Source organism: Acipenser ruthenus, chromosome 8 (genome assembly GCF_902713425.1).
Source record: "Acipenser ruthenus chromosome 8, fAciRut3.2 maternal haplotype, whole genome shotgun sequence".
Classification (NCBI taxonomy): domain Eukaryota; kingdom Metazoa; phylum Chordata; class Actinopteri; order Acipenseriformes; family Acipenseridae; genus Acipenser; species Acipenser ruthenus.
Window position 1 is genome coordinate 10,604,015 of NC_081196.1, and position 144,179 is coordinate 10,748,193.

At 37.9% G+C, this 144,179-nt stretch overlaps 7 protein-coding genes across 28 annotated transcripts in view; 3 read left to right on the forward strand and 4 right to left on the reverse strand.

Annotated features, from left to right (window-relative positions):
- The first annotated feature begins 6,208 nt into the window (after positions 1-6,208).
- LOC117405115 (protein CWC15 homolog) lies at positions 6,209-16,247 on the forward strand. 2 transcript variants are annotated; one of them, XM_034007917.3, is made up of 7 exons: positions 6,209-6,313; positions 6,886-7,025; positions 7,713-7,825; positions 8,773-8,870; positions 10,901-11,011; positions 15,139-15,281; positions 15,748-16,247. In XM_034007917.3, the coding sequence occupies exons 2-7, from the start codon at positions 6,895-6,897 to the stop codon at positions 15,875-15,877; spliced, it is 726 nt and encodes a 241-aa protein (XP_033863808.1). In that variant the 5' UTR covers positions 6,209-6,313; positions 6,886-6,894; the 3' UTR covers positions 15,878-16,247. The 2 variants fall into 2 exon arrangements, with proteins under 2 accessions (XP_033863808.1, XP_058884422.1); XM_059028439.1 differs by lacking the exon at positions 6,209-6,313 and adding an exon at positions 6,364-6,482.
- Positions 16,248-21,020: 4,773 nt separating this feature from the next.
- LOC117405729 (angiomotin-like protein 1) lies at positions 21,021-48,320 on the reverse strand. 3 transcript variants are annotated; one of them, XM_059028441.1, is made up of 15 exons: positions 48,193-48,320; positions 46,898-47,034; positions 46,637-46,687; positions 41,236-41,391; positions 39,971-40,988; positions 38,163-38,439; positions 36,269-36,413; positions 35,309-35,398; positions 30,412-30,557; positions 28,855-29,004; positions 28,179-28,381; positions 27,250-27,375; positions 26,334-26,560; positions 25,635-25,898; positions 21,021-24,750 (listed from the first exon to the last, which is right to left on the reverse strand). In XM_059028441.1, exons 2-15 carry the CDS (start codon positions 46,908-46,910, stop codon positions 24,644-24,646), a joined length of 2,973 nt encoding a protein of 990 aa, XP_058884424.1. In that variant the 5' UTR covers positions 46,911-47,034; positions 48,193-48,320; the 3' UTR covers positions 21,021-24,643. The 3 variants fall into 3 exon arrangements, with proteins under 3 accessions (XP_058884424.1, XP_033864950.3, XP_058884423.1); XM_034009059.3 differs by having other exon boundaries at positions 28,191-28,381; positions 46,851-47,034; XM_059028440.1 differs by having other exon boundaries at positions 46,851-47,034.
- Positions 48,321-51,128: 2,808 nt separating this feature from the next.
- On the reverse strand, positions 51,129-63,688 carry LOC117962451 (alpha-(1,3)-fucosyltransferase 4-like). 11 transcript variants are annotated; one of them, XM_059028445.1, is made up of 5 exons: positions 63,506-63,688; positions 59,054-59,194; positions 58,082-58,117; positions 57,766-57,812; positions 51,129-57,282 (listed from the first exon to the last, which is right to left on the reverse strand). In XM_059028445.1, exon 5 carries the CDS (start codon positions 54,580-54,582, stop codon positions 53,446-53,448), a length of 1,137 nt encoding a protein of 378 aa, XP_058884428.1. In that variant the 5' UTR covers positions 54,583-57,282; positions 57,766-57,812; positions 58,082-58,117; positions 59,054-59,194; positions 63,506-63,688; the 3' UTR covers positions 51,129-53,445. The 11 variants fall into 11 exon arrangements, with proteins under 11 accessions (XP_058884428.1, XP_058884426.1, XP_058884425.1 ...); XM_059028443.1 differs by having other exon boundaries at positions 57,750-57,812; XM_059028442.1 differs by having other exon boundaries at positions 57,774-57,812; positions 63,506-63,687.
- A 2,811-nt stretch (positions 63,689-66,499) lies between these two features.
- On the reverse strand, positions 66,500-71,801 carry LOC131737715 (ankyrin repeat domain-containing protein 49-like). 3 transcript variants are annotated; one of them, XM_059028461.1, is made up of 3 exons: positions 71,694-71,801; positions 69,939-70,257; positions 66,500-67,399 (listed from the first exon to the last, which is right to left on the reverse strand). In XM_059028461.1, exons 1-3 carry the CDS (start codon positions 71,714-71,716, stop codon positions 66,938-66,940), a joined length of 804 nt encoding a protein of 267 aa, XP_058884444.1. In that variant the 5' UTR covers positions 71,717-71,801; the 3' UTR covers positions 66,500-66,937. The 3 variants fall into 3 exon arrangements, with proteins under 3 accessions (XP_058884444.1, XP_058884443.1, XP_058884442.1); XM_059028460.1 differs by having other exon boundaries at positions 69,939-70,260; XM_059028459.1 differs by having other exon boundaries at positions 69,939-70,263; positions 71,694-71,780.
- A 20-nt stretch (positions 71,802-71,821) lies between these two features.
- Positions 71,822-99,190, forward strand: LOC117972784 (double-strand break repair protein MRE11-like). Of its 6 annotated transcripts, none has more exons than XM_059028457.1 (20): positions 71,822-71,884; positions 72,839-72,932; positions 73,274-73,406; positions 73,900-74,060; positions 75,183-75,270; positions 75,634-75,775; positions 78,101-78,215; positions 78,771-78,956; positions 79,520-79,691; positions 80,940-81,020; positions 82,070-82,196; positions 84,048-84,154; positions 84,337-84,510; positions 88,194-88,253; positions 89,675-89,867; positions 91,900-91,995; positions 93,334-93,395; positions 96,357-96,421; positions 97,445-97,541; positions 97,764-99,190. In XM_059028457.1, exons 2-20 carry the CDS (start codon positions 72,913-72,915, stop codon positions 97,818-97,820), a joined length of 2,136 nt encoding a protein of 711 aa, XP_058884440.1. In that variant the 5' UTR covers positions 71,822-71,884; positions 72,839-72,912; the 3' UTR covers positions 97,821-99,190. The 6 variants fall into 6 exon arrangements, with proteins under 6 accessions (XP_058884440.1, XP_058884438.1, XP_058884439.1 ...); XM_059028455.1 differs by having other exon boundaries at positions 71,869-71,963; XM_059028456.1 differs by lacking the exon at positions 71,822-71,884 and adding an exon at positions 71,891-71,958.
- Positions 99,191-101,507: 2,317 nt separating this feature from the next.
- LOC117405903 (G-protein coupled receptor 83-like) lies at positions 101,508-105,580 on the forward strand. Of its 2 annotated transcripts, none has more exons than XM_059028463.1 (4): positions 101,508-103,040; positions 103,489-103,614; positions 104,155-104,288; positions 104,526-105,580. In XM_059028463.1, exons 1-4 carry the CDS (start codon positions 102,651-102,653, stop codon positions 105,154-105,156), a joined length of 1,281 nt encoding a protein of 426 aa, XP_058884446.1. In that variant the 5' UTR covers positions 101,508-102,650; the 3' UTR covers positions 105,157-105,580. The 2 variants fall into 2 exon arrangements, with proteins under 2 accessions (XP_058884446.1, XP_058884447.1); XM_059028464.1 differs by having other exon boundaries at positions 101,510-103,040; positions 104,529-105,580.
- A 22,165-nt stretch (positions 105,581-127,745) lies between these two features.
- LOC117405958 (pannexin-1) overlaps positions 127,746-144,179 on the reverse strand; it is a 19,126-nt gene continuing 2,692 nt past the window's right edge. Inside the window, exons 2-5 of the mRNA XM_034009532.3 lie at positions 140,251-140,390; positions 135,679-135,884; positions 134,383-135,041; positions 127,746-130,843 (exon numbers count right to left, since the gene is read on the reverse strand). Of these exons, the coding sequence (XP_033865423.3) occupies positions 130,740-130,843; positions 134,383-135,041; positions 135,679-135,884; positions 140,251-140,390 (1,109 nt within the window). The 3' untranslated portion in view covers positions 127,746-130,739. The remainder of the gene's footprint in view (positions 130,844-134,382; positions 135,042-135,678; positions 135,885-140,250; positions 140,391-144,179) is intronic.

A 144,179-nucleotide genomic window follows, 5' to 3' on the forward strand; every position in this document is an offset into this window, starting at 1 on the left:
CTTTCTCCTGCACTGCGATTAAATACACCTGAACAAGGCACATACTCTTTTAAAAAAATCATTACTCCCACACTTCCAACACACGACGGACCCAGAAAAACTGGCAGTTGTACTGGGAGAGGGACACACAGCCCCACTGGCTGCCCAGTATGTAGCCGCCTGTCACAGCTTGAGGGACACACAGTGAGCACTCTGCACAGGGAGAGGCACTGCTGCAGAGGGAGGGGGTTATTTAGGGCTATTTAGTATTTAAAGGGTATATAAGGACCTTTTTATTTTATTGTGTTACATGTTCCCATGTGTTGCTACAACTGTTTACGTAAGGTGTGTATTGTTTTAATTTTTTTTAATTTTATTTTTTTACATTTTGACCACTTTTTTAAACTTTTAAATTGCATTCCCTGCCTCAAGATGGCTTCACATGTACTGGCATGGACCTCTCGGAACTACATTTCCCATTATCCTCCTGCTCACATATGTAACTGAGATGGATTTACCAGTGAGCAGGAGGATGATAGGAAATGTAGTTCTGAGAGGTACATGTGAAGCCATGCAATTTAAACATTTTAAAAAGTGGTCAAAATGAAAAAAAAATAAAATAAAATTTAAACAATACACACACCTTACTTAAACAGTTGTAGTAACACAATAAAATAAAAAGGTCCTTCTATTATTATTATTTATTTCTTAGCAGACACCCTTATCCAGTGCGACTTACACTTGTTACAAGATATCACATTATTTTTACATACAATTACCCATTATACAGTTGGGTTTTTACTGGAGCAATCTAGGTAAAGTACCTTGCTCAAGGGTACAGCAGCAGTGTCCCCCACCTGGGATTGAACCCACGACCCTCCGGTCAAGAGTCCAGAGCCCTAACCACTACTCCACACTGCTGCCCTGTACCCTTCTATACCCTTTAATGTCTCAATATTTAGTTCAGTGTCTTTGCCTTGATTTGTTGTATTTACTATTTGTATTTAAATATGTTTAAAAGGTTTATTGTTACTTTGCAAATGCTTTGGCAATACTGCCAATTGTTAGTCATGACAATAAAGCACCTTCGAATTTGAATTTGAATAGGCTGATAGACAAGATGCCTGTTTGAATAGGGCTTTCAGAGAACAGAGGGAAACAAAAATAAGAGACGTTGAAGCCAAGTCTGTGCAAAGTGCAAACTAGCAACCCAGAACCACAAAAACATGTTTGTGTTTCACAACAGGGAAATAGTCCAATAGCCTGGCACAAAAACTACTGATTTACTTTTCTTGAAATACTGATAGCTCTAATTTTGTATTTACACCTTTTGTGGGAATTTATGTGGCTGTTTTGAATGTGTCACTGTTGCTTTTAAGCTACCTTTTAAAAATCTGAATAGGAATTATTCACTCAGCAAATATACTTTCCAAGTCAGAACATAGGGCTGTGACTTTATTGCACTGGAAAGATTAGATCTCCATGCCCACATCAAACCAAACTACAAAGCTGGCACTTACAGACTTATTTATACACCAGGTAGGTCTAGAAAGCTCATGCTCTCGTTATAACAGGGGAAAAAAAAAACAAAAACAGAACTAGCTTTTAGCTGCAGGATGGTGCCAGTAGTACTGTAGCTTAGTCAAATGTTCCTTCTATTTGAAGCTTTTTCATTTAAATCATTTAAATTAAGCTTTTCATCTGGTAAATCTGAAATAAAAACACTTTTTTAATATAACATTTCTGTCAAAAGTGCACATTTAAGAACTATCTAGCGAATGGCAGGGAAAAACAGATATGATTTTTCAGAATTATTGTGTTGGCTGCTTCTAAATAATATTCCATGAATCTTACCTGTTGCACACTACTCTTACACACATCTCAAATGTCCAGTTATTGTAAACCATTTTATTTTAAAACATGATACCAGCTACTACACTTGGTTAAAAAAAAAAAAAAAAAAACTATGTTTGGTATCTGTGCTTTTGTACAGTGTTACACTTGCTTGTTCATTTCATCTGCTGCTTCCCCTATTGACTAACATGCTTTCAGCCAGCAGCATTCTATGACCCAGAAGACACTGCTGAGGTGAAATGACCCAGGAAGTGAAAGTATAGCCTATTTCTTGTGAAAAGGGCACCGCAAATGGCAGCTTCCTTTAAACATAAGTAATAACAGATATCATGGTTTAAAATGAAAAAAAAAAAAACAGTACCTGTTTGCTATAGCATGTGTTAATTTCAAAATTGAACATTTGAGACCTATGTAGTGAATGGAGGTACAAAATAGGTAAGATTTATGAAATTGTTTTGCTGGCTACAATTATTTTAAGCACCTTTTTAAAATGTCTTGTGTCATTTAATACACGGTAGTGAAAGCAAACTAGAGCAGTGAAAAATGCAAGGTCGTTGTTGATAATGAGAAAGAAGTGCCCAAGGCAAAGACCTCCACTGCACTTGGGAGGGGAGGGGAGGGGAGGGGAGGGTTATTAGGAGTCATCTCTCAGCACACCACTGGTTTCCAGCAACACAAGCTGGGATTCATGGAAAGTCAAAAGGAAGGAACTTCAATCATCCATACAGTAGGTTTAGGAGAGGAAGGGTTTCCTGGGGGGATTTGTTTGTTGTCTTTACATAACTAGTTGTCGTCAAAAGCGTACATACCCCAAATATCCATACACTGGGCTGTGTACACTGTGTTTCTCCCAGTTATGTTATTGTAAACCACTTAGTTATTGGTTTAGTTGCAAACACGCTTTAACACACCGTCTTCTGTTGTTTGTTTTTATTGTTATTTAAATACATGTTTTGATTGTACCAGTGATCAGCTTAAAAACACGGATTTTTTTAACAATGTTTTTTTTGTTTGTTTGTTTGTTTGTTTGTTTGTTTGATTGTTTCTGAAAACTGCGGCGTGAACTGCGGAGAGCAATAAAGCAGAGAGCAGTGTTATGGGGCGGAACTCAAATCCAGAGTGCACTAGTCTAAGCGGAAACACAAAATAATTACAGATATACCGAGAAATAGCGGCAGGTCTGGCGAAGGGTCTGTGCAACACCCTATCTGCACTGATTATAGTTGATCTGTTACACAATTGCGTTTTACATGTTATGTGCTATGTTTTAAATAAAGATTGTTTTAATAATTTTCGGTCCCTGTCATTTCGTTTTTAAAAAAAGGAACGAAATGTTTTGAATAATTACAATTTAGACAGTGTACTTATATAACAAATTATTATTATTATTATTATTATTATTATTATTATTATTTATTCATTTTCAGTAGTATTATTTGTAACAAGGCTAATTTGAAAAAAGTAAAATCTGTTAACTGCAATTGTATACAGTAAATGTTTTTTTATTCCTCTGGCGCTGCTGTGGATAACCTATTTTAACTAAAAATAAAGGACTTCTGCATCATACAATTATGTATGTGTGTGTGTATATATATAAGGTGAGATAATATTGGTTTAGAAACAGAATAGTTATTTTGAAAACAAAAGGGTCTTTTTTTATTATAAACAGCTAATGTACTTATCTTGCTCAAGGTGAAATCAGTCACATACAAATGGGTCGGAAATCGCTATGTTGTGTCAAACACTGTCTAAACGAATAACCATTTTTCTCGTAGACTGCAAGATAAGTATATATTTTTTAAGATGAGTCCCCACAATACGAACACGACACTATTGTGAAAAATGAGAAGAATCTCTGCGGTCAATTGGACCTGAGTCGGTTTAGGTCCGAGTTAGCAGTGTAACGCAGAATTTGAGTTGGTTTGTACTCTATGACTCTAGTTCGGTCATATACAGACCCAATAGATTTCTTAGTTTGTGCTGCTTCACAGTGGTTTAAATGAGTACTGCACCAACTAATGTGTCTTAGAACATTGTTTTACAGAGTTGTTACCATTGATTGTGTCTGGAGTCACAGTCACATGTTTTACTATACCAGCAAAATACCACCCAAAACAACAGTAAACATGGTAAAATGTAAAATAAAATAAAAATAAACCTGTTATATATATATATATATATATATATATATATATATATATATATATATATATATATACACACAGTACTGTGCAAAAGTTTTAGGCAGGTGTGAAAAAATGCTGTAAAGTAAGAATGCTTTCTAAAATAGACATGTTAATAGATTATATTTATCAATTAACTAAATGCAAAGTGAGTGAACAGAAGAAAAATCTAAATCAAATCCATATTTGGTGTGACCACCCTTTGCCTTCAAAACAGCATCAATTCTTCTAGGTACACTTGCACAAAGTCAGGGATTTTGTAGGCATATAGTCAGGTGTATGATTAAACAATTATACCAAACAGGTGCTAATGATCATCAATTCAATATGTAGGTTGAAACACAATCATTAACTGAAACAGAAACAGCTGTGTAGGAGGAATAAAACTGGGTGAGGAACAGCCAAACTCGGCTAACAAGGTGAGGTTGCTGAAGACAGTTTACTGTCAAAAGTCATACACCATAGCAAGACTGAGCACAGCAACAAGACACAAGGTATTTATACTGCATCAGCAAGGTCTCTCCCAGGCAGAAATTTCAAGGCAGACAGGGGTTTCCAAATGTGCTGTCCAAGCTCTTTTGAAGAAGCACAAAGAAACGGGCAACGTTGAGGACCGTAGACGCAGTGGTCGGCCAAGGAAACTTACTGCAGCAGATGAAAGACACATCATGCTTAGTTCCCTTCGCAATCGGAAGATGTCCAGCAGTGCCATCAGCTCAGAATTGGCAGAAAACAGTGGGACCCTGGTACACCCATCTACTGTCCGGAGAAGTCTGGTCAGAAGTGGCCTTCATGGAAGACTTGCTGCCAAAAAGCCATACCTCCGACGTGGAAACAAGGCCAAGCGACTCAACTATGCACGAAAACACAGGAACTGGGATGCAGAAAAAATGGCAGCAGGTGCTCTGGACTGATGAGTCAAAATTTGAAATATTTGGCTGTAGCAGAAGGCAGTTTGTTTGCCGAAGGGCTGGAGAGCGGTACACGAATGAGTGTCTGCAGGCAACAGTGAAGCATGGTGGAGGTTCCTTGCAAGTTTGGGGCTACATTTCTGCAAATGGAGTTGGGGATTTGGTCAGAATTAATGGTCTCCTCAATGCTGAGAAGTACAGGCAGATACTTATCCATCATGCAATACCATCAGGGAGGCATCTGATTGGCCCCAAATTTATTCTGCAGCATGACAACGACCCCAAACATACAGCGAAAGTCATTAAGAACTATCTTCAGCATAAAGAAGAACAAGGAGTCCTGGAAGTGATGGTATGGCCCCCACAGAGCCCTGATCTCAACATCATCGAGTCTGTCTGGGATTACATGAAGAGAGAGAAGCAACTGAGGCTGCCTAAATCCACAGAAGAACTGTGGTTAGTTCTCCAAGATGTTTGGGCCAACCTACCTGCCGAGTTCCTTCAAAAACTGTGTGCAAGTGTACCTAGAAGAATTGATGCTGTTTTGAAGGCAATGGGTGGTCACACCAAATATTGATTTGATGTAGATTTTTCTTCTGTTCACTCACTTTGCATTTTGTTAATTGAGAAATATAAACTATTAACATGTCTATTTTTGAAAGCATTCTTACTTTACAGCATTTTTTCACACCTGCCTAAAACTTTTGCACAGTACTGTATATGTGTGTGTGTGTGTGTGTGTGTGTATATGTGTGTATATATATATATATATATATATATATATATATATATATATATATATATATATATATATATATATATATATATGTGTGTGTGTGTGTGTCCAACTTCCTGAATACACCCCCCTGACTTATCTAAACATACTAGAAATATGACTGCCATGTAACAGCCAAGCTGGGGGTGGGGTTGGATATTAATGCTGCAATAGTTTTGGACAAGAAGAAATCAGCTTGCAGCTCTGCAAGTGTTGATGAGTGGCTCACAATGTAACCTTTCAGAGGAAAACTACAAATCCAAACTTACAGACCATGGCAGAAACACAAAACAACTGAATCTAGTCATGAATAAACACGTCTTAGTGATGAACGGCCTAATTTCTAATATCAGCAAACACCTAAGGAGCAGAAAGCACAAAATGCCACTGTTTTCTAGATATATTGAACGCATGCAATTGTGACCTTAACAGACAGAAAGGTCTGCCCCATATACCCCCGAATTTTGCTTCAAAGTAGCATTTTCCCGAACTAAATTAACACAAAGTCAACCATCAAAAAAACACTGAAGAATCTTGACCTGTGTGGCACGCCGTAGATGTTGCGCGCATTGCCAGTTGGGATAGCGTATGGTTCGTGGTGCCGGGAGAGAGTAAGTGGAAACAAGTTGTTATTACGATTTACGTCAAAATATACATCATTCCTTTAATCGAAATACTTGTAACATTTATGACAGCTTTCTGTATTTTATGATAGGCACAGTGGAAATTGATGGTTTCGTTTTGCTTTCATTTCCTGTGAATATGTCGGCTTTATTGAACGTAAATCCACAATTCTTATTTACAAAAATAATCGTAACGCTTTTCGTTTTATTACAATATACATTTTGGACACACTAGTATATATTTTAAATAATGCTGCAACATACATGTATTTAAGTTATTACCATGTAAAGGGATTATTTGGCACAAACAAACCATCGCGTGTTGCTTTTGTTGTTCTAACTTAAATTCACCTTAGGCGTACGTGTCATGAAAACTGTGGACTTCAGAATTATATAATATACAACAACACGAAGTTCTTCAAGTTAAACTATTAGTTACCTACCCAGTAGTCGACAATCTGTAGCCTTCATTGTTATCGTTATAAACCATCACATAAGTGTTTAAAATGTACCGACAGCTTTACATTTGTCGTGCTTAACCCACTCCCTCTGTTTTCTAGTAAATAAAGATGACAACCGCCGCCAGACCCACATTTGAGCCTGCAAGGGGAGGGAGAGGGAAAGGAGAGGGAGATTTAAGTGCACTGTCTAAACAGTATTCCAGCAGAGATCTTCCATCACACACAAAAATCAAATACAGGTGGGTCTGATTACAGGAGGACATCATACTCGAGTAAATCGGAAAGATCAGTCGCAGGATTCTAGGTTAAAAGGTGTTTCATAACGTTTAAAAATATGTTTCTGTTTTACAGAAAGTGGTTATTGTGTAATTCTATTGTAAAACTGTGGGGTTTTGCTTGATAAATATTTCCAATAAACACAAGAAGACACAAATGACAATGCTATAACAAACATTTCTAAATTGTGTTGCCTTTATGACACTTGCCGAAGTTCTAAGAATTAAGCTTATCTTCATGATTAATGAGATGGCATATATTTGGTAATTCACCAGGAACATGGAACATTCCAGCAAAGCAGTATATTCATACATTACAGAATACGTGTCAGCCATTTAAACAACAGTGATTTAATTTATACATTAAGGGCTGCCTTATTGTAATACACACATTCACATCAATCTAGAAATGTAATCTAAAGCAGCACGGTCCTACTACAGGGATGGAAATATGTCTTGTAATAGTAGCTTTAGCCATTCCAGGTTTTACTTTTAAGCTTGAAAAATCTCAACGTTGACTTGTTTGACCATTATGAAGAACAGGCTGTGCTATTGATTTTCACCCCTAGTCAGGAGGAGTAAGGTGGTAATCACTGAATAATGATCACACACACACACATCTGTGTGTGTTTCTCAACGTTATTCCCATAGACAGCCCACTCAGGATGCCCCAGAGGAGATCCGCACTCGTGACTTCCGCCGTGAGCTGGAGGAGAGAGAGCGAATTGCTGTGAGAGAGAAGACCAGAGACAGACCAGCCAGGGGTAACTTCAAGCTGCTTCAGCCATAATCGTAGCAATGCAGGCGTAAACGATCACTGTTCACAGTAGGTGCATTGAGCACGGTGGATGGGTCTAGTACACCATGCCAGTTCTCCTGATCTGAGTATATAACTTTATATTTTTATAGAAAGTAATAAATAAGAGAAGCCTTGTGATATTGCCTTGGTTCATATGCCTACTAGCCTAAATCCTGAATGCATATGAACCTGTTTTATATCCCGTCGCTTAATATCATACCACTCGCCATACACCATAGGTTCTTTGAGAAATTACCTCTCTCAATATCATCTCGCAAACCTGCTTATTGTCATATTTTGTGCAGCCTGGCAAATGCTGCGTGGCCAGGCTTTACTAAGTAACCGTAACCACAGGATATAATTAATTTTCAACACAAATAACAACCAATAATCATCTCGGTTGATAAACTGATATTTTGTGCAGCCTGTGAAATGCTGTGTGGGTGGTCTTAACGGGATATGGTTCAGTTACAAAACGCCAATTTCACCAAATTTTAATCAGTCACACAAATCAAGCACACAAAATCAAGTGCAACGCCTAATTGACAGCTCTCATCAGTCGACAGTTCATGCCTTTTTAGATGACACAAATTGTTTCGTTCCAGTTAATGATACAAAACTTATTTGTCCTGTGGGAAACTATATGCATGTGTTTAAATGTAAAGAACGACTAAATGTACAATATTAAAACACTGCTCTTTAATTCACTGTTAGTTTGTTTTTCTCGCACTCGCAATGTGCTGTCATAGGCAAACCTGAAACTCAGTTTATATCATGACCCGCTTTATATCACAAGTTATGCCTGCACGGCAATCATGATATAAAGCGGGTTCATCTGTATCTCTTCATTTCCAAAGTGTTACTTTGTGAAAGTTTTCTGTCCTCATCAATGAGTGATTTGTTTTGTTTCAGAGCATACAACCTCCTCCTCCTCCTCCTCCTCTTCCAAGAGGCCCCGGTTAGACCAGATTCCAGCAGCCAACCTTGATGCAGACGATCCCCTCACAGATGTATGTCTTATTGGTTCTGCTACTACTTACACCTTCAACTTTTTACTAGAGAAACTGGATAGAATTATCCAGCTGTCATTTATCAGCTTTGTCTTATTTGATTACTGCAATTGGGTAGAAATCTGTCAACAGTGACTACATGACATGCCTTCACACACCTCTTTTCTTTCACCATTACCTTACATAACCTTAATGTGCAAAAAAAATATTGCCCTTGGTTTGTGAGGATAATGGAGAACTTAGCATAAATTAACATTTCTCGATTTAATGTGAATCTTCTGTGAAACTTTTGCTACCATTCTGTAGAAGGAACAAGTAGTCTTTTTGGTCAGCTGTGCATAACCATGCATTTGTCTATCCTGCATGCATATATATTTTTTTACATAGTCGCCACCGGTTAGAACGGGCGCGTTTCTGTTAACTTGATTCACCCGCAGTAAACGATGGACGGTATAAACTCACACAGAATAACCTGATATTCAAAATGTCCCCCAGTCACCAATACAGTAATCAAAACAAACAAGCGTGTATGTGGTTAAAAATCTTTATTAAGACACTAATAAAAAAAGACATTAAAACCTATGAATGTAATAAAGTATAGCAATCTGTCGCATATCCAACTGTAATAGGACCAGAGTAAGGGCGCATATGTCAAAAGGCGGATAAATGAGTCCTGTTTTATATGTCATTATATACAGCTGTAACAATTACTGTGCTATATTATTATTGTTTTGAGATTAAGATTGTATTAGGGAGCTCCTCTAAATCCCTTGTTTAGAAAGATACAGGGTATTAATGCTTGTGACAGAGCAGCCGTCTGCCGTGTGGTTGCATGCATTCGCTGCTGAGTGACAGGCAGGAGATCGAGGCGGAGGTTGAAGTTGATACTCCCCGCAGGCGAACAGGATTTATTTACATATTGTAGCGCTGAGCTGTGAGGTTTCCAGGATATAATGAGACAGACAACAGTTGCGGTTCAAAGCAGTAGGAAACCGCTGTATTAATTATTTTTTTAGCTTTTAGTGAATAATGGCTCTCATTCCTCCACTCTCTTGCAAACTCAATCTCTCCCACCCCCCTCAGTGACGCACTCACTCACAGGCAGTCTTTCAGCTCTAAGTCACACAAGCACCAAAACTCATAGAGAACAGATCTGAACAAGAATAACACAGTTTACAAGCACACATTATTTACAGAGTACTCCCATCCCCTTCCCCAGTCAATAATCAGGTCCATTCCCACATTGTCCCCAGCTTTTTGAAGCAACGTTGCATTGTTTGCTGACTGACAGAGTTCCAAGCATGCTTTAGCAAGCGCACAGCATCAAACAGAGACATTTTATTTACACTGAATTTTTGTGCTGATGCTCATCGCTTTTCTCTTTCCAGCCATGCTTGCTTGCTGTTAACACTGCATACAGGGATTAAATAGCCAAGGTATAGTACAGGGATAAACGCTCAGTAACAAGTTGCAAACAGCTGATTGATCGATCTGTCAAGCATTTTTAGCTACAGTAAAGTGCTGCCTTTTTTATTGAAATCTGTGAATGACAAGGTAAGAGGTGAAAACAGCTGATTTGTGGATTAATAAGAGCGATTGCTACAGTATAAGCAGTGTGTTTGTTATTTAAATCTATGTGAATGGCACATAACGAGATCCAGCTGAGTTTGGCCGAAATATACAGCGTGCTTAACACTGTATGAACGATGCCTTTATTATTGAAATCAATGGGAATAGCAAACGCTATTTGTCCGATATAAACAGCTGCCCGAAATAACCATGTACGATGTAAGTGGTGGCGACTGTATATTCATTAAGTTCCCCAGTAGTAATATTGTATTTCTCTTTTAATACTAATTCATGTCTTTTGACACACTCAATTTGTTTCGGTTTTGACATTTTTGTAGATTTTTGCCTGTTTTTCTGTCATGACATGGGTTCAAGATCCTACTCTTGGCATAAGCCATGTTTACCCTCCATTCCCCATCCCTTCTTTACTGTATGACCTGATCTTGTGTTGGCATTAACAGGATGATGAAGAGGATGAAAACTCTGATGAGGACAGTGATGACGACACAGCCGCCCTGCTGGCTGAACTCGACAAGATCAAGAAGGAGCGCGCCGAAGAGCACGAGCGCAAGGTAAATCACAGAGCACCTCAATAACTACAGATTGTAACACTTTGTTATAGAGCTTGAAATATTCACATACCTTCCTGAAATAGGATTACAGCCACCAGGAATGTCACTTGTCAGAGTTCGTTATATTTAACTTTTGGTTGAGAAAGGATCCTGTTTGCATTCACACAGCGCACAGGGGAGTAAAGAATTGAAGTGGCTATGGAGAGTCAACAAGTTCTGGTTACTTGGCTCGGTGTACTGTATATGTTTAAAACGTTTCTTGGGACTATCAAGTTCCTTTCTGAAAGTGTATCAGTAAAACATAATAGTGTAAATCCTGGGCGATAATTTAAAATTCATTTAAATTAATGAATACAAAATATCAAATCTGTTTTGAGATTTTATTATAGCCTGTTGATTGATAAATGTTACATATGACTGAAAAATGCCATTATACTTGAATTCAATCAATGTACCGATTAGAAAGCAGCAAGTAATCAGACAAACAAAACTAATTTCAGGTCACCAATACAGGCACAGTAAATGAAACTACAATGCTTAATAAAAATAAACTGACCTTCTCACAGAAGCATTTTATTTACTGTAAATCACTGACTCCCTGCGCTTGGCTACAATGTCTCTTTGAATCCAGGTGCTTATTTTACTAATTTTGGCACCGCGTAGTAAGCACAGCCATCCTCAAATTACTATCAAATTGTTTTTGGTTGAGGGGACATCCCTTTCACTTGTTTTGCTGCTTCACCTGGTTCATTCATAGTTTATTTTTTTTTCTGTAAATACAGCTCACATTTAAATTAAGTCGATACACAAACTACCAGGCGTGGCAGACCCAACATTTTTTTTTTCTTTTATTAGTTCAAAACTTCCAAACTTCACATGATGCTTTTAAAGATTAAGGTTATCAGCATTACTTGAATGCCTATGTGTTGTACTGTTTTCCACCACCAGATGGCAGAAAGGGGTGGATCAAGTACTCAGTCGTACTCAATGGATTTTAATGGTGGTGGGAGGGGGGAAAACTAAAGAAGCTTCAAAATACATTTTCATAGTTTTGTTTACAGTCCCCTTACCTGTTTGCAATCATTGAAACCTAATGCAAAATAGCTCCTCGCAAGATTGTGCTTTCTTCTATAAAGACACTTTGGATGATCTAGCCTGCAGTTTGTTAAATGTGTCTATGGTAGGCAAATAGAAGCGAAACTTGCAGCCCCTAATTTCAGTTGATCTCTACTAGTGTTTTCAGTTATAAGTGGTTTTGGCATCTTGTTTTTTCATCTTGATAACAAATACGGTTGATCACTTGTTGATGTTGCTGTTCCCAGTAGTTTAAAATTTGAATAATTGCTCCGTACCAAATGGATCCTTTGTTGCATAATCTTATGTACCCCATGTTGAGAGGATTTACTGTACTTTACTGGAAAGAGAATACTGTGCATCCTTCATTCCATCATTGCGTGCTTATATTTGTGTAGCCTCATTTCAGAAGTCATACTGCGCTGTGCACACGGACAAACACATCTTAATCACTTGCATTTGCTAGGTCACAATGCAAGGGTTTTCAGCTCCAGGTCCTACTCTCGTTCATTAATGGCTTCTGTTTATAGGGGAAACTGGCTTGTGTTTACACTACAGGCTTTTTTTAATGTTTCAGTGAGATCAGTTGCAGATCATTCATCACACAGCAGCACTGGTCTTGTGCTTCAGTCAAAGCAAGAACTTAGCTGTGGAGTAATTGCAGCGCTTAACCCATTTTGCTACTTATAATGTATTTTATTGTGCTAGCTCAGGGTTATAGACTGTATATTGTTGCATCTAGATGACAGATGTATTTAAATGTATGGATCGTAAGATTTGAACCTGTACAGTAGATGCAGATATGTTATATTTGCTTGACCAAAGTTGTGAGTTTAAGGGTTTCATTTGTTTTCTCACCATTAAGCTAAGAAGTTATACTGGTCCCATTCTTGATGACATATGCTGCATGATGTTATTTTTAACCAAGCCTTTTACATTTCTTTCTAAATTTATACCAGATTACTGCAAATACATACCATACTGTATTTTGTACAGAGCCCAGCATATCCAATCATACCAGATGGGGTCATAGTAGACTGACTAAAATGTTTTCTCTTGGTCTTTATGGACATTTGTAATTAATGTTGTAGCATGTGTCTTAGTGGGCAGTTTTGTTTTGGTTTCCTGTCTTGAAGTTTCGCAGTTTTCTGTTCATTGAAATGAGACTGCAGAGTATTAGATCACCCCTGTGATGTTTTCTGTCAGGGCAGTGGCCAGCAAAAAAATTAACCATTAAATTGCTGCTTTTTTTAAATAAAATATATTTGGTCTTACTGATCTCAGTGTCATTCTGAACTGTGGTGCTTTGCATTATATTAGAGATGAGGGCAATGCGTCTCAAAAGTTGGCTCTTTATTTAGTTTTAAAGCATTTGGAATTGAATAAATACTTGGATCTAGCTGTACTGTGAGAATCAGACGTTTGTAATGTAGGGTATTGAGCTTGGTGATTCTTGATATTCCAATGTAGTACTTGCACCCTGCAGACTTAGAAAACACCCACCCCGCACAAAACCTTGGTCAAGAGGGGCAAAAAGGGTATGTTGTTAGGATGTTTTGATGCACTCTTTTGGCAGGGATATGCTTAGTGAAAACTAGATTATGTTCTTTTTTTTCATTGATTTCCATGGATGAGTTGTGATTATAAGTCCAGCATGTTCCCCCAGAGCAAAAAAAACTAGTTTGTGGGAAAAGGACTGGAAGGATTTCAAGCGAGACGTGGAATGAGAAGCTTCCCATGTGAAGTAGCCTGGGATAACTTTCCCTGGATTCCTGGAGCAGCCTTCCTTCTGGTTTCTGTGGCTTCGCCTCTAATTGCACCTTGTGGTCAGGATGGGTCAGCTCCCTTGTGGCCATATAAACTGTAAAAGTATTTTTATCTTGTTGGTAAAGTGCTGCGAGAGCAGAATCTTAAAAATAATTTGTGTAGGGTAATTTGTGTAGTCTTGTACTGCTAGACAACATTACGAATACTTGAATACAATGTTTTTCTTTTAATCTGTCTTTTGTTATTTAAAGTCTTAAAAGCATATCATGCACATATGTATTTTTTCTTGATAGTGAAATCTGTTTTTATAGAGCGTACAAAATATGGTCATATTTTTTCCTGCCACCAAGAAGTGTTTTTCCTTTCTGTCTTTAATTTACAACCTGTGATCTCAATGTAGAATAATACACGTGTCTGCATTTTAATATAACAATAATCAGCAATAGCCTATAAAATGTGTTGTCTGTTTTTCTGGTGTGCTCGTACTTTCTGCTATTCACAGCATTCCAATTTGCTAGTGTCCTTTTAAGGAATGCAATGTATAATGAAAACCCCTGCATTTCTGCACACCCTTGCATGAAGTTTCCACGACAGTGAAGATATACTGTAGTGAGCTGCGACATGACACAGTGGAGTTAGAAAAGCACTCAGAATTATCAGTGTTTATAGTAAACTCCAGAGTGTCTGGAATTCAACTGTTAATGTCGGCACACTCAAGTTTATTGTACGGCAAAGATCTTGTAAACTCCCATTTTTAGAGAAGGCATTTCCGGATCTGGGATTTGCAGCCAATTTATTTTTTATTTGTTTTCGGAAATGTTAGCAGATTTACAAGGAACCCTATTTTCAACTTGTTAATTACAGGAGGAATTTGTTTTTACTCTTTGTAGAAGAACAAAAAAAGGGTCTGACTTCATGAAGTCTTCCCAATTAGTTCCTGTCCTCTGGGGGAATATCCCTTTTCTTTGATGGAGTTTTTAAAGGGCAGTAATGGCAATAAAAGACCTGGAGTGTCTATTGCTGTTACTTATGAACATGCCCTAAGTAAAACTTGCCTTGCACTCTCTAGACACTTTAGTAATTGCTTCATTGATTTCCATATTATATAAATCTACTACAAAAAATGTTCTGTAATTCTATTGGTTCAGATGCATCCCATAATTTTAATATGTGCTTTTATAGCCCTGCGACAAGGATAAGTCAGTTCAGCATAAGAATTCTGGGACAGGGATCAGTGTGGCTGTGTCGAATCCAGTTAACAGCAGCTGTGTTCTGTGTGTCTACAGGAGCGTGAGCAGAAGGCAGAGGAGGAGCGGATCCGCATGGAGAACATTCTGAGTGGAAACCCTCTGCTCAACCTGGCAGGGCAGCAGCAACCAGCACAGCAACAGCTGGTGCCGGCACAGACAGCCTTCAGTGTCAAAAGAAGGTAGAGCACCTACATCCAGAATGAGCAGCATACCAAGCTGCAGCATTTGTCCACTGTTATTCTACTGTAATATTGTTACTGTCAACAATGCAGGAGTCATGGCAATAGCGTTAAAATGCAGGGGGAAAGTTTCAGACAGAAGCAAACTGAATGGCCTCTCCAAGACCACTGTTTCACCTTTTGTTGATAAAGTGACACGTCCACAGTAGTAGTATTTGGAGCTAAAATAGTTTCCACTGTGGTTTTGTAGCTGCTCATGAATAAGTGAAACTGAACTGGTTCTATGTATTCTGTTAAATGTGTAGAATAGTACTCAACAAATTGCTGAATATCAATACAAAAGTAACAAGTCCCTCAATTTCTTTTCCCATTTATTTCAGTAATGAAATATAATTAATCAATACAAACATTAAGTTTTTCGTATGGAAACAAGAAGATCAAATAACGTAATCATTATTTATTTTAGGTGGGATGACGATGTTGTATTTAAGAACTGCGCCAAGGGCATTGATGAGGCGAAGAGGGAGAAAAGATTTGTGAATGACACCCTGCGATCTGAATTTCACAAGAAGTTCATGGAAAAGTACATCAAATAGCCAATGGGTTGTGTCTCTCGCGGACATTTGCTGAAAAAACAAACCTTTTTCTTACCGCTTCTGCGGTGGAGTTTTGCGTTTTGGTTTATCTAACAGTCATTCTCATTGGTCTTTAGAAGGGATTCTTACTTTATTCACACTGACTCGTATTGAAATGGATGCACAGTACATTTCTTCAAGTTTTTTTTTTTTTTTAAATGATTTTTAGAAACGACTTTTTTTTATCAAATAGTCTGTTAACTTTTAAAAGCAGCTCTACAACTAGATATTTCATTTATTTGAAGTTTTGTGTCCATAGATTCAGTTTTGAGCCACATATAATACAAGTCATAAACAAATAATAAACTTTTTTTATATACAAGTATAAAAATGTCACCTGTCTTTATTTGTGGTATGCAAATTATGTATTGCTTATAGCGGTAAGGATAACAAAATCCTGCCTCATTAACATCACAACTTTTATTTCTGGTTCAGTATTATTTTTCTGCATTTTGTTTACTGATCACTTTGAATTGGGTAAGACTAATTGATCCTGTTCCTCACGTGCCCGTGTTGTCTGTGCTTCTCCGTATAACTAGTTGTGGAGATTCATGTAATCGTGTGGATGCTACAATCCTGCTCTTGTGTCTGTAGTAACACCGCTGGTTACCTAATCCGTTAGAAAAATGAAGTTACAAATGTCCAGTTTTCGTGATTAAAAAATACCAAGATATCTTCAAGACTTGCAGTGTTAATTACCTATAACATTTGACAGAATTCTTAGTGTGTGACATGTGCTTAGTAAAAATATACATTGTTTACATGTTTTGAGTTTAAATGTAACCAATGTACAGAAGCATATGTAATGTTTTATATTTTTGGCTCACTTGGTTCATTACTCTTTTAAAATGTGTAACCACATGCTTCAAGCTGCTTTCCATGGCTGCCTCCCCCGACTGATCAGATTTCCACTGTTTTCTTGGAATGCAACGAACCTGTCAGCAACCACTGTTTTCTGAACATTGCTTAAAACACGGAGACATATGGCGAGCAGGTGATGATAAAGCCTGCCTAGGAAAACTTTTTAAAAAAGCGCACCATTTGCTGATTTCAGCAGAGGTTGCAAGATTTTGGAAATGACACTCCCAATTTGTAATTTTCAGCAGATCTCTGAAGACAATGCTGTGCAATTAGGTATGGGCCTCGTCGATATCAAGCTACTTCATTTCAAGCACCGTTGACCGGGGGCATCTATTTATATTTGATATGAATACATGGACATTGATTGAAAGACATTTTTGCCGCATGCGATGAATGTATCCTGGTTATCCTGTACAGCAGTGTGCGTGTGAGATGCATGTCTGTTTGTTATTTGTTGAAAGAACAGATTTGATTTGGAAGCGAGAAAATGATTTAGCTGAAAACAGTTCCTATGTGAGTATTTCTGTCCCTGTGGTACCGAAGAAACATTTCAGTGTGGAGGTCAGTTATCTGAATACCAGATGGCAATGATGTAACTGCTGTTCCGTGAACATCATTTGCACCCCAAGCAACACATTCTTTTTTTTCCTTAAACCTACATTAAATTACTTGTCTGATAGTAATTAAATCTGAGCATTGTCATAACTACAAAAACATTTAAAAAGTACTTGTTTGTAAGGTGTACTAGTGAATTAGCCAAGGTTGTATTAGTGTTACCTTAGAATGACTTTCATTGGAATGTATGACTTCCTTCACAGAAATCTAATTTGGAGGTGTTGAAATATTTGCGTGTTGGAACTTATTTGAGTCTGCAATAAAAAAAAAAAAGGCCACGTTGTTTCTCCAAAACTCCTTTATAATAAGGCTAACTGTCAATTTACAACATAAAAGTGTAATTTTCCATGTTTTTCCAACTGCATGCTTTTTAGAATTAGTGTACAGTACTGTATGGGTTAAATAAATACTGTTGTAAATAAAAAGATCATTTTAACTACCGACACTTGGATGAAAATTAAAACTCGAAACAAAATAAATAACTAGGACTGTATTTTATAATGTTAGAATGCAATTGAAAGCACTGTGGTACTGCACTTCTCAACATGATGCATTTTGGATATTAAAAAAAACTGTGTGACAGCAATATGATTTTCTGTTTTATTGTTTTCTTCTTGGGATAGTTATAGAAGAATGTGCACATACTGTAATAGATGAAATAGAGAGCTGGGTGGTTGATACAGTCCTAAGAGTATGTTCTGAACATGCATTTGTTGTGCCATCTGATTGTTGTTATTCAGATTTTTTCTTTGTACGTGGGTGAGCTCAAACAGCACCTGCAGTTCAGGGGAATTAGCAGGAATGGCATGCCTGGACTGGTTAATGCCAGTACTGAGATAACATGATCTAAGTTTTACATCTTCCATTACCAGTAGCAGGAGAGTGCTAATTGGTATAGTATTGATAGGCATGTACATGCTTCTATTATGTAGTTCTCTGTGGTTTACCATGCCAAAACGCATAGCAGAGACAACTCAAGAGCTGCACATCTTAATTCATTATTTCTAGTTTTATTGAATAAACGTGTTTCACCCGTTAGGGAATGTTGCGAGAAAAGCCCTAATCACCCAGATGACAATACTCAAGGAACCTTGCATTTTATTGGGAATATCAGTTGATCACATGTTGGTGTGCAATGGCAATCTGATGAATAACCAAATACAACAAAGGAGGTACATGTGAAAGCTCTTCAATGGAATTTAACATCAATAGTGTTTTTCATGCATATCTTTACTGATCACAAATGGAAAAAGTCAAATTATCTAAGTAGTTTTCTTAGGTAAACACAAGTGTGACCCTCATAGCATTAGCTTTGCATTGTGGTGACCTCTATAGGTTTCAAGTTGAGAAGATGATGTACTGTTCTTCTTTGTGTTGGCAGCTGTGAAAGGCTTCAGTCAATGCTAAAGGAGTTTTTTGTTCAATTGAGCACACAGAAAATAGAAAACAGACCGACAAAATAAATTGGTAAAAACATTTGTGGGAATGCTGACCTTAAAATAAAACAGAAAATGGGCTTGGTGGTGCAGCTGGCTGATGCACTGGCTGTTCATGCCTTTCAACTCTCGAGTCCTGGGAAATTAGGTGGTGGTCACCTAGCGCCAATGGACATTATACAATACAACGGACAGGCTGCTTGAGAGAGGTCTGGGACTGAGTGGCAGGGGGTGTTGAATCAGTTGGTCAAACACAATAAGAAATGTATGGTTTCACATGCAGTCCTTAAATCTTGTATTTGTGTTCTTAATCTCCAAACAGTTTTGACTGTGTCAACCAAGAACCAGACAGACATAAATACACAGATGGTGGTCAGCATTAGTAAGAGTTGGTTTAAAGGATTAGTACAGTGCAGTATCAGAGGTAGGCAATTCCAGTGGAAGAGATATGTAGGTGTAACATTGTACTTTTTTTTTTCTTTTTTTAATAAGCGGCAGTGGAACTGAAACCTGCAAACCTAGTTTCTTATATTCTGTACCCATTACTAAAGCACCGTTTCACTGGTGGCCCAAAGCATATTTAATAGGGATTGTATTTCAGCACACAGTGCCACCAGGTGGTCCAATGTTGTAATTGCAGAACAGATCTTGAAGCAACAATCAAATGGGATTTTTTAAAAATGGATACCTCAATAAACAGCATCAGATCTCTGTTCTGTAATTATGTTTACTGCATTAGAAATACCAAATGTGGTTCAATTTGGAGCCAGGCGTAGCTTCAAATAACTATAATACAGTAAACATGCGTATATAATCCTGCACTTGTCTGCTATGTACTAATCCCCGTTTCACTCTAGCCAGCCAGTTCAAGCAACCTGCCAGGGGGGTAAGGTGTCACTTGTGCAGAATGCAGCCGAAACGTACCCTGGAAACTATGAGCAGAGACATTTTATTCATCTGGAAGCTGAAGTAGCTGGTATGAGGGAGAAAATACCTCTGGGTGTTTCAGATCTGGTGTCATGCTATTCCTCAGCCTTTTATAGTCACAGCACCTTCCATTCTTCGCTTTCCAGTCCAGCCCTGACCCTCAGAATGTGCCGTATCGCTGCAGCCCGGGGAATGGTAACCAATAGACTGGCAACTATACTACATGCTTCAAGCCTGCAGGATAACTTGCTGACACCTACAATAAATCATCTGATAGATCCAACCCACCAGATTTGTTTTTCATTGGCTGATTCAGTAACTCAGGGATCACAGTTCTTCATGTTTAACCATGTTGCAGAAGGAGTTACTTGGAGTGAGCGAAACTAAGCTTAAGGATGTGCACATTGCATAGGAAAAAGCCTATTCAAATTGGGAAGATGAAAGAGCATCTACTGGGTTGATTCACATCTGGATACAAAGCTTCTGCCTAAGAAAAAAAAATAGACCAAAGTAAATAAGTAGATACATAAGTAATAGATGGTGGCATTGTGGAGCTTGTTGTCCGTTTCGTTTTCACATTCATCTTGGGCACCGGGTTCATTTCAGTGGAATCCCCGACATCTGCATTGCTCTGCTGACACATGTTCATTCCTGTTTCTTTGCAAACAGGTGCAGGGGGGGAGAGAGGCCTGGTGTGGACTGTGAAACACACTGGTGGTATTCATGCCAGGCATAGGTGGAACACTTTCAGAGCTACGGGCCTCGATTCAGGAATTTCCTAATAGAATCATTCAGGCATGTGAGGGCCTGCTGTATTAATAGGCCCATTGCAATGCGCTCCTGTCCTTATTTACCATGTAACTGCCCCTTTTCTGCCCCAAGAGTCTTTGTCCCCACTTCTCATCTCCTGCAGTGTATTTCACAACCATGCGTAACTCACTGGAACTTGATACTGGAGGAATGTTAAAAAATGCTGCACGAGATATTAGCCAGTTACTATGTTTTCTGTTTTGATGTTTAAACAGCATCCTGCCTGACCTGCCCGTATGTGCAGTGCTTACAATAAAATCTGGAAAAAAATATGATGTACTATAAGGGAATTTTAATTGGAAATAACTGTTTGCAATGCTTCCAACAAAATGAAAGGCTAAAGGAGCTTGGTTGGCGAGTTTGACTCCCTTTTACAGGCCCCTATCACAATGAGTATAGAGATACGTATGAGGAACCAGCGTTGGTCAAATAGTAAAACACACACAGAAAGGAAGGGCGTTATCTGCAATTTATTCTGTACAATACTATTTTAAGGCACAGGTTTAAGCAGCGAAACAAACAGAACAGTAGGAAATTCTTTGGTTGAAAAGATCAATATCTGCTGTGATAGACAATAGTTCCTTTATCCTATATGTACAAATATCCCTCCTGTACAAACTCTCTGTACAAACGCAGCATCGCCTCCAATACAGAGATTATTTTACAACTTTTAACCACTTTCATCTGGAATGAACTCGGCGTAACACCACACAACAACATAAAAAGGAAAAGCGTTTTTAAAACACAAGATCACAGTAACAAATATTTGATGAATAGTTGAAAGAGCATGTGTTACTTTTTCAGACATTCTTGCAATGTTATCCACTTTCCAACCCTGCCATTTTAAGTTCATTGGTGTGAGGAAGGAGTCAAGATGGCAGGGTTAGCAATGTCTGGAGAGCACGTAAAAATAAAAAAGACTAACAAGACAACAAAAAAACAATTAACCAATAGGTTAGAAATCTTTAAAACCATTAAAAATGTCATGCTCTCTAATGCATTGTGGGGACACCAACAGGATCATACAATATGCATGGATACTGTTAGTCTAAAACAAGTCGAATAATATTTTAAATAGAAACATTTAGCACATCATTAAAAACAAAGTAACTGTACTAATTTACAAATGACAAGTAGTTTTCACGCCTGCCTTTTTCTACTGAACTAATACCAGCCCCGGCCATCCCTCCCCCCACGTCTATTTTGTTTGATGAACCAAAAGAAATTTTACAAGCATATCACAAAGAAAAAAAAAATACTGGTTTAAGGCATAACTTTAAGCAAAGTGAAGAAGCATTTTGTTATCCGGAAGACAGGTAACATTTAGAGAGACGGGCAAGCGTTGAAAATGAGTGATGCATTTGGGTAACTCACTTCCTCTGTCTCTGATCTGCAAGTCTGGAAGCAATCTATTGCAAGAACAGAAAAGTCCTAACATATAACATGTTACAGATGCCTGGAAGCATCTTTATGACATGATCTACCAGCTGTGAGGGCCATTGATTATTAGATTATACGGAAGTTTGCCCATCTTGAGTTAAATACATCAAGCAAACCAACAAACAAACAGACAAAAATAAATATTTACACAGTAGAAAAAAGTGCCTCGATACATCTTATTTTGTGAGAAGAAACTATTACTTTTCAGACTAATTTACTGCAATCTTTTTAGAGTGGGCTTAGTTTGGAGTTGGTGATCAATATGGCTGATTTCTATGGATACCAAAGCGTCCCTAAACAGGTGACATTTGGCATGTAGGGTCTGTTCATTGTCATTACCCAGTGGCTGTGCTGTTAGAAGCAGATTCATCGCTACTTCAAACACATTTTGTGTGTGACTTAAAGAGGTATGGATATCAAACACTGTTACTTTTTTTGTCATGTTTGCAAAATCGGTTGGTTTTGGTGCCAATTGTGATTGTTCAAACAGGAAAAATAGTGATCATCTTCTTGTTTGGAATGTAAGCACATACAGCATGACATTGAACACACACAATAAATGGGAAAGCCTCCAATTACCACCCAGGACTGAACATGAAAAAAAAAAATCACTGTTATGAAACCATTTGCCCTTTAGAAGTGTCGTCAATAGCCCTGGGGAATACAAGCTTCCCAAAGATAGCTCCTTCACCTCAATTACACTTCTCACATTTGAAATAGAGCACACCTAAGACCGACAGTCATCTGATTAGCCTTTGCTTCATTGCTCTTAAAGAGGGGCTCCCTTATAAATGATATGTTCTATTATGAAATGTTTTTAATCACAGTTGCTTCCTAATATTTTGTGTAAAAGTGAAATATGTAAATTAAATGACGATGGTCAAACCCTCTTGCTACCTTTTCATTGTTCTTTGGTAAATTCTGTACTGTGAATAAAGTTTGAGGATCTAAAAATTGATTCTCCCCAAATAAACATTTTCTTTTTGTATAGAAATTACACAATTCAAAGGTAAACAGTGGCAGAACAATCACCACTTAGTTTTTCTTTTCTTTTTTTTCTTCAAAATCATTAAAACGAAAGGTCACGAGAAATGGCACATTTCATCTAGGGAATTCAACTTTAAACTGGGTTTTTGAACAGTAATAAAGTCAGGCAGCAATGTGGAACCCACGATTTGGTATTTACAGCAGACGATTCCTGTTTAGACAAAAAAAAATAATAATAATTTACAGAAACACCTACATCACACCAAGAAATTTCTATAACTAGTATCATTGATCCTGCTCTGCCTATGATTGTCAATATGCCAATCTAGTGTTGCGTTAAAGCAGGGGTGCACAGTTCCAGTCCTCGAGATCTGAGGTCTTCTGGTCTTTGTCCTTTACCCTAAATTACTTAACTAAGTAAATCCAAATGTGTTTCTTAAGTGCCTTAGTCTGAGGGATGTGATTGGTTTTCCAAATCCATACCATTTGTGACAACAATAATGCGATTCATTCAGGGTTAAGTTCAAAACTTCAGATTGTTTTTTTTTTGCATTCCATATAATCACATCAAGTTATAAATTCTATGGGGGATCATAGTGAACCTTGTGATTTAAAACATTCAGTATCTTTCTTAACATTTTCTTCTGATGTTGACATATTCTATATCCTTTGATGTTGACATATTCTATATCCCTCTATATAAAAACATAGACGTGTTTAATGGCAACAGTTTCCATTCACATGCACACAATCATTCCATGAACTGTAACGAATCACCAGTATTGTTCCATGGATCACATGTGCTTTCTGACCCTTGAACAAATTACAGCTCACATAGCAGCGACTGAGAAAAAGTAAAAAATAAAACACTTAGGATTTAAGACTTTTTTTGAAGGTAACAAAAAACAAAAAGTGAACCAACCTATTCTCCTGATTGTCAAAAACATCCGCCTTAAGGGTGCTACACACCAGATGCAATGTGACAAAACGAATAGAACCTATACTTTTGAGAAGTATCTTTCACACCACAGGCGACGCAGGGGCGACCCCAGGGTGACACTAGAGCCATACGAATCCTATTTTTTGTGATTTGTCGTGCAACAACTAGGGCATTGAGCAATCAGAGAACAGCTTCAATGCACATGATCCAGCAGGGTGAAGCAGTATCCATTATGACAAATATAATCTCAATTATAAAGATACAGATTTGAAAGGTAATATATGGGAGTCCAATATGTCTTGATCATAGTTTTGTTGATCTGGCAGTTTTCCAATCTGTCGCATCGCCTCTGTGTCGCTTCTGGTTTGTAAGATCATGTCGCTGTGAAAGTATCTTGTCGCCCAATGAAAAATCGCATCACATCTGGTGTGTGGTGGCCTTTATTCTTCCGGTACAGTCCACAGTCCCTTTCAAATAAACACAGCCGGTTTCTCAAACTCCCATCTCAACTTAAAAGACTACTCCTGTCACTGGTCCTTCTGTCAACTTTACAAAAACTCTCAATCCCATCTTCTCATCATTCATTTTCCTTTACTCATCTTTTCATCCTGCTATTCCAAAATCCTTCCTCATCTTTTCTAGAAAACCTTGAAAGTTCTTCAGGCCAAACATTCCCCTCAAGTCTTCTCAATCAAAGGTTACTGCCGCTTCCTAGATGAGTATTTCCACCACGTCTGTATCAGGAAGCTCCTGCTTGTGTCCCAGGCTGCTTCCCACAGATCTGCTGTCTGATAATTTCACATAAGCTGGAGGGGTCTCTGTAGAAAAACAACAATCACAACAACAACAACAACAATTATAAATCAGATGAAAAATCAACTAATCACCGCTGTCAAGATTCGGGTACATGTGCCGGTTTACAGATGTGTCATCCCATTCATGGAACAGACAGTTTGAGCAGCTCAGCTTCGCTTTGCGGTCCTCTCACCCAAACTTATAAAACAGTTACCAAGGAAACAATAAGCAAGATACATCATAAAAGTGTAATACTCTGCTCTCCCCGATAAAGTATCTAGTAGAAAGTTGAGTTAAAAAGGGACATAGCAAACAGGAAGGGGAGAAACAGATAGAACTGATACTTGTATGGTTTTCAGTTGCTGGTCTCAGATTTGTATTTGTTTGTAGCTGCTTTCCTTTCCACACATTACAGTAGTGTCTGGATGTCTAAACATTTGCCAGCTTGAGTTTTCTATCCCCAGAACATGACTGGCAACCAATAGACCTCAACTTTTTTCCCATAAATGTCCTTGTGTTATTAAGCAGCATGTTCCCAGTTATGTTGTACTGTGATTATTAAAATCAGGGGCGGAAGGGTAATTATTTTGGTACTATGAATTTTAGCTGTTTTCTTTTCGTTATTATAACGATGTATTTGTTTGGAGGGAATAATTGCATTACGTTTGAGGAGGTAACTTAACGTTATTTAAACTGTCAATTGAAAATCGTTCCCATCTGTAAATGTTACTTATTTGTATTATTTTCCTTTTTCCGTTTGCTTATTTATTTTCTTCCTTTCTATACACCTGCCAATGAAAATGAGCTCATAGCTAAATCTGGATGCAATACATCTCACGACATGCCATAAATGTTAAATTCTATGTTGTCCCTGTCGAACAAAAAAAATAAAAGGCAAGGTACTGACCTTGCTTGTCTGTGCCTGTCTTGGTCAGAGGATTCCGGAGGATGGGACTGCTGCTGGGTGGGGTGCTGAGTCTGGTCCTGCCTGCGGTGGCTGTGGTCCTCAGCAGCTCGGGGCTCTTGTCTGTCTGGGTGCTGTTATCCTTGCTACCCGTCTTCACGTGACCGAAGATCACCGGGGTTGGGGGTGGAGAGGAAGGGTCTGTGGCAGAGGGTAGCTGGAACGACGGCAGCAGATGTTCCAGATTCTCTTTACCCAGGAGCACACCTAACACCCACAAGGCAGGCAGCATTGACAGCCAGGTTAGTGCTACAAGATGATCTGTTCCACTAGCTCAAGCACTGCAATAGCTTTGAGTTAATCGTCACTGGCTCTACATGGGGGCTGTACTGTGTATTTGAAAATCCTGAAATGTCACAACAGGTATGTTACAAGGTACACTGGAATATGGGGTTGGTCGGTTGTGCTTGTGCTGGTGGAATAACTAATCGAGGACTACAAAAGGTAGCACACATTTAATATGGTAGCACAGGTTTAATTGGCAATCCATGACTTTACCCAGACTACAGGACAACAGGAGACATGAAAAGTAGCTTTGTTTCTGGAGCATTTATGCTGTTTTGGAGCCAATAACAAGCATTTTAATGACAAGGAAAATATGGGGATGCTGCCTTTGCAGAACCTGGTTCGCTAAACACTCACCAAGGCTGCCTTTCCAGGTTCGGTCTTCCCTCTTCACCTCCGACACCTGGTTGTTTGTCTGGGAGGTCTGGCGCAAGTGTAGGCCACTGGCAGCAGAGATGGAGGGCACAGACCTGGTGGGGCGAAGCGGGAGCGTGTCGCTCTTTCCCGGCTCCTTCCTGGAGCGCTGCTGCAACACCTTGATCATGGCGTCCTTCTCGATGATCTGGGCATGCAGGTTCTTTATTCTGGTGGAACACAATACAAGGAAACGGTAAGGCTTTAGTTTAAGGATAGCGAACAATCAATAATGCATATATGAATGTGTTATACAGGACGACATAAGAAATATTAGACAGGTTATTATTATTATTATTATTTATTTCTTAGCAGACGCCCTTATCCAGGGCGACTTACAATCGTAAGCAAAGGTTATAATAAAAATGGTTGTCTGGTTTTTAAAGCTCTACATCGTAACATGTAACTAAGGCATTTTTTAGGAAACCTTACAATATTACTTTATAACACGACATGAAGCTTAACAGTGTGAAGTAATTCATTAAAAGGCAATCGTAATAAACTGTTATTCCTTGTTATTAATCATAAAACCATAAATAACACATGTATAGATGTTTTAGAAATGTACCCTTAAAACTAAGGTTTGACCAGTAAATCCATATCTCTACATATCTGAATTTGAGTATTGTTTTGAATTTTTCATTAAAAAAAGGGTCAGTTTCCTTAAGTCTCTGTTAAGTCATTGTTAAAAAAAGGTCAAACATATACTTGCATACGGTAAAGGAAAAGTAATTTTAAAACTGGTATCAATGGAGTAAAAGGTTAGAGAATCCCATGGCTGTAGACCTCTGGCTTTGGGTGGCAGATACTGCATTGTGTTTTTCAAAATGAATCTTTAGTAGCCGTGCTGAGGAGGTACCTGTGCTCCATTTCCTGGCACTGGTGGTTGGCCTGGGTGATCTCCTCCTCCTCCTGCCAGATTCGTGCCTCCAGAGAGCTGTCACTGTAGCTGCCATTGCGGGAGTGGTTGATTAGGGTTGTGTCCCTGCAGAACGAGACAGACCCATTTACACGTCCTCAGCATTGCACAGGCAAGTATCTTAAGACATGGCTTTACAGCACAACACTAAAACCAACAGAATGCTGAGTAAACCCTGGGGAAACAGAATCTTTTGAAATACGGAGTTCTGTGCAGTTATAGCGACCTGCTGTAAAACTTGGTTTTTAAGTGACATATAGAAATACCATTTGGTTCTAAAGTAATCAACCACATCTTAAAAGGAGAGTGGACGTTCATCTTCTTAGATTGATTCTCAAATTAGGTTTACTTTTAGCATTTCTTATTTTATTATTCGATTTTACAACATATTGACATTTTGGGGGCATTTGGATAGCAGACAGGAAACTACATCTGACAGACTGACATGAATATCTTCAAAACAACAGTTGCCACGGTGACAGTTTCAAGGTATTTCTCGGCTTGCTGGATTCCCGCATCAGCACACAAATGACAATATAAAAAGAATTGCAGATTTAATTAGTTTAATTGCCTTTGGGATCAAATTCCAGGAGAAAGATTGATTTAGGATATCTCGCCTCATATCGTTTCAGTGACCCCCACTGCTCCAGCACAGAGTGAGTCCAGGTGGACACTTCCCAGGATAAGCCCTTGCCTTCAGGGTTCAGTGACTTGGTAACATATGTTCCTTAGGTTTAAAAGAGGCAATTGGCTTGAACTAAGGTTGCACCATTGATATCCAATCCTCCTAAACCTTAAGTCGATGGCAATTTGAACGGACAATTTAGCATTATTTTTATTATTTATTCATATGGTAAAATGTTACCCACACAATGTCGTACCTCTGTGCTGCCGCGGTGGCGGCTGCATCCATGGCAAAGTGCCTCATGGCGCTCTCCTCCAGGTACTTCTGCTCCCACTTGGTCATGTCGGCCTCAAGAGCCAGGATGCGTTCCTCCTTCTCCCGCAGCAGCTCCATCAGAGTTGGGCCGTTGTACTCTGAGGGGGAGGGGGTCTGAGACCCACCCTGCCGCTGCAGGAATTATACAGAGTTATAAACATGGTACTGGAGGAAAGGGGGTGGGTATATCATTATTAGTTTCAATTCTCTCCCTAGTTAGCTGGTTCTTTCTCTCTCACGCACACTTTCATTTACCATATCACCGTTTTATCCCCCCATACTGGATAAAGTAATTTTCCCTTGCCCAGTTAAATTATACAGAACTTATTTAACACACCCTAAGTATCTGTTTGGTTCCTGGTTTCAGATTATATTAATCTATGATCTTTCAATGGTTGTCTCCACCTGCCTTTCATAGTAAAGCATACAATTAAGCCTTTTAGAGCCAGCTAAGAGAAAAAATGAATAAAACCTGACTTTGGATCAACAGAATCTCCCAGAATGACATTTTAAAAACGACAATGTTAAAATGCACACCCTTCCCTGGATTTATTGGAATTAATGGATACCCTGGTGCTGCACCAAGCCAAAGTGCAGGCGAGTACCTGCTGCACGCGGAGAGACTCCAGCTCTCTCTCCAGACGAGTGCGCAGCCTCTTCTCAAGCTGCTCGCGCTTCTCACAGGCGGCCTGGAGCTGAGACAAGGCCTGCTGCAGCTTCTCCACCTTCTCCACGTACACCTGCTTTTTCCGGAGCTGAGAGTACATTGCACATTAATGTAGTCATTTAGTTTTACCATTTACCAGATTTGTCAGCCATTACAGTGAACATATAAAATCATGAAAAGAGATCTACAACAATATACAAATAAAAGGCCCTCACGAACATTACTGGGCTAGGGGTGATAGTCTGAATAGACCACATGAAAATGGATGAATATAGACAACCAATCCCTGCATTCTAGAGACTCTTAAGGGCGAGTATAAAAAAAGCTGCTCACAAACTCACACGCTGCAGTGAGTTCTTAGTGTTACTTTGTGTTCTCATTTTAGAATGAGAGCGAACCAAATGCAAAATAAGTTTTTATTTTATTTTTTCTGAAGTTTTTATTTATTTTTTTAGTGTAAATTTACAGTTATGGACAAAAGTTTTGCATCACCTACAATTTTAGGATTGAGACGTAATAATAATTAAAAACCTATATGAACATAATTTAGATATTTTATTTAACATCATGTAATCAAATAAAACTACAAAATGATATAGCAAAAGTCTACCAGTAGCCATAACAGTAGTACAGTATTTCAAGTTAGATTTTGGAATGTCAGATTTTTAAATTTTTGTCAGTTTTTCGTTAAGTAGATGGAAAACTACAAAGCGGTATGTAATTCAATGTGTTAACGTAACATTATTCAGCAGGTTTTATGAAGCAAAATGTGCTAATTCTATAAGGTGATGCATAACTTTTGGCCATAGCTGTATTATACTATATGCCTTTTTGAACCTACCAGTATCGAGCAAAACAGTGTTAAGATTGTCAAGACAAGCAGCATATAGATTAGACAACTATAACCCCACACGGAGTGTACTTTAACTGAGATAGGGGGCATGCCATTCCCCTCACTGTCCTGCGTTATGTGAAGCCTCTGAAAACACTGCCTTACTCAGTAGTGCTGTCGGGGACTGTTACAATAATACACATCTGATGCAATGGGATAGGAATGGCAGCTTCAGCCCAGACCAGCAGACACCCACACAGCTAGATACCCGATTTAAAATCATTTAGCGGGCTTTTCGGGTAGAGGACATTTTCCCAAATTCAAATTATATATCGATTGATAATTTATGTTTTTAGTTGCATGCATTGAGTTTTAATAGACTTGGATCATGTAAAGGCCAGGATTACCTGGGCAAACAAATAGGGGCTAGTATGATACAGAACAACTATTTATTTATTTGTTTTAATTATTCAGTGTTAGCCTCAGCTGTGTTAAGGGTCAATCTTGGCACAGACCAAATAACTATGTTAAAGAAAAGTGCCAGGTGTGATGAATGAGCGATAGACCATAACGAATCAGTAAATTTAGTAGGTAGTCGGAGAGCAGTGTCCAGATGTTGTGCAATGCATTGCATTATATTCAATTGTACTGGTTTGTGTTTACCTCCTCCTCCAGCTTGACCACCTTGGCCTGGGCATTGTTCAGGGCCTGGTCCAGGATCTGGATGTGCCGACGCTGGTTGTCGTTGGCTGAGTGCAGGGCGGCCACTTCTATCTCTAGCTTCTCTTTCTCCTTCACGCTCTCCCTTCCTGACAGAGAAAGAAACAGAGGAAGGCCTCAGTCACTGTAATAGTTCACAGATGGCAGGGCAGAGGGCCAGATTACCTCAGGCAGTAAAAAATGCCAAATGAGCAAAGGCACTTTTTTTATTGTTAAACTGAAGAACTGCTTTTGGGAGTAAACTTCCTGAATTAAAAAAACACTGTAACAGAGTCCCCGAAAAGAAGGCATGCAGTGTTGAGCTGCCGGATTGTTGAAGTTTGGCTAACTTTAATATTTCTCTAAACAAACCTTGGCTCTAACATGTTTTTACTGTATGTTTAGCAGGCAAACCTTGCACTCTTGTTTACAAAGGAGCACTACACTTGCCAGTGCTGTGACCAGAATACAGTGGCTTCGGTGGCGGGAACTCAGAGGATGTCACTCACGCTCACACCCACTCTTTTTCACAATTAACAACCACTATGCAGACAGGGCCGCTGGTTTTATGTCTTGCATACATTTACGTTTTTGTTTCTCGGCGCACGCCTACACACTCTACATACTGTACCGCACATCTGGAAGCCATGCCTTCAGGAGCAATCTTCCTTTCCTCATTAATACAGCCCCCAAATCAGAGCACCTATTATCTCTAAAGCTCAGTATATCACAATCCAAGAACACTCTGAACTCTTGACAGCTCTCGCCAGAAGCAAAGCAGGGTTGGGTCTGGTCAGAGCATGGATGGGAGACTTCCAAGGTACAACCAGGGCCGTAGTGTATGAATCGATGTTGGTCGCTCCGAAGGGGTACTGTTAGGGGGCACTGTCCTGTTTTAGGATCGGTTAAGACGTTGGTGAAGAACAAAAAAATGTTTTAAATGTTTTTTTTCTTTTTTTATAAATTTTTGAGGAAACAGAAACTATAACATTTATGTATAATCCCAACTCCTAACACACACATTGATTTCCTGTTAAAATGTACAATTGCTCTTGAGTAAAATATTCCAAATCTTTTTATATTTTTCATTTGACCCTGCCAACGACAATCTTCACATGACAGCGCTAGGTATATATTTTTGTCACACAGATTTTTCGAAAGGCATTTCAATTCTCGGCCCGCTAATTATTGCCTCTGGTTAGCAGAGAATATCCAGTCCCTTTCACAAGGGACCTCTTCCCTTTACTGGTGTTTTTGTGTATATAAACCATGTACAGAATAAGCCAATTTTCTATTCAACCACTTAACCCGACGTTGAATGCGGTGTCGACACTGGATGGCTGCGAGTTCCCCTTGTCTTTGAATAGGTAAGAATCTCTGCATGTTGTTCTGTGCAACACGTAGCTTTCATCTAGAGCCATGAGTGCGGGTTTCCCAATTCTGTGTATTTCATTTGGACAGGGGCAGCTCACAGGCGCTGCACCTCTCAGATTCCTGCCCGGATTCCCAAGCACATAGATGGGAGGCCTCACTTCCAAAAGAAGAAACTGCTGACATTTTCATTTCACTGCCCGCATGCCGCTTTGTTCTATAAATTCAGAATCAGGTTCAAAGAGGGGCCAGCAGACAGCACCAGCCTTGGCAGGTTAACAAAACATGGGCTCCTCTCACAGACATGACAGGCATGCAATGTAACCTAATTTAGATAGGTACAGAGTGGCTGGGTATCTATTAACATTCTGACATCATGGGTTGTTTTCCATGCAGATTACCCGGGTATGCCAAATGGTGACAAATCTCACGCATTGATGGGGTTTGGCATTGTTCAACCAGCACAAGAATTTCACTGTTGCCATTCCGGAGAAACTTCTCTTGAAGTGAAGATCTTGAAGTGCTCTTCACCCAAACTTGAACGTATTTTATAACTTCAGAGAATTCCTCTCCTTGGGCAATTTGTGAGCGTCATCCCTAAAAACATACTAACTTAGTCACGTCCTTAGTTATATTACGTTAAAGTTCTGGCTCCTTCCCAAACAGATGGATAGATATTCTTCTAAAACGAACACACCACACTGTATTATGCATTTCTCTGTATTTAAAGTAGTATGGATTTTCTTGTTGTTACTGCATCTTGTAAAGCGCTTTGTGATGGTGGTTCACTATGAAAGGTGCTACATAAAATAAAGATTGATTGTAGCTCTTCAACCAGTTAGGCCTAATTTGCAAACCACGTTTAATATTAAATGTTGTCATATAATTCTATATCAATTCTAAATTAACTTTAATAAAATTACTCTGTGTTTAAAAACCTTAACGCTAAAATCATTACATGAGAACTATTTATAAAAAATCAGATCTATTTTTGAAGTCTGTTTACCATCTGGCTTCTGTATTAAAAAGAAGATTAGTTCCCTTGAAACACATGTCTTCTCAGCCTGGGGTGTCCTAATATAAATGTTCAGCACATGGATCTCTATGCAATGTAATGGGTAGGTGCTGCCTCTGCTTGTGGCAGGCAGTGCCTGATTCATGGAAATGTGCTGGAAGAGAATGAGCCTGCTGCTATTTTAACTTATCCGGTATCTACAGGGGAAAATTAACTGAGAGCAGCCAAATTGCTATTAATAATATAAAGCTCTTCAGGGGCATTCAGTGCAAAGACCAGCTGCATATTCAGCATAGACAGATTTATTATTATTATTATTATTATTATTATTATTATTAATAATGATATTAAATTAATTAACACAATTGAAGCTATTTTAACAGGACGGGTCCACTTAGATACAAACTCTTCTTGTCACGTTTGGCTGAGTGTCCCACTTCATAGGGGCAGTGCTGTGAAATTGAACATCTGTTTGAGATTTAGCCAGGGTAGAGGGGGATAACATATTGCCATTATTACCATTGGACTGTCTGCAATCTGATTTGGAAATGTCATACTTTGCTTTGCTAGAGTTGGTATTATGGTCATTTATTACACGCTTAGCCTGTCGTTACACCACACAAGCATGCATTACGTCTGATATATACTGTAAATAAAACATTGCATTTCATAACACTTTATATTAAATGTTCCTCGGGCTTTGAATGGCATCCTACAGTTTCCAGGGTTTATATGAGATTCTAGCACAGTCTCTTAGCACCTAGGCTCTGCCAGTTACACATTTTAAATAGGCATAGCTTATTATTATAGTAGCAGTAAGTGCTGTTCTCTATGAATAAAATATAGCACATCACTTACTGAGAATTTAGATATCACAGGTTCTTTTTTCAGGTCTCAGGTGGAATGAAAGCTTGTCTCGTTTGCAGTACTGGAACCCTAATTCTCACTCTAGCATGTGTCAATGCAACAGCTTCTGCTTCTGCTCTGTCCACATCATAAATCTCAAAATCGAAATGATCTGAAACTGTTGTTGCAACATCTCTGCTATAAGAAGCAAGTCCCTGCCCAGGGGTGTTTTTATGGCCTCTTCACATTTGTTTTCTGTGGGCTTTTTTAGGTTTCTTTCAAAGCAAATATACTCTAGAGTCCCTCCTTTCAGGGTCACTGTAATCAAACCAAACTGAGTTCAACCGTTGTTGTGGATCTCAAGAAATGTGGTGCGAATTTCTCTCAAAACCAAACAGCCATTGCTTATGCTATTAATGTTAGTTCTTTCTATTTATGATTGAAGGAAATCAACCAGTAATCTATCTGTAGGCTCCACAAGGTACACACGGAATGGGCTTTTTTCACTGCAGATGGGAGTTATGCTGTATTCAGTACTCCCACATACAGAGTCACTACAACTGTTTTTATCAACCCTTTGATACCAGGCGGTTACACTGTGCCCCACAAGCTTCCAAACATACGCAACAGCCATGATAATCCAGAGCCAAAGAGATATGTGTTACTTACAAGGACCCAAGGGCCACTGTGGGAACATCCATATTCCCACACGGATCCCAGGGTAACATAATTGATTTGGACTTAATCTGTTTTCTGTGTTTTTAAGTACGTCCTTGAACCAAAGCAAAAGCAAAAACTGGCCAGCTGAAGTTAAACAGTAATAACAAACATGTGTTACAACTGCTCCTGGTAAACTGCAAAATAGTTACGCAATTTATGACCATTTATACACATACAGTTCCACATGCTGTGGAACTGCATTAAGCAGTGACCCCGAGTTCGAGTCACTCACACCAGGTTAGGACATCGATCACTTCTGATGAAGGTCTTTCCTCATTATTATCACCCATATCGCTAATAGACGGCACACACAGGAATGACAGCAGGGTGAGGACACTGCTGACGTGATGGCTCACCTACCACAGGTGCTGCTAGCTTGCTTTATAAATGTGAAAATGTGAATTGTCTCTGCTGTACTGCGAAATATAATATCGTCCATAAATGTGTAATGCATTTAGGCAACTGGCTGTTTTGGATACCTAAGAATCTCATATTTATGAAAATAACCTTTTTATGAAAATATGTCACGTTCATCAGCGGTAATAGACAACCAACATAATCCTCAGGACAGGCTTCTCTGACCTACACACCAATAGTGTTTTCACCCTCATGAACACAGATGTAATTTAGCTCTGCCAAGTAAGTGCTTCAAAGTCAAAGGCTTTTTAAATTTAGGTAATCTAATCTTATCATGTATTTTCACTAATCCTGCCTAAACAAAAGTAATGATTTCATGCTATTTCAGATCTTCTGAAAATCTTTTTTTTCAGTCAGCCGGTAAACTCATAGTACTAAAAACTCAAATCAACAGAGAACGCGGGTACTGTAGTAGAACCTGCAAGAAAGCCTAATAAATTCATATGTGGTTCGTTGTCCCAAGACATGGATCTTGAGGAGCTGAATACTCACTCTGTGAGAGATAATGCCCCTCTGTTGCCTGATCTTCATTCCCATCAAACTCTCTGCTGGCCAGCTGCCTGTTGGCAGTCTCCAGTCGATCTGCACACAAACAGGAAACAAATTAAAGCCAATGATTCCCACATAAGAGACATGTACTCGAAGTGCTGGAATCAGAACTGCGCTGTTAAAATAATTTTCAAGGAGTCATTTTAAAATAAATGTTCTCAATATAGTACCAGTATCATTGTGCAGATGAACTTAGATTTCTTTTGTCAATGCCTGTCATTATCACAGCCCCTAGACCCAAGGTGTTTCAGATACATGTATAACAATGGTAAACGAAGTAATATGGAAGTAAAATGTCATTTTAAGCTACTTGTGCTTTAACCATAAAGGTCTACACAAACCGGACGCAATGCGATTTGTTGCAGGCAGTGTGAATGGCTTGTATCAAAATTACATCATTGTCGTGGTACGGAGTGTCATACGACACATTCGCTTGTCGCATCGCGTCCGGTGTGTAGAGGCCTTAATTCACGTCACAGACCTCATCCCAAATTTTCACCATCCTATTTTGTTATTGGTCTGTGTAATTACTGTATTTCATATTGAATATTTCCAGTACACACTTGTGAGATGTTTCCTGGTCAACCTGTTAATCTTGTATTATCTTATTAACCCTATGGGATACAGTGATTGATATACTCAATACACAATTACAGTTTTTGTTTTGTGTTCTGGGGATGTATACAAAAAACTCTCTTTATATGGGAACATATGGAATATTCAAAAGCATGATAGCTCATATGAGGCTAGGAGACAGTGTGTCAATGAAAAATATATTTATTGTGTCCAAAACTACTTCAAAGGTCTTCTTCTCAGCTATTTTCAATGTTTCATGCATGAAAGGGTTAAAGCCATGTTTTCGCTTCGCCACGGCACAGTGGGGTGCATGCTGAGAAGCTCCACCTCGGAGGTCCCGGTTGAAATCGTGCAGCCTGCGGATCTCTCCCTCCAGCTTGTTCCTCATGGCTTTGTCCAGCGCCTCTCTCTTGGAGGTGCTCTTCACCAGGTTCTCGTAGGCCTCTGAGATCTTGTGGATCTCACACTCAAACTGCAAAAGAAGAAACCAGGTGATGAGAACCTCTCACTGGACCTGGCTGCATCCACAGCATTGCCATGGCCTGGGTGTGTGTGTGTGTGTGTGGGTGTATCTGTATGTGTGATATTCTAACATTACACTACCAAAGTGTAAGTGCTGTCGTTGGCAAAACATCCAGAACTTCAAAACACTCAATCTAAAAATCTGAATTCAAACTAAAAAGAACAAAAAGTAATTTATAGGGTCAATACGTAAGATTAATTTCTATTTTCTATGCACGAGTGGATTTGTAGCAAAAGCACCATTGACCTACACTTTTAAAATACTTAGCACTTATCTTTTGGAAATATGCAATCATTTTGATTATGATTATTATTTTATACTAGCAAAAAATACATAAATTAAATAAATAAATAAATAAATAAATAAATAAAAGGGACTGTACACCACTTCCATTACCTTCATGCATAGTCAGATTAATGTCAAATGATCCTGTATAAAATGTCAAATGCCAACTCATACCCTAACATTTCAAGATTCCTAACCTAACCTGTTTGACATTATGGGCAATTTTTTTAAGCAAAAAATATTGTAATGTTACAATTTAAGAAACAAACAACTTGAAAGTGCTTGTATTATCTAGTTTTGCAAAATGAACAGGCGTTTTTTTTTTTTTTTTTAAATAAAAACAGAATTCATACAAGAATTTTCAGTCTTTCTTTCTGCTGTGCAGAAGTAATAATTCTAACCTAATAAACCGCCTTAAAAAAAATCTTCCCTTTTTTTTTTTTTTTTTTTTTTTTTTTTAAGAACAAGTTTTGACAAACACAAGTTCAAGTTTCTGACTGCCTCAACATGGTGCTGTGGCCAGGCTGACAGAGAGCAGGCCCACACACTCTTTATCAAAACCTCTTTTGTTTCAGCAGTAAAATGGGGGAGGGAGGGGGGGGGGGGGGGGGCAGACTGGCGATGATGCATCAAGCTCAGGTTTCTGTTCAGACACCAGCAAGCCGCCTGCTTCCTTTCAGAACCCCCTCGACACCACTGACTGCTGTTGGTGCCAATGTGTACACATACACACACACAGACACACACACACAAACTGCACAGGAAACCCATTGGGTATCCACTGGTCTACTGTAATAACCTCAAAGAGCACATGTTATTTAACAGTACAGCCTGATAGTGAACTACAAGAACTACAACACGTCTTACCACACTGTGGGTCTGACCAGGATTAAGATCTTTTCCTGAATAACTCGGTAGCAGTAAATGTAATGTTTCGTGAAAACAACTTAAAAAGCAAAAAACTAAAATTGTATTATAAAAAAAATAATGTGATATCTTGTAACAATTGTAAGTCGCACTGGATAAGGGCGTCTGCTAAGAAATAAATAATAATAATAATAATAATAATAATAATAATAATAATAATAATAATAATAATATCAGATATTACGCCGATTCGTTCTGCAATCCGGATCATTTTGAATACAAACCCTTCTCCTCCATATGTTTGTTTGTCCAAATGGAACAACGGATTGATGCACACTGAGTGAAGACTCTCGTAAGTGCAGAAAAGGTCTGATCTATATTTTTATTCCTTTAAATGCAATGCAATACATTATTTTATATATTTATTTTCCAAATGTGGTAGTCATTTAAAAAAAAGAATATTATTAAGAAAAAAAAAAGAATATATATTTATATCTCTTCCTAACCCACAATGCCACCTTGCTATCCTATTGCATGTGATTTTACCTTGTGCAGCTTAGCGGCTTTCTCGCAGTAGCCCTCCAGTTCCTGCCGTAGACCTCGGTTCTCTTCCGATAGGATCTCAACCATCTGCTGAGCGCGAGCCACGATGGCAAAAGCGTCTCCAGGCAGTTGCTGATTGGCTGGGGTGGCTGGCTGTGGCAGGGGGGGCAGCGGTGAGGGAAGGGGCATGGAGTGGAAGGGCCCAGAAATGGAGGAGCCCTGCGATGACATGGGGCTGTGCTGCTGGAGAGACACGGGCGGATACAGGGGCTGGCATTGCCTAGACGGCAGCAAAACAGCAAGGGCTCATGTTATAGCACAATACAATACAATATACATTTACACACTGCTTTTCATGTTGAGCATCCCATGACGCTGTATAGCAGCGTTAAGATAAAACGTGATGTTAAAAACCAGAATAAAATATTTCCACTGCAATTACAGTAACATCACTTGACTGTGATTTCAAAGTGCAAAAGTATCTTTGGGTACCAAGTTTTTCTTTCTATCTTTAATGCTAATTTAACTTGGCGATAAAAGTGGTGGCTCTACAAAGGCCTCCTATTACAGTACTGTTTATAGAAGTTAAGGTTCTGTTGATTATCAGCTGTCCCATTAGTATTCTGTATATACTATGCAGAGACAGGTTTCTCTATGAATAGGCGGCAACAATATTGCAATAATCATTTTCATATGTGTTCATGTTCCTAAAATGGCACTTCACTGTGCTGATTATGTGCTATCAAAAGCAGATTTTCCAAGTTTCAATGATAAAGCTATCACGTTTTATTTATTTATTTATTTTTTAAATTTAGTCATCGCCAATTTTTTTTACCCCGGTTTTCTCCCCAATTTAGCATGCCCAATTATTATCTGTATCCCCGGCTCACCGCTCGCAACCCCCCCCGCCGACTCGGGAAACGGAGGCTGGAACACGCGTCCTCCGAAACGTGCTCCTGCCAAGCCGTCATTTTTCTCACTGCAGATCCACAGCAATGCCACCAGACCTATAGTGCCGGAGAACAACACAGATCTGGCGGCTCCACTGCAGAACCACAGGTGCCCTATTGGCCACAGGGGTCGCTGATGCGTGGTGAGCCGTGGATTCCCCTGCCGACCTAAGCCCTCCCTACCCGGGCAGCGCTCAGCCAATTGTGCGCCGCCCCCTAGGAACTCCCGGTCACGGTCGGCTGTGACATAGCCTGGATTCGAACCTGCGATCTCCAGGCTATAGGGCACATCCTGTACTCCGCGTGGAGCGCCTTTACTGGATGCGCCACTCTGGAGCCCCCATCACGTTTTATTTTATGGTCCAAGCAACTAAAGTGGAACCGTTGATTTTGAAGTATAAAGTACTGGGTACGCGTAAAACAAATTCAGTACAAGTTATTCAAACAGAGCAATAAGTCAACTCTCAATAGAAAAACTCAAGCAATTGCCGGAACAAATACACTGCAGGTCCATTCCATGAAAATGTAGCATTTATCACATTGAATAAGTCATCAATATCAGATTACTGCCATTTAAAATGATTACACAGGAACACTGCTACAAACAGTGGAGGATACCATCACTATACAGCACCACAGTCCCGCTATCACACAATATAACATGTACCTATCGTCAATATTAGCTACTCATTACATTAAACATGTTAGAAGTGGTGAACTTCTGGATATAAATTGAAAAGTAAACTATGTGACCCACATGGTTCATTTGATATATTTTTAATTTCAACACATGACTGAAAAACAAACCCAAAACAAAACAAGCATTCAAGCCACAGAGTCAAAGGTTTAAAACGCTCCTACCTTGTTGCACAGTACTCTGGAGGGGACTGGTATCTTAGAACAGTTACTTCTGTTCTTGCCGGTTGAAGCATAGGGTACGATTTTGGCAGGCCGAGCATGATCCCAGAGTGCTGATCGCTGTACAAGTGTCCATGTTCTTGAGGCTTGTTCACAGGGGACATCATATGCTTGGCTTTGAACGGATAGTCGGGTGGAGGTCCTCTGGGGTCCCCTCCCTTCCCTATAGCCTGCTGAGCAGGTGGTAACAGTGGAGGACCTCCCCCATTTTTCAACCCCTTTCCAGATGCAGTTGGGGAAGGCAAGCTACTGCTCCCGTTAGGGTGGTGCTTGGCCCCGTTCCTTTCCAGGGACATCTGCATAATCCTCTCGTTGAGGGAACGAACATGACCTTGTTTGAGTTCTTTTAGGGCCTCATCTTTGTGGGGCTGCCCCATGCTGGCTCGGTTGACTGTTGACCTCCCTTCAGTCCTTGCCTTCTCAGTCGAGATGGTGGTGGTGTTGATGGTTGCCCCAGGAACGTAGTATCCTGATCCGATGGATCCTTGCTGTTGCCCCCTGAAGAACTGGGACTGCGCTTTGGCTTCTTCATAGGTGGGCAGATCCTCGTTGTTTTGCTGCGGCTGAGAGACCCGGGTCCCCTGCTTTTCCATGGATGTGTTGTCCACCTGATGCTCTTGGCCCTGGGGTTCTTGGCGGGCCGACTGATGGACCATTTGTGGGTCTTCTTGGAGGATGTTCTCGATGGAAGAAAGGGCACTGGTAGCAGCACTTGTGGATGGTCCAGTGCTCCCTGTGGCTGGATGCTGCTGCTGTTGTTGCGATGGTGATGGCGATAGCCGCTGCTGATGCATCGCAAGCAGGCTCATGTTGTCGCCCTGGTGGCCTCCATACCTCAGGTGTTCTTGCATCAAGCGCTGCAGTACCGTTCCAGAGGCTACGTCCTCAGAACCTCTCATCTCAGTCTCGGGGTGCCTGAGGAGGTTCGGAGGGGGGTGAAGGCTAAAGTGGGGCTCCTCACCTGAGAAGGACAAAATGCACCTTCTGCTTTAGAGTGTGGTAATTTTTACAAATTCTCACAAATCTTTTTCCGAACTTTTATTAGAACGCTGGCCTCTAATAGACCTCTTTTGATCTCATAAGGGAATAATCTGATAAACTGGTCATTTTAAGTAAGGCTTAGTTTAAAGTCTGGAAGTCTGTAGTATTATCATGCCCCTGTAAAGTTGTTGGGAATAGCTGTAGGTGGATTCTGACTCTGAGTTTACCGGATTCTCTTTCTGCTGTGCCGAGGGCCTCTGCTGCTAGTGGGAACAGCTCATGGTTGGTGTAGTCATAGGGGTTGTGTTCGTGGTAATGGTATGCAAACTCATCCAGCACCCTCAGGGGGTTACTGGGCAGGATTTGATAGATCTCCGGAGAACCTGGAGTGATGAAGAACATCAAATATCAGATTATCAATTCTCGTACCTGAAACCTTATCTCACAATACAGATTCTCTACATAACCAAATGGCTGATGATAACATGCGATTTATAGTTGGTATAAATCCAGGTTAATCATTTAAGTGTTGCTTTAAACAAGGCCATTGATCAGCAATTAATTTTATTATACATCATAAAAAAGTAGCACAGGATCTGCACATGTACTGTGATAAGTATTGTGGCTTTCGTATGATGATACTGTAGGTATCACACTGTGATCTTTGTTTACTGTTACTACCAGAAAGCTTGTGTTTTGTTGGTCCAATAAATAAAAAAGCAGGCTATTCTACTGCTGTGCCCTATTTTCTTGTCAACCACTTGCTGCAAGACTCAAGCTAGCAACAATTATGAGAACATTTGTATCCTCCAACAATGGGACCCTGTTACAACAATCAGCTTAGATGCCATTAGAGCAGTGGTACACCTAGGCACACGTGATTACATATCATATCAAATTGTACAGTGACACTCTGCTACAGTATGCTATAGATGGGGGAGTCTGTTGTTCATCTATGGCATTCTGTGTCATGTGTGGTAGAACTGGCTCATTAATCATAACGTTATTTCTTTCCATTGGTTAGTCAACAACATTTAAATTCCTTTAACAAATACAATTTTCTTTTAAACACCAGTTTTAGATTGTGCATTTCAGTAGTTTAGGACAAACCCTGTATATAATTTGAAATGAACAGTATTTATTTGATGATTAGGGAGTATGGTACATGATGAACTTTTGAGTGGAGTATGGTAAGGGATTCAACATTTGGCCTCAAACAAGATCATGGACCCCCTGTAGTTAACCATGGGGTAAGTGAAGAAAGGTGGCTACTGGGGGATGTGAATCGAGTGAACAGAACAGAAAGAGAGGTAAGTGAAAGGCCAATTTATATTTATTACAGCTGGTTGACAGGTGATGTAATGTGTGTGCGTGTGTGTCTGTGTGTAAGTGTAAGTGTGTGTGTGTAAGTGTGTTGGGGGGATGCACGCCTTCCTCCAGAACTGAAGTTTAAAACTTAGGCTACATAAAAAGGGACCAGTTTCCTAAATCTGCTCAATGAAAACTTAATGTAACTCCTGCCTACATCTTACCAAATAGCTTTGACATAAAAAAATAATTTTTAAATTGTGCTGAACACCAAAGTAGGCTATTTCAAATTTCCAAGGGTTAAATTCCTAATCATCAAGTTAATTAGCTGTTTCCTAACAATTATCACCAGACTCTTAACTCCACCCATAAGAAATGGGACAACCCACCTCCACCATGCGTCAGGGTGGTGGGTTGTCACGGCTGTGTGTGCTCAACATTTTAAGGACACAAAGGACACCCTTATAAATGATTACTGTGGTATACCATGGTAAAAGCATAGCACAGAGTAGTAAAGCACAGTAAAATCAAGGTAAGTAAAAAGTTATTGATAATAAAGTGTAGTAAAAGCCATGTTTAACAAACGTGTACACAGCTACACTCTGTATAAATATTTTGAAATATTCAGTGTCACACTAAGTTGACATAAATGTTGCTTGGAAAATGAAAGCAAGACCAGAAGGTTCTAGTCTGCTCTCTAGCTTGAGTGATTATTTCAGATTGTCCAGGGGCAGCTGTCAAGTCAACAGATCTCTTCCTCAGAATAACTCCAGCAGCATTCTCCAGGATCTGTTCACTTGCATTACTGCCCCGCAGAAGATAGCTTTCACACAAAACATTCCACCATTCCGACTTATCTGGAGAAGCAGGAAATGTGGCTCCTTGACCGATAACACAAAGGTCACTGGTTTCTTTAGAATATTATTATTGTTATTAATTATACAGCTTGTATTTATCTTAGCAGAATGCTGCCAGTCAACGGTATTCCCTGATATTCCAGATGCTAATGGAAAATAATTTTTACAGTACATAGTGTCATACACTATGTGCAGGCCCCAAAACAATTTTGCACAAAAAATAAATAAAGAAACCTAACATCTAACTTTAAGTAGGGCATCTGCAACCCCTTCTTTATTCCTAGATGCTACACTGCATGAAATTGCCACCATGTGATTCAGAACCATACGGGATGCAGTTCTGACTGGATGCTGGATGATGCCAAACATGTGCACTAAGGTATTTCGTTGTGCTAGAAACTGAAGAGGACATATTGTGATCACCTCAGGCAAAAAACCAGAGGGAATACTATATAGTCCATTTAAAAATAACAAACATTAATAAAAGAGGCCGAAACTTGAAGACAGCTGCTTGTGCATTTCACAGTGAACATTTACACAACCTGTGTAACTTTAATTCCCTTATATTTTGCCCTGTTTTATATTTTTTTATAGCCTGAGAAGCCACTATCATTCAGAATTTGATTTGTGAACAGTGTTGTGTTTTATCAAATGCAAAATACAAAACTGAAGTATTTAACCAGGAGGAGCAACCTGAGATATACTGCATAATTTTCAAGAGAGTGCATGTTTAAAACAAACTCAATTACGCAGTATCAATAAACTCCAAATTACTCATTTGCATTAATAACACAAAAATACAATGTTAAACTGCTGGGTTTTGCTATTTTCCCTGTGCTTGAGCAGTACTGTAAAGGGGGAGGTGCATAAACTCCACCTGGCCTTCATTCAAAACATTTCACCCCATGGGACGGGGGCTTAGCAAATTGGCAAAGTGATGCTTTTCACCCCTGGGTCACTGGTTCAATTTCACCCAGGTCAGTTGAGAGAAAGTTATTTCCCTCTCTCTAGTGGCTGTAAAAAGGCTTCAGTGAAATGGGTTTTTGTGAGCTGGGCCTGAATGGCACCTTGTGTCGCATTTAGACTACCCCCCACTTACAGAAGAACAGTCGAAACAGAATCAAAGACTCAATGTTAAATATGTTAAACATAGGCCAGTTAACAGATAGTACTGAGGTAACTTGTTGAGACTGGCTTTGTGAATGATATTTGAACTACAAGTGTTTTTTGTTGGTGGGACGTGATTATAATGACTTAATCTACATCAAAGGTAACCACTACGTCGATGTTTTCTGTGTGCCATGTATTTCATCGGTATGTAAAATACGAGTGTGTTTTAATAGTTTTACTTCAGGTATACATTTTAGGGTAAATCACACTATTTTTGTTTGTGTATACTATATTACCTAACACATAAAAGTATCGTGTAACCTCAGTGCAAAACAATGTTGCACTGTAAAAGTAAAGGTTCGCACGATAAAGCACAGATAAGTAAAACTATTGTAAAAACAACAGTAAAGTATGGTAAAAGCTAAATTAATGTGGATTGTTACTGTGGGAATATTAAATTGAAAATATTGCCGACATGCATGATTTAGATTCATATTGAAATAGCTGACTAATAGTAGCGTATTTGTTTGACCACATACACAGGTTTGATCAGCTGCTGCACAATCAGAAAAAAAGAAATATCACAAAGTTTGATAAAACTTAAAATTGACATTTGAGATAGCGGTCCAGCAACTATGCAAATCCAAATAGGACAGCAACTGGCGCTCAGCTGCATTCCACCAGTCCGCACATTGTAATTCGTACAAGCCTGCTAAAAAGACTCTTTGGAAAATGTAGGCGATAGAGTCAGTAGTACATTACACACAGAGTTACAAAATCACCCGTGTTTATAATATAGCAACAACACAGTTCAAGGATGAATACAGTCAACTTATCAAACAGCGCAAGGACTAAGCAGCAGTAGCCAATACAACTTAAAAATAAAACAAAAACATATGCTCTTACTTCAAAAATCTTGGTGTGAAATGTGCAAGTGTTCATATAATTACAACATACACTGAAAGCAGCACATTTACTACCAAACACAACAATTACTACATGGCTAATTAATAGTTTGCTTTGTTTTGCATATCCACATAGAAATACGAAAAATAAAAAATTGTACTAAAGTGAACGGTCAGAATATATTTAAACATATGTAAAAAAAAAAAACCAAAAACTGTTTACCTTGTTTAGTATTTGTTGCAGAAGATTTGTTGCACAAAAATTCAATAGGAAGTCCACGCTTATTTGCCCGCTATCTATCAGAAAATAAATTAGTAAAGGGCAGCCCCAGAAAACGTGCTTGACAACATAACGTTTTTAAAAACAGTCGTAGACAGAGCGCAGAGGACCGGTCCAAGTCACAACAATCGACCCCATTCATTGTGGAATGAGTGGAATGCCAGAGCTTTACCTACTGCTGGAACCGCTAGCGCGCTTAAGTTGCAGGGTCCTAGAGGTGGGCGAGTTCGGGATTACAGTAACATAAAACTGCTCTTCATGGTCATAGTGCGTGCCTAGTTAAAACGCGTAAGAACTGTAGAGCAATTCGATAAATAACAGTAGGTTAAATGATCGTCGCCCTAAAAATGTAGTGATCGGGATTAATATAGAGTAAAAAGCTACAAAGCACGACCATAACACCTTAAACAATACACGAGTTGATCCAGAAAAGAGTGTCCTTATAATAAGATGTAACTTTGTGTTTAGCCTCTAAGTCATTTATGTTTATTATTTAAAACAATACGACTGTAATGTGCCCGTTTATTCAGCCTGCTAGACTCGCCGAATAAGAAACGTGACCTGCAAATTATTTATCTTGAAATTAAATGTAAAAATAAATTGTCGGTAAATATAATACCATAACCATGCTCTAATTTAGATTTAATCCCCAAATAATTTTGACATGTTTTTCTGTTTTCCACTAATTGTGGCTATGAAAAACGGAGCTAGACAAACCAGGTAATATATGATAAAATCCAAGATCCATGACCAAGATGAATATTGGTACAGTAATGCAAAACAAAACAGAATTGACCCTTCTTTTTGACCCACAAATTGATTTTTACAACAAGGTCCAACTAAATGCTTGAGCTATGTAAGACTTGTATTACTTTCAATGCCTATGCATGCTGGACTTGTGTGGGATAAAATGCTGTATAATAGCAAGCAATACAGGAGATTTGTTTGCACAATATTTATCAGTCATTAAAGTGCCAGCATGTTTCCACATCATTCAAGTACCTGTTCTTGACACCCTAATAAGGAAACAAGCGTTTGCAATGCACATTTTACACATTGCTGTTGCGTTTCGGATCTGTAATGTAATTGTATCAGTTGATTCCCGGAGTAACTCTCTTCTCACATTGGGCAAACACCTACACTAACATTATCAAAGAAAGTATCTTACCTAGCTGATCCACATTGAACTGGGTAGCCAAATGGTCAGGAACATCATTATCTGTAATATAAAACATCTAGGATTAGAAGTAAAAACATTTCCTCAGCATACTCTTTGCGGGAGTAGGGTTGTCTAAGGAGATACTGCTATACAACTTTGAATGCTATTTTTTTTTTACATTCATGAATTCATGCCCATTTAACCAGCCCTTGATTGCACCCACCTCTCAGAGTGTTAGAGAAATGATTTATTCCAATGTGAGTTAACCACCTTGCAACGTCATCTGGGATCCAGTTTTCACCAGGATCCATGGCTTTCCTTCTGTAATGGGTGTAATTCAGTGCAGACAGCAGGGACCCGATTCCCAAGATGATTAACAGCAATATGATTAGATTGTTGGCCTGGCCCTAAAACAACAATAGCCAATGTTAGCCAGAAACAGTTTTGAGTCATTCAATATGAAATGATTCCCTGGAGGTTGTCCTTTCAACTAGGATTTGCTTTGATAAATCATAGTAGCTAGGATCAAGAAACACTGGAATAGATCCCTTCACGGTCTTGGTGCTGGCAGTCTGCATGCATGTATCTTAATCCTTCTGGGCAAACAAAAAAAAGGGTGAACAAATCTCTTATGAAAGTTCACCATTTTAAATGCATAGCAGTATTATTTAGCCAAAGCTATGTAATGCATAGGAAAGTACAATTAAACACATATTGCATGCTGAACCGGGCTAAAGCTGCAAGTTCCTGTGTTTTATAGTAATGAGTGGAGTGTTTTCAAAATACATGGCATGTCATTTCAGGCTGATTGAAAGCCTTGGGGAAATATTCCTTTGTTCCTTTGTCAACTAATGTCTACAACATAGGGCCGCATGTAGAGAATTTTTTTAATTTTATTTATTCTTTATTTATTTATTTATTAATTTATTTTTTTCTCCAGTGCGACATTTTCTTTAACTAGAACAAAAAAAAACTGTTCAACTGGTTGGTTACAATATTTCAATATTTCTGCTAATGGTTCTGTTGTCTGTGTGTGATGATGCTACGGTTTCAAACTAACAACTGGACTAAAAGATCAAGGGGTTATTGCTGACAACTTTGGAAAGAACCCCAGGGCTACAACCTGGATACCAGCTCCATATTTCTTAATTAGTTCCTAGTTGTTATCTACAGTACACTGTTGGTCCAAAAAGTTAAAGTGGATTGTTTAAATAAAGTGTAGTGTAAACCATATAGGTAAAACGTTAATATATTTTCATGAAGAAACCAGCTAGTTTTCTACTTTAAGTAACAGTTCATACAATGTGTTTAGTTAATTCACACACTCAGTGTTAGTGCTCAAATAGCAACTTAACTGCTTATTTATAAAATCTTTGACTAGCAACTTTTTGCCCCCAAGTTTGAGTACATTTGTGTGATTTATAGGGTCACATCCTTAAACCCCAAGTCTCTCACTGAGAGAAATGTCTGCTTGTGCCTGTCTTGGCAGAAGAACAATTCTCACAAAAGTGGATTTAAAAAAACGAATCAACAAATAACCCCCCTGTCCCTTCTCAGTGCCTTACCTGAACTTTTTCCTGACGAGCGATCCTGCTGATAAGGTGAGCTCCTTCCTGGACACCCTGGGATTGCAAACAAAGTGCTTTTTAGTTGTTGGAGTGTTTGTGATCCAGGGAGGGTGACGCCGGTATCAAAGGTATGCAGCTGTTGCCCAGACTTGCATGGTTTTGCACATGAAGGCCTTGAAGGGATCTCTCTATACTGCCAGCTGCAAGCTCTTCATGCAATCTTCAATTCGTTTTCAGACAAACGTACTGTACTGTGCTTGTAACAATGACTGCTATTTATCACATCTTTTCACTCCAGCAAATAAAACTGGCAGTGAAACAAAACAAGTGAGGACAAACTCAGCAGCTTAACTTATTAACATTGTGTGTTTTCCCTTTACAAAAAAAGTAGCAAACTTCACCTTTCAGCATGGAGCACCAGGGACCACAAAACCTCTCTCTCTCTCTAGTTTTTTTCTTTTGTTTTGTTTTACCTAAATTGGTAATTAGCATATAACCCTTACTCATGCTGGATTTGCTTGATATTTATAATCCCTTGTGGTGAATCAACTTTTTAATGCAATTTCCAAATTTTTGCAGGTGGGGAGGAGAAATGGAATGGGGTGGAATAATGGCTCTTACACAGTTTAATTGGCTAAAAGGAAAAAGAGGCACCAGAGCTGATTGATTTCTAATGTATGGGCTAAACAGAGGCACTGATGAGTGCACAGCTGGGAATTAGAGGGCTATGCAAGTGCGATGAGTGACAAAACATGACATTATTCAACAGGTTTCAATTGACTTTATGAAGCAAAATGAGTTAATTCTACAGGGTGATGCACAACTTTTGGCCACAGCTGTATACAAAGCATACCTGAGCTTTGCCATGCTATACTCCCAGTAAACTTTTTATAAGGGCACAAACATAACATGCAATGGAAGGAATGTTCTAATTCAGACATAATAAATGCAGATTAAGATACATTGAAGGTCACAAGAGACTAGCACTGCATGTGCCAAAATGGACAAAGAACACATGACCCTCGCATACTGATAAGAGGAGGACCCGTATCCAAAGTACACCCTACTCTTTTTGTAAGATGCTAAAAGTGCATCTACCCTATACTGGCTCCTGAAATATGTGCCAGTAAATCTAAATAGAATTGTAAAAATCCAGGGTGTTGTTAAGAACTCTGAAACATACAGTAAAGTCAGACTTTATCCTAGAATTCCAATACTGTAAAGAAAAATACATTGAACTTCTAGTCAAAACGTTTGTCATGGGATTTTCTTTGGATTTCTTTTAGTGTTACTACATACACCACCGTTGAGTGTTTTATTGTTATGGATGAAACATCTATCAAAAGAATGGTGACTGCAAAGGAGTGTAAGAGAAATATGTAGTGTAATTAAAAGGCCCTCAGGTGTCTGACGCATCGCTGCTATTCTCTCAGTCCTATCATATCTTGTGTCTGAACATGCTGGGTGTTTATCACACAGGGGCGGATACACATTTTTGCAACACAATGAGAAATCCTCCAGTTCCTGTTGCATTATCGAGTGACACTTCACTTTGAAATGTTAGTTTCCTGAGTTCTGACACAGTCCCCTCCAGAGTGGAAACAGTATTCACATAGGTAACATTCAGTAAACCTAGAAACCAGAATGGAGCAACCCCCAGAACTCCTCAAACTATTCCCAGTACTGTTTGCTGGTTCTTTAAGGTCATCTGAATACTCTATGCCTAAGGAATACTATTAATTTGCATAATATCCTTTTCTTGTTTATTATCCCGTGATATGTGTTTTCAGTCACAATTTATTATAGTTTCTGCATTCATTGATATTTGGCTTGTTTAATAAAGTCCCCAGCATATTTGCATAGTTTCCCTTGGGACTGTCTTTGAGCAAGACTGCGTAACATAGATTTCTGTAATGAGGCCAATATAGAAATGACCACAAGGGCTGTGCATCAGTAATTTCCTCCCTCCTGAAACAGAGTTTGTTGGAGGTTTAACATTGCAAATGTTTAACAAACTCTCTGTTCCAGGGGGGGGGGGGGGAAGAAATTATTGCTGCACCTAATCAATTATTTTATTTTATGTATAAAGTACAGTATGTAATCGAGAAGCATTATGAGCTAGGTGGACTTTCATCAGTGCACACATACCGGTATTCCTGATAATCAGTTGCCAAGTCAAATGCTTTGATACTGCTCACATGTGGTATTTTGAAATATTGCAGTTCTAATTTAAAAACAAGCTATTAGAAAAGTGTGTAGACAATTCTACACAATATTGTTGGGCCCTATTTCAAGCACTTTTGCATCAAACATTCCAATGTCTTTAATTATTAATTGAAATTAGATTCTTACAGAAGTAATAAACAACCTGGTTATAACAAGTGCCTGGATTGGAATGCATTGAAAGATTAACAAGTGAGGGCAATGATTTGGAATGGAAGTGTTAGGTCCAGATCCAGTGCAGAACTTAATAGGGTGACACCAGTAGGTGTCACCCAAGTACTGTGTGCAGGAAAGCCAAGAATTATTTCCCAGGAGATGCTGTATTTTGAATGTAAGAACTGTAAGTGCGTTCTTTTGCTGTGTGTCTGATGTCAAAAACCTCATGCTTAACTAAAATGGCTGTGATACATTTTCTTTAAGATATTATATACTGAAATGTGACCTTCAGAATGAGGAATATAGTGCAATATTATGGCCACATTATCTTGTTATGGAGTTATGTTGTGGTATTGAAAACAATACAGCCCACCTCCCCTTGGGCCCTAAAATTAGCTTGAACCATTTTGTGTTTGTGGAAATAAATCAGCTGTAACCATTTTCTGTCATTTTCAATCTCTCAAAAAAACAAATAGGATAATTTGGACTTCATTAAAAAAAAAAAAAGGAAAAAAAGTGTCAAGCTTCAGGCTTTTATTTACCAGTTAATCAGCATTCAGGAACTAATTTATTGATAAGTCATTAGTTTAACATATGAATATTGTTTACAAATCTTGTCACATGTGTAGTTCTGCCGCAAGACAGCCAGTTAGATTACTGTGAGAACATGCTGGCTGGGATCGGAACTCTGGAACCTCCTTGATAATGTCAAGCACTCGATAAGATGTCATTTGCAGGAGTCTTAGGAGATGAGTCCTTGTTGTCATGGTAATTCAAGCTTTCAATTACAGCAACGAGCATAGTGTGGATCTGGAGAGCATTTTATTTAGCAAGACGTGAGAGGTAACTTGCTCCATCTCCACAGTTCTCTATAGTTCTCTGTCGTTGTTTTTGCATACATTGCTATTGACTAGGCTTATCAACTATTCCAGCAAAACATTCCCTGTTGGCTTCCATTTTTTCTTGTAGGCTTGGGTTGACAGTGCCAACATCTCCTTCCCTTTTTGATTGTGATGATTCAGGGTTACAGCTATCAATCAGTCAGTTAGCTCTTCCCGGTCCCAAAACCACTGGAATTACACTTGACATGAAAGCGTTCCTCAATTGCTTTTCAGTCATTTTGGAATTGTACAACCACCTTACAGACCACCTGCAGAATACTACAAACATACAAACATGTACTGCATTTACATTTACAGAACACTATGGGGACATGGTACACAATATTTTTTTTAATGTGATCGTGCTTTCTCCCACCTAATACTATGCATATACTGTAATGTAAATTGCCAGTTTGCAATGGGTTTTGATTGCCTATGCTTTACCATGCATTCACTAAGCTTTACTACACCTTGTTATGCTCCTACCATGGTAAACGTATGAAACTAATTTTACAAAATGGGCAAGATTTGTATCTACAAATTTGAAAGTGAGTAATAGGAATTGTTAAATGCAAATCTGCATTAGAGGAGTCTACGAAAAAAAATAAATATTCTACCTAACTACAAATTATACATTAAGATCAAATAAAGGGCTAAAAACTAAAACATGAACTACTGTAAATCTTTCTTTGAACTTAGTGCTAACACTTCAGGAAAAGATTCTTGATTATGAAAGAATGTTACTATAAAATTGAGTAAATAATCAACAGTTTTATACCAGGAACTGTTTTTTATCTTGTCCCATGCTTTTCCTGCAAGGTTGCTAGAAGGACCAGTCAAGTAATCATATGTGTCAGAATCCAGTGCACATGTAAACACCCCTTTTCTAAGAGGAATAAAATAATGTAAAACTACTGCCCAACCCGTAACCCATACAGACTCAGCATGCTACATGGGAAAAGAATGGACAGAACTATATAATAATGTACCGAGCAGACACCAAGGGGGATTTTTTTAGTATAACTAGGACACTGCACCTAATTTTAGAGGTGTAGTGTTTTTTTAAAATTCTAATTTGAAAATAATATAGTTTTCCTGCATATCATTCAGTTTTCTAGACCTTATATTCCCTTCGACTTTGGTCAAGTCATTTAATTATTCACAAAAAAAGTGAATCCTGAGTATGAGTGTGAGAAAAATATCAGAGCCCCTTTCTCATGGGTAAAAGGGCAAAATCTTTATCTTCATGAGCATACTATTTACAAAGCAATTTTCCATGTGCAAACTTAGCTTAAAGCTACAGTACAGTGTCTTACAAGAATGTTCTGTATATAGGATGTTATATCGGCTGTTGTACAATACAAGCAGATTACCCAACATAGTTCATGTTTGACTTGGGAGTGGGGTGAAAATAAGCTTTTAAAGCACCCTGTACTTTTGTATTATATAAAGTAACCATCTGATACAAGCCATCTAATACAAATGTTAGATGACTGTATCACATCAATATCAGGGTCAGTGAAAAAAAGAAGGAATGTCTCTAAACCTCTTGAAGCCTGCTTGCCACAACATTATCAGCACATTAAGGATGTGAGTATAATCTAGACTATCTTTTTTTAATCAGAAAAGCCAGAGTAAACATTAAATAAGGGTCGTTTTTCTCCCACAGCTTTAGTCCAAACTGCCCTATAATGTGAACCATGCTATCATAATGGCGTGCGTGCTGATAGCAGCTGTAGAAACCAAACGTCAATATCATAATGCTGTGGTGAGTGTGCAAAACATTTACAGCTTTCTTTGGATGTTTTATTAAATAGTTTATAAGTATGACAAACATCAAGCAAGGAGTAACAAGGCATGTTTAGTGTGGTACAGATTGTGATCCGTACTCCACTTTATATTAGCCTACTATACCTGTAGATGTGATATATCGTCATTATAGTGACACACATGGCAATATCCACCTATACAATAAGTTAACACTGCACCTTTAAGCTTCAAACCACAGGGCCAGATCTGACATCGTTTTTGTCTGAGACCCTGCTGCCCTAATGGCTTTGCATACCGAACAATAGGGTTCACTCCAGAAGGAGGTAACATGGACATTGTAATGCTTTTTCCACATGAAATACTTTTTGTACAGTTTGGGGTTTTTATCCAAAAAATTCAGATAGTCAGCCAGCACTTTGGGGCTGCGAAAGTCATCAATATGAATAAAGGAGTCTGGAGGTAAGAACAGCTCATAGTTAGCTCTTCCCGGTCCCAAAACCACTGGAACTGCACTTGACATGAAAGCGTTCCTCCATAGCTTTTCAGTAATATAATCTGGATGTTGGGAATTTTCGAAGGCAAGGTAGAACTTGTACTGTGAAACAGTCTGGACAATACTGTTGTTGGACAGCTCCATACCCTGTCCACCGTACACATCAATAGGAATGTGTCTCCTTAGTCTGATGTAATATTTCACTCTGGTGTGCTCCTCATTCCAGTTACTGATGACCCAGGCCACCAGTTTCTTCTTGTGGGGCAGACTGACCTTCTTAGACCCATAGCCTTTCTTAGGATACAGATAACCATATGGAACAAAGACGTCTGAATCTAACCTATAGGACATGGTCCAGTTAAAAACGCCCCCCAGTTTCTTCAGACCTGAAGTGTGAGATGGCGACTCGAAATTCATCCAGATCCACCTTTGTGAGACTGGACGATGTCCCTGTGGCAGTGTACTAAGATTGCCCCTAATATCCCTGTGGTGAATGATAACTGCTTGAGAGCGCAGGTACTGATCCCTGTCTGTCGTGAGCGTACATGCTCGGATATTGTATAGTGTCTGACAGTCTGGAATCGGCCGTTTTTTCCCAAACGGTTGCAACCATAATAGAACAATGATGGGGTCCATCACAATATGATCAGTCACGAAAGGAACATTGGAAGACGCCTGTGGTAGTTTTTGGAAGCACAAGTACACGGTAAGCAGCATGCAAGCGAAAGAAGCCAGATATACCTGCGAGCACAATAGTTTCATCATAAGAAAATAACATACCGGTAATTTTTTGTACCAATGACGACGTTGCTGTTCAGTATTAGCGACCAAACGCGCCGGCTCCAGGAATACAACGTTCTTCATAAAAGCCAAAACTTTTTTTCTCTCTTAAAAATGGAAAAACGGCCACCTCCTACATATCAGGGGGACTTCAAAACCAACGTAATGACTTTAATCTTGCTGCTTTCTTCGGTGCGCACCTAAGTTTTTATAAGAGCAGGCTATGAAACTAAGTCTTGAGTGACAGTACCTGTACTACTTTTCTGTGCCGAGTCTCTCTGGAATGAAATGTAGAGAAGATATTTTAGTCCAGCAAACACACACACACACTCTCATAAAGTAATTTAAGTAATCAACAAGGATAGAATGAATACATTTCCTCCGCAGAATGAAAGGCTGTAATGTTTTCCAGCATGAGACTGACGTGGCAACAACCCTGGTCAGCGACGACAGGCAACAACAAGGGCTCTTTGTGAAGTGCAGATGATAGAAAAAAGAAAACCCCGTGTGAAAACTATCTCATACTTTAAACAAAAACAAAAAACAAAAATGTTATTAGTAGAACGGCAGAGTTAGCAGTTCATATGCTCAGTGCTTAAAACACATACCGTTTCAACATTACATTTTCAATATAATTTAAAGTGATACTTTTATGGGTGGATTTCTTTTTTTTTTTTTTTTTTACCTTTGACCTTGGAGTCCTTCTTTGTTATCCTTTTTTGCTTTGCTCCTCCTTATATTGTTAACCCACAAAGGTATGCCGCACAACCGTATATGATACTTCATACAGCTACTTACAGTATCAAGTGACTGAAATATACTCAGCCATTCACATTTACTGTATACAAAACACAAATATGGTATAGGGTTAAAATGTGTTTAGAATTTCTTAGCTGAGAAAATAAAAGTTACATCTAATATTTACTGACCCATTTTTACTCAATAAAAACAGAACCAATAGTAATGAAAAACAAAAGGTTAATTCAAAATTCCTTTACATTTGTAAAGTCAATAGTTTGTTGTCTACACTCCTAAATTAAACCATTTGCTGCACAACATGTCTAGGATTGTATATACCTGTTGGGTGCCCAAAAAAGAGGCCAGAATAAATATTTGTTCCAATTCCCAACTCTTAGCTAATCACTGGCTCACCAGCAGTTGCAAGAAGTTCCAGCAGGGAAAACGTAGTCAAGTTTATGCATTGTGCCACTGTTTAAATAATGATTGGGTGTTTAAAGTTATTGATGAATTGTACAGCAAGGATGAATGCGGAAGCAGAATAAGGTGTGGATGTTCACTTGCACTAATATTGCCAGTTTCTGAGATGGTATGAGCAGAGATGCAGCATGAAGAACTAGGCTCCTCATGAATAAGAATCTGTTGCAAAGCAATCTGACAGTTAGAACTAGAACAAAAATGTTTTCAAAGAATAAATTCATACACATTAAAAAAAAAGACTTCTGGAAATGAAATAATAGTAAACACAGTAATTTCTGTGATTAGGGACTAAACAGTTTGCATTAAAGGACACCATACATTTTACAAAAGAAAAATGAAGCTATTAATGTAACAGACCTTTAAACACGAAACATAAACATTCAAAAGGGTGGATACATTGTAACATTAATATGTTTTATTTCATATACGTTATGGCATTAAAGTTTGGACCATTATGTCCTTTAGAATAATTTTTGTTATACTTAAAGTAATCTGCTTAATTACTCTACCACTTTTTTTATAAACTTATCAGCATTGCATTGCTTGGCATACAGTATAAAATAATTCTGGAATTAATTTGGCAATATCGCTAACGAAAGAAAAACCTTCAAGATGGATAATATTGATCAAGGGGAACAACTAGTGTTTATTTTATGAACTCAATAACTCTTTTTTTTCAAAAATGGCTTTCATTTTATTATATTTTAATAATGTATTATACTGTAGTAGCACACCATTTTAAAACGGTGTGCTATTACAGTATAATACATTGAGATCAATATTATCCATCTTGAAGGTTTTTCTTTCGATAGCGATATTGCCCAATTCACTCAACAGAATTCTTTCACATATTTCCTCTACATTCTCCCTATAGCACGGAGTGCTACTGACCTTTATTTGTGACCATAGTTCATCTGCACAAGGATAAGGGGAGCAGTGACTCTAGTACTAAAGCAAACAAGATTTTCAGCATACAGATCTTGAAAGAAAGGACAGATAATCGGTAACTACAGGACAAAGAATTTGATTTTCTTCATGGATTTAGGCAGTTCACTTTCAATTTTAGTGAGAAGTCTAATAGACTGTATTCTATGACTGAGATCCTTACTATAATGTAAAAAGTATGGTGTGTTGGTTGGTAGATTGAGGTCGTTTGCCTTTTATTAAAGCAAGGACTGGGAAAGTGAATGGATTTGAGCAAGAAAAGAAAATATGGATATGATTTAGTAAATTTAGGATACTGTTTCTATTTAAAAATGTAAAACATTTTCTCTTTTTTCTGCATTTATTTTTATGGTATGCTAACTGTATTTTTTCCACGGTTTAGATTACAAATGACAGCCTAAACAGATACTTTGCAGATACATGGTTGATATCTACAGTACATTACAGTATTTCACATAGATTACTCTCCATTTTAGTTAGCAGTCCTAAAAAAGAGCTTAAGAATACATTGAAATGTAATCTTTTAAAAGTCAAACAGGCTCTCTTCATCCTTGTCCTTACTGGTTAAACTCTTCATGTTAAGCTTGTGTCCTTGATGGTTCCTGTTATCCACAATATCATCTGTTCAGAGGATTAAAAATGCATGTATTACCTATCATATTTCTGTAAAACAAACATCATACTTTACATTCACAATGGGGCTTTGAAACCAGTGGCTTCCTTTATCTGATTTCCTCCTGTTACCATATAATCAACTTAGGTACTTTCATTTTAATGTATTGAACTGTATAATTCTACATACGTCATCTCTAAACTGAGGTTCTAGTATAATTGATAATACTGGTAAAATTAAATAAAGATCATAGAAAACCATAAGTAATGTCATTTCAGCTAAACAATCAAAGCATTAAACAAGAAAACACACTTCAATAATTTTAAGCATTAAGTCATATCCAATATCTGGTTCTTAAATATGAGACCTTGTTCCCAATAGCCCACAGATGAAAAAGTGTAGCTAAATGTACATCTTCTGCTATATGGTAGATGTTAGTCATTTCCAAAAATAAAGGTTTAGTTGGGTACTTTACATCATCAGCTTCTTACAATCTCACCAGAGCTCTTTTTGAATCCCATAACCCTCTGCAGGTTTTCTATCGTGGTTAAAAAGAATATCTTTGCATTAGTTATGGACCACCAATCAGCCACAATGATCAAAGCAGAAATCATATTTGATAATCATACAGAACACATGTAATAGTACATTAAACAGATACAAATAGTTAGAAAATGTAGAATAGATTAAATGTGGAACAGATCACTGTAATTTAAATAGAAGGTTGAGGTTTATCATGCACACAGTTTTATAACAGTGGATGCTTGATGATGTTTTTTAAATGAAACAGTAAGAACAACTTGTTACCTGAACTTTTGATGCTTTTGACACTTTTCTTAAAAACTACAAAATAAAATGAAGCATAGATTAGATGAAAGAAACACATTATAAAAATGATTACCACATTTTCATGTTAGGATTGTTGTTTTAACACAGCGATGAGCTCTACCGTGGAGCATGACTGAAAACAAAATTTGAAATGAAACATTTTAAAAGGCAAAAGGACAAACATCTTAACTTGAATCAAATCTGAGTACTCCAGATAAAACCTTTCCCAGCAATACGGAACGGTCATTCATTGTGGATAAAACTTGGATTCAGAATATCCAAGGAGGTCGGAAGTGACTGAACAACTTAGCTCTACCTCACCCTCCATTACTAGCCAAAGTCAAGATACCTCATTAAACACAACACTATTTACACGTAAAAAATATATTGAAACTTTCAAAGTCTCTATAAAAAAATTATTAAAATGCAAAAAGTATTTCTGAACCGCATTAAAGGACTGCCAACCAGTTTTAAAATCATTTAGCACTAGTAATATTTAGCACTAGTAATATTAATATAGGGCAGCAGTGTGGAGTAGTGGTTAGGGCTCTGGACTCTTGACTGGAGGGTCGTGGGTTCAATCCCAGGTGGGGAACACTGCTGCTGTACCCTTGAGCAAGGTACTTTACCTAGATTGCTCCAGTAAAAACCCAACTGTATAAATGGGTAATTGTATGTAAAAAAAATAATGTGATATCTGTATAATATGATATCTTGTAACAATTGTAAGTCGCCCTAGATAAGGGCGTCTGCTAAGAAATCAATAATAATAATTATTACTGGTCTCCCCTTTTGCTTGCTTGTATTTCATACTTTAATTTGGAATATGCAGATATTTCTGGTAAGAAAAGTGAAACTTTATTTTAAAGCACTGGTAAGCACTTCTTTAGGGTTCTTACATTATCAGTCGCTTGTCAGCTTGACTTGTCTAAACTATGAGCAGGAGCTTACCTCTGACCTCCCCGTAGCGAGAGAATAACTCCACCTTATGAGGTAAATTGCTAAATCTTTCAGCTGAAGTTTTATTTCTATGTCGTTCACTGAATGCCGGAATATTTTTCTTTATGCTCCACACCTCATCAAGATCAAGTGCTTAAAAACAAAAAAAAAAAGATAGACTTTGCTGTAGAATAATTATGCTTTCTCGTTTAACCCTCTATCCTGTTTATGTACAGTGACTCCAAAAAAGGAACCTTCCCTGATAGTTTGTAGTGCTTGGGAGCAGGGCATTTTTTGCCAGTTTCACCACATTCATAAAACTTTATTACTAAAGGCTGCCCTTTGCACCAGCGATATAACAGGGCAAGTACAACAGGGAGAGGAGGCCTTTTGTGCCATCTCTGGGGAGTTTAGCTCCCCACAGATGGCACAAAGCAGCTGTGATCAGTCTGTGAAGTGCCCCACCCAGCCCATTTCAGATGCTTGCCATGCTGAGGCACCATTGTGTGTAAAGATGTGCCAGGGAGGCCGCAAGTAGGCTGATCCCTGAAGCCAGCATTGCACTTCAGGCATCCAATAGGAAATCCATGTTACCTGTTGGAGGATAAGCGCTGGAGGCTCATATTTTACAGCAAAGCTACGTCTTGGTTGGTCCCCACCACTACTATCTCATTTTATCTGGGCGAAAGCTGAGTGCAATATTAGCATGAAGTAAGTAACAGCTATTCTCTTGTAATAAAAATCAAATTAAACATCTCGGTATCCCAAGCACCACAGACTAGCAGGGATGACTAAACTGTTATGAGTCTCTGTACAGTTTTAAGCATCCCCGTAAGGAGAGCTTGTATTTGTTTGCAAACTCACCACCACTGCTAATATCTCATAAAACATTTAGGCTGGCAACTCCAAATTTTCCCTTCACTTTGACCCGTGACCTAAGATGGCCGCAACATTAGTCATGTAACTTTTCCAGATATAAAGACTGATAGATTGAAGATGACTTTGTACTTCAAGTTCAATTGTGGGTGTCATAAAAAAACATTCCAATCACGTTTTTTTTGCAAAGCTGCCCCACCACATTGTCAAAAGCTCATATCTCAAAAATCATTTGAGGTAGTGACTTTTTGAAAACTGCATGCTTACTTTATTGGTGACAATGTCATCTCTGACTTAATATGGCTGCCATATTGAGGTCATGTGACTTTTGAAGATACAGCTGCAGCTGAGTTACTGTCTTAATGTTTGGCACACAACTGAATTCTTTGATTTTTTTTTTTTTTTACTTATGTACCTTTATCAGTATTGTCTGTTAAAAAAAAAAAAAACACTGCACTGCTTTAACCTCTGACCATATCAATACTACAGACCATAGGGTCTTTATGTATCAGTTGATATACAATTGTATTCTATGATTCTCGCAACAGTTCCATTACAGGTGGGGCACAGTAAACATTAACTGTTTCAGTGCCATATTTTTTTGTTTTGGCCTCAGACCATATTATTAATACAGACCCCTTGCTTTTCAGACATGTGTCTTTACAAGCTGACAATAAAGTTCCATTACAGGTGATCTCCTGTAGAAATTAATATTGTTTTTATCTTCTGGACACATCAATGATACAGATCTTTTTTTTACATTTCCATATTACTTTGTTTTTACAAACTGTTTAATGGGGTATTCAAAAATGTGTCTTCCTACAGCTTTATAAATAAAGACTTGAATGAGCAAAGACAATAACTAACCAGTAAAGGGCTTTTTAGAGTGGTTTCTATCCCTGCAGTCCAGAGACTCATCTTTGACATTAACTTGAGCTTTTTTGGTACATAGACATGTTTTTGCTGTTTCCAAGAAAAAAAGAGGAAAACAGTAATAATATTTTTTTTAAAAAAACAGGCACAAACTGCTGTACAAATGGACCACTCTGGTGTTTCTCAATAAACAAAGCTGGACTGCAGCCCCGTAATTGCATTTAGTGTGTCAGGTAATCCAGCTTTCATTGTATCCCATGAGTCACATTTCTCTCCACTATCTCTACACATTCTAAATTGATTTCATTCTATTTATTGGCTGGAGTCACTACTGTGACTCTAGATATGACGCTGTTCCGTTTTTGTGTGGTTATCTTTTTGGCCTAATTCAAAAAGATGGACTTTGATTAGTTTACTGCTATAGCACCAAATAAAAACTCCAGACTTTTGGTACAAGGTTGGGCATTTGTCATGGCAGGAACATGCAAGGACAGTGGTAGTGGGTTTTCTAAACAGATCATGCTTTATGTTAATTAGCCATGAGGTTTTCATAAATGCTCTGTATTCCAACACAGAAGCACTTTTTTTTTCTACCTTAATAAAAAAATGTATTATGTACTGCTTTGTAATCGCTCTTCATGCAGTGATGTAGGAGGCTGTGTGGTCCAGTGGTTAAGAAAAGGGCTTGTGACCACGAGGTCCCTGGTTTAAATCCCAGCTCACTCACTGACTCACTGAATGGCTCAGAGTGAGAATTTTTCTGCTCACTCTGATCACCGATGAAATCCGCTCTGCAGCGCTCTGAGTGGAGCTGAGCATGCCGTTAAGTGGGTTCTTTCACTGAGAGCTACTCTGAGTGGCTCACTAACTTTAAAGTCTGTTATCAAAGCTCTTTTCAAAATGTCAGCTCTAGTGCACTGATAGTGTAAGGATTACTGCCTACATTGTTAAACAGGTAACACAGCAATAAAGATCCATGATGTGGTATGAAACAGAAAACCAGAGCACTTGTTGTTATGTTTTTTTTTGTTTGTTTTTTTAATCGCTCTTCATGCAGTGATTTAGAGGACAGATCTCAAACCCTGTTGCACTAGAGCGGACATTTTGAAAAGAGCATTGAAACAGACTTTACAGTTAGTGTAAAAAGTTGCCAGGATGTTAACAATGAAAAGAAAAATTACAGGCACATTATTTAAATAGTTGTAGCAACACGTGGGGAGGTATAACGCTATATATTTTTTCAGAACCCTGCTACTTACTCTTTAACTTGCCCAATGTAAAGTTTAATGTCCAATTGAAAGTTGTTTTTTTTTTATAGGAATTTAATATACCCCGTCCATCGTTTAAACAGTGCTGTTTAGTTTACTGCAGGTAGTTCACACATTTACTATAATGTAAACATGGCAGCCTTACACCTGATAAAACACAAGAATATACAGCTGCTGTTACAAATGAGGCAGAACTGAATTTTAGTGATTAATTAAACTTGCATCTTTTTAAGATAGCAAGTAAATAGACATAGCGAAATTAGTTACAATTAAGTAAAGCCTCTTTCACACTGGCATGCTTTACCCAGGTAAGAAACTACCCGGGTCAGTGATTTCACACTGCTTTTGATAAAGCAGGGTTGACCTGGGTGACAGAAACAAGTACACAATGTGCGTATCAATGCCCCGGAAGCAGCTTGTTACTGACGCTTCCATCCAAGCTTCTCTGGATTGAACCACTGGCACCCAAATGTTGATTAGAGCAAATGTTTCTACATCCCTGCTGCAATCTGACTCATGTTGTGTCTCAAGCAACAAAAATATGGCTAAACAGAATAAACAGAAATGTTCCTTGTGGAAGTGAAACCTTCACGCAGGCGTGGCTGTTTGTTAATGTGTCGGCTCACGAACGCCCGTGAAGCATTTTGTCTCGCTCTACCCGGGTCAAAGCGTGTCAACCCTACATCCTGAGGTGGGTCGCTGGGACCCAGGTTAACCCGGGTACGACCCAGGTACATGGTTTTAAACAATGCAGGATTGTGACCCGGGTAGCCAGGACCTGGGTAGGGGTGCCAGTGTGAAAGGGGCTTAAAAACCTAATTAAAGTGGGTAAACTGTTTATTTTGTTTTGTTTTTTTTTAGGAGAAAAGATGTCTTTAAACTTTGTAGGTAGCACTTTTTAAGTATTACAAAAAATATAACGAAAGTGATTTATTTGAAGTGACTCATCGGTACATCCCCACACAATACACTCTTGTTTTCTTCACTTTCGTCAGGCCCATCTTTTATACTGATGTTTGTAAGGAGCTAGAAGAGGAGGCTTGACAACGTGGAATGGTTGCGGGATGCATCTTGTGAGTGGTAAGCAGACAAAAGGAGAAGTAAAGAATGTACCGGTAATGGAGCTCTCCACGTAAAAGTACTGAAGTAATGGAAAGAAAGGATGAAGGTTGCACTCTGCTTTCATCACTCACTGACCTCCTACACTTTTCTTTTTACAGATCAATTACAGTATGCACCAGCTACAGTGGATGGGGCCACATGGGGTATTACACCCCATTCACATTTTATTTAACATGAAATAATTTTGTCCCGAATCAACAGTAGAGCTTTCAACGCGTTAAAAATGAAAGAAGGGGAAACAAGTGAACACCTTTACTTGATAAACTGCGAATCTGTTCTTATTTATAATTTATCTGTAACTATCTTCAATAATTTACATACTTACTCATTTTCTTTTCATTTAGTTCCTTTTCATCTGTTTGCACATAAACGGATTTCTTCTGCTTATGATCTCTGTCCACCATGTTTTACCATCGTTGCTTTAGTTGACTTTACCTGAAATGTCAAGAATTTTCCTTAGCGCCGTATTTACGCCTACTTTTGTGTATTTGGTTGTTATGGCTACCAAGCATTGTGGCCCTACGTTGAAGCCATCGCAAATAACACACGCGTAATCTATTGTCACGTGACAAGGTCAGTATTTTCATGTTGGGCTGTTTACACCGAAATATAACAAAATGCACTCAGCCTCATCTTCCTCGCCACAACCGCACTGTGCGGTACATATTTCCTAAAATGACACTTCTGCACCCACGTCGTTATCCATTCAGTTTTTTAAAAAAAGCATTTTTGTTTATTTTACCAAAAGTGCGTCGTATGATTAATTAGTGTAGGTTTATTTTAATGAGTAACATCACATATTTCTTAATGTATCCAATTCATGAGGGCGTGTGATTACCACTGAATAAAATACACTGGATTCATACCAGTGAACTGAGTGTGGCCACTTTGTTAGAAACTGTTCGTAAATAAAGTCTGCAAATCATTAGGCAATGGTTTGCAAAGAAACTGAAACGTGCCATTTCATGTGATCCACATACAGTATTTATAGCCTAGTGCAGTTAGCTGTTTGAGCAGTTGAGTGGAAGCAAATATTTATTATAAGGTTTAAACAGGTGTCCAACAATTGATGCAAAAAATCACACATATCTCTAAACATTCACAGCAACCCAAGTTGTGTCTGACAGAACAGTGTGCAGGGAATTAGACTTAATGTATTTACACCAATTACCAAGGACGCTGACACCTTATTACCTGTTACTAAAGCAAATACTACTCCCACGGTGAAAGATGCAGAGAGGATGAGGTGTGTCAAGGCAGTGTCCAAGGCTAAGCAGGGGAGAATAAATGAGATGGAAGAATGTGGAACAGCATAAGGTTGGATGGCGAGACCTGTGGACAATGGAGTAGAGCAGCTTCCTAATCAGGTCCAGATGTTCTTCCATCACCGCAGAACCAGAATGTCTAGGTAGGGGAGTCACTGCATATCCTTTGTATTCATCACCAGCTACCCTGAAGCACATTCTTGCAGGGCACCAATATCAGCAATAGCTGGAACACAGAGTAGGACATTCCTCCGTTCAAGAGAGCAGCCAGCAGGAAAGGTTGTTAGAACTAATATTTGTTTGGGACAACTGGAGGCTGCTAGAGATTGGCGAATATAGGCAGATGTTAGCCAGAGCCTTATTTTCCCACCCAAGATTGCTAAAACTACCCTTTGAACTGACATCATCTTGTGGTCAGTCTCAGCACGCCTTGTTCTCCTGGTGGAGCTAACAGTGCCATGGGAGGATTCCGTGGATGAGGCGTACGAGGAAGAAACTCCGGTATGCTGAGTTAGCCGCTGAGGCGGAACAGCGGGGGTGGAGAGTCCAGGTTTATCCAGTAGAGGTGGGCTGTCGTGGATTCCTCACGTACTCCATGACCCGACTTTATAGAGAGATTGGATTTAGTGGACAGGAGTTGTGGCATATGGTGAAGGATTTATGCGAGGAGGCAGAGAAGTAGCAACTAGCTCTGGCTGAGGAGGAAAGAGGCAGATTGGGGATAACAAAAGAGAGGTGACAGATGAATTCAACATCAATGAAAAGGAATGGACAGCTAAGGCAAGTGATGGAGCAAGTTAACATCAATAAAAAGTAATGGATGGCTAAAGTCAGCGGCATAGCCAGGATTTTGTTTCGGGGGGGGGGGATGGATGGAAATTTTTGCACTGGCTAAAGTAAGTAAAGTGGGCTGGTTTGGGTGGGGGATGGAGCAGAGTGGTGCTGGTGCTGCCAACATCACTGTCAATCAGGAAATCCCGCAGTACAATGTTCTTTAAGCGCCTTTAAAAAGTATTTGCTTTTTTATACTGGTTATTTTACATCTGTGAAATAATAATAATAATAATAATACTTAAAATTGCAGATTTCAACACCACAACATTGACACTATTATAATTTCAGTTATAATCAGTTATAATGGGACAGTTTGATTAAAGAGCTCTGAGCATCACAGAGGGCTGGCTGTGTCATAAATGCTGTATTTGCTTGTCGGAGTCTCTATTTTAAGTCTCCACTGGAACTGCTGACGTGTAGTGCCATCTGTTGCTGATGTAAAGACGCCCAAAATCATAGCAACCGATCCTTCAAGCCAAAAAAATAAATAAAAAAACACACTTAAAATGTTTCAATACTGAGAATGAGGTAGCACAGCAAAATGTGTTCCTCACATTGGCATTGTGTGTTTTATTACAGTCAGTTTAGTCTCCTAAAGAGCTCTTCTAGGCACACAGATTCTTAGAATAGTAGCGCTTCTTGTAGGTAGCTACTGTGTTCAATTTTAATGTACTAGCCTTTCACTTCTAGAAGGTTCACAAGTGAAATTAATTTAGTGGCCACTGCTTAGACAATATCCCTAAGCCAGCACACTATTTAGTTGAGCAACTGTCAGTCTGAATGGCAGGTGTGTCCCTTCCGGTCTGGATTATTGGACTGCATTGTTAAGAGATTTGTTAGGAAGCTCTCAGGCACCCACCTCAACTATACCTGGCTGTAGGTTATACCTAAGCCCCTATCGTTTCATATGCATCAATTCTCAAACAAAAATATTTAAAACTTTCATTTTACAAATCTACAAACTCAGGTCTTAAGAACATATTACCATGTTGTTTTCTATTTTGTCTAAAGCTGCAGTCTTGAGGGGTCTATTAAAAAGGTGACAACCAGCATTGGAACATATTGTGACAGTCCTTGTTAGGACTTTCAATCCCTGCTTGCAAAATGAACACGAACAGCAGCATAGCTGTTATCTACCGGGAAAGAAAGAATCAATACATCTTCTGGCAGTCGCAAATGTAAATACCCCCCTACTGGTTGAGCTTTTTTTAAATGCTTGGTTTCAAACCTTTTATTTTAAGGGGTCAGAATGTTCTACAGAACTGCCTCTGTGGGGTGGAATTGTCAATAAAACCTGTTGAAAACACATTTCACTGATGTTTTACAAGGGGCAGACATTTTACATTTTATTATTATTGAGAAACAAGGTCACCTTTTCCAGTACAGAATTACTTTATATTGTTTTAAATTACTTTTTTTTTGCATTGCATACAGTGACATCTAATGGCAAATTGGTGTAACTGCAGTTGGAATTTTGCTAGTACACAATGTCACTGCATTTACACTTATTTGGCAGACGCCTTTATCCTATATTGCATCAAAATAGGTCCCAAAGCGTTATTGGTTATTGACAGCCATGCCCTGCTTTAATCTATATGTTTACTGACATTCACACCAAATACATAACATTTCTATAAATTAAAATAGATCCCCTTGATTCAGGATTCAGGGACAGAATTTGTACAGGGCTCCACAATTTCAAACAGGTAGTAGTGTGCACTAGTCCTTCTTGCAATGTCCAATGCAGTCTCGTCACTGCTGCTCTTGAGGTGTGGTTTAATGTATCGATTCATCAGCAGCAACTCCAGTGTCTCTTTGGCGTCTTTATTGCTGGAGGCAAGGTGTAATGGGGTGAGCCGGCCGTTAGTCTGTGCATTGATGTCTGCTCCTTGCTGAAGGAGGTAGGAGGCGACCTTTGCATTATTCCACTTGCAGGCGCTGTGCAGCGGAGTCCACCCGTCAACAGTCCTGGCGTGAATATCAGCTTTATATGCTATGAGCTCCTTTACTACCTCCAAATGCCCATTATAGGCTGCACGGTGAAGTGGGGTGTATTTGTCATCATCTCTAGTGTTTACCAGCTCAGCACTGGTAGACAGAAGCCTTCGAACAGTTGAAACCTACAGGAAAAAAAAAAACACACACACAACAAACTTTACACAGTACAGAAGATGGCCCAAAGTTGTGCATCACCCTATCGAATTAACAAATTTTGCTTCTTAAAGTCGAATGAAACCTGCTGAATGTTACGTTAACGTATCAAATTACATACCGCTTTGTAGTTTTCCATATACTTAAATAAAACCGACACAAATTGAAAAATGCGACACTTTGAAATCTAACATGAAATACTGTACTACTGTTATAGCTTCCAGTAGACTAATAAAGAAACTACAAAATTATCTAAATTATGTTCATGTGTTCTGTTTTCCATATCGCAGCAATTAAAAATAAAATAAAATAAATAAATAAAAAAATAAATAAATAAGGTGACTGCTTTTTTTCAACTTTTACTCAGGAACGTTTTCCAAGAGAACGAGATTTTTCTTCTAAACATCACAGTGTGTCCAATTCATACTCTCTCCTGCAACAATGCTGGTTCTGTGATTGAAATGAGTGGCGTATTGTGGGAACAGAAAACCAGCACTGTTGCAGAAGGAAGCATCATCTGGATACACTGCAACCCGTGATGCAAGATTAAAAATGTAAAAAGACTCAGAAACACATTCAAAAATATAACACTGCGAAGCAGACAATACGGGACACAGCAAATGTAACGTAATGCGTTTCTTGTAAACTGTGCAGGGTTTTCTGTAATACTTTAAGGAAATGTGATTCATACAATACTACATGCTTCTGCTACCTCAAGTTTAGTCTTTTACACTGTACAGTGACCTTAAAGAGTCACAGGGGTTCCTTAATTCTGCATTTTAAAAAGTCACCAGGATGTGATGACGAAAACAGAATACATTTGTTTGTGTTCTTCTTGTTTCTCCAGTTTCATTGTGATATTTCTTTATTTGTCTATCGTTACATCCCTCATCAACAAAGTGTTTGGAGTCCAGCATAAAAAGATGAATTGTAACATGAGCTCTAATTAATAGATTTAAAAAGTGTACAAAGAGCTCTCACAGAACCGTATAATCAGGCTGTGCCAAGAGTTAAAACAAATCTACATACATAATGATTACAGAAATGTTCTTTCATATATTAAAAATTATCATAGTGTCCTTTTTATGGAACTGAGATTTTACAAAAATGAATAATACATTAAGTGAACTGCTACTGTAAAATGTCATCCTTTCCATAATATTTATTTATTAATCAAATCCACAACACATTAAAACAATTTTGTTAAATTCAGTGTTCTCTTGGAATACATTTTTATTAATAAAGTTTAGTGGCCAGAGCCAATTTCTCAAATTAAACAGTGATTTTATATTGCAAACAAGCTAAGTGCCTGCAGGGGAACGTGCGCACGCCACAGGCAGTATCCATCAGCTTGCACAGTCCAGTGGCAGCACTCTTATCGAGTCTGTCTGAACGCATAGGCTTTTCATATTAGATTTCATTACAGAGGAAACTACTGACGGGACACATACATTATCCTAATCAGCCAACTGGTGATAAGAAGAGAAAACATCAATCCAAGATGTATTACTTCAAGTGAGTTTAGGTTATTTGTCATTCTTTTAAATTGACTGTATATAAAACAAACAAAAAAAAATGTAAGTTGAAAACCTACTGCAACTATCTGCCTTGAGCATGTGTTGTAGGACAGGATACAGTGAGCAGAGCAAATGAAATGGCTATTGACCCATTATGTATGTGAAGATTTTTAGTTTTGGAAATAAAATAGATCTTGCATACTAAAATCTTATCTCTTTCCAACCTGGGGATATGTTTGCTCTAATGTTTAATACAGTAGCCTACCCTGAAAGATGGATTTCTAATGTTCAACACTACAGACCTGTATAGGTCTTGGAATGATAATAACTCCACTCAAAACAGCAGACCAGAATACTAAATCTGATATACTAATATTTATATCAATTTCAATTTATTTCTCAGTATAACACAAAGAAAATAAATTAGTTATCCTTGGGTAGTCTTTTTGTAAAGTCATTTTGTTTTAAGTGCAACATTTGGCTGCAAACAGAATAATTATTCTAACTGCAGGTTTGCATCTTACACATGTGTTAAAAAGGTGACTCCCAACCACACATTATTGGAATTTTCCAGTTGGAACGAACGGCTTTTAATCTGTGCAGAGAAGTTTCGTTGGTTCTATGCTAAAGTTCAGATGTAACTTTAATAGAAGCGCAGGAAGTTAACCAGGAGGGCAGAAACAAGCATGATTATTCACATAATTTTTTTGGCCCAGCCTGAGAAGTCTCTGACTTGTCGTGTGCCTGATCAGAAGGGTCCCTGAAGCACAGTGAGGTTAACATTCCCCTCCAGTCGACTGAACTCCCTAACCTGCAGGAGCCCAAATGCTAATGAAGTGAAACTATGGGTACCCAGCCAAGATCTGCACAGCCAGCAGGATTCGAACCATGCTGGTGTAGCTCACTCCATGCGAGGGTGCTTTTGCAAGTTGAGCCAAAAAATAAGTGTCTGCTGATCTGCCTCTTGTATATTGTGCTCTACTCTACTCACGCGGTTCATCTCTGCAGACCAGAGCACTAACTCCTCCGGGCAGTTCTCCCGTTTCTTCTCCTGCTGTTGATACCACTCCTCGCTCCGCTCTCCATCCTCCTCTTCCTCCTCCTCGTTCTCTTCCTCTGGCCACAGGCTGTGGGTCCCGATGGGGATCAGGTGTCTGTGTGTGTCCAGCAGCTCCAGCTGATTAAAATCCTCTGGGAAGTCCCCCAGCCTGGCCCCCTTCCCGTCTGCACTTGCTAGGCATGTTGGCGGCAAAGCCGCCACTTTCCTTTCGCTGTTGCATTGGGCCTTTGGTTCAGCCATTTCAGTCTGACTTCTCCTTGCAAAAAATAAATAAATAAAGAAGCTAAAAATACACATAATATTGAGAAGGCATCCTCCAGTTCTGCTAAGTAAAATGTCTAATACAGCAGGACAGGGCAATAGAATAAAATATTAAAAACACGCACACACACAGGCATGCTAGAAGAAAATAAATATCCATCCATTATCTGTAACCGCTTAATCCTATAGAGCAGGGGTGCCCAATCCTGGTCCTGGAGGGCCGTTGCCCTCCTGGTTTTTGTTCCAACTGTACACCACTAAATTGCTTAATTGGACCAATTAAGCTTCTAATAAGTGCTTGATTGGTCCAGTTAAGTAATTTAGGGGAAGAAAAGCCAGGAGGACACCGGCCCTCCAGGACCAGGATTGGGCACCCCTGCTATATAGGGTTGCGGGGAGTCAGAGCCTAACCTGGCAGACATAGAACGCAAGGCGGGACTACACCCTGGACAGGACGTCAGTCCATCGTAGGGCAACAGGTTCAATTTAGAGAGGCCAATCCACCTAGCCAGCATGTATTTAGACTGTGGGAGAAAACCCACGCGAACACGGGACAACATGCAAACTCCACACAGACACACGAGGCCGGAATCGAACCCTGGAGCTGTGAGGCAGCAGCGCAAGCCACTGTGCCGCCCGAAAATAAATGTTTTATTAAATTTAATAAAAACTGCAAGGTCTCAAATAATTCCTTAATGTCTGATATGGTTTTGTTTGATCCTCGTACTGTTTACTGAAAATACAAGCAAAGCATGTTAAAAACAGTTTTACAAAATTGTTGATTTATCAGATGTTTCTGTTAGTTTCAAAAAGCACTTGAACGACTTCCATGCGGTACGGTTAATTTAATTAATAACCAACCACTTGTGACAAGCCTAAAAGCACTGCACTGATGTTAACATTTATTAAATCAACGTACGAGCTTTTAATCCTTTAAATATAACAACGTTAGTCGCATTTCATGTAGCTTAATCAAACCATACAGTTCCTTTTAAAACTACAAAAAAAAAACACATTTAAAATTCAATTAGCTGCTCTACACGTAAAGGCTAATTGACATACATTATGCAAGAGTTGCATGTTGAGTGCTTTCGTCGTTCTTAACATTTTTTTTTTTTAATGGGCACCTCGTTTTATAATGAATTGATATAGCACAGCATTTTAGATTAGTAAAGAATGGGTTACTACAGTTAATTTAGGAAAAGACAAGCCTGGAGTGGCAGAATATATTATTTTTTTCTCGAGACATTCTGAGCTGTGATGTGATGATCCCGATCTGTGGCTAGTGTAACGTCGAAAGAAGCACTGAACGCATTTTATTATTTCAGAACAAAAAATAAACGTACATTAAAATAGTAGATACAACAAATACGTTATCTCATCACACATTATAAAACGTATTACACAACGTACTACTGTGCTCACCTTCTATCTCTACCAGCTTCCATTAATTTTGTTTTCTCGTTGCATCAACCCGCTCTACGCAACTGAACACGTTTGTGGGAATTGTCGTTTTTCAAATAGGTTGTTCTTGGTTTGATTGTGACAGCGAAGAGGTATCGCACTACAACTCCCACATTTCTGCGCGCCCCACCGTAAACAGCAAAGCACTTCCGGTAGGAGGGAGCTTTCACGTGGATACACAGAATGGACCGCTGAGACAGACAGAGCATCTGAAGTTAATGAGCCGGTTTGGTAATTTTTTGATGTTAACATTTTCACAAAACGATAACAACAGTGTAGAATTATACTATTTTGTGTGCTCTAAAGAGACACGGTTATTATTTTCAAAATTGCATGACGGCAAACAAGTTGTCAGTAAAATATATACGCTACTGAGTGCTGTTCCTATGAACCCGTGTTATAGTATTATGACAAAAGTAATTCATGTTTTGTATTTGTTTAAAGACAGCATTTAGCTAACATTCTGATCTCAATACACATTAATATTATCATTGCATAAGTAGTCTGAGTAAAACAAAATAAAAATAAAAATTTTAGCTCAGAATTCGGTTAAATTGTTAGTAGGATTTTTTGACTAGGGTCTTTAATACCTAATTCAGTAAGTACAGTAGGATATAATATTTGAGAACAAAATGCATTTTCATGTAGTGTATGTTGTATTAATCTACTATCACGTGTTTTGGTAAAATAGGTTATAACTATAATTAACACTGCCGTACCCCCAAACCCGTATGGTTTTTTTTTTCTCACTTTTATGAATTCTCTTATTGTTGATTACATTCTTCTATACCTTTACAGACAGTCAGAAATCAAACGTAGGCTTTCCAGTTTGTTTTCTTTCACTAAAGGAAGTCCCTCAGATTGTGACCAAGAAAGCAAAACAGTCATTTTAAGTTAAATACATGTGTTGATTGGGTTGGGTTTGCCAATTATATCCATCAGGTGTTTTTTTTCTGCATCTGGTGATTGTTTTCCTCATGAAAAATATTGCAAATAGTTTCTCAAATGCATGCACATTTATATATATATATGTCCAACAGCCCTCTCTGCTGCACTCTGTAGCATGCAAACCTTTAAATATCACTTTATGGCTTGTTCTTCTCTAGGTCCTTCATTGACGAAATAAACAAAAATTCTGCATCTATATTCTGTGCTATCCTGGTGATCAGTTGAGTTCAAGATGAGCTCTGAAAATACCCTGTAAGTTGCTGAAATAAGCATTACTTTATACAAATTAAATAGGGACATGTGCATCACTTAATGTTCTTAATGTTTCTCTCACTCATCTTTTTTCACAATTGCACATTCTGTAACACACTTTCTTAAAACCTTTTCATAAGACATTTTTACTCACACATTTTCTGACATCCACTCCTACACACTCACTGTATGACCTACACGCTCTAGTTATATGTTTAGCTTTTTTATATATAAAAAAAGAATATTGGCTTGAACACTTTTATGGAAACAGATCAAACCCTTGCATACAGGATGGCTATACGTTGTCCTAATACCTGTTGTAATATGTCTTAATATTTCAGAGATGATGAGAACACGTTCAAGATCTTGATAGCAACTGACATTCACCTGGGCTTTATGGAGAAGGATGCCATACGTGGAAACGATTCCTTTGTGACCTTTGATGAGATTTTAAAATGTGCCAAAGAAAATGAAGTAAGCCACAGAAAGCACGTTTTCCTCTAATGGCCAGTGACTGGTTTCACAGACCTCAATTTGCACTTACCCTTGACTATCCCACCAAAGGTAACATTGCTAAATGGGGCAGTGAAACCAACCTTAAGTGACTAAGTAAATGACTTTTGTTTGAATCCGTCTTGGGTCTCATTGTGCTTGATCTCTCAACATCCAAAAACGCAAAAATTTGCTCAAGGGAAGGCCATTACTAAATGTTGCGGAGAAGCTCACGTAACATCTAAAACACAAGACACTGGAGTCTATTCAGTTGATTATAAACAGTGGAAGATCCAAGTACTTCCAAGTAAAGAGACACAACAGTCCTCTTGTTTTTAAATACTATAAATGATGGTTGTGCTTACATCTGCCACTGTTTCGATCAGTTGAGTCGATCCCACTTGGTTTTCTAATGTGCAGTTCTCGTTCTAGTGATCAGAATACTCTTTTACAATTCTTGTGTGCTCTTTTAAAGGTTGATTTACTATTACTGGGTGGCGATCTGTTTCACGACAACAAACCCTCTCGGCGGACCCTGCACAGTTGCATGGAGCTGCTGAGGAAGTACTGCATGGGAGATCACCCGATACACTTTGAAATCCTCAGTGACCAGGCTGTTAACTTTGGCTTTGGCAAGTGAGTATTGCGGTGCCGGGTTATTAACTAGACTATGTACAGTTACATACCAGAAGTAATTGAAGGGGTAATTAGAAAACAATAAGAGAAGCCCTCTGCTACCCTGACATGAGGTCTATGGGGAATCTAGTGCAGCTTGTGCATATCTACATGATTAACCATATTGCTACTCATATACATATACCACCTACATTTGGTGTTTAACTAATCCTTTTTCCTTAAAGCCGTGACTGTCGCATAGGTTGTGAAGAAGGAGACCTTCTGTGGCTTTTTCAATCCTTAAAATACGAATAAACATCCAAACAACATACATTAGTTTACTATTCAATATTAGTTGTTACCAGTCAGAGTATAGGATTCGTCTGCAGTGTGGGGGAAATATATATTTCTATTATAACAGTAAAGTAAAAGAGGCTTTTAAACACTTTATATTTATTTTTTAGTGGCTAAAGGGGATTAATAACACTTGCTGATTAAGGCAGATTAACAAAACCCCTGCTGCTACTAAACTAAAAATGGAACTAAAAAAGCAAACGACAGGGGTCCCCGAGTGGCTCATCCAGTTAAAGCGCTGCCGCTGGGAGCCTCTGGGAGCAGGATGAGTCACTCAGCTTGGATGCCGCAGTGGATAAAAAACAGGGCTGATCTCTGTTCTCCGGGATCGGTAGCCCACCCAGCTCTGCTTGGGATTGCTCTGCGTAAAAGCGATTCTGGCTTTAGGCTTGTGAGCTCGGAGGACGCTCACACGCCCTCAGAACGTCTGCTGTGTGGGGACTCGCTGCAGTGAGGGGAAAAAACATAATTGGACGTTCCAAATTGGGGGGGAAATAAATAAAAATAATTGGTCACTCTAAATTTAATGAATAAATAAATAAATAGAAAAGCAAACGGCAACATTTTTCACAAATTGAAATGGAAAGTAAATAAATAAAATGGAATAAAATATTAAAAAAAAAAAAAAAAACACACCAGTATATGTACAGGTGATATATTAAGCTGTAGATTTTTCTTGGTCCAACGCCCCTTCTTTTGAGTAGCTACTTGGCACATTAATTACATCAAAAAATGATTTACAAACCACACAAAGCAACCTAAATTAGCCTCTATATATTTTCTCCCCAGGTTTCCATGGGTGAACTATCAAGATGAAAACCTCAACATCTCCATCCCAGTCTTCAGTGTTCATGGCAACCATGATGATCCTACTGGGGTAAGACTTGCAGTTACATCGCAGTACACAATCTATTTACTGGGTCTATATGGAGAGTACAGCCTATAAACTGATCCAGAACAAGCAGTTTTAAAGGGTTAACAATATTGCACAAAGGTACTCTTTCTTTAACTATTTGGCTCGCTCGTTATTAGGTGGACATGGGTGCATTTGCCTCAATACAGTTTCACCGATACGTGCATTCTCTTTATAACATGAAACACAAATTGCAGCATCTGTTATCTGTGGCTCCCAACTACAGCGTCGTAAAGCAGAAAGTGCTGTAGATGAAACCCTGAAACCATAATGCCACCCTGTCATGCAGACATGCCTAATACCAGTAATGTTTGTCATGGCATGAAGGCGGATGCGCTCTGCGCCCTGGATATCTTGAGCTGCGCTGGCCTGGTCAATCACTTTGGTCGATCCATGTCCATCGAGAAGATTGATATCAGCCCTATCCTGCTGCAGAAAGGAAGCACCAAGATAGCCCTCTATGGTATAGGTAAGAGTCCTTTTGATCTTTGATCAGTCTACTTGACTAATTTGTGTCTCTATTTAAAATAATAATAATAATTACAAGGAAAATCACAGTCTTGTTTACAATAGTGTCTTGAAAATACACAAAAAACATTCACATAGAAAATGAAGATCAGTTCTTTCTAATTATTTGTTTCCATGGTTCTGAAACTAGATCCTCTCTTAGCTTTCAGGATGAAGTGTAGCAGATGGCACACCACGTTTTCAGCTTAAATTGCAGCATGTTCTTATAGCCCAGACTAGTTTAACTCTTGTTCAAAGGGTTCAATCAATTGATAAATATACAGAAACTGGACAAGAAATTTGAAACTCCTGCCTTATGCTTACTGTATGTTAGTCAGAAAATTGCTTATTGGTCATAAAACCAGTTAGTTGAATGAAATCCAGCATTTCAGAAGGCATTATTTAAAATGAATAATATTACAATTTCAAATGATGTGTTAAGAACTGCACTGAGTGGGAGACTCGGGTGCTGATAATGTAGGAGCTTTTTTTCAGAAATTGCCCTAAATAAGGATCGCTGTTATCTTGAGCTGAAAAGAATGCAAAATTGGTGATGTGCAACACTCATGACAAAGTACAATGTTAACCTGTCCCTTCTTGCTGGAGAAATTACTCTTGAAGAAGTAAGAATATTGCAGCCTTTTTCCCAAATTGTTCAGTAATAATTAAAACTAGCCAGTGTGCTCTTTCTTTTTTTATGTAATCAGAAGAGAATGACAGTAAGGTACAGTGCTCTCCACGTTACTGAGTAGCATCCCAATGTGCAGCTTTCAATCAATCAATCTTTATTCTATATAGTGACTTTCATAGTGGACCACCATCACAAATTGCTTTACAAGATGCAGTAGCAACAAGAAAATCCATAATACTTTAAATACAGAGAAAATGCATAATAAATGATATAGCAGCATAATACATGAAACAGTAGCAACAACACAGCAGCTAATAGCAGATATCAGGCTTAAAGAGCATTGAAAGAAAGAGAGAACAAGTGGGTCTTGAGAGTTGATTTAAAGCGAGCGACGGTGGGAGCATCACGCACCAGGGTCAAGTTTTAAGTAGAGCTGGGTGTCGTCAGCATAGGAGTGAAACATGAGGCTGTCTTGGCGGATGGGGTGACCCATGGGAAGCATGTAGATATTGAAGAGAAGGGGCCCAAGAACAGATCTCCTCCCCTACAGCTGTACATTTGGTGTTGACAGGCTTTCATAGCTCTTAATTGAGGGCAGTGAACCAATGAGGGTTAATATTGTAGCGACCCGAGCACCATTCTGTGTCTGCTGGACTTGGTGTCCTGTTTCTGTGTCTTGTCTGTCTTGTCCTGTGTATGTGTTGCATGTAGCGTGAGGATGCAACCACGCCACATAGAACGGGGAAAGGCGCAGGGATTGACCCAGTTGGTCAGTCTGAGTGGAGTGGGCGGGAGCAGCTGAGAGAGGGGGGGGGGGGGGGGAGGAGAGAGCTGCAGGTTCGATTGGTTTTCTTCCAAGGGCACGGGTCAGTACAATATAATGAACACCTTGCTGGTGACTCTGTGTATTTACAAGATACATTCCGCATTTCAAAATTGGCAATTAATTAAGCATTAATGAGCAACGTGGAGGTCCTTAACTGGCAAATTGTCCTGTGGGGGTTGTTGGGCATGAAGACTGAAGAAAGCAGGTTGTATCACATTGTGGCAAAGCTATAGTCCCTAATACTCTCTCAGTGCCACGTTGCGCAGTACTTTTTTAACCTAGGATGGGAATCACATCACATCTGTCCCCTGCTTTCTGTTCTGTCTCTCCTGCACAGTAAACTTGGCTGACATGTTTACAACATTATTGATTGTTTCTAAAAATAAACAGGGCACCATGCAGAAGAATTAAACTCAGTAGCGGGCATAAAATGGTAGCTAATTACCTGAAGGGACCAACGTTCCACTAGGTTTACAATTACAATTGCTGTTACTATTATGTTAAATTTTATAATAAAATAGTTTCGGAAGCAGATACACCAGCTTCCTCCCTCTAGATCATTCTTCCCACTCTGTCACTGTAAATTTAAACAGGCGTGCTTTGGCTTCTGCCTGCTTTAGCAGGTGGTTATACTGTAAATGTGACCTGCAAGCTCCATTGTGGCCTAAAATCCATAACCCATGAAAATATTGCAAAGTATTTTTAAGCTGATGGCACTTAACACCTGTACAACACCATTTACAAACAGGGTATGTGGCAGAAGAAAATGATTTCCTTGATATTTTTTTTTTTTGATTATTTTATTTGAAACTCCCATTTGTCCTCTTCAGGCTCTATTCCAGATGAGCGTCTGTACCGGATGTTTGTCAATAAACAAGTGACCATGCTCCGACCGAAGGAGGATGAAGACAGCTGGTTCAACATGTTTGTTATTCACCAGAACAGGTACCCATCTGTAATCAAAACCAAAAGCCTCCATCATCTGGGATTTTGCTTATATAGTAGTTAACCATCCTGAGTCACATTGTCAGTACCTTAACAGGGCCAGATACATGCAAAATTAGAACTGGGGTCAAACTTGATTAACATTATTCAAAACTTGACAGTTACTTTTTTTTGGGAATGGATTTTTTTTTCTCCTGCAAAACAGGATTTTGTTTCAATTGGACTAAATTTTCAATATTCACATTTTTATTTCCCTGAAAGGAAATCCAATAAAGTTACTTAACCAGAAATAAACTTCTCAGACATTTGATTTAGGAGATTGACCTTTCAGAACAAAAAAAATGTGCTGATGCCAATACAAAGCTTCAACCCTGTCTTTTTATAATTTCTAATTCTAATCTCCTCTATGAACAAAAAGTTATTTTATCAACAACTTTGTACATTAAACTCTGACTACAGTAAACGTCCACAAATTGTAACTTGTTATGATGAGTCACATCATGAGTTATTGGAGCAGGCTTACATAGTTAATACATCTGTTGTTTCTAATTGTAGAAGCAAACATGGAGCCACCAATTACATCCCAGAGCAGTTTCTGGATGACTTCCTCGATCTGGTTGTCTGGGGCCACGAGCATGAGTGTAAAATCGCCCCTGAGAGGAATGAGCAGCAGCTTTTCTACATCACTCAGCCAGGCAGCTCTGTTGTAACTTCTCTATCTCCGGGAGAGGCTGTTAAAAAGTAAGACTGAAGAAAAATCATAGGCCAGTAGACACATTTAGAAAAAAAAACATTCTCTTAGGGTCCCCAGTGACTCCCCTCGTAAAAGCACACTCACCGATTTTGAAGTGCAGGGTTTCAGGGTTTTATTGTTTCGGTTGATCTTTCTGTTTTTATTTTGACTTTTGATTTTTGCCTGTGACAAATAAATTCAGTGTGGCGAGAATCCTGGCTTGTAAATAAAGATTTGAGATATTTTGGAAAAGGTATTCACCTCATTTTATGAAATGACTTCATTGGACTTTTCTTGTCATCAAGTCATCCTTGGCACATTGACCCTACAGGTTATTTTTAAAGGCATGTATTTCTTTGAAAATAATAATAAAAAGTTTGGTCAAGCAAGTACATATTTTTATTGACATGGAGTAACCCATACTTGATAAATACAGCAATATTATCCTTTTATTTATTTTATTTTTTTAAGTATTTTCTGGTACCTATTTTCTTTTCTTAGCTGCTGTTTTTTTATTGTATTCAGTGATTTCAATTCAGTTTAAGGGCGCATATTGGTGTTTCTCATACAGGCACGTTGGGCTGCTACGGGTTAAGGGAAAAAAGATGAACCTGCAGAAGATTGCATTGCAGACTGTGCGTCAGTTCTTTATTGAGGATCTGGTACTTGGGGACCACACAGACCTCTTCAATCCTGACAATCCCAAGGTTATTCAGAAAATTGAGGCTTTTTGCATCGAAAAGGTACCCGGCAGGCTAACCTCTTTTTTTATATAATTTGACTCATTCTCATCTATTTCAGAATTAATCTCAGTTCCCAAGAATTGGTCCGACTAATATCAAACCTGGAACATGAATTACTGTTTGCAACTACCCAAAAAATAATTCTTGGACTAGAGTTTAAAGGGAAGAACAATCAGTCCCATCAAAGGCAGTACAGTGCTGCTTTGGAGAAGGAAAGGCAACTTTTCTTTTTGATTAGGCAACACACCAAGGGGGCACAGCAGGGCCTGAGGTAACTTCAAATGGGATCGTCTAGCTGTACTGTTGTGACTCGAGAAGATAACCTTTCATTACTGTGTATCGTGACTGTCTCGTGGGATAGGGATGTAAAGAAACAAAGAATATATAGAGCTATCCATTTGCTTTTTCTATTATCCTACAACGAAACCCCTTTCAGGAAATGAATACAGACAGATGAATGGAGGTTCAAGCAAGAGGCTAGACAAAAGGTCTAGAATGATAGGTGCCAGGAATAGTTATAGGGCTTGTGCTTTCTGATGGACCATATCCAGGCATAGTGCTTGTTGATAGACCATATCCAGTGGATCCTCAGATGATTGATTCAAGTGGCAAGTGCAACTGAGTCACCAGTGTCAAAACTTTTAAATTGCATTTTCTCTTTTTCCATGAATGTGGACTTAAAAAGTACAAGCACTGATGGCATCAGATATGTATATAATTCACCTTCAAAATTTCTTAGAAAGAAAACAGTTTGGTAATTCATTTCTTACCTGTTTGTATCCTACAGTGTAGGTGTTCTGTATAATTCTCTATTGTTGTGTCTGCTCATGTCATTGTTTGCCATGCTTACTCCAGCAAAACGTGACTCCTCAGTGAATGTATGCTTTGTTTTGTAAACTGAAGTCCATAGCTGAAGCATTGTGCAGTGAAGCTTGTGCAACATTGATATGCTTCCCCACCTCTCTTCTTTACAATTAGCTTAAGGAGTCATTTCAGAAGCAATTTTTAATTTCTGTGGTGTTTGTTAACCCAGACTAGGCAGCTGAGAGAGTTTAAATATAATAAACGGTTGACACATTAATAAAACAAATGTTCTAATGCAATGTATGATTTACATACCTTTCAGAACAGTCCAGATGAATACCACAATTAAAATGAATTCGATATTTGAGCAATATTGAAGGCGCTTTTGAATAAGCTTAACGTCATTAGCTGTTACAAAACGTATTTCCACTGTTGAATTGTTAGATTGAATCAATGCTGGATATTGCTGAGCGAGAGAGACTTGGAAACCCACTGCAGCCAGAGAAGCCATTAATCAGACTGCGGGTATGTTGAAAACTTTACTGGCTTATATGCTTTCAAAATGGTATGCTATTCACATGCATGGTTAAACAAGCATGCTTTCAAAATGGGATACTTCCATACATAGAATTGAGCGAGCTCGTTTTACTGACGTGCGAGACGGATATAGGACCGTAGTTATTATATTGATGACTTATCCAAGGTAACTAAATGTACATTTCCATGTAATGGTCCTAGATAGCTATAAGAGAAAAAAAAAACTGTTACTGTGGCAGAAGTATTACTTTGCAGTGCTGATGCTGAAAAAAAAATAATAATATACTGATCCTAAATAATTTGAAAGAGTGCAGAGTGCTCAATTGCCATAGATGGTTTGACTTTTTAGTGATCAGTTTTAAACATATAATGGTATTGATTGCCAATCTTAATTCTGGTTTGGAAGAGAGTTGAAAACATTATTTCGCAGCCATATGATTATGCTGTCATGGATAGGACTGCACTTATGCATTCTAAAAGGATCTAATATGCAAGAATGCTTCTGTATACTTTATTTTGCTTCCCAGTTAAGAAATGGCATCCAAAAAAACAGCATATTTTCAGAGGTAGCAACAGAGGAGCTGCCAGCCAAAGCATGATAGAAAGAAGAATTCTCGTCTTCAACTGTACACATCTTTTGTTAACTATTTATAGTACATTTGAACACAGACTGTAATAAATGCACATAGTACTATACATTATTATTATTATTATTATTATTATTATTATTATTATTATTATTATTATTATTATTATTATTATTATTATTTATTTCTTAGCAGACGCCCTTATCCAGGGCAACTTAAAATTGTTACAAAATATCACAGTAAAAAGTATTGCATTACAAAGTATAACATTTCAAGTTATCACATTATAAAATATCACATTACAGTATATCATAATACAGGTAAGAGCAGTTATGAAAGTACAATAAGATCACATTCAAGTAAGAGCAAAATAAAGAATACAGTAAATTATAAGTAAGAGCGAGTTTGACTAATTCACTAAATACCTGTATGACTTGTTTTGTTTCTCAGGTTGATTACAGTGGAGGTTTTGAACCATTTAATGCTCTACGCTTCAGTCAGAAGTTTGTCGACCGAGTGGCAAACCCCAAGGATATTGTTCACTTTTTCAGACACAGAGAGCAAAAGGACAGAAAAGGTAGGTTGCACTTTTGTTTAACATAGTGGAAAGATGTTATAGGAGGATGTGTGGTCCAGTGGTTAAAGAAACGGTTTTATAACCAGGAGATCCCCGGTTCAAATCCCACCTCCGCCACTGACTCATTGTGTGACCCTGAGCAAGTCACTTAACCTCCTTGTGCGCCGTCTTTCGGGTGAGACGTAGTTGTAAGTGACTCTGCAGCTGATGCATAGTTCACACACCCTAGTCTCTGTAAGTCGCCTTGGATAAAGCCGTCTGCTAAATAAATAAATAATAATAATAGTGATACCAACGTTATATATATATATATATATATATATATATATATATATATATATATATATATATATATATATATATATATATATAAAGTTTCTGCTCAAAGAGCCAACTTCCCAACGTTTCGTTATGTTTAACATACATTTTGTCAAGGGAAAGTATAACATTGGAGGTATTTATAGGCTTTTTGATGCCATGGTAACCACACATTTATTTCTCTTGAAGCTAATGTCTTTGTGATGTCATTCACTATGTAGCTAATGATGCACCGATCTACTGATCCTTTCTGTTTAAACCATCAGGCATCATGGTATTTAGTCTATTTATTAATTTATTTTCTTTTATTCTTCTGTATTGTAAATTATCTAATTTAATTTTTTCTAAAATCACAAACTTTAGGTCATTCATGGTGTTTCTGTTCCTTGTAAAGTGTTGAACTATTGGTTCGTTTTCTTTTTTATTTCTTATATTTGACAAGTGGTTCTGGAGGAGATGGTTCTGTCTCTCCTACATATTTTATTACATTTTATGCAAAATATACCATATACAAGGTTGCTATCCTTACATGACAGATTTTTTAAGACTGAATATTTCTTTTCTTTATTTTTGATTTCACTTGTATCTTTACCAATATATTTGCACACTTTACATGTGCTTTTACAGGTTTCAATGTCCCTTAATGTATCTATGACCCATTTACGTTTACTGTGGACTAAAATGTCAGCTATATACAAGTATACATAAATGCTTCCAAACTATTTTTGAAATGTTGGGTAATAATTTAGAATATGTTATTATTAATCGTACTCTCTTAACCCTGTCTTCCCTTTTCTTATAATCAGGTAGTTCATTCCTATTGAGTTTGTCAACCTTTCTCAATTCTCTCTCAATAATTTGTTGTTTATGTCCTCTTTTCTTAAGATTTATTCCTTTCTCTGTTTTTTGTAGTCATTTTCATCAGAATAGATTATTTTTATCCTTATACCCAGTTCTTTAGGAATTTCTCTTTTTAGTATAGATAGGATGTGCAGATGACTACAGAGAAAGGAATTAAAAATAAACCTTAAGAAAAGAAGATATAAAGAACAAATTATTGAGAGAGAATTGAGAAAAGTTGACAAACTCAATAGGAATGAAGTACTTGATTATAAGAAAAGGGAAGACAGGGTTAAGAGAGTACCATTAATAATTATATATTCTAAATTATTACCCAACATTTCTACATACACCCAGAGGACAAAAGTCACAAAAAATTGCTACAGGATTTTGTGACTGATCACCTCCCACAACCTCCTCAAAATGTGTTTTCACCAGTTCAGGGCATGTTTAAGACATGGAGACTGAACTTCTCCCTCAACCCCTTAAGAAGGTGGGCCTGAGGCATGCGTACTGGCAGCAACGTGGAAAAACACAATACTTGGGTTGGGGAAACCCAGACAGGATTCGTTCTCGAGTGCTACCAAACTAGAAAACCATTAACTGGATCCTCGTGCATCAAGGTGCAGGGAGTAGAGCACTGTAATGCTCAACGCTTCCTTGATAAACTCTTTATCTGTTTTTTTTTTGTAGATAATGAACCCATCAACTTTGACGGGCTGGTGACCAGGACATCCTCTGAAGGAACGACTTTGAGAGTGGAGGATCTAGTGAAGCAGTATTTTGAGACGGCTGAAAAAGTGAGTACAATTCAAAACAAGAACAATAGTTTTTTTAAAAGGATAACGGACAGGCACATCCTTTTATTTCCAGAATCTTATTCTCTGAATCACCTGTGAGAAAGGAAGGATAAGCAGTTGTCTTGATATGACAATACAAACACCTCTGAAAGTACATCGCTATGTTTCCTAATGCTTTCCAGAATGTCCAGCTGTCTCTGCTGACCGAGCAGGGAATGGGAAAGGCGGTCCAGGAGTTTGTGGATAAGGAGGAACGGGACGCCATCGAGGAGCTGGTGAAGTTTCAGCTGGAGAAAACCCAGCGCTTTCTGAAGGAGCGCCACATCGACGCCGTGGAGGACAAGATCGACGAGGAGGTCAGTGGCTGTTGAAGTGAAGATAAAGGATTGCTTTTATAGCTTCCTCTACTCACTAATATCTCAATGTGATGTTTTTTGCTTGTGGTTTTGGTGCTCATGGAAAGTGTCACTGGCTTCAATCTGGTAAGGTTCCAGCAGACACCAGGAGAGCTTACCATCACAGCTAGATTCTGATCTGAACACCAACTGCTGATTGGTCAAGTAGACTAATGCTGCCAAATTGTGTGGTGATTTTGTCCTGTGGACTTAACTTAAGTCATGAAAGTTGAACCACCTGCTCTGCCACCTAGCCCCCTGGGAGATGCTTATTTGAGCTGTTACTGTATCTATGGAACTTTCTGATCAATGGCATTAGTACTCATTTAAAAATTAAAGGCACTTCTAATTGGTAGTTTTTTTTTTTTTAAACTAATGGTATGCTGTATTTATTTAAGCAGCTTGATATGTCTTGGCATGTCAGGGCATCGTATAGGTTGGACCTGCTGTTAAGTGAGTTGATACATACCAAACGCTTTGAGAAAGTGGCAGATCTAAATAATGCTTTTTTTACCTCTCTAAATTAATACTGCAGATGTTTTCGTCCAAGGGGGTTTATTGATTCCCTTATTAACATAATTAAAATACAGCATATTGTGCTCTGAAAAGGCCTGGTGTCATCACATTTTGTCACACAGTTGTTCATTTGAGAATCATTTTCTAATCAAAAAGTACTAGGCGTATTGAATTATACATATCCAGGTGCCCTTAGTTGTGCATTATTACTTTTCCCCCCCAAGATGAAAATGAAAAGAAAACTTTGAATTTTGTAGTACAGGTGCACAGATGTCACATGGTTATAAAATTGGATATTAGTCCAAACAGAAAGGGAAACGACTGAAGGCTTAATAATAATGTAATAAAATGCCATTTCATTTACTTTCCATATTCATAGTTTTATATATAGTGTTGTTTTTACCTGCGTCCATCACACACCTGTTTCTGCTGCCTCCGATTTAAGGATTGCTATGGATTCATCTTCCCTGCCAGTGTGATTCTGGGGTGTTTCTGTGTTATGCGTTGTGTTATTTTATTTGTTAGTTAGTTGTGTATTTTAAATGTTTATAACTATTCATTCGTGTTTATATGTTTGCTGTGTCTTTTCATCTGCGATTTCTCTCTGTATCTCCTTACTCTCTTTTTCTTTTTTTTTCTTTTTTTTTTACCTTATAAGAAACATTTTTTAAAAAATGTTTTAGTATTATATTGTTATTTCTGAAAATCACTTTGGATATATATATATATATATATATATATATATATATATATATATATATATATATATATATATATATATATATATATATATTTCATTTTTCAAGGGCTTTTTTTTGTGGATGAATAAAATGTCAACCACATTTGTACAACATCCTGACAATCTCTCGCCTGTTTTTCTTCTCATGTACTGTTTCCTTTTAGAGTTGAAAAGTTCAAACAGTGATTCATCTGTCCAGAACACACTTACTCTTCAGAGTTGGACCAACCCTTATGGTTTAATGGCTATTCGAGGTGTTTTTGATGGTTTCCTCGTCTCAACGAAGGTTTTCGAGCTGCAACTCTCTCAATCTTACCAGCTGTTTCCTTTTGATGTTGTGACTTTTTTGATGTGGAATTGAAATCAGCAGCAAGTTGAGTGCTGGTTAGGAAACAATTAGCCTTGGACTTTCAACAATCGGTCTGTCTTCTCTTTTAGTTGTTTTCCTCGTTCTGCCTCGGCAACTTTTGGTTGCATAACTACCGTTTTTTCTGTATCTGTTGATTGTAGTGTGCACTCTGCTATGCAAAACATTGACGTTTCTTGCAATTTTTCTCACGGAATAACCTTGCTTGTGAAGGGTAAATATGGGTACATGATTATCATATTTTATCTCCTTCCTTGGAGCACCAGCAACTCACTTACTGTACATTCCTCCTCTACACTCTTTATTGCTCTTTTTGGTAAACAAATACATTTTTGATACACAGACATGGTGATTTATTTTCACACTGTTAAGAGTTTGATTGTTTGTTTATCTCCTGTCTTAAAATATGTTAATTTAATCAAATTTTGCCTGCCGTCTAAGGTATGGTTATTATTATTATTATTATTATTATTATTATGATTCTTTAATATTTATGCAGATGAATAAGTCCAGTAGAGGAAACCTTTTTTTTGTGTGTGTGTGGATAATTTTGGTGCATTTGAATTGAATGTTTATGAAAGAAAACAGATATTTGGCGCTGGCTTCAGGCACAATTTGAGCTTCCCCTGGTACAGTAGCTCTGTGAGGGAACTTCAATCCTGACATTACTACTGCAAAAATATCAAACACTCAAGCTTCTCTGATTTAGCTCTTGTGTTCAAAAGATAATCTACTTTGTACAGCTGTTTTATAAAACTTAAAAGCAAAAAGCTACCAACAGCCAGCTTTTGAAAGTTGTAGTTGCAGGCTGACCTCAAGATTGCGTGTTTGAAGCCATTATGGCATGCTGTCAGTTTTCAAGACTTTTCATCTAAAATATAGTACAATTCTGGGGGTGAGGTAAAGGTATAAGTCTTGAAACAAAAAGTCACCTTGGTAGTGATTACTCTTGCACCATTTTCTGCCTGATGAAGGGACCTACAAAGTCTGAAAATCTTTTTTTTTTGTTTTTAGTTTGTGTGGCAGGATAGCTTGTGTGGTGATGTCAGACCAGGAACTGAATGACACAGAATGGTGATTGAAGAGCTAATGCGCATGTTTCATTTATAAATAAAGGTTAAACAAAACATAAATACTTTCCAAAACGGCACGGTGGCCAAAATAACTAGACAAACAAAAGACGCAAAACAAAACAAGTATCGTGCTTGTGTAAAACCAGCACGGGTAGCAATTGTTATCATCTTTTAGTTTTAGTTTTAGTTTTAGTCATGTGGCTGGAGCCTTAATTAATCGTTTAATCACTTATTCAATTCATGGGTCCAGCCACTTTCCCACGTGTTTTTATAGGGAGGATTTTAACTGCCTCCCTGTCACCCCCTATTCCACAAACACACGTCCCCGTGCTCACGTACCAATATACATTAACTCCCCCATATATAAACCAAACTATACATCTCAGTTTGTCAATACAAACCACCTTACTTGGACAGGTCTGATTTCTACCAGTGAAAGGGTTAAAGGTCTGACATTCATTTTATTTAGGTCCCTATAACACTTTCTCTAGGTCACAAAACAGCCTTCACAGCTTGCCATTCTTATGTTTATTCTGGACCATCCTTTAAGAAGCAACTTTCATCAGCTACTGCTCAGTGGTTTCATTACTTTTGTATTGCAGCCTCATTTAAAATGTTTGGCGTCTTCATTCAAAATGCACCAGCTGTGTCTGTCTGTACACAAAGAACGTGTTCACTGCCTTTTTCCACCAGTCTTATGAAATCCTTAGACTCCTAACATGTAGATGCTTTGGATTGTATTTGGGGTATAACCAGATAAACTGTTGTATTTTATACACATTGTTAACCTTTATACATTATGATGTCGTCAGTGATTATAAGGACATCCTGTATGTTTGTGCTGCAGTTTATGGCAAAGTTATTAATTTAATCAGAGCTAATTATTTAATCAGTGCCTTGTCAATTCATATTTACCCCCCCCCCCCTTTTTTTTTTTAATAACTCAAAGGTTCGACGTTTCCGAGAGTCAAAGAAGGACACTGTCGAAGAGGAGGAAGATGTCAGAGAGGTATGCAGTGATTCTCTTAGATACCTTGTATTATTATCCACTTTATGATACCTCAAGGCTCTTTTCTTTCCTTTCTAGTTGGCTTCTCACAAACCAACCGTGCAGTTTCACTTGTTTTGATGGGCGAATCCAATCAAGTTATTACACAATGCAAATTAGTGTATTTGACACAGCTATGGTATTATTAATCTAAAATTCTGCATAACAACAAAACAAATCCAATTATCTATTGGTTACTATAGAAACAGAAAAATGTTAAACAAATAATAAAAAAAAGCACACAACATATTATGGGTATGTGTGTTCATCCATTGGCAGCACATTTTTAAACACAAACAAAAAGACCAGCAGTTTCTAGTGACTCCTAGACAAACATGAATTTCACTGATAAGATAGCAGATTTATTACAAGCGCTGCAATTCATAATGCAGTTGTTTTTACTGAATGTCAAAGTAGTTATGGGCTTATTTGACTTTTTTCACACAAAATATTGAGAGGTGTTGAAGATAAACATGAAGTACGTGCTCGGTATTCTAAACTTCCCTTGAAAGATTTCATTTCAGATTGTAGTCATTGATGGAATATACAGTACAGTACCAGATAGTTTAAAGCAACAAAAGCAAGAAGAGATTTTCGTTCTTTTTTAAGCAATAATTTACAATGGGCATATGAGGAAAGTTAATGTGTTTCCCTGTATTTAGCTTGCTTCATCTGTACATTTAATAGGTAATTATTCAATTATCTATCCATTGATCCATCTGTTCATCTATCCATTTGTCTGTTTCACACAGCTACTTTTTGGAGTGTCCTATTGCAGCATTATATTTTCTGGTGATTCTCTGACATTTTAATGTGCTGCACCCTCCTATGTTAATTACCTAACACGCCTTCATTTACGAGCAATCGTGTTCCACGAGTCAAGTTCCATTGCCAATTAGTCCAGTAAAAACGCACTGCCATGTTGTTTTAACCTCAATCCGTGCACTGACTGTACGCTTTTTCACATATCCATTTAACTCAATTTTTCAAACCTTTCAATAAAAGGTGCCATTCTCCGTACGTGCAACCAAGGGATGCACAAAACAAGTCTTCTTGTTCTTGCAGGATTCAGAAAAGGGTTTTAAAGAGTAAGTAGTGGGTTTCCGAAAATGTAGCGTGACACATCCCCACATGTTGCTACAACTGTTTAAATAATGTACTAGAGCGGACATTTTGAAAAGAACTTTGAAACAGACTAAAGTTGTAAGTGTAAAAAGTTGTCAGGCTCTTAATGAAAAGAAAAATTACAGGTACATTATTTATTGTAGCAACATGTGGGGATGTAGAACACTATATTTTTAGGAACCCCGCTACTTACTTTTTTTTTTTTTTTTACTGTATATATCTCCTTTTCTTTGAACACGACTCCCCCCATTATCCAGGCTTTAAACAGGGCGAAAGCCCACCGGTCTCAGGGAGATGGGTCCACCTCCTTCATGGATGACATTGATATCTTGGAGGAGCCCAATGCTGAGGACTCGGACGACAGCATCACCCCCCCACCAAGTCGAGGGAGGGGACGGGCCCGAGGAGGTCAGAGGTCAACAACCAGAGGAACGTCAAGACGAGGGCGAGGTAAGTGAAACGGCCAGCTCGCCTTTTTAAAATAAAAAATAAGGCAGACCCATGTGGTTTAATACCCTACAAGACCAAAATTGTATTGTATTTGTACCCTGCAGTTTTAAAAGATTGCTCTCCCATTTTCATGTTTTTTTTTTAATTTAAAGTTTTCATAAAGGAGAACTCATTTTCAAGAGGGAACAGCAGTGTATATGGTATATCCAAATATCCTATCATTCACATAATACATATCGGTAAATATTTTCAGTTACAAGTACACTGTGATACAGCAGGTGAGGCATCAGAGCTTGTGCTGAAACAGCAAGAGCCCTACTCCCGTAAGACCTTAACGAATAAGATTGATGGTTACTGGATACTTCTATTGATAGTAATACTGTAGATTTTAAACTGTATTAGGCAATTAGCAAGGCAATTAGCAAAGCATCACAGCTCATGGATGTCCTGCTGTCAAGGTTTGGTAGTTTGAAGATATTTTAAAAGGGTTGAATATAAATGAAAAAGATAATTCTATGAAAAGAATGGTGCTGTGATCAATTTTTTTTTTTTTTTTTTTTACATCCAAATGTGTCAGTAACAGCTGTGTCCTGAGTGCATATGCTTTCGGCAACCACAAGTGCACTTAAGAAATCGGACACAGCTCACTCGGAAGGTAAAATTAGCATTTCAAACAGAAGCACCGGAAGATTTCGTATGTAGAACGCTTCACGGAAATAGAGGCATTGCTCCCATACGGTCTTTGTCGGATTATGTTATTTTGTGATACAGTCTGTAATCGTACATTATGTTTGCAGTGGTGTATGGGATTGTTTATTTGTTTATTTAGCAGACGCCTTTATCCATGGTGACTTACAGAGACTAGGGTGTGTGAACTATGCATCAGCTGCAGAGTCACTTACAATTACATCTCACCCGAAAGACGGAGCACAAGGAGGTTAAGTGACTTGCTCAGGGTCACACAATGAGTCAGTGGCTGAGGTGGGTTTTGAACCGGGGACCTTCTGGTTACAAGCACTTTTCTTTAACCACTGGACCACACAGTTTGATATATGTTTTGCTTGACTCATTCTCATACAAGCAGACAAAGTGCTTTCTTTCCTCTGGGTTATTAATACAGTCTACATGTTCTGAATATTTCATTTCCTACTGGTTTAATATCCTGTTTTCTGTCATTTGGTATTGCTCTTTCTGTTTATATTGTTATTTGCCTATCTTAATAACTATTCTAGAATAAAGTCCCCTTTCAATCACTTTTAAAAGCTGAATTTCTGAATGTAATTTTTTTTTTTGCCAAAATAAATAGACCATTTGGAAGGCGATTGCAGGTTTGTTTTTACAGTAGCATTTTGTTTCAGCCGTTTCATTTCTATTGATACCACTGTGTAAGCAAGTCCATGCTAAATAACTGAAAACTTCCTCACAGCAAACAAAGTGGATGTATTATTTTTGTGAAAATTGAAGGCAGTCCCAGCGTTTACCATGTGGAGTGTGACGGACGGGCACGATCAGTGCATTGCGCTACACATTTTGAATGACTGGGAGGATTTCTGGGTGCCACTGTGTTACAGAAATACTCTTGAATTACATAGAGATTTGTTGTCTTGTATATTAAAGGGAGGATTGCAGACAAACAACATTATTTTTAAAAGCTTTTGAGTAAGGTTTGAGTGATTTTATTATTATTATTTTTGTTCTTTATCGCAATTTTAGAAAGCAGGCTGGGGATATAGTGGAGGTGGACAAAGACCCTGAACTAGTCGGACCCAATGAGAGATTCCTGTCATAACTAAACACACCCTGCCATTCTGTCATAGACCTCTCTCAAGAACATAAGAAAGTTTACAAACGAGAGGAGGCCATTCGACCCGTCTTGCTCGTTTGGTTGTTAGTAGCCTATTGATCCCAGAATCTCATCAAGCAGCTTCTTGAAGGATCCCAGGGTGTAAGCAGAGCCTGCTAATTGTGATTATTTATTTGTTGATTTAGTGGACAAATGACCACTGGAGGCTCTGTCTCTATCTCTGTTTAGGAGCTTCTGGCTCAACTGAATCAAAGACCTCTGGGAGAGGACGGTCTCACAAGAACCCAGTCATCAGCCCGACAAAGAACATGTCCATCATGGACGGTAGGTCATTATCAAAGATGTTCTTGTTAAACATACCTATAGTACCCACATCACCTGCAGTTTAATTCATATATATATATATATATATATATATATATATATATATATATATACTTGTATATATATATATTACTGCATTTCCTCAACTTTGTCAAGTGCTAATAGATTTTGTGTTTATTATTATTATTATTATTATTATTATTATTATTATTATTGTTAGTTTTATTTGGCTGGTGGTTTTATCCAAGGTGACTTACAAGTGTTATAGGGCAGTACTAGATTACAGTGCAAAAACAATATTTAAATACAGTATAGTTTCCAGTAAGTGCAAATACTACTAGAATACAATAAGAGATACGAAGTAAAAATCTAGGATTAAGACAATTTCCTGAGGAAGTAACTGTAACTCAAAACAAAGGCTTTGTGAAGTTACGAAGACATTTTAAAAATCAAACAATTAAATTGAACACAGCAAATGACACACAAGAACATATTTGTACACCTTCAGAGACTTTCAAAGGAAAGGTGAAATAGTGTTAGCATATGAAAAGCTCAACTGCACACCCGTACGGGGAGGAGGTCAAACTATTTGGATGGTTAAAAATAAGAGGGACTCGGTTTGTTGAAATGGCACTGAGGGGTGGAAAGCTCATGTCATCTGACAGATGACAGTCTAGCTAAATTGTAAGCCCCTTTTTTTATCCACGGTCTAAATAAATGAAACCCCGAAAAACGCTGCACGTATCTGCCTGTTTACATTGGTTACAGTGCTTTCAGCGGCAGACCTATAAGCATCCAAGATGGCGGACCGAACTCTCGCTCAGTCAGCCGTTGGCGGGTCTAGTTCTATATATGTCTATGGTAGTAGTACCCCACGTGACTCTACATTTTCTTACTTGCAACATTGAACGTTCAGTTCAGGCCTTTCGTCCTGTGATACAGGAAGTAAACTTGTGAAATGAAAGTGTTGTGGCAGGATAAATAGGCTCGACTTTTGAAAAACAAAAAGAGAAAGTCATGTTCAGGACATTAAGAATATGCTTGTGACATTAAGAGTCTAAAAAAAATATGAAAAAAAATACTAGCTGATTTACTATGTTAAAGTAGGTATGGAATATGTTTATAATATAAATACTAAAAATAAACTTGGTAGTAATGTAGACAAACATTTTGACAAGAGGTCCTGGTCAAAGTTTAAACATTTCGTGAAAGTGCTGTTTTTGCAACTGCAACAGACCTACATTTATGATTGAGTGGTTCTAATATTTGTTGCAGCAATGTACAAAGGGAATTGTGAATGTCAAAAGCTATTCATGTTTGTATTACTTTTTCTTTAAGCCTTCAGAACTAGCAGCCAGAGGTCTACCAGGACACCAGCTCCCAGAAACGTTGCTCCGGAGGTAAATTGAGTGGTTGTTTTTTTTTTTTTTTTGCATGTACCTACTGAGGGCTAATCTGAAACCAAAGTAATTTACAGATTCAAACCCAGGCCTCCAGAGGTGCAAGTGCATGAACCCACAGCACTGCTTGTTTCTCAAATCAGAAAGACAGTGCTAAAGAGTTTGTAACAAATAAAACCACCTGGCAGAGCTGACCAATGGAAAGAGATTAGTGATGCTGGTAAAGATCCACTATCGTGCAGCTTTTAATGCTGTCTTAATTACATCTTATAAAATGTTAATCAGCGCAGAACCCAAATCCAGGCTAATCTGATCATTTTGTTGGGTTCACTGTTTTTTTTTTTTGGAATGAAGATATGTTTAGGATACTGAAGAAGGATAATCAAAAAGAAGGACCTATAGGTCTATATAAAAACCCTTATGCTTCAAGGCTGCCACACACCGGACACAATGCGAAATAATTATTGGAACCAATACTTTTGATGAGAATCTTTCACTCCCCAGGGTGATCGCAGGTTAATGGATTGACACATGCTAGGAATTAACACTATGTAAGAATGTCTTTGAACTGTTAATTGCTATGGGTGGGTAAGTGAGAGAGTGGGCGATGGAAATAGAACTCTCTTTGGCTTTACAAGAGAACATGCCTAGACAGAGGTTAGATTTTGAATTATTGTAAAATAAGAAAATCAATAGGAAGTCCAAGTGACGTATATAAAGCCCTTTAGCCACTTCAGGAAATGAAAAGACTCTCATTCACTGAGCTGTTGGAGATAGAGATCTGTATACATTCATTTGTGCAATGGGCTCAGGCTGTGAATTGGCTGCTAATAAGTTATCTCGAGTTTGACCAGTGTCATGGTTTCAATCTTGATAGTTTTATGATGTCATTTTTTCAGGGATATTATCAGCAATGTGTGGAATAAAAGTAATTTGGTTTGAAAGTACCGGTATTATCAAAATGGTGTAGGCATTATGTCTAGGACCGATAAGTAAACATTCCAGGTCAGACCTTTACCCCAGTCAAACCTCAACACTATTAAAAATCAAGTAGGCAGAATTTGTAGGAAAATTGGGCCTTGCCAATAGATGTGCTGCTTCTCCATTTCAGTGTCCTGTTCGATTGGCATTCTAGAAGTACAATTTAAAATAGAAACAAGTGGGATTGAAATGATACCACATAGCTTGTCATCATCCTAAACTTGTTTTTTCTCTACCGCTGGTACACCAGAGTCTCACCATTAACCTCCCCCTGCAACCCTCTGCCCCCGGTGGATAGAAGAAATCCCACGTTTACACTCGAGTATCCGGCAGAGGAGGGTGCACAGATCCAGCCCTTGTGATCCAAAGTCATGAAGTCTCATTAAAAAATAAAGTGGGGTCAAACAGGGTCAAGACTGGCGATTAACCCTTTCAAAACCAAGCCTTTTTCCGTGGGAATTATTTGGCTGTATTCGACTCTCTTCCTATAAAAATTCACTAAACATTTTTTTTTTTTTACAGTAGCATCATCGTGTCCTTTTTATCAGAACACTCTAGGGAACATTATAAAGTACTTCAGAAACATACAAACTTTTTTTTTTCTCTCTCCCACCCCCCCAACACTTTTTTTTTTGTTCTGCTTAGACATGCATGTTATTTTATGACCCAGAATATTTCCTGAAAGTTTTGTTGAAAAATATTGATGTTTGGGCAAATTACAATACATTGTTTCACCTCAGTGATTGCAATGACATAATATACGTTTATTCTTAGAGTTTTTATAAGCAATAATGGTCACGACTCTCAATGTATTTTCTCAAAATAAATATTTATAAATAAAATAAGTTATTCATTCTATTATTATCAGTAATAAGGGGAAAAAAAATGTACCTGATACACTTAGTTCATGAAATAGTATCTGCTTATATCCACTCGTTTCTTGATATTTATAATTGTCATAAAAACATATACAAGACACTAAATGCCCCTCTCAGTGACGGCACATGAAAAAAAACTATCAGGAAGTGAACTTCAGTCCCTCCCCTATCCACTGATATGTGTTTCAAGCCTGTACTGCAAAGTACGGTGGCCCTGTAAGTCAACAAAACGAAGTGCGTTTTTTTTTTAAGCGTATTTACATGGTCGCGGTCCAAGAAGCCCACTTCAGTATGATCGTGTTAACACGATCCTGGTCCTTAAAGGGTTAAAGCAAACCTCTGTGCACTGCTTGCTGCTTTTTATTCAACTTTTATTTAATCTTGTACTTGGTCTACTTGAAACTGAAAGCTACAGACTATTGAAGAGAGTTTCACACATATTGTGTACATGTAAAAATGATGCTTCTTTCAAATACAATATCAGCTGCAAGTCCATGAAAAGACAAGCGTTGAATTAACAGAACTGGCAGAAGGCACAGGTGTTGTTGTCCATCAAATCAACAGTACGAAAGTCACTCTTGAAATCAGGACTTAAGGGATGTGCTGCAGTAAGAATACCTCTGTTAAGAAAGGGGAACACGACTAAATGGCTAGAATATGCACAAGAACACAGGAATTGGACTGTGGAACAATGGTCAAAGGTGCTTTGGACTGTTGATGGATGGACAACGACACCTGCGCCTTCTGCCAGTTCTGTTGTCAATTCAACGGTTGTCTTCTTTCTATTCCTTAAGGATATTATCTTCAAAGTATTGCTCATCCTTGTTAGACAGCTTTTTGGGTCTTCCAGTCCTGGTTTGTCAATTAGAGATGATTTTTCTCTGTACTTGTTGATTATGCTTCAGATACCACACCTTGAAAATCGAGTGACGTGAGCTATTTCACTCAATGTTTTTCCTCCTTTATGCAAGTCAAGGTTGTTATAATAATAGAAAACATTAGTGGAGGCTTTGAGTAATTTGTAGATGCTCATAATGCATCAGAGTAGAAAAATGCTTTTGCACAGCAGTGTGTGTATATATACGATTACCATTTGTTTCAGATTGTAATCGATGATGACTCTGATGATGATGTATCGTTTGTAAAACCTGGGAAAGTCGAACAAAGGTTGGTATATTTTTTTTCTCAGACAAGAAAAAGAAAAAATACAATGTAAAGATAAGTGATATTTACCATTATATACAACTATACCAAGTTGCTCTTTTAAACAGCCACACATGTCAGGAGCCTTTGGTGACTGGGCAGGCTGCGTTTTATTAATCTGGTATATTATATGTTTAAACATGTCGGAAGCTATTATCTCAATGGTTTAATTGCAAGTAAAATGAAAATCGGCAACTTATTTTTGTTTGTTTCAGTCTGATAATGGTTCAATGTAAAAAAGAAAGCTGTACATGAAGTATGTGCAGGCTATTGTTTTTCTCCCTTTCTTATTCTCATGTGAGAGCTTTTGTAGTTTAATTAAACTGGATTTAGAATAACCATTCCAACAATGGAGTTATATCAGTGCCCGACAATAAGTGTCTTGTTTACATCATCAAAGTAGGATCCAGTGTTTTGCAAATACTCAAGCATTAGAACACTTTCAATCTAATTTTAGTTAAGCCATTTCAATATCTAACCACAGTTCTGACTAATTATTCAAATGAATGCTTTTGTAACACTGCTGCCACTGCTTTTTCAGCTCCTAAATCATTTTACATACAGACTCCTCAGCAAAATAAAGGTGAAAAAAAAAAAACCGTTTAGATATGAAATACTTTTCTCTAATATTTAACTTCTTAGCTGTTTACATTCCAGTGTGTTCTGTATGATTCTTTTGTTGAGTCTGTTTAGATAATTATTTGACCTGCTTATTGTAACCTTGAGTGTGGTTCAGGGGGCAGGAGCTAGGGCACCTCCCCCCGTTCTGGCCCGCCAAAATATCTGTCAATCTCCCTATTTAAACCCCAAGACTCGTCCTTATTCTCTGTATATAAAATGTGCTTATTAATTCATAATTATACTTATATATATTATAATTATAATAAGAAAATATGTTGGGAAGCACAATATCTTCCCTAGCCTCCACCTCAAACATAAATACAAACATAAAGCTATGGTGCCATTCACCATATTTCTGTTTTTAAGGTCTTTAAGTCTGTCGTCTGTATCTTCAAGTAGAAGAGGCTCTCAGGGTCAGAGCCAGTCATCGAGAGGGGTGTGCTTTGATGAGGACGATGATGAGGTATGCTGTGTTTGATCTTTTTTAACTGATTTCACTGAGGATGGCTCACGATAATCAACGCAGACAGGGAGTCTATCGAGTAGATCTGAACACTAACGTTTGACATAATGGGTTAACAGAAAGTTTTCTGGCCACTTTGAACAGCAATAACTTTGGAACTGTTTCTTCTATTACATGCTTAATGTGACCTCCTATCTAACATTTTTTTTCTCACCTCTTCAGGACGATTTTGACCCCTTTAAAAGCTCTGGCAATGCCAACAGACGAGGTCGGCGTTAGCTTCCAAAACAGAACATGCTGCAGAAATTTTTTACTGAAATACATGATTTTTTTTTCTGTTTTTTCTTTACTTGTTTGTTTGTTTGTTTAAACAGTTTATTGCATGGATGGGGAAAAAAAAGATCCCCACTATTAGCGGTTGAGCCATTCCAGGCTTTACTCCAAGCTTAACCAGTCGAACTTAAGTCTATGGCCTATGTGTATGACAAGGTAAAAAACCTGGAATGCTAAGCAATTGTAATCTTATTTCCATCCCTGCATTATCAACAGGTACAGTATGCCTGATCTGATTATTATACATACACAAGCCATGAATAGATATTAGACTGTGACTGCATACCAGATTGAGGCATTGTGGGCACAACTGAGCGTGTGACCTCAATGGTTTCTCTTGACTCGGATCTCAGATATAGCTAAGATGGATTTAAATGCAATGCAGTGTAGTAGTCATCCTTGCAAACAGTTTTTAGTACTGTTAAAAATAAGCTTGTTGCCCTTTCTCGTTAAGACTTTTTTTTGAGGCCAAACACACAATTATAATGAGTTAATTTTCTGGTCAGTAATGTTATGTGGTGTTGAACCCGTTTCTGACAGACAAGAGTATAATACGCATTACAGAACCAAATTTTGTTCAGACTCCTTTCGATAAGAGTCCAGGTTCAGTATTGCAATGGCACGTTAATGAGGTATTACAAATCTGATTTGCTGTTGTCTGAAGTCCCGCTGCATGCTTCGCCTCAAGCACTGCTTTTATTGCCTGGACAAAATAAAATCCATTTTGACAGACAAGCATGAGATGGTTCAGTTCTAAAATAAAAACTAAATAATTCCCTGCTGTCTTTGTCACGTAAAGCAGTCAGGATAGTTTCAGTAATTGGGCCCCCACTCTAGTTATGAGCGTCACTGCAGTTACATAGTAAGTTATGGTAATAGTCCTGTGTTGCATAGTAATTCGGAGTAATTATATACTTGCATTCCAACTGCTGTGGTCGGAATCCCCATAGTGACAGCACTGCAAGCAGTAATGTGTTTTTAATGGGAATTCACAAAAGGTTTTATGGTATTTATGCTAAAATGCATTTCGCAGACTAAAAAAGATTAATCTGTTTGTTTTTTTACCACCTTATCTTAAACAAAATACTGAAGCCACTTTCTTGACACATCTCAGATTTACAGGTAGGTCGACATTGCAGGCGTTATTTAATTGATTTATCTGTGTGGCAAAATTAAATAAAAATATAGATATATAAATTGTTTGTTTTGTACATTATTCTGGTAAATGCCGAAATGTTTGGGACTTATTTTACTATAAGTTTTACAGTTGTTTGTTATGTACTGGCAAAAATAAATATTTTCTAATGTAAGTATAATTTTGTTTCTATCATTGTTTATCACTGCAGGAGCTTCCCATTGTTTATAATACAGCTCTCCTGCCAAACTGCCTGTTTTTTCAGAATGGGGAATATTACAAAGCTACTGAATTAATAATAACATAACACTGAAATAATATGTTCCATTCTCAAACAAGCATCACACTACAATGGGAAGTATTAGCGCTACATACACTATGCTGTGGGGCAATGGGTTTTTAGAGACATGAAATTTGTTAAAAATGCCAATACTTGAATAAGAAGGACCTGGCCAGAATGGTGTTTTTTTTTTTTTGTTTGTTTTGATTTGTTTTTGTTTTTTAATATTTATGGAAATCCCTTATCTAACAAAGCACCCGGTGAACAACTTACTGAACAAACAGCATGATCTGCATTAACATATGTAAGGTTACCAGATATTTTTAATTGCTAAAACTTTTTATATATATTTTTTTGCTTTTGCTAATACATTTTAGCACCTAATGGTAACTTAAATACTGGAACTGTAAATAAATACATTAACGTGCACTGAAATTCTAATTAATAGTTACTTTTATTATTTTACATGTTTTTAAGATACAAACAATTCACAAACCATGTTCGCTTTTGTGTACGAGATACCCGAACTGAAGAACAGCTTGTAAGTAGGGGATTTATTATTATTATTATTATTATTATTATTATTATTATTATTATTATTATTATTATTATTATTATTTAGTTATTATTTAGGCTGTTAGAAATACCAATTACATCGTCCACCGCTGGGACACTGAAGGCTATCAAACCACACATGGAATTCTGAGCAAACCGCATTACTCGTGGAATATTGAGGAAAACTTTGTATTCATTAGCAACAAAAACCAGTGCTGCATAAAGTCACAAAAAAAACACAAAAACTAAATGTTATTTTTTTTAACGCAGCCAATTTCTAATAGCAATAAAAACCATCAAAAGATGGCTTTACTTTCATAATATCTGAACTGTTCATGTTGACTCCATTAGTGATTTTAATTGGTTTTATACTGTATGCAGAAACAACTCTGTAGAGTTCTGACTTCATCTTTTACTGATGTGAATACCTCAAAAATCAGGTTATAACTGAAAGAAAGCACTGTTTTCTACACAAGAGATTGTAACAGACGACACCACCAGGCATATCCCGGGTAAACTGGATAATGTTCTGTCTAGTGTTTTGTTTTTTTGTTATTTGAGTTTAATGGTTTAATAGCATGCAGCAGTAATGCCATTCAGCATTAAAGATGTGGTACCCACACTGCCTCAAGTGGCTTGGACAAGGCAGATCTGGAAGGAAGGAGAATGAGCAAGGTCTCAAACCACAGCAGTAGCCAAGACTATATACCATTGCAGTAAAATAAGTTATCATAAGAATGGACAGATGTTCTGCTTACCAGCGCTAATACTATGTTACTGACTTGACAGCCCCGGGAATAAGATAAATATTGGGATATAATCAGCGCCTGATTTAGATGGTATGGGATAATATGATAGCTGAAGCCAAGGGATGACTGATGGAGAAAGTAGATGGAATATTTGGTAAGTAGAGGTGTTGAAGAATAGGGAACAACACAAAATATGACAACCACACAGGTGTCAAAAGACCGTACCATTAGTAATTAGGAAGGGGGTATACATGCTTGCCCTGATTGAACAACAGCAAACATCTATTTGGGGTGTTTTTCCATTTTCCTTTATCTCAATATTAACACAAATATGTTTCCTTACTTGAGAGGATAAAATAAAATGTTATTTCCCTTAAGCCTTGTTCTGGCATATTGTGGTGTGTAGGATTAAGCATGAGTGCCATCAACAGTGCATTACATCAAGAGTCTTGCATATTACTGTGTTAGGCTAGAGATCTGAATTCCAATTAAAGTGGGATCAGTCACACTAAGATTGTAGCAAGCAAAGGTCTTGCATTTGTAATTTGCATCAATAAGTCTCTAGTCTTTGTAATTCGCCTTGGATAAAGGTGTCGGCTAAATAAATAAATAAATAAGAATGAGTCTAATCTTTTATCTGCTCTGCAGTGCCATCTTACAATAATTGAAAACTACTTTAAACTTGATGTTCTTAAAAGAAGAAAAAAAAACTGCCAAGTAAATACTGAGAGGCAAGGACCTGACCATTAAAAATGGTGATAGAATTGAAATCTGAAGCCTTTCACAAAACATGGATAAACAAACCAACATTTCAGTGTTATGCAATGCAATTCAGCACCTTTCATAACGAGCTGTTTAACAACAGATAGGTCCTGGAACTGAAGACATGCCATACGGGATGATAAGTCATTGGTCTAGTTGTTCCGCTGCTAAGAAAAGTATATTTCTAACTGAAATGTAGGATGCCTTCAATTAGTATTTTGTGTTTGTAAAATGAAAAGGAAATGATTGACTGAGGCAGCATACTCGGTTTAATAGCACAGTTTATTGCAATCCAAGCTCTTAGTTAGCGTAATACTCTATATCATAATCAAATATCTGTTCGAGTTCTAGTTGAGAGTTTGTCGAACTATACAATTGTAGCAGCTCTAACTGCAGCTTTAACACTTTAACACTTTAACACTCTTACTTCCCCTCAGTTTATTAAACCTTTCTTCAAAACAACAGTATATGTGGCACATGACCTAAATCAAAACTGTTTCACCCAAAATTCAAGAGTTTAAAAGTAAAGACTTGTGCAAGAACAATAGTATTGTAACCTGCCAGCACCTCCACTGGGATAATAGGGAAACTGGATTAGGGACCCACCAGTTACCGTGGTGGTTTTACATTATTGGCATGCGCCAGTGTGTGTGTATCTCAGCTATAGAAGGTGGCTTATGCCTGCAGCACGTTAGGGGTATGATTGACAGCTACGGGTATTTTCTTTTATTTTACATACTTTGTGGACTGATTAATTGTTTTATTGCACAACGTACACAGGTATTGCAGTCATGTATTGATGCAAGCTAAACGTTTAACAAGAAACTGCTGCAAGAAAAAAGTGAGCTTTTATTTTGTCAAAAATATACAGTTGCCTTCTGATTGTATCTAGTTGCGCACGTGGGGGCGTTATATGATGAACATTATAATTAAAATGGGGAACACCTTTTGACGAGCAAGAAACGTCAGAGATTACAGATGATCTGTAGACCAATAGTTTTCTGGTTTGTGCACGTAAACTGAGAACGAGAGATGTGCAAAAGCACTGCCTGCAACAGAAACAGTGTCTATTTGCAAAAGAAGCTGAAACTGCCAGACCTTGACATTGTTTAAGAGAGAAAATACTTAAACTACATAGAGGTTTTAGTCAGATGCGGCTCATTTGGCGCTGTGTTTTTCGTTGATCAGGGAGTCTGTGTTATCTACAGATCTAGCTACATGTTGTTTTATTGTTGTTGTTTTAAAATTGTAAATGCTTCTCCAGCTGTAAAGATCATCCAGCATTTTCTGCAGAAATGATGACCCGGCACATGTGGCTGTTCCTGACATATTTGGCTTCTACTTTCCAAAAATCGGAGGGTCTTTTTAACGACACTTTCTTTAAAGGGACTTATGAAGCCGCAAACAATTGGTCCAGATCCTTTACTTTAGACAATAATACGCTAGCTGACTGGCAAATTTTGTTAGGCAAAAGAAAATATGAAGCGGAGTCACAAAACCCCACAATTAAAGCCCTGCTAATTGTCGCATATTCCTTCATTATTGTGATATCTCTTTTTGGAAATATCCTTGTTTGCCATGTCGTGATAAAGAACAAAAGGATGCATTCTGCCACTAGTTTATTCATTGTGAATCTTGCTATAGCGGATATATTAATAACGATTTTGAATACCCCTTTTACTTTGGTAGGTATCATAATTTTTATAATTAACTTGATGTCAATTCACTTTTTATACTTGAGCTTTTGTGTCGTGTTTTTTTTTTTTATTATTAGAATGCTAAATTGTGTTCCAAACGTGTTCATATTAACACAATAATGCTTTTTAATATAGAAATACACACTTTGTGTTAAAAAACTATTTGTGTTTAAGAAAAAGTAAAACAAACTGTGTTGGTTACACACACCGAAAACATTCTAATTAACAGCGTGTTCTTTTAACAGAATTACTTTTATAAAACATAATTTATAGAAATTATACAAATCCTCGCTACTTTTTCAGATAGAACGCTGCCAGAAAATTGTTATAGGGAAAGCTTACTGATTTTTAAATGTGGGACATTGGAATCCAGATGGTTCTTTTAAAAAAATATTTATATAATGTATATTAACGTTTTCTTTTTTCACTTCTTTAGGTTCGTTTTGTGAACAGTACCTGGGTGTTTGGAAAGAGTATGTGTCACATCAGTAGGTTTGTCCAGTATTGCTCACTGCATGTCTCTACACTGACACTGACTGCGATCGCTTTGGATAGACATCAGGTAACTAGCAGTACTTTTCTTTGCATAATCTGAATTAATTGCCAAGTATTTCTGATTGACATCTTATGACATATTACCAACAAATCAGCGCATGCTCCTGCGTAGTTTTGGGGAAGGCGCTGTCCACTGTTTGGTTCTGAAATCTGTGATCATTCAAACACTGGTCGCCTGTATCAGAAATCCAATTGCGCAACGTTATCTTGTATATTTTAATCTGCAACATTTATTTATCAAGAATTTAAACGCACACTTTTGTATGTCCTGTACACACTAATTGAAATAAGTCTAAGATAGATAAAAGTCGGATGTTAGAATGATGAAACAACAAGGTAATGATAAAAACAGCATTGGCAATGTGAGATAAACCAATTAAAACACAAAACATTCACTGGCTTAAACGCAGACATTGTGTGCAATTGTACGTGAAGGTGTTAGAATGCACTGGTTGTGTTATTTCTTCTTCATTTGTACTCTTGTGTTTGTAAAGCCATGAATAAAATCGTTGTCCTTGAAATAATAATATTTCATTTAAATTCACAGGTAATTTTGCACCCTTTAAAGCCCAGAATGTCAACTGCGCGGGGAGTGGCCTGCATCGCTTTCATCTGGATCATGGCCAGTTGTTTTTCCTTGCCGCATGCCATTTATCAAAAGCTGTTCACGTTTTCCTACAGGTACGTTTATGCTACATAGCTAACTTAATTGCTGATTGGGAGCAACACTATAACGCTTGAAAAATACGGAACTGTCCATAATGTCATGGTTTAAGGCGGTTTATTTAGTGTGAGCTGCTGTGGAAAATGATTGCATTGCTGCCTGCCAGTTATAGATTGTTTCGATCACATTTAGGTCGCACTGTAATTTTCACTTCTGATTATTCTGAATTCACTTCACTTTGTGTTTCCGTCTAGCAGCAAGGATACCATCCGAAGCCTATGTGTCCACGATTTCCCCGATCCAGCAGATCTCTACTGGAAATACATAGACTTGGCAACATTGATTTTGCTGTACGTTTTGCCACTCTTGATCATTTCCGTTGCCTATACAACGGTGGCCAAGAGGCTCTGGCGGCGCAACACCATAGGGGACGTCACAACCGAGCAGTATTTCGCCCACAAAAGAAAGAAAAAAACGACCATTAAAATGCTCATGATGGTCGTTGTGGTCTTTGCCGTGTGCTGGTTCCCCTTAAACTGTTATGTCGTCCTTATATCGAGCCAAACAATTCGCAGCAGCCACGCGCTCTATTTCACGTTTCATTGGTTTGCCATGAGCAGCACGTGCTACAACCCGTTTATTTACTGTTGGCTAAATGAAAAATTTAGGTCGGAGCTGAAGTACTTGATGAACATTTGCAAGAAGAAGCAGCGGGTGGAGGAGCATATGCTCCCATCGACAGACCCTGGTCACAGAACCGCCTGGTCAGAAAGCAACAGGAACTATACTAGAGCCAAGGCTTCCCAGAGCCTCAGGTCAACCAGCAACATCCAGTCAGGAAAGACAGATATCTCAGCAGTAGAGCCCATTGTAGCAGTTACCTAATTTGATTTTTAATAAGGTGCTGTGCCAGGTGAAAAAAAAGCACACATGTATCCCAAATATTACCATGGTAGACAGAACTATTTAGGTTTAACTAACACCGTAGAGGTCATGGGACGCAGATATTAGTATAGGGGGTGCAACTAATGTATTTCATGACCTTGCCATGCCTGTAAGATCCCAGAGCAAACGTGCTTTGGTGGTTCTTTCCTATAAGTCACCCTGTAAGTTTGACATATAATTGGTACTTTTATGGCAGTGGGGAGTTCAGTGTTGTGTGTGGATATAGATCTCTTCTTAGAGTCCATCCACTGTCCAATCAACAAGACCAAAGCAACAGAAAAAAGTTTTAAAAAAAAAGTAAAATAACCAAATTACTTTTATTTAACTATATTTATCTTTTATTTTGCCATTGCAGGTCATTAAAGGGTGGGCGAGAAAGACGTGTACCTATTGTGGCTTTGAATCATTGCACATTATTAGTAATAGACAATAAACTATATGTGACTGTATGTATGTACTGTAAAAGACATTAAAAAATAAGCACCACGTATGACTTGCCTTAGACACTGAACATTCACAGGTCATGTCTTTCATAATCATTTATTTTTTTTAGACTGGGCAGTAGCAGCACTAGCCCACTTCCTCCTCTGTATCATATCTTTGAGAGACAAATCATGTAAGCTTTTCTATAAACCAGTGACGATATTCTGCCTTTTCAGGGCACTTGAAGTACATGTTCATATGTTGGTATTCGTATTATGAAGATAAAAGGAGTGCTGTTTGTATTGTAATGTGAAAATAAGCACCGCTATCAACGTGTTCATATTTTTTTCCTATTAAGTAATGAAAAAAAACAGATAAGGAAAAAAAAGAAACATGCACTTTAGTGGTTCTATGATTATGACCATTTTCCCAGCATCTGTGAGATATCAGTTACATATTCTTTGTTGTTATTATGGATGTGACAAGACAATTATGTGTTTGGTACCGAATGATTTAATGCTGTACATTTTGGCTTTATGTAATAAAAACATTGCAATGTTGTTGTTGTTGTTGTTGTTATTATTATTATTATTATTATTATTATTATTATTATTATTATTATTACTCATAGTCTACTCTGCTAAAAAAAAAAAAAAAAAAAAACGCAATTTTTGAAAATCCAAAGGAAGTTGAAGCACATTTAAGTCCTTTTACATAGCAAAATAAACCCCTAAAAATAGCTAAGAAGGACCGTTTAATGTTTAATAATCAAGATACTTCTAGGTCTTTGAAAAACTTGTTATTGAAGTAATTTCATGAAGCAAGGTGTTATTATCCCACTGTATAGCTAATCAATAACAGCTTTTGTTGGTTTGTGAATGTCTAATTCAACATGTTAAGTAACACTTTCTAAAATTGTACGATGTATTTTCATATAGAATTAGTATGGTGGAATTTAAATTTTGTAAATAAAATTGAAAAATATGCTTATTTTCCTTTTGTGTCTTTCACTTTAGTAACATCCATACATGTTCCAAATGTTCAGGTAGCTACTTCTTCAGCAGCTCTGTTGATCTTCAGACGAACACAGGTCCTCACAAGACATTTACCACTTCACACATTTATAGTAGCAAGCAACTTTTAATGTGTCTGTTAAAAAAAAAAAATCAATTAAAAGAAACTGGTCTTCATCTGTACTTCTGAATGTGATTAAAACTTCAAATCAGAAAACTTTTCAGCTGAACTTCAGATCCATGTGTTGTTTTAAAATCCCAGCCTCCCCACCTAACATATTAAAATCATGAATCATTTTTAATATTTGTATTATATAAGATATTTCACTGTGCTTTCACTGGTTACACTGCTCCTCTGATACATGGCAAGTTAATAAAACAATCAGGCAATGATTCACATAAGTCACATATGTCAACATCAAAATTAAAGAGCAAATAGACAAGAAAACATCATTTAAAGCAAACCAACCAATATATAAAATAACCTAACCTTTCAATCCAATGTTATTTTTTCCTGGCAATATAATTATTGGTTGTTTTAGGTTTTATCTTACGTATAAAAGTGTGTATGTAGAAGGAAAATGTTGCCTAGCAACTAGAACTAGAAAAACATTCTTCTCAAACACATTCAATATTAACTCTTTCTTAACTATTGTAATTGAAATGTATTCAATTAAACTGTGACAGATGGACTGATGAATGGACAGACATACACCTACATAGACAGTATTCCCCCAGTCTGATACACTCAATATTTTATGCCACATAATACCAGATTGACAATTGGATAAGTGGTTCATATACTCACAATAACTTAATAGTTTAACTGAGTGCATTGTTTCAATGTGTTTGATTGGTCTTGCAGTAGTATGGGTGAAAATAGACTGAGTGGCCTTGTCCTGCTATATGTCCACAGAGACAAGGAGGTGTCCCAGGAGAAAGTGTTAGAGAGTTTCGATAGATCAGGCCATAGGTGGATTGGCAAACTATATTTAAAGTAAAGCCTTCTAAATCAGTGTTTTTAATCATGGCATCATACAGACCCAGCAGACTATCAGTCTTAGTACTAAGTCAGTCCCAGCACTAGCAGCACCAGTCTTACCAGTTTCAGCACTGGCAGCAACAGTCTACCAGTTCCAGCTGTAGCATCAGTGTCACCAGTCTCAGCATTAACTTCAGTAGCATTGAACCAAACGTATGTCTCTCACTGAAAGTATAAACTTATTCATATTTTTAAGTTCTATTCTTCTTGTCTGTTTAATATCACATATTTCTGAAAGTGTGAATAGGGTAATTTTAGATTGGTGTGGTTTTGCTGGGAGACAGTTTGTTTTAAAAAATATGAGTCATGAAATTTCAAACATCATCCAACACTGGCTGAAGAGTTAGCGACTTATATTGCCTTGCAGTTTGCATTAATAGTCTCCAGGCTTTATAAGATGAGAACTTTCACCTTTGTAACATGAACAGGATATGCAGGTTTTTTTAGACAACATTTTTTTATTTTTGCCTCAGTAAAAATCCATTCCTAGCTATTGCCCCTGGGAACAGTTAAAAACAACAACCCCCAAGAACATGTAATCTGAAGCTACTTCCTCCTACATTTACTGCCCTTTCACAAACATTGCAGCAAATTGCCTAATAAACCTGAACCTTTCTGTATTTGGATATACAAATTAGTCTTAGTCAAGTAGTCTGAAACAAGTATTTAGAAAAACAAGGAACTGAATGTGTACACTTTGTTCAGAGCAATGAATCTTCTTTATTATTACATTATCTGCAGATCACTTCGAGGTGAGTACGAAATGCCATTGCATTAATTTAATTAGCAATTAGGTTCAACAATAGCCCCAATTATTTTTTGTAGGGCAGTTTCAATCAACCTGCCCTCCAAGAAACAACTTAATCCCCTTTCACACTGTCATGCTCTACCCGGGTCAGGACCCGGTGTCACGCGGGTCGGCTATGCGATTTCACACTGCTTTTCATAAAGCAGGACTGACCTGGGTGACAGATGCAAGTGCACAATGCTCGTATCAATGCCCCGGAAGCAGCTTGTTACTGACGCTTCCATCCAAGCTTCTCTGGATTGAACTGTTGGCCTAAATGTTGATTAGAGCAAATGTTTCTTCATCCCTGCTGCAATCTGACTCATTCTGTGTCTCAATCAGCATAAATATGGCTAAACAGAAAAAACAGAAATGTTCCTTGCTGAAGTGAAACCTTCACACAGGCGTGGCTGTTTGTTATGTCGTCGGCTTATGAAAGTCGGCTTGTCTCTCAACCCGGGTCAAACCGGGTACGACCCAGGTACATGGTTTCACACTACGCAGGATTGTGACCCTGGCAGCCAGAACCCAGGTCTGGACCCGGGTAGGAGTGCCAGTGCGAAAGGGGCTTTATTTGCAGACATCAGCAGTGGTATTTGTGTTACAAATTGTTTATTCATAATTTGTGATTCCTTTCACAAAAACCAGGCCAACCATGTAATTGTTTATTTAGTTATCAGGAACCCCATTGATCATGTAATATTAACATTTAATGCCGACCATAGACAGCAGTGCTTTTCTGAGGGCGCAATTCAGTTGACATGTTTTTAAAGCTTTCATTTCAATAGCTAAGACGGGACAATGTCGATCTTGATTGATTCAGTTCCACTGAAACTTGATCCAAACATGGGCCTATGGAAAAAAAAAACCCTGGGCGTAACTAAGCTAACATGTTGTGTAATTTTAAGCGGGACACAATTGATTAGACCTCTGTGACATTATGTTGCATAACCTGTGTTATTAATAAGATGAAACCTGTTTGATGCACCTATAACAGCAGCCTTGATTGGATCCTAAGCAGATCATGTACACTAGAATGAGTTGTTAGGTAACATTGCCTCATAAGATGAAATTAAATAGTAATGGCCAGCAATATCTTCTCCACTTGAAGTGTTTTCACATCTAGTTCAAATGTACTATCAAGTGTATGATTGCCTAGCGGAAACTCTTAACAACATAGTAAATAAGGTATTTAAAATCCATTTCCTGTGTCTAATGAGCTTCTATGATATTTTGCTGCCCTTGTAATCCTGGTTGGTACTCATTTATAACTAAACAGTGGTTGTAGCTAGACTTCCTGAGAGCAACGCATTTAAAGTGAGAACTAAATTTACACCAGATACAAGGCCTGCAGAAGTTTGCAATGGAAATTAAAAAATAAACTTTGAAATTATAAGGGGTGGGGGGAGGGGGGGGGGGGGGGGGGGGGAGGGTTTTTAAAACCATAGGCACTTCTATGCCTTTTGATTATGAACATGAATGACCTAATTCCCATGCAATTCTAACTTCTGAATGTAAAAGAAAAATAAATGCTACACAGTGGAGTCTGATGCATATAGACTGGTTATGAAAAGCATGGCAATTCGATTTGATAGAGTTTAGAAATCACATATGTTTGGCAGTACTTGGGCCGTCTCTGTCAGAGCCCAAATGATTTTTTTAACCAAGTAGAATTAACCTTGCCAAGAAATAATTGTGGTAAACTGCCATCTGTGAAAGGGGGATCGATCCCATAAGCTCTCAAAGGTTTGTATGAAAACAAATATGAACCATCTCGAGGCAATTAAAATCAATCAAAAGCAAACCAAATGTGTGCTGCTGGGTATCACAATGCACAGAAAGTTGCATTGTCTGGAAAGTTTCTTTGTAAATGTTAGCTAACTTTTCTTAAGGAGGCCCGTCTTAGGTTCCTCTGCCCAGTGATTTTTATTTTGCACAGTATATCTTCCTGTAAACTGCTTATTTGTGTTACAAATGTATTTGTAACTGTGTTACAAGGTAAAGGAGTAATAACCAAGGCTTTAAAAATGCATTTCTTACCTCTCTTATCCTATTTTTTTTTTAGACTTTATTTTAACTTTGATTTGAGTGAAGCCAATTTTCCTGCCACAGTAAATTGGCTAAGCCACAGAGAAAAGTTTGAGGACAATAAAGTTACTTACAGGATCTGAAGCCATACTGTTGAGTATGATTTTGAGATGCCTTATTTTTTACTTGCCATTTGAAACACGAGAATAAACTCTAAAGCCTTGTTAGAAACCCTAAAAAAAAAAAAAAAAGTTGAATGAATTGCAAACATTGTTTCAAATAATCAATGAAAGCGTTTAATCAAGACTCTTTAAATAACCCTCCGCAGAGTTGGTGATAAAAAACCTCATGGAGTCGTCTCGAATGTCAATTAGCTCCCATGGTGTTACCTCTAATTATTTTCCATTTCAATTTGAGAATACTAAGCAGGTAAAGGTTAATAACACATTGAAGATTTGAAAAAGACAACGGATCCTAATTTGAAGTGCAAAGACAAAGGCAAGTTCCTAAGAGGAATAAAACAGTTTTAATTGTATAAAGCTAACAAGAAACTACTTTGAGTTTCAACTTGCTGGAGGTACAGCAGATCTCCTTTTCATTGGCACCGTATCAAACAGAACTTGATGAGGGAAAGGGTCCCACCGCTTCCACAACATGGTGTAAATTGTTGGGCAAATGACCAAGAATGAAAAACATGTTAATTATTGATCGTGTTGTAAAAAAAAGTGTGGAAACTATGTGCGGCACACTCCTGGGGTATTGTAGAATGGGATCGTTTTTTTGTAAAGGCTGAACAGGAGTGCCGGCTTACAGAAGACTCTTGTTATTGTTGTTGTCTGGTTAGCTTGTGCTGTCCTTAAAGCAGGAGTCAGGTCCACTACAACATGTGCGTGCTGTAATTGGACAAGTGGAAGAGTTGTGGAACAGTTTATTTTAGTGATTAGCTAAACTATGCTAATCACAGCACTAAAAAAAACAAAGGACCTCATCCTCATTGTTTTGAACAAACAATTACAGAGAGAAAAATGTGGCTGGAATTTAAGTTTTTGGATCATCCGCGAGCATCTACTTTCTCTTTATCTGACCTGTAAAAGTTGTAGACAAACATTGATTTTCACCTTTTGGCCCATTGCATTTGGTTTCAGAATGTTTTAACATGTTTCTCCCCTTTATTGCTGCATCCTGTCAAAGCTTGTTTAGCTGAGGCAAGTGGCCATTTCAACAACTTTCCTTAATGAATATCTGTGAACTTTTACTTACACTTACTGACTTGCATCTTAGAAAAGCATACATATGGATGAAGTTGTTACTTTATGTAATAGGGCACTGATTGACAGGCAGGACATTAATCCTTAATAAGGACTAATTAGGCCTGTACTTTTATCTTTGTTATTCTCTTATTCTCTGTTGTTTGGCTGAAGTACAGAAAATGCCAACACATCTCTGATGCTATAATTTTCTTAACTCAAAGTTAGCAATCATGTGCTGTCAATGTACGTGTGCCCTGCAAGTTCACCTCACTGATTTGTTATTTTATTTAGTAATAGTGCAAAATAATTTCTTCTCAGGCACAGTGAAAATTGCATTCAGCTTTCATTTTTGAGATTGAGGGTGTTGCTCCTATTTTAATTTATTTTCTGCTTTTGTAATACTTTGCTCTTTCAAATATATTCTTTATGCACAGAAAATAACAAGAGATAATATATCTTGCCACACAACTCTTTGCCCTCTGGTCTACCCTGGTAACAGTTTCCTTGGTAACCAGGAGCATGCTAGTTATCTGAAATAGGTGACTCTACACACAAATGTAAATTAAAACAATTATCTGGAATAATACTGGTATTGAATTATCCACTTACAAGATTCAGCTGAACATTTTAATTGCATTGTTCTAAAAATCTAAATTCAATGGTTCCAACTCCAATTACTGCACACATTTAGGAAACTTTACATATTACCTCCAAATATACCGTTTCCAAGCCTCTGAGCCCAATTTAGTGTTCACTCCTGACTGCATTTCCATCCATAACTATTTAGTGCTCAATAGTGCTGAATTTAGAAATACTCAAATAAACTGAATAGATGACAAACTATTCAATAAAACATTTTCAATATCTTCAGAAAACTTCTATTTGAATTGTTTGTCATTAGATTTATTCTGTGTCTCTTAGTATTTCTAGACCCTGCATTTCCAGTGAGTGCTTACTTTTCCATGTGCTTCTTCCCCCATGAGATTCATCATCCTCTTGTGACATTGTTCTTACAATGTGTATCAGACTCTACCCTAACCATGTAAAACATACAAACGATTGACCTTTCTTTACAGATTAAACATGAGAATATATTTTGCATATACATTAAATTACAAACAAATCATACCCATTTGTTTTTTCTAAGACTTGTTTTATTAAACATGATTTGTGCCATTTTTTTTTTTTTTTTTTTTTTTACATTTTATTCATGGTAAATATTAGTAACCTTTTACTGGTGCTAAATATCATTGCCCTGTTGTCATCTCAGGATAATGAGCATTTCTTCAATTTGAAGATATTTACCCTTCATTATTATGTCAGTATTATACATAAAGAATGCTCCAGCATGTCTTGTTCACTAGGTATTTCTCTAATTATGTATTTAAAACAAATACGTGAATGCCACATTTGGTTTCTAACATACAATGTAAATTGAAAAAGATATACTCTTGTTGGGAAAATGACCAATGACCAAAATAAGCAAATGAATTCTCCTCCGCAGTCATATTGTATATAAATTCCCCTCCAGTTTAATATGAGTGTCATTGTTTTAAAAGCATCATGACTTGCCATCCCTCCCCATCTTGAAGCCATCTTCCTTCCTCCTGGGTTTAAAGCATAAATACATTTCAGAAAATGTATTGGGTAATTGCCTTCACTCGTCCAAATCTTTTGGGAAAAGCTGTTCCTGTGTATAAATTCGTCTGGGGGTGTTGGCTCATAACTGGCGGGGGCCCTGTGGAATTGAATCCTTGTTGGGTTCTTTGCTTTCGAGTTGCTTTGTTACTACCGGGGGCTGGATCAGTGTTGGCAGTCAATAGGGAGAGAGCCTAGGATAGGATTTACACTGGAACAAGAATGGAGAACATTCAGGTGAGACTGTATTACCTCTGGTCAGGGACGGATAAAAGGACTTGGGGGCCCTACGCTAAGCCATATTTTGGGAGCATTAGTTAATCCGGCTTTATGCCAAGACATATTGTGGGGGCCATCTACATACTCACTTGCACAACAACCAGGGTACTCAAGGAATGAGGCTTGTTAAACTATTATACCATATTATTCCAATCAGGTTGACGAATCTACCGATGTATCGAATGCTTCACAACTATTGGTGTATATTCATTATGCTACAGAGACAGAATTGAAGGAAGAATTCATGTTTTGCTACACAAGCAACTGGCGAAGAGCTTTTTAAACTATTAAATAATTTTTCTCCAGGGCACAGGCCTTGATGGGGACGTTGTTTTGGAATTTGCAGTGATGTTGCCCGGTATATGACACGGGTGCAGGCATTGGCTGCCAGAGGAGCTCAGAAATGTTCTTAACGTTGAAGTGAAAATTCTGAACTTTATAAAGACACTACCAGTTAATTCAAGGGGTTTTGTCATTGTATGCGAAGAGATGGGGGCAAACTTAGTTGTTACATGCAGTTGTTCGTTGGCTGTCCAGGGGGAAGGTACTGACAAGACTCTGTGAACTACGCGAGGAAATCCGTAGTGTGGAGTAGTGGTTAGGGCTCTGGACTCTTGACCGGAGGGTTGTGGGTTCAATCCCCAGTGGGGGACACTGCTGTTGTACCCTTGAGCAAGGTACTTTACCCAGATTGCTCCCGTAAAAACCCAACTGTATAAATGGGTAATTGTATGTAAAAATAATGTGATATCTGTATAATGTGAAATAATGTGATATCTTGTAACAATTGTAAGTCGCCCTGGATAAGGGCGTCTGCTAAGAAATAAATAATAATAATTTTTCTTTTTACCGATAGTAATTCTCCAATTGTACAACATTTCAGTGATACTTGTTTGCTGGCCTTGTTAGTGTATCTGACTGACATATTTTAGTGACTGCATTCTCAATGTGTCACTTCAGGGACGAGATACAAATGTTTTCTTTGCTGGCAATCGGACAGAAGCATTCATTAACAAACCTGAACTGTGGTCTTCACACGTATGCAACAGGGATTGGTTTGCATGTTTTCAACACAAAGACATTGTGCAACAGTGTGGTGATCTGTCAGTTGACAGTATCCAGCATGTAATTGTTCTGCACTTAGGTGGCCTGCAGGAGCTGTTTCATGAACAGATTCCTGAAGTGGGCAGAGAGAAAGGTAATTGGTGACAGGAAATGCAGCACTCATTTTCACAAATGACGCAGTTTTTTGGTTATCAGCGGGATGTAAGTTTTGGTGAGTTAACCCACGGGCTCTTAAAGCCTTCATTCCCTTTTCATTAAACCTACTTATGTGAGTCAGGCTTCTCAGCATTGACTACAACCAAAACAAAGTAGCGCTCCCGTCTTTCAGTGGAAGATGACTTACGACTCTACCTTTCTACATAGCTACCCCGAATTCCACTACGAGGAAACAAGCTCACTCCTCCCACTGATAAGGTAGCACTGATGAACATTATACTGACATCACCTATAATTGTTTGGTGTTATGACCTCGAATGTTTGTGCAGTTTTTTTGTAGTTGCAGTGATTTGTACTCATTTTGAACAGAACCGTAAGATAACATGAAAGGTGCTTTATGAAATAAAATTAGCACCTTTGACACTCATACTCATATTATAAATGTAATGATCACAGCCCTTCTACTTTATTACTCAATTTCTTGCAACATATAGGATTGTCAGTTCAGTGGGGAGGCGCAATTGTTTTTGTTCTTAGCGTAGGGAGGCTCACTATGACAAAGTTTGAGAACCCCTGCCTTACACCATACGAGGGGGGGGGGGGGGGGGAGGGTGTGGCCAAGCTGTTGCTGTGATGACATCACGGACCAGGAAGGAGTAGTAAACAAAGGCAATGGATGGTGGTGAAACTGAACACTACGGTGCTCAGTGCTTTTATTAAATAAATAAACCAAAAGATTTAAACAGAACAAAACACAAAACACTACAAAACAAAAAGGCACGCTGGCCAAACAAACAAACAAATAAGGTTTAGCAGTTGTTTAGCATCTAATCTCCTCTCTCGCTCAAAAACCTGTCTCGCTTCTGACACTCTCCGCTTTAGCACGGAGAGCTGGAGGCTTTTATATTCTGGCCGAGGGGTTAACTAGCTGTTAATTATCTTATTACCCCTCGGCCACAGTCTGCACAGGTTTAGTAAGGATGCGTGACTGTCAGCTAGTTAAATAAATCAGTAGCTGATCAGTCACGCATCCTCACAAGGTTTTTAAAATACAAAACAATGACAAATAACAATCGGCTTTCGGCGTAATATAAAACATAAATCATAATATAAATAAGTAACAAACAAAGGGGCGGGACACTCTGCCACACATGGCTATGCTTTTTTAAGTTACAATATTGTTACAATACTGTACACAAAAAAGCAGTTAATTTATTTAGTACATCTATAAATTACAAGGTGTAGAATGCTGTTCCAACTCTGGCATTTTCTATTGTACATGTCAGTTATCTCACAGGGGTTGTTTTCAGCTGGGGACATTTAACTGCTCAAGGCTGGCCTTACCAGATGGTAAAGCCTTCTTCTTCTGGTTCTGTTGCTTAAATAGAGAGCTGGTTCTAACAGAGGGATACAAATAAAGCTTTTGTAAGCAAAAGATAGACAGCTGTTGTTTCTGTCCATTTCAGCCCAAGGGTTTTAGGAGGCCTGCTCCCATTCAAGGCCTTTCCGCCTACACCCATTGTTTTCTTAGCTTCAGGGAAAGAGCCTCATTTGCACTCGTTTGATCCCATTGTCGCACACTAGAAAAAGAGTTGAAGCAGATGATGTTCCTTGATGTTGAAATCAGATGTGAGATCAAAAAATTATCAAGTGCACAAGGAAGGTTGGATTATGTTTATTCAATGGGCAGTGACTTATCCTTATCCACTGTACCCCCTTTTTAAAGGCAATATTTTTATTTTCTAAAGGTCAGAAAGCAAAAATGAAAATGAAATTTAAGAATAAAAATCGAGGTCTGAAGGTGAATGCCAGTATTTATTTATTTATTTTTTAATTTAGTTGTTGCCAATTATTATTTTTTTTATTATTTTCTCCCAATTTGGAATGGCCAATTATTTTTAGGCTCAGCTCACCGCTACCACCCCTGCGCTGACTTGGGAGGGCGAAGACGAACACACGCTGTCCTCCAAAGCATGTGCCGTCAGCCGACCACTTTTTTTCACACTGCGGACTCACCATGCAGCCACCCAAGAGCTACAGCGTCGGAAGACAACGCAGCTCTCGGGCAGCTTACAGGCAAGCCCGCAGGCGCCCGGCCACACTACAGGGGTCGCTAGTGCGCGGTGAGCCGAGGACACCCTGGCCGACCTAAACCTTCCCCCCCCCCCCCCCCCCCCGGGCGACACTCGGCCAATTGTGCGCTGCCCCCTGGATGCTCCCGTCCACGGTCGGCTGTGGAATAGCCTGGACTCAAACCGGCAACGTCCAGGCTATAGTGCACATCCTGCACTCCACGCGGAGTGCCTTTATCGGATGCGCCACTCGGGAGCCCATGAAGGCCAGTATTAATTCCTCTGGAAATGCCCTGGTAGTTATGGAATCATAAACTGTCAAGTATAAAAACTAGAAAAAAGATTAAAGTGTTTACCTATGCTATACTATGCCTTTTTTCATGAGCTCACAGTTTGAATCATGTGTGGAACCTGGAATGATCAACCTGTGCAGTAACTAGTATGATTGCTTGTTTAGTTTCCAACGTTCTGTCAGGCCTATAAATCTAATGTTCTAAATTAATTTTACCTTCAAAATATTCTATAGAGCTAGGATGGACACCCCCCGGCATTTATGACTCTCCTGGCCAGGCGCCTGATCCTACTAAACTGGCAGCAAGTGACATGGCAGCCTTTTCTGCCCTATTTTGACCAGATGAAGCTCCACCCCTCCCCTAATTCCACTGTCTCCCCAGAGGAAGGCAGCAATCCTTCCCTTGAGAGCTGAATGTGACTTCCTTTCATTCTTGATCCCTGTTCAGTTCTTTAATGCTTTATTGACATGACCATGAAAGCTAAGCTAAAGATAAAAAAAGATGAATTATTGATTATTTAATACATTCATTACTTTAATTGGTAAAGTGGTTCATTTGCATTAGTAAACAAATCTCTCTCTTATTTTTCAGTTTTACATTTTCATAAAAAAATTGGATTCTGTCAAACTCACAAAACTAGTAAACAGAGTTAAAATATATATATATATATAGAGAGAGAGAGAGAGAGAAAGAGAGAGAGAGCACTTGCTATTCAGCACTCAAGGACAACCAATAACAAAATGTAAAAAAAACATACCTTTCTTCTTTCTAATTGATACTTTCATCATAATATCTGATTATATCTAATTAACTTCTGATGGGCTCATCGTGATATCCATCAAATAATGGCTCGTAGGCTTAATGTTTCCAAATGGAAAAATACACTGAAAAATAAAAGCACTACCTTGTTTACAAGATGCATTACATCTATGAAGTAGAAAAATAATTGCGAGTTGGTTAAGTGATTGATGGAACATATACTGCTGTTGCAGGGAAGCTGCCACCAGCATTTTCAACTAAACTGTTAAACACTAATGATTCAATTCATTCAGTACGTGTATTATTCTGAAAAATGAAAGCAACAGAATGTGAGATATTTGTGAACATTTGATTCTGTTTTATGCAGTTTTTTTCCAGAGTGCAAGTTACTTATTTATTTTCTCAAGACCCACATGCAAAGTGTCTAATCAACATGATTGGAGGTAGCCATGAACACTTATTACGCATATGGAATAATCAAATAGCAGTGCCTAGGTACCAAAGGGAATATTTACACATGGGCAGAATTAGTGCACCGAAGGCCAAGTATAATCATTCCTAAGGTTATAAGCTTACAGTCCCTTCTTTCTGTAGTTTTAGAAAGGAAAGATGAAGTGAGCTGAGCTGTGGCTTGTCCAGTGTAGGTACAGTAGCCTAATCGGGTTGAAGAGGGCCTTGCTGTCGTGGCAGGAATGCATCTAATTCAATTCACCTGGGATGGTAGTAAAACTACATGGCTATAATTAGGGCTTCTGTTTTTCAGGTTTTATTAATTGTACTTTTCGGTGCTTATTTTTAGCTATTTTCAAGTTTTATGTAAATCTTTTTTTGGGGGGGGCTTTCGTTTTTGATATACTGTATGAAATTAGTGTTCTCGGTTATTTCCCAAAACGCTTGAGCGTTTTTTTTCCTCTGTCAAAATATGTATAGTAGTAACTCGACAATACTTGCACACTTACCTTCTTTCCATTTCTGTCTTCCACAAAGAAATCCTTATGGTCACGGGCACATTCTTCTGGGGTTTTTGTCTGTAGGCATTTTTGTACATTTTGCCACAATCCTGTTTTAAATTCTCCGTATCTTAACTGTAATACAGCTTGAAACCCCGCTAATAAGCCTCCATCCTGATTGTAATCTCGTTTTAACTCTCGCAAGCAGAGTCTCCAATAGAAATGTAGGAATGTGCTGTCATTCAGCAGCTGGGGTGCTTTTAAAGTATTGAGAATCAATGATAGATGCAAGTCAGGAAGGCGGGACATTGCCCAGCAGCACTGGGAAATTCATTTATTATTATTTTTGTAGTAGCTTTTATTTTTGAATGGGAAAGGGTAAAGTCAACATGAATTGAGTAACCATTTCCACAGTTATTCCGTTTTTTCCCGGTGTTTATTGGCTATCCACCGATTTCATCATTTTTCTGTATCGGGGGTGTTTTATCAGGTTTTATCAGGTTTTATCGGTTAAAACCGAAAATCAGAAGCCCTAGCTATAATACACAATTAGTAATAGCACTGCATGATAGAGGGTATATTTGCATGGCTTGGGTTCGATGTGTGCTGCTGCTGGGTAACAAATGAATGGCTATCTATGCTCCAATTAGTTGAAACAACCTTTTTTGTTAAATCTGAGCTGAGCTGAACAAATATGTAAATGATTTGGAATTTAGTGAGTTAAATTAACATGTAAATGGAAAAATAATTAATTGTTTTGATTGAACATTAGGGTCAAATAATGACTTATGCAAATTAGAAGAAGAACATCAGCTTTCTTCATGCACAGACACCTACACGGTAGGCAGAATAGAGTGTGATGCAAGATAAAGTGAATACATTGTTCTGTGAAACTGTCCTGTTGTGCTAAATGAACAATTCTGCACAGGCTTACAAAAATTCTGCTCTGAAACTGATGCAATCAGACACCACCTGCTGCTTCAAACACTTTATTATTTAATGTTTTCACTTTAAAATGTATTGAATTAGTTTAGTTGTCCTTTTTTCATCTTAAACGATGCATGGAAGATATTGTGCCCAGAAGTGTCACGAGGGACAGGAGATAACGATCTGAAGGACACTGAAAAACACACACAAATGTAGCTGTCAATGAGGATGTCAGCCCTTTAGGAGATTTTACATTCATTTTAACCCTTGACAGTGAAAAGTATGATACTGTCATTACAGCAAGCATCTTTGTTTCTCATGTTGAGTCTGAAGGCAGGAGGAGTAGAGAAGACATGAGTGGACTCTGGGTTACTTTTAAAATTTAACAATTTCACTAATGCCATGAGGCCTGAACTATTAGTATGTCTAACTGTCGGGTCTGTGGCAGAATACAAAGACCTGATCCCAGTGGCCCTTATAATTTCGTTTTTAAATGCACAACAGTATGAGAACAATAGTGGACTCGGGGCACATTTGCATTTCAAAAGAAGGAGAATCTTATTGCAGGTTAGGACACTGTAAGCTGCACGACAGTCTTCAAAAGCTAACAACATTCTCTAGACTTTGACTGTATTAGTCCTTGGTGTTACATGCATGCATAATTTCTCGACTTTTTCCATTTTTTTTCATGCTTCATTGAAAGTTACTCCACCCGCACTATTAAACGTGCAATATATTAGTGCAGAGGTAATATATTTTAACGATACTTTCAATCACTAGTTAACTCCTGTGTGTAGCTTCAAACCTCCTAAGTAATCACATCAGAAAATAGACCCGGAGTCAGCTGAATTGAGGTTTATAACTAAATTTCTGTTAAGAACATTTCAATGGAATAGTACAGCAGATGGATGTCAACCATTGTTCAAGTACTCAGTCTTTGTAAATGGCAACATCAGAATATATTTCTTTATTGGGTTTGTTGTTGTTATGATGTTTTTGTTTTTACTGTATACAAAATTACTACATTTTATATATTGGACTTTTCTTTAGGGCTAGAGAACAGTAATTCTGCAATGATGTTTTTGACATTTTGGTCTGTCCTTATATATAAAGGTTTATCATAGTAAACCATAGTAAATTGTAATAAAGCATCGTGAAAGCATGGGGAAGAATTGTAAAGCCCAGAGAAGTATGGTAACGCAAATAAAATAAAAAAGGCAAACCATAGTAAATGCATAGTATAACTCAAAAATGAATGTGCAAATCTACTGTGGTCAAATTTTTAAGGGTGGTCTTTTGAAATAATGAGAGACTGGAATGATCACAATGGTATCTGAGTTGTACGGGGATCAGTGAGTCCTCGCCATTGTACTAGGAATCACATGTTGACATTAAGGACTGTTTTTTTAAAGCCCATTTTGGTGAATTAAATTACATGTGCAGTTCATGAAACATTATTACATTTTTTAAATGTTTTAGAAACAGTTACAAGCCTTTTATCAGATGTCAGCGCACCGTTCAACCAAGCAAATTACTCTAAGTACAGAATCCTGGGAAAGGGCCATTGAATGACATTGTATTCACAACACTGAAAGGATTGTGTACGGCTCTGATCAAATCTGAATTTATTATAATCTTTAAGAGCAGGAGTTTTTACCTGAAGCCCACCTGTTCGGCTGCATTAGGCACTGCGGCCCACTATTAGCACTTAAGAAAAATGGCAGATACAATATACCTTCATCGATTATTATTCTCCACAAGCTTTCTTTTCAGGGTAAGGTCTTACTCCAAAACTATCTGTATGAATGAGGAGTAGCTACATACTATTGGTGTGTAACTCTAGAATCATATTTTACATAGGATTTGTCCTTTATATCTCTAATAAATAATCTTAAATCTGAACAACACTCAAAAAATGTATTTTTGTAATTATATATGCCATTAGGGGTTGGCCAATTAAGTCGCATTTTGTTTCCTAATTTTAAGTGTGATTGAATTACTAACTGTTCTTAATGTAAAATGTTGCAATTTACTGCGTTTCCTTGGTAGCAATTCTTTTTTTTCATCTCAAAAATCATACACATAAAAAAAACCTAATCTAAGTGGGAGTTTCAATCAATATAATTGTGGAGGAGTTAGGGTTAGGACTGGGGTTAATCATGCATTTAAAAAGCCACAATGACATGAATATGTTCTACTCTGCTACTCCGTTGTTCTGTTTGCCTTCCACAGTTTGAAGCAGCACAAAGCTTTTGCTTGGGACACAATGTTTGCATACCAAGTGAGCCATTTTTGATCAGACTGTCTTCAATACTGAAACAACAAACTTTTATATAAAGGGTAAACACTAACTCAAAATTCATGGCAAATGTATTCAGGCACTACACATTCTCCTCAGGTGGTGGAATACCATCAAAGCATACCTGTGGTTGCTGGAAGGCCACTCTGCAGCCCATGAGAAAAGGCATGAAGAAAGCAAAAAAACTACAAAGCAACTTTTGCAAGGAGCTGAGGAGTTTGTTTGAAATCATTGGCAGTTTAGAAGGTGTAACAGCCAACCCAGGGGAACTTATAGTTCCATGGATTTGTAGACCTAGTGAATAATAATATAAAGAAGTGTTAATTCAAGATAAACAAACACACAAACAAACAAAAACACATAAATAAATACGATAAAAGAAATAAGAATGACCATCTCTGGATTTAAAATATATATACTTCTTTCCGTTGCTGTCTTCCACAACAAAATCCTTATGGTCATGGGCACATTCTTTTTCTTTTTTATGTGTTTCGGCATTTCTTTACATTTCGCCACTATTTGCAATTCTGTTTTAAATTCTCACTATCTAACGTAATAAAAATCCCACGAACAAGCCTTCTACTGTAATTGTGTAATCTCACAAGCAGAGTCTCCAATAGAAATGTAGAATTTGCTGCCACACAGCAGTTGGGGTGGGTTTAAAGTATTCAGAACGAATCAATGATAGATACAAGTCAGGAAGGAGGGACATTGCCCAACTGCATTATTATTATTAATTTCTTAGCAGACACCCTTATCCAGGGCGACTTACAATTGTTACAAGATACCACATTATTTTTACATACAATTACCCATTTATACAGTGGGGTTTTTACTGGAGCAATTAAGGGTACAGTAGCAGTGTCCCCGACTGGGGAGTGAACCCACAACCCACCGGTCAAAGGTCCAGAGCCCTAACCTCTACTCCACACTGCTGCCCTGTTGTTTTTTCTTTCTCAAATGGGAAAGGGGTGACTTGACATGAATTGAGTAACCATTTCCAGTGTTTTTCGGTGTTTTCCGGTGTTCTTAGCTATACACCAATTTCATATTTTTTAATTGGGGGGGGGGGGGGCGTGGTATCAGTTTTTAAGTCAGAAGCCCGATTTATAAGTCATTTAAACAATCTTTAGGATTTCTTCCAAGTTTATTAATCACTTGTCGTTTAGCCATTCACAACAAGTCAATGGTGATCTCTGATCATTTTGCTATCCTTTTTTAGACAAATCTACGTCTGCTAAACTGCTCTGGTGCGTGCTGTCAAAAATCGGATAAGAAATTTCTCAACCGCACCAGAGCTCTCAATTGCTAAAATGAACACCACCTATAGCTACGCACTCTCATTTTAAACTAGGAAAATCCCCCATAGCATACCTCACCTAATGTGAAGAAGTGGATGTCCCACAAAATGTTTTACAGTTAAACTCTGATAAGAAAGATGTTCTCTTATTAGGTTCTCATCTGCAACTAGAAGCCACAAAATCTTAACAAATAGATCTCGGCAATTTAACCACTAACATATAAGCAGACGTGAAAAATCTGGGGACCTTAAATGATTTTGATTTAGCTTTTGTGTCTCATAGTCGTAAAGTCACCAAAGTCACTTTTTACCATCTGTGAAACATTGCTAAACTTAGCTATTTTTTCTCTTTGTCTGATGCTGAGAAACTAATTATGGCTTTTGTGTCTTCCTGGCTTGACTACTACCATGTTCTGTTTAATAGGCTCCCAGGTCATGCTTTATCTGTAGAATGTACAGAGTGCAGCTGCGAGGGTTCTCAGCAGAACTCCTGTGTTGGCCTCACTTTACTGGCTCCCAGGGAAGTTTAGAACTGATTTAAAAAATGTACTTTTGACTTATGAAGCACTCAATGGTATGGCACTAGCATATATAAAGGACCTTTTATTCACACATATATACCTCCACATGATTTAAGATCAGCTGATGTGGGCCTGCTGTGCTTCCCGCAAGCATACACAAAAAAGGAAAGGAGAGAGCTTTTAGTTACTCTGCTCCCAGGTTGATGAATACATGACCACCTCATATCAGAAGTGCTATATCAGGGAATGGCTGTAAGTCAACATTTAAAAAAACATACTTTTATAGGTTAGCTTTTTTTAAATAAAATTTTGAGCTCTTTTTACTTATTTTTTTTAAAACATTTTTTTAACATTATACCAAACTGCTTTTTTTATCTTGCTTTCTTCTTACACTATTTCTCCAAGCAAATGTATTTTGACTTTCTTTTGTTTTGTCTTGTACAGTGTTTTGAGATGAATACAATTTGATTAGATTTGATGTATTGGGGTTATTTATTCTGTTTGTAAATGTCAAAATAAATGGGGGTGGTGGTTTTTAAAACAGTTTAAAACACATTTAACAACAGTTCGATCTTCATGCTAATACGTGTATTCAAAGAGTTCTAACATTGCTTTTATTGCTTATCCTCCTGGATAATTTATTAACAGGGGAATCGATAGCACACCTTGCCAACCTTGGGAGAAACCAGTGAGGAGTTTCTTTTTAATCCTAGTTTTAATTGAGGAGGGTTGCGACCTATGTTGATGCATTGCTAGCTACAGTAGGTTACATCTTTATCTTATAACAACTCTTACTAACACTATGCACACTGTTTCCTTTAAAATGTTATCAGTATAACCAAGCCATCAGTTTTGATGCCTGAGCTATAACAGAGCTTGAAGATCTCATGCATAACAGGTGCAAGTAGGAGGCGCATGCATGATGTGGAAAAGTGTGATAATCAATTAAATTGCTGTTACAGAAAAACATTTTAATAGATAACAATAAATTACAGTAAATATAACTCATTTTCCCTAATTAATTCCAATAATGTTAAATTAAGTTTTTGTTTTATAAGGTCCACATAACAGAATTTCAGCTGGCTTCCATATATACAAGTAGTTTTCTGCCACAAGAGCAGTATCAATGTACTGTAGCTGGACGCTGCCATGGCAACAGCAATTTCCCCAAATAACCCGATATTAACGGCACCACTAAACATCAAGAGATGTTCACTGAAAAACAAACCACTTAGCACTACTGGGCCCCATTCTGAAGCATTTTACAGACCCTTATATTCTCTTATATTGATTTGGCAGTTATTGGGGAACTAAGAAAAAATGAAACCAAGTAGAAATTGTTGGAGATGCATTCACCAAAAAGCTTCACACTGGACCTGTACAGATCACCTGAGACAACTATATAAACCTATACAGTGACTAACTTCAGCACAAAGCATTTTGAAGTGAAAATGTTACTTCTCGCTTACAAAGCTGTACAGTCTTTTCCTTCCCTACCTGTACCCAGGAATCAGCCAATGCTTGTTCATGAACACTGCACTGAAGCAGCACAACACTTTTTGATAGCAATTCGCAACTTGGCAGAAACAGAAACATTTGAAACAATGAATTGTTTATTGAAATTTTGCTGTTTTTTGTTTATGCAGGATAACTGGATTTGGAATGTGAATAAAATTCCATAGCAGTACATTTTTTGATTAGTACCATTTACATAACAGTATATTGAAGTGCTGTATGTGATTTGCAATTTATAACAATACACAAGTTATCTGTTTTCATATCAAGAATTCTGATTGTCATGTATGTAATCCTCTGGTGTACAGACTTTTCATACAAAATGTCATTTTAGGAAGTAAAATACATTTATTTTACTAAACAGTACATCTTTAGAATAAAACTTGAACCTGGCTGCAGAAGAGTATATTTAGTATTAAGTGAGCAATGTTTTAAACAATACTATATTACATTATACTGTATACCAGATACACCCAACTGTATTGTAAGGTTCTGCCGTCTATTACGAGTTTTGGGACTAGTTCAACCAAAATCATGAATCATTTTTTTTTTTTTTTTTTTTTTACAGCAGGACTGAATTTACCATTTAAAATAGTTTTGGAGCAACTGATTGTAAAAAATATTTTTAAAAGTTATACAAATACATTATTTTTAAAATATAAAAATATAACGAGTATAATATTTAATATATGTATTTTAATTAAGCAACATAATTCAACAAAAAACTAAATTCTCTGCTAAAGTTTCTGCAGTGTAAGCACTGGCTTTAATCACCCTGTTGTCTGGCAGCTGGAAGTCTGATCCTTTACATCATGTATAATTTAGCTTTTTCCCCAGCAAGGGGCAACATCAAAGTCAAGAGGAAAAAAACAGAAAGGCCTCTTCTAGATCCCACTTGAGAAATAAATTGTGTTAGGCTACACAAGATGAAAGTCTAGCAGAGGCAATTCATACACCCGGATTCATCTTCCTTCTTTTCAGTAACTCAGATACAGTGTCTAGTAGTACATTTTCTGGTTAGCACATTTTAATTCCATTCTTTCCCAGGCACACTTGTCTATCTGGGAGATATATTTCAAATTCTACTGTACATGTCAAAACATAATCTGTATCGATTTTAATAAGCCCCTGCACGACTCAGTCAAACGATTTGTTGTTGTCTGGAAAACAGAAAGCTTACGGAAGATTTGACTACAATTTTTAAAAGTTTCTATTTCAAACTTAGCAGAACCACAGGTCACATTAAGGGGTAGGAGACACTCTTTCACAAGAGGACAAATGGAATGGGTGGCCAATCCATGCAGGTACCGGCTGAAAACTATGTTGGCCTGAGCCCTGTCGGACATCAATGAAATCAGATACAAGTCCCCTCGGGTCAAAACGAAATCAGAGGTTCTGTTAGTATGACTGTCCCATTATGGACAGATAATCACAAAGAAATAAACTTACTTTAGCTTGCAATTACTACTGTGTGGAGATTATTTATTGACTTTTACCCCAATATGCATGAACAGAAAGCAATCATTCATAAAGTAATTCTTTAAACAGCACTGTACACTGTTCTGGTTGTATTAGCTCTTTCATTAATCATGGCATCAAATGCATACTAAAATTATTCTACTGTGCATTTAATACATATGCATGGTTAGCATCAATTACATCTCAAAATATTATATAAAAGACACATGAAAGATTCGGTTGTCAAGTCAGTCATCACAAACATGAATAAATAATTCTTAGGTCAACTTACCGTAGTTAAAAAATAAATAATAATTATCTGAAGATATATTAAATTCATTTACTTGTACAAGCTGCGCAGCCAAACGATATAAAAAATAACAGTGAAATGAATGAACTAGAGGCCAATATAAAGGTGTTGCACACGCCAGTGTACAAACTGCTTTTACCAAAACATAACGCGGATGTAACACAGGGTGTTCAGAGGCTTCGTCCTGTTTTTAGGTAGCTTTGGTAATTCAAATGCATTCTTATTAAGTGAATATGTGAATCCGGATGGCAACAAACACCCTATCTGTACAGTTGAAGTTGTCCGCAATATCAGACACATTTCTAATGGTTGTATCACTGACCACGATATAGTATCAAATTATATTCGATGGAGTTCTGTGAGAAATTCATGAATATTTTCCTGATAGAAATACGTGCATAGATAGCAATGATGTGAACTGGTATAACGTCAGTTTTTGCTACCTCATCAAAATGTGCTACCAGTACCAAAACGTGACGTTTATACATGTCATATTTTGCTACCTTGTACAAATCTGGTACCTATACCAAAATTATATCTGCAGCTATAAACTTTATTTTTGGTATAGTTAATATAATCTAACAATTCATTTTGGTGGTTATATAGAGTTTTAAAAAAGTTAAAAAAGAAAATTCTAAAAAGTATATAGCGGAACTAAAATGATGTAATCTAATTCAGGATTTCCCAATCCTGGTCCTGGGAAACCCTGAATTAGTGTCTGGTGGTTTTCATTCCAACTCAGTTCACAATTACTTAATTGAACCCTTAATTGAACTATTCACTAGCTTAAATTAGACTTTTTTTTAATAGTTTTCAGCTTTTAAACAGTTGGAGATTTCAAGTTAACTATACAATTTTATAAGTAACTTGAAATCAGAAACTTTTTAGGAGCTGAAAACAATTAAAAAGGTCTAATTAAGCACATTATTAGTTCAATTAAGGGTTTGAACTTGACCAATATCACCTGAGCAAGGTGACCCTTATCTACTGCAGAGAACTCAGTTTTGAGGATGGTACCGACAGCTTGGACTCCTTGCTAACTCCCCAGGTGTATCCAAAACGCAGGCCTTTAAAAGCAAGAGAGGTTATTATTTTAAAGGCACTATAGCTCCCTGGATATGTGCCCTACCCATATACTGTACCATAGGAATGAGAAGTATTGTTTTATATTTAATTTCAGATAGATTAAGGATTTATATTCTGTGAAAGTAATCCTTTAAGGAGGTAAGTCTCCATGAAATGAAGACTGGAACACAGTGGAACATGAATATAGGCCATTACACGGCAAAACAATAAAGAGACTTGACATCAGAACAACACTTTCAACAGCAGTTTAACACGATCACACATTAAACAGTAAAGCAGTACAAACAAAATCAATAGCTGGTGGGTTTAGAAGACCTAGCACAGAAACAGTTCTTTATTGTTTTATAAAATAAAACACTTGTCGTGATCACTGAGACACAAACTTTTGTCAGATATTTATTTATAGGTCTGTTGAACTACAGAGGGGGAACGGTTTCAAAGAAAGTTCAGATGCAAAGGGTATGGATTTTTGTGTTACACTATTTTTTTTTCAGACAACTAGCATGCATCTAAATCTTTGTATTTGCTTTTAAAAAGGCCCAAAATGATAATGAAATCACTAGAATTACAACAGTTTTGGCTTTCATGAAGAGCGAAAGGAAAGTTTTACAGTATACATTTACTGTATTTCAAGTTGGTGAGTTTGATGTTGTAGTTTTAATAATTAACTGTACTCTTTGCTGAAGTTGTTCATGTTTCAATCAACCCAACAGCGTACAACATGAAGGGTGGCATGGATAGACAATTCAGCTGCCTAGTAAAGAGGTACAATCGGGCAACAATTTAACAACAGGAGTCTGCTGAATGTTGCGTTCAAGTAAGGTCGGTCTGAACTACTGAAAAAAGACTCTTGCCAAACTGATCTGGATAGTAACTAATAATTTGCACAGTTCAGATTTTCCCAGTGTGTTCTCTTGCACGGTAGCATTTTCAGTGGTGACACATCCACTAAAAGTTTTGCAACCAATGCACTGAAAATAAGAAAATGAATTTTATATACAATAGAAAAACACGACTGTACAAGCTTTGGAAGGGGAATAAAATACAACACAGTTCAAAAGGGACAATAGGCCAACAGCTGAAAGTATAAAAATAAAATAAACTTTATAATTGGCGAGCTGAAGTATAAAAAACGTAGTTTGTACAAACATAAGTTTGTCAAGTAATTTCTATGAACTACACGATATCCTAATTTTCAGTCAATACATTTAATACAATTTCAACTTTGCTTTTTTTTTTAACCAACAGATAAAAAGGCAAGTAACAAATGAACTACTGACTACATTAACATTCTTGAAGTTATTAAAGGTAGACAACATTATGGCTGGCATGTGTACGCTATTTATAAATCCCTATGATTTATATCTAATATAATACGTCTGAATTACAATTGGCTTTTTAAGTATAAAACCTTTGGGGAAAGAGATCTTCAGGGTTTCATTTTATCATGAATACTGCCCCTTGAGCAGGCAGACTAGTTTTTATAATCTGTAGAAAGAGGATATTAATGTGTATGCTGGAACTTCAATAGTAAATCAAAGGGCTTACAGCTGTGTTTCTACATCAAGAGGTAAAATTGGAGAGAGGAGTTAGTTTCTGTTATTATTATTATTATTATTATTATTTTTTACAGAATGAGTCATGCTTGCTTGAAATCAATTTCAGTGCAGTAGATGTTTCTACTGTTGGCACCTGTAGGTCCACTTAAGCCACTGATCAATAACATGTTGAAGGGTGTCTGGAGTAATATTAGTACTTTCAGCCTCCGAAACAAAGGGACTAAGCGATAGTGCACAGTTTGTTACTCCATTAAAAGCTTATTGACAGAATCTTACCATTCAAGGTGCATCATTTTGCGCTATTTTTATTTTTTAAGGATTTAATTGTATACATGGCACTGCCATGGCCAACTGGTGCTATTTCTGACCACCCCTGCTGCGTGTACAGCACATCGTAAGTCCGTATGAGATGACATACAGCACTGTATGAATTTCAAATCTATGCGGAAGTCACCTGGCTCAATATTTAGTATTCAGCAACCTTATCTCCATTTTTCCAGATGTCAAATTGATGTACAATATAACCTTGAAACTCTGGTATCTCCTCAAAGGTTATTTTCATGCATAGGCTTTAGTGGAAACAACACTTCTTTTGTGTATCATTGTGTATATTTTCTGTTCCATTTTTTATTTCAGGGGATATGTACTTCAGAACATGCCAGGCATACACAAAGGATTCCAACGCATTGGGTTCTTCACTATTTTTTGAAGGTTTGAAAAAACCTGTGACCACGCAATAGATAATGCAGGATATTGAGTTTCGTCTCTTCAGGCAATGCATGAACAGCTAGTGCTAGCAAGTTGAAGTAGATTCCAGAAGTCTCTGCCGAACTTTTTTGTCTTCTTTCTCTTTTCTGTCATTTTTCACACCGTCTTCCAACGATTCATTTGAAAGGTCTGTGGGGAATACATTTGAAGAAAACATTTACAAAAAAATCACATTTAAAATCCCAGAGTTGCTTTCAGCAAATTTGTTTTTAATAAAACCTTTAATTGTCCTAATTTGTTTGTGATGTTTCCAACCATTTTCTTTGTGGTTATTATTACAATTATATTCTCTTTTAAGGTATTTTGACCTGAATTCAAGAGCAGCTCTTCAGCTCCAGTTGCCAGATTATCTTTCGCCACAGAATATAGAGCAAAGTGTCTGTTTAGTTGTAACAGCCAGTGGCATCTAGTGAACAGGCATTGTGTACTGTGTGCAGATCTAGCCCGTGTTAGATATGTTGAGCCAAATCACCTTAACACACAGTCTATCTTACAGGCCTATACTGTAGAATTAAACACCATATTGGAGTAGATGCAAAACAAAGCACACAGAACAAATAGGAACATCACAATGAGGTTAGTGTACAGTGAATATGGAAATGTAATCTGATGCCACTTAATATAAAAATCAAACAGCATTTTGAGCCAATTCCGGGCTTTGTTGTGGAAGTCACACTTGAATTGACCTTAGTTTGTCTAGTTAACCTGGAATTTCCCGAAACTGATATACAAATCGGTGTCTTCTTTCTTCATCTTTCCATCCAAACAATTAGAACTACACTTTCGTACTCATGTATAGTCTCGCTATTTTCACAAAGCCAGTGCTGGCTATGTATGTCTCTCCAACTGCTGGCCTATATATGGCCACTCAATGGTATTTGAAACAAACCTGCCATCTTGGGAAATGCAATTTGCCTTTGGTACATCTTGACTTGGCAGCAAGAATGAACACGTCTAAAGAAATTGGAGCCTTTTAAAATGATGGAGCTGAGAAAGAGCAGAGGACAGAGGGTTCTCCTGGCAACTACTGACAAAAGAGTTCTCATCATATTACTTTGTGATTAATAGTACCGTCAGGCAAAGTATTAGCAGCAGAAATAAAGGATCAGAAACCTGTCTCAAAGCACCAGACAGGGAAGAAGACTTCTTTTAAAAGCAGTGCAATCAGTAAAGCCATTATGACCATCATGATTAGTCATGCTGCAAATGCAGTTCATTGTCCGTTCTCTTTCCCTTATTTGCTTGATTAAATATTACTTTCCAAGTCCATTACTAGATGCAATGCACTTTAACAAACCATGCCAGCACTCAAAAGACAGAAGCAGCATTGATGATGTTTATGAATATTAACAAGCACCAGTACATTAGCATAATTTGAACACTGATTGAACAGTCTGGAATTAAAAATTAGCCATAGACCACTTTCACTTTTTTATGAGGGTGCATCATTAATCCAGTGGGCTCCTGTGGCCACTTAGGTTTGCCCTTAAATCCTGTCTGACTGTAATCATTTGCTTTGGGAAACTTCTGATCTTTTTGATCCGCCATGATCATTATTGTTATTATTTATTTCTTAGCTGACGCCCTTATCCAGGGCGACTTACAATTGTTACAAGATATCACATTATTTTTACATACAATTACCCATTTATACAATTGTTTTTTTTTACTGGAGCAATCTAGGTAAAGTATCTTGCTCAAGGGTACAGCAGCAGTGTCCCCCACCTGGGATTGAACCCACGACCTTCCGGTCAAGAGTCCAGAGCCCTAACCACTACTCCACACTGCTGCCCCTGATGGAAAAATCACAGAAAAAACGTATTTGAAAGATTTAAGGTCCACATCTGGCTTGAATAATGACATTTTTGGAAAACTATGTTTTTTCTGTTAATTGATACAATATGCCCCGCCTAGAAAATAATAATCTGATGACTGTCAGTATCTCCTTTATGTAGCGTTATAAGTAAAACTTTGGTAGGCTGGCTTTAACTTTAATGTTAAAAGCTGAATACATTTAGTTGATACATCATTAGGTAATCTAACTTTTTTTTTTTTATATCATATTATTCAGTGACAACTGCAAAAACAGTGAAATGACAATTTCTTAAATCAGTGTGCTCTGCTGTGTCGTTTCTCAGGCAATGAAAGTGTGGGCAAGTATGAGTCATTTATTCTGCATGTTAAATGACAGCTGACAACCAGACTGCAGGAGCTACAGTACAGCAATTTCAGCATGGCATCAAATACCAGTAATAGGATGAGGCATATCTTTTTAGTATGGTTTTCAATTGTGTAACCCATCAATAGAAATGGGATGATTTCACTTGGAATGACCTGCACACTAACTTGCCTCAGGAATAGTTCCCTTTCTTCGTTCCACCTTGTCACATATAATGAAAGAGAAGCTATTTTGTAGTTGCCTTGTGCTGTGCTCAGCTGCGGTCTGGTGAACTGATTTTCTAGAATAGTATTTCTTTAGATAAAACACAAGAAAGTTGTACATTTTCCCTTAATTAACACTCATTCACATTTTATCTCCCTTTTTTCCCCACCACCAGCCAGCTCTGTGCAATTATTGTACTCATATACTGTAGTAAAGTCAAAATGGACTAGTTATTGATGAAAAACATGAAATACTAAACTAGTCCTGGCACCAAATGAAAAATTCACTGGACAAGGGCTGAGTAGAGGAATAGACCACATGAAATGATAATAGAAGACATGTGCTTATAAGTTAGAAAAGAGCAAGGAGATTCCCCTTAGCTCACGGAGAGCCGCCCTCACAGAGGTGAGACCGGCAGTCTCCAAGGCTGGGAAGAAACCGATACATCCCCCAAGGGGGATCTAGAGGAGAGAAATGGGAAGAAGACAGTGATAGATAAATTTGGCCAGGGGTCCCCCTTGACTCCCGGATACCTTTCCTCGCGGAGGACGAATCCAGCGGTGGCTGGGCTTCTAAGGGTGGGAAGTGAGCGTCACACCCCAAGGGGGAGACCGTTACAGAGGGTGCAGTTACAGAGGTGGAGCAGACGAACAGAAGAGGAAATGTATTGGAGGAGGAGGGGAGGATGGTTGAAAACAAAAGAAAATGCAAGACAGAGAGCAAACTCAAGGCTTGGGGTTTAAATAGGGGATTAGCAGGTGCTATTGGAAGGAAGGAAGTAGGGGGAGGAGCGCTCATTCATGCCCCCCAAATAACACACAAGTTTACAAGATACAAAAAAATCATCTGGCAGAATGAATGCAGCATATATAGTTTGGTATATCTGTAATAGATCAGGGTTTTGAGTTTTAGGGTGGTGGTAATAAAGTTGCCCCTGTTAGCATTGATATAAACCCCAATATGATGCAGCCACAATTCACAGTCAGGTGTTAAATGGGTACACACATCCATACCTGTACATGCAAACATTTACAGCTTCTGGTTTCTCTTCAGTTAGGATATGTAACCCTATTTCTGAAATGCATAGCTTTTTTGAGTTACTATTCAATATATTGTATTTGCTTAAATACAAAAAAAGGGGAAAAAAGAAAAAACAAAATCGCCTACTACTGTAATTGTGCTATTTGGATTTCATTGTATTTATACATTTTAGTGTATATTATACAGGGGGGTTAATCAGTGCTATCATTTCTACAAAGAAGTGTAATCAGGACCCAGGTCTTACCTTTTAGCTCAGTGGCACTGTTTCTGGGCTCCACCTCAGTTTTGTTGTGCTGCAGGAGTTTTCCGTCCACAGTGTCCGTCTTGACCTGGCCCAGGTTCCTCAGGAGGCACATGGCGTCGAAGCCTTCTTCCCCGTTAACCTGGAGGTGCTCCAGCACCTTGAGACACTTGTAGGATTTCAGCTCACTGAGGTTCTCCTCCAAGAAGAGCAAGTAGAGGCTCAGGTCGTCATAGAACCTAGAGCCAAATTCCAACACTCCGAAGGTTGGCAGGATTTGATAGGCCTTGAGGAAATCTGAGCTTTGCCTTATCGGCACCAGGATTGTGTAGATTACCACGGGCGCCAGCAGAGTGTAGACTATTAAGTTAACATAGCTAAGCAGCTGAAAGACTCCAACCGCTATGAGTTTGCATTGAAAAAACTGGGGAATGTCTGTTTGGTTTTTTAAGATTCCAGTTCGAATGCTGCACTTAAACTCATCGGTAATGGCCGCCAGGTTGATGTAATATCCCAAGTAGATGCAAGCGAATAGAAGTATGATGAAAGTTACGATTCGGCAGATGAGGTACTTGATAATCAGGTTTTTGGTAGATTTCTTTGTCTTTAGGTACTGTTCCACTAACGGATACCTAAAGCAGCCTTCAGTCAAGTCCCATAAACTAAGAAAAATATAAAAATGATGTTTTTATTTATTTGACAAGATATACATGGTGACAGCAGCACATACAGAACATTAAAAGGCATTTACGTATTAATTTAAGGAAACAGAACATTTCTGAATATATAGCCAACAGACACACGGTTGGTAAAAGATTTCTTTTTTTATTTGAGATTTTTATAAGACATTACTAAAGACATTGTGTACGATTCATTACAACACCCTAAACCTAGCCACGGTCTGAACCTAAACCTAATAACCTCATAAAAAGTTACTTCCTTTTTTTGTTGTTGCTGTAATGTACAGTTCGGACAGCTGACCCAGTCTCCCATAGCACTGTTTGAACCCATTTTCTTGCAGTTTTGTGGTGATTACATTGATATTGTGGTGTTATAATTTTAGGTGCCCAGTTTAACTGCTGAAACTGGACTAATTGTGACTACAAAGAGTAGGGCTGGGGATTTTCTAGATAATTGATTATAAAAACATGAAAGTAATTCATTTGATTGACCTGATTAAGTATTGCAGCACTAGATGAGAGATCCTACAAAATAAGGTGTGGTATGTTCTCTGTAAGGAGGGTATCGTGAATTCTTGTGTTTGTATACTAATGAAATACTGGTTCTCACCCCCCTCACCTTGTGCGTGTGTCCCCGGCTGCAGAGTCAAGCTTCCCGTTGCTGGTGAAGCTCTTGGCCAGCTTGATGGATCGGTTGTAGGACCTGTCCAGCTCCTCCATGATGAAGGCGAGGTCCGAGTACAGGTGCGGCGCCGCAGTGAAGCGCCAGAACAGGGACGGAATGTACATCAGAATCGCCACCAGCAACAGGATGTAGGGGAAAAACTAGAGAGTGGGGGAAAAAACAAACAAAAGAAAAGTCTATTTTAATGAATCTAAACATCTGTGGATCTAAACCCAGCTGCTGTTTTCCCCCAGGGTCCATTTACTGACATGCTGACCCAGGTTTTAAAATCCAGTTTCTACACGTCTTATTAGCATGAGCAATACTACCACTGGGCCCCCTTCTATTCTGTTGAAGATCTTTTTGTTCTCTGCTCCCATTTTATTCTTTAATTTGGACAATGCTGTTAATTTAAATGTTGCTGCTGCATCCTGTCATGTTAACAACGATTAACACACACACACACCTAAAACCCCACAGTTTATTATACAATTTTTTGCAATAAAAATGTTAATACAAATGTCCCTCTGGGGTAAGCCACTCATTTACAAGCAAGTGGGAGGAGTCATCTGTCACACAGATCATGCATATACACAGCATAATATATTGTAGATCCAGCCACAGATACACCACACATCTATAAGTGACTCATCGTCACAAAATGAGTCAGATGTTGCAATTACTCAACCACAGCCTGAATACATGTCATATTTCTCTACAGGACTCCTACAGTCATGTTTAAGAATAACTCACCATTTATCTGTCAATAAGCACTATCTAAAGGTGTTGAGGACAATATGACTACATCCGATAGTTCAAGTATTCTTTAGTCACTGTTCTCCACAGTGCAGTATCTGCATGCAGTATATAACTTTACTGTAAAAATAGGTATTATTGAAAGAGAAAATGATACAGTAGGTATCAAATCTTAACAAAGCTCTGGAAAATTATAAAAAAAACAAAAAACAAAAACACCTGAAGGGATATAAAAAAATAATCTTAAAAATGTATATAAAAAAAGAAATCCTTAAACTCCCTGTGTTGTAGATCTAAAGCAACTGACAGGGAAATGAAACCCCCACACATTTTGTTACTCAGCAACTACCCAGCTTGCTTTGCATTACATTTTAAAAATGTATTTTAGTAAGATATGCATATGTTCCATGTCAAGTTCCAATGTCATTAAGCAATATGAAAAGGCTACAGTTGTCTGTTAAAACAATTAGATGGCAACTTGCTACCTAAATGGCTACAAAAAGGATCATATATGCCACAAAATAATCCTGTGAAGTACAGCACTCCTGTACCTAAATCTACTATCTGTCAACTCAATGACGACATTTGGTACAGATCTGTTTTTAATGAGAAAACTACAGAAATAAGGTCAAACAGTGATACCTAGTGGAGAAAACGACATATGACATGCTTTGTAAATGTAAGAATAGCACAGATGTGTATTTTATATATAAAACTTTGTATTTTATTGTACTGGCTTTCTAAAATTAGATTTTTATGTTTTAATCAAAAAACAGCAGCTCCTCTTCTTGGCTCTCTTCCTGCTACCATGCTCTGAAATACCCCATTTCATTACAATTGAATACAGTAAGTGCTTCTCTAGAGACATGTAAAACATGTAAGTGTGCCATACAGACAGCCTCTGCACACACCAAGACTATACCCTCAAAAACTTTAGAAAGTTAATCACGTTTGACAAGCGCTTCTCTAGATACTGTTAAAGTGTAAGTATGACATACATACAGACAGACAGACACACAGCCTTTACTGATCCCTATTCTCTGATACAGGTACTATACTTCTACATAACCTGTGCTAAAAAATGTCTTTGCCAAGTGTTATCCCCATTACTTGAGAACCATTTAAAAGGTCAATTTCTGCCAAAGAACACAGGTTGACAACCTCATGGTATTTACTTACCTGCTGCCTTTATACTATTCATTCTAAAGGGGAAAAAACAACCTGGTAAGGTCTCACATTTAGCAAAAAAATAACAATGTACAACACGCCCCTTGAATTTATAATTTAACATTTTTACATTAAAAAAAGCACAAGAGTATGCCAAATGCACCAGATCCGCTTTCACTATTTGAAGTGTAAATGGTTCCCAAAGAGAAAATGTAAAGTAAAATACTTACATCTTAAAACTTTGTAAGAGTTTGTATTACTACTCTTTAATCATTAAACAGTTTTACAGGTCTTCCCTTGTTATACCAGCAAGTGCCAGACAAGGATGATACAGCGAGGGTGGCAATATAACAAGCGTCATTAAGAAGTCAATAAACAGAGAAAGCTACAATCACAATGTTTCATTGTTCAGCACTATGCTAGTGTGTTCTTTACAGAAAGAATGACGACAAGGTTAAAGACCGACAGCATTTGCTAGAAGTATGAAAGTAAAGTGCGGGAGACTGCATGTATCTACATTTTATTATTATTTGTTTATTTAGCAGACGCCTTTACCCAAGGCAACTTACAGAGACTAGGGTGTGTGAACTATGCATCAGCTGCAGAGTCACTTACAATTACGGCTCACCCGAAAGACGGAGCACAAGGAGGTTAAGTGACTTGCTCAGGGTCACACAATGAGTCAGTGGCTGAGGTGGGATTTAAACCGGGGACCTCCCGGTTAGAAGCCCATTTCTTTAACCACTGGACCACACAGCCTCCATTTGCCCGGTTAGGTGCATTGGCAGACGGCAGGTTGCAGTACAAAGGAAACTTATACTGTGTTAGTGTCTACTGTAGCAGGCACCATAGTTGTAATATTGGGGTCTATTTTAATGATCTCAGCAGTTAAATATGGACATCCTTTAACTCTACATTAATCACAATGACATGCATGCAGGTAGTTTAATTTCTGCTTTACTGCTTAATAACATTATCAGTAAAGACAGCAGTAGAGCAGGGTTATGATGTGTAATACTGTATGGCTGCATTAAAATGAAAGGCCTCCAATCATCATGTTACACATTTATAACACTTTTTTGTATGCATTGAATAAGATCAGATGGATTTCTTGGGAGGAAACACATTTTGCAGGCAGGATCTTCATCACAGAGCGGACTTGTGTACAAGAGAGTGCTTTTTTGTTGTTTGACCTTCAGATTTCAGTCGTCACCGCCGGTCTCAAGTGCTCTCATCTGTGCTTCTAACTGGAAAATCCTGATGCCAGCTTTTAGCACATTAAAGATCAGACACAACCAACATAATAAACTCACATGGGATTGCATGCTGAAGAAGTCAAATTCAAGCACTACTGAAACAAAAGTTACCTCATTAGATTAATTGGGCACAGGATCAAAAAATTGGGTGGTAGGCCAGAAATAAAGGGGTACTTTCCACTGGAAAGCTTAAATAACTAGGAGAACATAAGTGTGCTTTTAGCCCTCTTTGAAACATGGCAGTGTTGGCCTGCGCTTGTGGGTGTCTAGACTCTGCTGCTCTATGCAGGAATGTTCTGGTGCTCAATTTTGGAAAGTCCCAGATTTCCAGTACTTATAATAAGGCAATTGGATTAGGATCACATGCACAGGGCTGGGGGTGTTGAGATCAAGTACAGTAAAAAAAAGACTTACTTTCACATCATTTTATCCCTGTCAACATTTGATACTGCGACTCATGTTTGTTTGAGCGGAAACAGATCTTTTAATAGTAAACATGAGGGATCAACCACATGATATATATATTTTTTTTACAGAATATTTTTTTTTTAAAACATATAGGTTAAAGGGTTTTATGAAACAGTGAGAAAAAACAGCACTCTTTTTTGTATTGTGTGTATATTATATTTAATTTTACTTTTTTTATGTACAATTTTTATCTAGCAATTACAGTGTATAACACTCTGCTGTTGCTTGGTAATCCTGGCAGAACTCTGCTTGTTAGAGGATTGAGTGTATGGTGCAGATGCAGCTGCTTCCATCAAGACCAGATTTAATTTGAAAACTGAAGGAACGCTTATGGCATTCGCAGTGTCTAGAGACCCTTTTGAATGGTCATGCGTTCTTTGTGTTACTATCATTTGCAGAAAGCACTCCGCTCCTAGTTCACTTTGCTTTGAAAAAGAGTCTGTGTGTAAAACTCTCAAACTTCACAAACACTTGACAAGAAAGTGTGCCGAGAATGTACAGTGTGCTGAAACTGCATACAGCTTCACCAGACGGGCATATTTGGCAACTGTAAGAAACTTTCCGAAAAAGTCAAACCCACATGAACTACACATTATATCAAGTCCCAAAAAGGGCAGAGGACTCATTACTTCATGCAGGTACAGCCGAACATGGTCTGTCTTTACTTACCCCAAAATAACATTTAGTGAAAGTTGCTGACTGGGAGATTTTACAGGAACAGAGCCCAGACTCAATGCAGTGGTCTTCTGTTTCACAATATAAAGATTCACAAATCTGGTTTCATCACGCTGACAGCAAACTTGACCACAGTGCTATATATGCTGCTCCCCTTGCTGAAATGTATAAACAACATGAGCAGAGACAAAAGAGCCTACAGTACCTTATGCAGCCAGAGGGGAACCCTTTCAGAGTCGTTCTGCGACAGGTGGTGTTTCTGCACCGTGGCCCAGCAGAAGGAATCCACAAAGGCAGCCTGTCGCCAGGAGAACGAGCTTGGAGAGAAGCAGCTGATCTGGGTGCCTGGGGACACAAACAATCATATTAACTTTCCCTTTTTCTTCAGGCAAAAAACCAAACAAGTACTTTGGTAACATAATCCCCTGAAACGGTAAATATTAATAAATTAGAGCCATCAGAAAAACAGAAGAAAAAACACTTCCATGAACTACAGTCTCATGGTCAGTAGATACTGTAAGCATGATATATGGACAGACATGTCCTCATCCAATACTGTATATCCCCACATTCTGATACTGTCTTGTGCATAAGAATATCCTTACCAAATGTCATCCCAATTGGGTAAACAATAATCTAGGTTTAAAAATGTAAGTGTGACATGCAGACTGATGGACAGGTGCCTCCATATATTCAGAGGTTCTGGTACTCTTACAAAAAGTTTCAACATATCAATTCATTTTTCAAGATCTTATAAATCGTGTGTGGAAACACTAGGCACTGACTAAATGTTGCCAGAGACACTGTAGGCAACCCATGTTGGGAAAACATACTGTATATCTTTTTCAAGGCTTGTTTTACAAATTCACACAACCATAAAAACACCTAACAAAATAATTGTAACAACAATTAACAACAAACCAATGGTTTATTTCCTATAACTGCATGTAGAAGTACAATACATCACAGGTATTGGTCACTGAGATACTGGAGTACAGAGGTTCATCCACAAACAGGAACACAACTCTAAATTGAGAAACCATTTCTTGTTAAGAAGTTGTAAAGGAATGAAACCATAGTCCCTGCAGAGTTATGGCACAGGTCCCATTAAAACTCCTGATTTACAAGACTATACATGCATGTCCGTCTTTTAAACAAAGGTACATATGCATCCCCACCTCACTTTACAAAACTGAAAGCAATTCTTGAATACCCTGAAATGTCACAATTGCATACATTTGTGATGTCAGATCATGCAGAAGTCACTTGATTTTGTAAACATGAACCACAGAATAAAGCAGCAAAAACCAAGTGAACAGAGCCCTTTGTGCCTGTGTGAGGTCACCATGCAGAACAAACAGATCCAGTATATGGATTCTGTCTCTGTGGCAGCCCTGTGTCATTCAGCAGCAACCTGCCACAGAGAACACTGTTGTTAACCAGCCATTATCACAACAACAGCCTGGGTTACATCTGCACAGCAGTCCTCACACTACAAGGTTATTGTGTATCATGGGGAGAGCATTTCAGAGCCTAGGTGCCTGACTGCAAAAGGCCCTATCACCCATAGAATAGAGCCTGGTTTTGAGGACACTTAAAAACCCAGAGGCCGCAGTTACAGTACACACAGGAATGTAACTAGTTAATAGGTCTGAAATGGAACTTGGAGCCACACCAAGGCCTTATAATGTCAACAGCAACACTAAAATCAACCCTACTCTTAACAGGCAGCCAATGCAATGATGCCAGAGCAGGTGTTATATATTCACAGGAATTAGCTCTAATTAAGACCAAAGCATTGCAGTAGTTGAGATGAGACAAACACACGCACTAGCTTCTCCGCATCAGGTAAAGAAAGAATAGATCACAGTCGGGCAATGTTAAGTACTGTAGCTGGAAAAATGACACCTTGGTGGCATGAGGCTCAGAGGTTAGACTAGGGTCAAAAATAACACCAAGATGTCTAACTTCAGAGCTACACCTAATTTAAGCCCATCAATAACCATGCTGAAGCTGTCAAGTTTGCACAATTGATTCAGAGCCAAACAACATCACCTCTGTCTTCTCACAATTCAACTGCATTTGAATTCTGTTGCAGCTAGAATTTAACTTCTGCTAAGCAGAAAGATATAGTAAAGATAGGAAATAAATCCACCCATGATACATTTTCTGGGGAAAAAGAAAAACCCACACACACAACAATCAATGCAAAAACACTCTGGGCTGTATTTTGAAGTGTAAAGAGTCTGAGAGGAATTAAACAATTGTTACAGTATATAACAGCCAATAGCACCTGAGCTAGTCACACCCTGGAATGGGATCCCCTTTTAAACAGTACATGTTTTGCATGCAGTTGAACTGCATTGCACTGCTCTTCTACCTGAACTGTCACACCCATTTCTGGTTTGGCATGATTCAAATGCAACATAATGCACAGTATGCTATGAGGCGCCGTTAGGGACATAATTCAAACTGACACCTCATACACTACACACTGAAATCTCATACACTAGCTACATGGTGAAATCTCATACACTACTCTGTGAAATCGCATAGGCCACTAACATTTTTTTCCAGGTCTTTAGCCATTGATGATTTAAAGAGACACTATACACTGAAATCGCATACACTATATACTGAAATTGCCTGCAGTACACACTGTAAACTCATACACTACACACTGAAATTGCCTGCAGTACACAATGTAAACTCAAACACTACACACTGAAATTGCATACACTATACAGTGAAATCACATGCACTACAAAGTGAAACTACATATACAGTACACCCTCGCTAGAACGCCCTTCATTATAACGAACCTTCAGCTATAATGAACCTGACCCCTGGACCCCAAATAAAAATATATAAAAAAGATAATATAAGCACACACTGTCAACATCCCGGTCTGTATGCATGGGATGCCACTTCCGGGGTGAAATCAGCTCTATTTTTTTTAATAAAAAGCGCACACTGTGTAACTATGCATCTGAAACAAAAATTATTTAATGAATAGGATAAAGGAAAGGCAGAATACTACATAAGTGAAATGAACAGGGACATGTAATACTACTATTATTCACAATCTCATCTCATTAACTTACTCCAACAGTTTGTCGTTCATTTTTATTGTCCTTTTCGCTATAACGAACCCCTCGATAGAACAAACAAAAGGCTTGGACCCTGACAGGTTTGTTATAGCGAGGGTGTACTGTACTACATAATTAAAAAAGATTACTTTCTTTCTTTATTTATTTATTTATTTATTTATTTATTTATTCTTTTTTTTTTTTTTTTTAAACAGCAGACACACAAGCACAGACAAAAAGAGAATTAAATTTGTGAACACAAAAGTGCTATAAGGAATCGTGACCCTATAAATCAACAGTAACAAGACATTTTACTCCAATGGGACATGACAGCTGCTCCGTTACATTGTTGGTTATTAAAATATTACATTACTGGGTGCCTGGTTGTTTTGCTATATTCCTGTATATGAACCTACACAACTGAGTAAAACCAAGCACCCCAAAGTAGGTTTTAGAAGCAGGTTCAGCACTATTTGGCCTGCTGAATAACACAGTGTTGTAACCTCTAAAAATACCTTTGGGGATATAAACAATAAAAACTGTAAACAAGGTCTCTTTCAGATAAAGTACGACTTTTTTTTAAAGCTACAGTATATATACAAATTACACAGAAACTGTGTAGGCAATGTTCTATCCCTTGTTCTTGAGTATTTTGCTGCCATCAAGCGATGGCCTAACAATTACTGTACTGCACAACAATGCTAGCATTTAAAATGTCTTGCCCTCGCAAACATTTCATGTTTTACAGTATATGTTTTGCGGCTCTCGGCCATATGGAAATTTTGGTACTGTGGCTTTCGTGTCCATTTTAGCTGTTGTTTTCACGGTAGCAGACAGAATCACGTGACACACACCAGTGCTCTGATTGGTTATTGCCTGGAACCTGTTGCCTGGAGTAGGGTTGCTGTCCGCCTGTCCAATCGCGTTGCCAGACGGTTGCCAGAACGTTTACAATACGTTGTCAGGGCTGTTACACGGGGCAATCCTCATAGGATTTGGTCACAGGCGATGAAAGTTGCTAGTATTATCTCGTTTAACAAGGGCT

What these genes read in the sequence shown, in the direction of transcription:
- LOC117405115 (XM_034007917.3), top strand. Translation starts at nt 6,895, where the DNA reads ATGACAACCGCCGCCAGACCCACATTTGAGCCTGCAAGGGGAGGGAGA. An exon ending in CCGAAGAGCACGAGCGCAAG is followed by an intron (nt 11,012 to 15,138) that starts GTAAATCACAGA and finishes GTGTGTCTACAG; the next exon opens with GAGCGTGAGCAGAAGGCAGA. An exon ending in GCCTTCAGTGTCAAAAGAAG is followed by an intron (nt 15,282 to 15,747) that starts GTAGAGCACCTA and finishes TATTTATTTTAG; the next exon opens with GTGGGATGACGATGTTGTAT.
- LOC117405729 (XM_059028440.1), bottom strand. Translation starts at nt 46,938, where the DNA reads ATGGATCCTGGTGAAAACTGGATCCCAGATGACGTTGCAAGGTGGTTA. An exon ending in TGGTCAAGCTGGAGGAGGAG is followed by an intron (nt 29,005 to 30,411) that starts GTAAACACAAAC and finishes ATGTACTCTCAG; the next exon opens with CTCCGGAAAAAGCAGGTGTA. An exon ending in TGCCAGGAAATGGAGCACAG is followed by an intron (nt 26,561 to 27,249) that starts GTACCTCCTCAG and finishes GTGTTCCACCAG; the next exon opens with AATAAAGAACCTGCATGCCC.
- LOC117962451 (XM_059028450.1), bottom strand. Translation starts at nt 54,582, where the DNA reads ATGAAGAACGTTGTATTCCTGGAGCCGGCGCGTTTGGTCGCTAATACT.
- LOC131737715 (XM_059028459.1), bottom strand. Translation starts at nt 71,716, where the DNA reads ATGGAAGCTGGTAGAGATAGAAG. An exon ending in GAAGCTGGTAGAGATAGAAG is followed by an intron (nt 70,264 to 71,693) that starts GTGAGCACAGTA and finishes ATTTTTTGCAAG; the next exon opens with GAGAAGTCAGACTGAAATGG. An exon ending in GGTCTGCAGAGATGAACCGC is followed by an intron (nt 67,400 to 69,938) that starts GTGAGTAGAGTA and finishes TTTTTCCTGTAG; the next exon opens with GTTTCAACTGTTCGAAGGCT.
- LOC117972784 (XM_059028457.1), top strand. Translation starts at nt 72,913, where the DNA reads ATGAGCTCTGAAAATACCCT. An exon ending in AGAGCAAAAGGACAGAAAAG is followed by an intron (nt 82,197 to 84,047) that starts GTAGGTTGCACT and finishes TTTTTTTTGTAG; the next exon opens with ATAATGAACCCATCAACTTT. An exon ending in GAACATGTCCATCATGGACG is followed by an intron (nt 91,996 to 93,333) that starts GTAGGTCATTAT and finishes TTTTTCTTTAAG; the next exon opens with CCTTCAGAACTAGCAGCCAG.
- LOC117405903 (XM_059028463.1), top strand. Translation starts at nt 102,651, where the DNA reads ATGATGACCCGGCACATGTGGCTGTTCCTGACATATTTGGCTTCTACT. An exon ending in TCGCTTTGGATAGACATCAG is followed by an intron (nt 103,615 to 104,154) that starts GTAACTAGCAGT and finishes TTAAATTCACAG; the next exon opens with GTAATTTTGCACCCTTTAAA. An exon ending in CTGTTCACGTTTTCCTACAG is followed by an intron (nt 104,289 to 104,525) that starts GTACGTTTATGC and finishes GTTTCCGTCTAG; the next exon opens with CAGCAAGGATACCATCCGAA.